The 113810-nt window shown below is 29.6% G+C and overlaps 4 protein-coding genes across 6 annotated transcripts; 3 read left to right on the forward strand and 1 right to left on the reverse strand.

The window, feature by feature from the left end:
• Window positions 1-6485: 6485 nt before the first annotated feature.
• Window positions 6486-31102, forward strand: LOC107441074 (uncharacterized). Its single transcript, XM_043053444.3, has 10 exons — window positions 6486-6870; window positions 10294-10488; window positions 11751-12004; window positions 14766-14910; window positions 16621-16750; window positions 19266-19431; window positions 21864-22012; window positions 24091-24767; window positions 27512-27632; window positions 29131-31102. Exons 1-10 carry the CDS (start codon window positions 6575-6577, stop codon window positions 29392-29394), a joined length of 2397 nt encoding a protein of 798 aa, XP_042909378.2. The 5' UTR covers window positions 6486-6574; the 3' UTR covers window positions 29395-31102.
• A 7328-nt stretch (window positions 31103-38430) lies between these two features.
• LOC107441073 (uncharacterized) lies at window positions 38431-60277 on the forward strand. Of its 3 annotated transcripts, none has more exons than XM_043053442.3 (13): window positions 38431-38523; window positions 40614-40774; window positions 42032-42181; window positions 42295-42329; window positions 43455-43585; window positions 45111-45196; window positions 47685-47772; window positions 50586-50703; window positions 54464-54531; window positions 54614-54698; window positions 56040-56084; window positions 58256-58350; window positions 60068-60277. In XM_043053442.3, the coding sequence occupies exons 2-12, from the start codon at window positions 40639-40641 to the stop codon at window positions 58340-58342; spliced, it is 1029 nt and encodes a 342-aa protein (XP_042909376.2). In that variant the 5' UTR covers window positions 38431-38523; window positions 40614-40638; the 3' UTR covers window positions 58343-58350; window positions 60068-60277. The 3 variants fall into 3 exon arrangements, with proteins under 3 accessions (XP_042909376.2, XP_042909375.2, XP_042909377.2); XM_043053441.3 differs by having other exon boundaries at window positions 38445-38570; XM_043053443.3 differs by lacking the exons at window positions 54464-54531; window positions 54614-54698 and having other exon boundaries at window positions 38445-38570.
• A 4359-nt stretch (window positions 60278-64636) lies between these two features.
• LOC107441075 (glycerophosphocholine cholinephosphodiesterase ENPP6) lies at window positions 64637-85688 on the forward strand. The gene is made up of 7 exons (XM_016054215.4): window positions 64637-64954; window positions 72529-72903; window positions 75862-75971; window positions 79714-79863; window positions 81462-81605; window positions 83295-83409; window positions 85080-85688. Exons 1-7 carry the CDS (start codon window positions 64726-64728, stop codon window positions 85322-85324), a joined length of 1368 nt encoding a protein of 455 aa, XP_015909701.3. The 5' UTR covers window positions 64637-64725; the 3' UTR covers window positions 85325-85688.
• Window positions 85689-95606: 9918 nt separating this feature from the next.
• LOC107456041 (putative ammonium transporter 3) lies at window positions 95607-110552 on the reverse strand. The gene is made up of 7 exons (XM_043053446.3): window positions 110349-110552; window positions 106041-106590; window positions 104118-104189; window positions 102412-102471; window positions 102260-102336; window positions 99680-99996; window positions 95607-97598 (listed from the first exon to the last, which is right to left on the reverse strand). Exons 1-7 carry the CDS (start codon window positions 110473-110475, stop codon window positions 97461-97463), a joined length of 1341 nt encoding a protein of 446 aa, XP_042909380.2. The 5' UTR covers window positions 110476-110552; the 3' UTR covers window positions 95607-97460.
• Window positions 110553-113810: the final 3258 nt, after the last annotated feature.

A 113810-nucleotide genomic window follows, 5' to 3' on the forward strand; every position in this document is an offset into this window, starting at 1 on the left:
AGAAGCCTGTCACAATTTCGCTTCAAAAGCCCTATCACGTTCAGTTGAGCAACAGAACTTTGAGGGGCCCCCTGCTCCCCCTAATTCACCTATAAAATTTTCCTTCAGCAAACATGTGTGGACCATAGACCTCCACTTAGGGCCCGAGTTTGAAAATTATAACTTAATATTTAAGGGAGCTAGACGGCTTCGAAATTCGAACCCCACCCCGTCATTTTATTATTTTTTATTTTTTTATTATTATTCCGTTCTTTAATAAAGAAAGATGAACGATTCTACTCATAAGACACATTAAGCATGATAAACTGTCAAATATATTGTAAAAGTAATTTAAAACAATGGAAATAAACAAATTTTCCTGGATTTTTCCAGTTTTTATCCGTAATTCGCCATTTTCCCTATTTAAAAAAATTATTTCCTATATGTAGGACCCTTTGAAATATAGAAAAACACATTGAAAAAGTAATATAATGCAAAATAAGCTGAAGAAAAAAATTAACCTTTTTTTTTTGGAAAAGTTGCTGCTTCTGGGACTCGAACCTGTGACCCCTCACCCCAGACGTCAGTTACTAGTCCGGAGTCTTGACCACCAGACCACTCGAACACGAGAAGCGTGTCACAATTTCGCTTCAAAAGCCCTATCGCGTTCAGCTGAGCAACAGAACTTTGAGGGGCCCCCTGTTCCTCCTAATTCACCTATAAAATTTTCCTTCAGCAGACATGAGTGGACCATAGACCTCTACTTAGGGTCCGAGTTTGAAAATTATAACTTAATATTTAAGGGAGCTAGACAGCTTCGAAATTCGAACCCCACCCCGTAATTTTATTATTTTTTATTTTTTTATTATTATTCCGTTATGCGTTCTTTAATAAAGAAAGATGAACGATTCTACTCATAGAACACATTAAGCATGATAAACTGTCAAATATATTGTAAAAGTAATTTAAAACAATGGAAATAAACAAATTTTCCTGGATTTTTCCAGTTTTTATCCATTATTCGCCATTTTCCCTATTTAAAAAAATTATTTCCTATATGTAGGACCCTCTGAAATATAGAAAAACACATTGAAAAAGTAATATAATGCAAAATAAGCTGAAGAAAAAAATTAGCCTTTTTTTTTTGGAAAAGTTGCTGCTTCTGGGATTCGAACCTGTGACCCCTCATCCCAGACGTCAGTTACTAGTCCGGAGTTTTGACCACCAGACCACTCGAACACGAGAAGCGTGTCACAATTTCGCTTCAAAAGCCCTATCGCGTTCAGCTGAGCAGCAGAACTTTGAGGGGCCCCCTGTTCCCCCTAATTCTCCTATAAAATTTTCCTTCAGCAGACATGAGTGGACCGTAGACCTCTACTAAGGGTCCGAGTTTGAAAATTATAACTTAATATTTAAGGGAGCTAGACAGCTTCGAAATTCGAACCCCACCCCGTCATTTTATTATTTTTTATTTTTTTATTATTATTCCGTTATGCGTTCTTTAATAAAGAAAGATGAACGATTCTACTCATAGAACACATTAAGCAAGATAAACTGTCAAATATATTGTAAAAGTAATTTAAAACAATGGAAATAAACAAATTTTCCTGGATTTTTCCAGTTTTTATCCATTATTCGCCATTTTCCCTATTTAAAAAAATTATTTCCTATATGTAGGACCCTCTGAAATATTGAAAAACACATTGAAAAAGTAATATAATGCAAAATAATCTGAAGAAAAAAATTAACATTTTTTTTGGAAAAGTTGCTGCTTCTGGGATTCGAACCTGTGCACCCTCACCCCAGACGTCAGTTACTAGTCCGGAGTCTTGACCACCAGACCACTCGAACACGAGAAGCCTGTCACAATTTCGCTTCAAAAGCCCTATCACGTTCAGTTGAGCAACAGAACTTTGAGGGGCCCCCTGCTCCCCCTAATTCACCTATAAAATTTTCCTTCAGCAAACATGTGTGGGCCATAGACCTCCACTTAGGGCCCGAGTTTGAAAATTATAACTTAATATTTAAGGGAGCTAGACGGCTTCGAAATTCGAACCCCACCCCGTCATTTTATTATTTTTTATTTTTTTATTATTATTCCGTTCTTTAATAAAGAAAGATGAACGATTCTACTCATAGAACACATTAAGCATGATAAACTGTCAAATATATTGTAAAAGTAATATAAAACAATGGAAATAAACGAATTTTCCAGGATTTTTCCAGTTTTTATCCATTATTCGCCATTTTCCCTATTTAAAAAAATTATTTCCTATATGTAGGACCCTCTGAAATATAGAAAAACACATTGAAAAAGTAATATAATGCAAAATAAGCTGAAGAAAAAAATTAACGTTTTTTTTGGAAAAGTTGCTGCTTCTGGGATTCGAACCTGTGCACCCTCCCCCAGGACGTCAGTTACTAGTCCGGAGTCTTAACCACCAGACCACTCGAACACGAGAAGCCTGTCACAATTTCGCTTGAAAAGCTCTATCACGTTCAGATGAGCAACAGAATTTTGAGGGGCCCCCTGCTCCCCCTAATTCACCCATAAAATTTTCCTTCAGCAGACATGAGTGGACCATAGACCTCTACTTAGGGTCCGAGTTTGAAAATTATAACTTAATATTTAAGGGAGCTAGACAGCTTCGAAATTCGAACCCCTTCCCGTCATTTTATTATTTTTTATTTTTTTATTATTATTCCGTTATGCGTTCTTTAATAAAGAAAGATGAACGATTCTACTCATAGAACACATTAAGCATGATAAACTGTCAAATATATTGTAAAAGTAATTTAAAACAATGGAAATAAACAAATTTTCCTGGATTTTTCCAGTTTTTATCCATTAATCGCCATTTTCCCTATTTAAAAAAATTATTTCCTATATGTAGGACACTCTGAAATATAGAAAAACACATTGAAAAAGTAATATAATGCAAAATAAGCTGAAGAAAAAAATTAACATTTTTTTTGGAAAAGTTGCTGCTTCTGGGATTCGAACCTGTGCACCCTCACCCCAGACGTCAGTTACTAGTCCGGAGACTTAACCACCAGACCACTCGAACACGAGAAGCCTGTCACAATTTCGCTTCAAAAGCCCTATCACGTTCAGCTGAGCAACGGAACTTTGAGGGGCCCCCTGCTCCCCCTAATTCACCTATAAAATTTTCCTTCAGCAAACATGTGTGGACCATAGACCTCTACTTAGGGCAAAATTGGGCAAAATTGGGAGAATGTTTCTCCCCTACACACAGTTCCCCTATTAGTTAACATGGGAAAACCGGTTTTGCTATGCAGAGAAGACTGCAGGTTAAAATGCGACTTTTTACGTGCAGAACCGTCAGTGGGTTAAAGAACGCATAACGGAATAATAATAAAAAAATAAAAAATAATAAAATGACGGGATGGGGTTCGAATTTCGAAGCTGTCTAGCTCCCTTAAATATTAAGTTATAATTTTCAAACTCGGACCCTAAGTAGAGGTCTACGGTCCACTCATGTCTGCTGAAGGAAAATTTTATAGGTGAATTAGGGGGAGCAGGGGGCCCCTCAAAAATCTGTTGCTCATCTGAACGTGATAGGGCTTTTCAAGCGAAATTGTGACAGGCTTCTCGTGTTCGTATAAGAATAAGTAATACGTAGGTCGAAATAATAAAGAAAGATGAACGATTCTACTCATAGATCACGTTACGCATGATAAACTGTCCAATATATTGTAAAAATAATTTAAGACAATGGAAATAAACAAATTGTTCTGGATTTTTCCAGTTTTTATCCATTATTCACCATTTTTCCTATTTAAAAAAATTATTTCTTATACGTAGGTCCCTCTGAAATATAGAAAAACACATTGAAAAAATAATATAATGCAAAATAAGCTAAAGAAAAAAATAAAAAAACATTTGGAACATTTGCTGCTGCAGGGAATCGAACCTGCACCCCTCTACTCAGCCGTCAGTTACTAGTCTTAAGTCTTGACCAGCTGACCACTCGAACACGAGAAACCTGTCACAATTTCGCTTCTAAAGCCCTATCACGTTCAGCTGAGCAACAGAACTTTGAGGGACCCCCTGCACCCCCTAATTCACCTATAAAAATTTCCTTAAGCAGACATGTATGGACCATAGACCTCTACTTGGGGTCCGAGCTTGAAAATTATAACTTAATATTTAAGGGAGTTAGACGGCTTCGAAATTCCAACCCCACCCCGCCATTTTATTTTATTTTTTATTTTTTTGTATTTTTCCGTTATGCTTTCTTTAACAAAGAAAGATGCACGATTCTACTCATAGAACACCTTTCGCATGAAAAACTGTCGAATATATTGTAAAATTAATTTAAAACAATGGAAAAAACAAAAATCTGTCGAAAAGTTCGTGAGAAATTAAATGTTAAGTATATAACTTTTTTAAAATTGAAAGATTCAGGTTTATTTGATTGATTTAGTACAGATTAAATTTTGTATTTTGTTATTTAAAATGACATTTGTTAAATTTTCAATTCAAAGTTCTTTCGACTATTCTCTTAATAAATAAAACAATATAAAATTATTAATACTTCTTACAAATTATTTTTGACAAGGAACTATTTTTAGGTAAATGAATTTTACTATTGTGTGCTAAAATTTTTTAGTTCGTTTGAAAAATTCTCGAGATATGGTCATTTATTTCGAGAGTCAAGAATTCGAATCAATTGGGAAAAAAAAAGGTATGCTTTTTTTAGACAAAGTACGTGTCTGTTTTTCTAATTTTGAAGTATTTTGAGTCTTAGTAAATAAAAGTTCAAACTTTCGATCATAAGTCAAAGTGTGATCAAAATGTTTGCTTTTTTGCACATACACACAAACATTATTTTTTTAATATTAATTGAAAAGTTTTCAATTGATTATATTATTTTTAAAAAAAAATTTGATTTAATTTGAATAAATATTTTTTTTTACAAAAAAAAATTTGATTTTATATTTTGAATTATCACGTGACTTAGTACTAGATATATTTTTTATTGTTAGAGGGGGAAGGCACCAAAATATTTTCAGTGCTTAGGGCAAGAGGTCTTAATCCGGTCCTGCAATTATATCAGTATTCTTACATTTTTTTTCTTTTTTTTTCTTTTTTATTGATTGATTTTTCTTTTTAAAAAGGTAAATAATTGGCACAATTGCGTATTTGATGATAAACAATCATACCATTTTTAAGGTCCTTAATTTTTTTTTAAGAAAAGGCCATATAAATCCTTAATTTTTGCTTTGTTAAAAAGAGTGGGAACCCTGTTTAAATTGAATTGCATTCCTATTAAGCTTGTCATTTAACAAGCAGTCTAGAATATTCCACAAACAACAATTGTGTAAAATCTTAACTCCATCATATTTTTCAGGAAAAATCCCTAATTTCTCCCAAAATCTTGATAATTCTGTCAAATAGGAAATTTTTATATTAAAAAGGTAATTTTAACGTAAGAATAAAAATTTACTAAATACTTATACAGAGGTGCCAACTATTATAATTTTTCCGTAATTGGGTATACTATAGCCTACGTCACAGGTTGTGTTATTCCTACTAAATTTAACCCATGAACGGCATTTTCTGCGAGCCTAACTTCAAGCCACGCAAGGGCGGGCATTGCCTGCTGAAATACAGCGCCTGGCAAGGCTTGAAGGAAAGGAACAGCTTGGGGCAGTAGAACTTCACTGATGTACCGGTTGCTGTTCAGATTACCAACAATTCGTAGTGATTGAGATTGCCCATGATATGCTATGGCACCCCAGACCATAACTCCGGAAATTCGACCACTGTGGCGTTTGATAGCGCACTCCGGAAGGTGGCATTCACCGTCATAGCATCTGACACGAATACGGCCATCATGGTCCCACAAATTAAAGCGGGATTCGCCAGAAAACACGACACGCTGCCAATCAGCACACTAGTCCCCATGCTGGTTGGCCCATTGCAGGCGCAGGCAGCGATGGTTTAGCGTGAGGGGGATCCTGCATAAAGGAGTCCTTGCGCGCAGTCCACGCTGCAGCAGACGTCTACGAATTGATGAAGCACACAATGAAACACCTGTAGCTATTGGCCACTGTGCTGCCAGTTGTTTAGAGGGACGGACCAAACCAAAATAAGCCACACCAAAATAAAGTACAGTGGGTGATCGGTTAAGGATCAAATCGGTCAACGAATACTTTCACGAAAGATTTTTGTGTTCGAATAACGAACACAAATTCGGATAATGAACAAAACGAATTCTGACGAACACTTCTCGGCCTGAAAAAAAATTTATATTAAACATTTATTATCATTTTGCATGCAAAATAAGATCACTGATAGGAGAAATGCTTAAAGCATGCTCAGTATTGATAATTTCTAAATGAAACTTGAATTAACAATGAATTTAAAGGTCATTCAATAATTATTATTGTTCACTGCGGGACCCCCCCCCCCTTATTTAGTGAGACATTAGTGTTTTCTGAAACTCGTCGCATTTATTTTTTTCTAAATTCAATTTATTTCATTACTACCACTTTAACTCAATCAGAAAGCCGCGCCCATTTGTTTACAAATGTTACTGGTTTTGTTGTCGATTTATAAAGTTTAATAATGTTTAATTACAGTTTCCTTTTACTGTGCGCTGCTATATTATTAATATTTTCTTATAATGTAATAGCGCAATTCGACTGGCAAATTCGTGATGGTTTTGATGATATCTCATCTCGAATGATTAAAGTTGGAGCTGGCAATTGTAAAGTTGTAGATAGAAATGCTTTGTTTTTACCTCCTGACTCAGTTACTCATATTCCCAATATTCGACAAATCGGTATTGATCCTGTTCTACCGAATAGAACAAATCTACTACAAATTCATAATATGGCTTTATCTAGGGCATTCTTTTACAGGTGAACGTTATTCTTGTTTTTTGAATTTATTTGCTAACTAATATGCTGTGAATGATTACATTTCATCATAAATTATATATTTCATGACTGTTTTTCATCTTCACTCTGTACGAGGAATCAGTATTTAGGGGTCTGTTCAGAAGAAATTTGGTTCCGTTAACGGACCCTTCACAAAATATCTTTTCATAAAAACAAACCCTTCACAAAATAATTTATCTTTTAATCGGACCCTTCACAAATTTGTTTATCTTCATTATTGTTTTGTTAATCGAATAAACCCTTCCCGGAGGGGAAAAAAAGAAAGATGGTTCGAAACGAACAAAGTTTCCTTAAGATTAAATTCCAAATGTAGTCTTCATTATATCTATGTAGTCTAAATTATTTTTACTTTTACAAACATCGTGTGCACATTCTTATTAAAAGATATGAGTTCTTATTAAATGACAATTAAAGGATTTTTTTTTTTTTGTAAATAAATAATTGATCAATTTTTATTTATTCATAAAATTAATTAATAGAATATTATGTAAATAAAAATTTCTTTTGGGCAATTTTTTAAATAAAATATTATAAATTTCAGAATTGTTTAAGTTTACTTAATGCGTAACACATTAAAAGTGATACATAACTAAGTTGTGTTATTTAAAATATGTCAATTGAGATTATTAAAAATGTGAGTGATTTTGTTTCCATTATCAGGGGTCTGTTTAGAAGAAATTTGGATCCGTTAACGGACCCTTCACAAAATATTAACTTAAAAACGGACCCTTCACAAAATATTTTAACTTAAAAACGGACCCTTCAAAAATTTGTTTATCTTCATTATTATTTTGTCAATCGAATAAACCCTTTCCAGGGCAGAAAACAGGAAAGATGGATGTAAACGAATTAAGTTTTGTCTTTTGCAGACTATTCTTCCATTATTCGTCCGAAATGAATATTCTGCGTTCAGCAGTATAGGCTAAATACCAAATATTTGTATGTTGCATCTCTAATTTAGAAGCAGCAATTGTTGTTTATTTTTTAAAATTTAATTTTTTTAATTATAATTTTACAGTGTTGAGCATTATCATGTATGTCTTTACAATTTAAAAACTCCTGGAAAAAGTTTTTTTTTGTTTCAATAACGGACCCTATTTGCACAAATTCATAAAAGCGGACCCTGATTGAAAGAATGTGAGTAATTTTTTCACAATTTCACGAAAAACGGACCTTTCACAAAATGTCTGGACAGACCCCTGATTATTCATCCGAAATGAATATTCTGTGTTGAGCAGTATAGGCTAAATACCAAATATTTGTATGTTGCATCTCTAATTTAGTAACAGCAATTGTTGAGCAGAATCTTGTAACTATTTGCAATTTAAAAACTTCTTGAAAAGGTTTTTAGCAATAACAGGACCCTATTTGCACAAATTCACAAAAGCAGGACCCTGGTTGAAAGAATGTGACTTAATGCTATTTTATATTCACAAATTATGAGTAGTTTTTTCACAATTTTACAAAAACAGGACCTTTCACAATCTGTCTGGACAGACTCCTGGTATTGATTCCTGCAAATTTAAAATAAGGTTTTATCTGTGCCATTCTTTTATAGGTTGAACTGTTATTATCATTATTTGTGTATAATTTTGGGGTGAGATTTCCGTTTTAAATCTGAAATCGACTCAAAGGCCGAAATACAATTAAATAACGTTATGGAGAAGAAATGATTAAAGTAGTTGTCGGATTTATTTTCTGGGTATAACTTATGTTTTTCCAGAGTATACATGAATTGCCGATACGATGCACGACTCGAGTGATGCATTGGCAAGTTCTTGACATGTAATAGATATTTAATGTTTTTAACAATGAATTAAACCATTTGATTGAAAAAAATTGCCAAATGCTTACCATCAGAAACCTTAGACATTGCATTTTTTAAACTATTTAAATACAGGGGTCTGTTTAGAAGAAATTTGGATCCGTTAACGGACCCTTCACAAAATATCTTTTCATAAAAACGGACCCTTCACAAATTTGTTTATCTTCATTATTGTTTTGTTAATCCAATAAACCCTTCCCAAGGCAGAAAACACGTAAGATGGATGTAAGCGAATTAAGTTTTGTGTTCGGCAGACGATTCTTCCATTATTCGTCCGAAATGAATATTCTGCGTTCAGCAGTATAGGCTAAATATCAAATGTTGCATCTCTAATTTAGAAGCAGCAATTGTTGTTTATTTTTGAAAATTTAATTTTTTTATTATAATTTTACAGTGCCGAGCATAATCTTGTATCTATTTACAATTTAAAAACTCCTTGAAAAAGTTTTTTGCAATAACCGGACCCTATTTGCACAAATTCATTAAAGCGGACCCTGGTTGAAAGATTGTGAGTGATTTTTTCACAACTTCACGAAAAACGGACCTGGACAGACCCCTGAAATATATTAAATTTATATATTTTTGAATATTAATTCCATATAATTTAGTTGAATGTAATTGATATTTTTGTTATAAAGCAGTTTAATTAAGGTCTTCTACCACGCGGCGATATTGTCGCAGTAGGTTATTGAGTTCTTACTGAAAGATTTTTCCTTTGGGGAAAAAAAATTTTGCTTTTCTTTTCTGCAGAAATTTTTGAAAGATTTTATCTTTTCTTCGGAATCATATTCAAAAGATGCCTTTCTCGCGCATCCTAATAGAAAAATAATACTCGTGATTTTTCTACTCTCATTTGAGAATAATGAAAAATAAAAAATAATGAAGTAAAAAACTTTTTAATCCTTTTCAGTTGAAATTATCGTACTATTTTTTTAATGCAGTTATTACTATTGATTTCAAGAAAGCTTTTAAAATCTGATATTTTTAATAAGATATTATTTATTACAACAACTGAGTCTCGAAATGAAAACACACATTTAGTAACCCCTTTTTGAAGAGTCCGATTCGTGTAATTTCTTAAAGTGTCCAAAACCTTGAACATTGGTAAAAGGTAAAAATGCTATATCTGTAACCATTGCACATATAATAATTACATATATTAATAAATATTTGATACTTTTTATACAATTTGCTTTAACTTATTAAAGGAAAATAATATAATTGGAAAAGATTTATAACTTTTGAAGCTCCACAATTCATTGAACAACAAGTCTTATCCCTTAAATATGAATAAATATCCATGTAATACTGATCAATTCTGTTTTTGCATAAGATAAATAAGGCAATGTTAAAAATAATAATAAACTTTTTTAATAAAACCAAAACTTTTTTTCATTTTGTTTCTTGTTCAAAAATTTACATTTAATTTTTCACAATATTTTTTTAAAAATTGTAACATAATTTGGGTCAAAAGGTTTTGGACAGGACGGTTTAAACCATTCTGTCCTAAACCTTGTCCACTCTGATTTCATAAACATAGTTTTAATTCTCTTTTCCAGTTTCATTCTTCAAAGAGCGGCTGATGACAATGAACCAGGATTCATGTATTATTTCCTGTCTGCAATATCTGATGTAGCAGCTAACAGATTCATAAATGCAAGCTCAATATATTTTTCACCCAACATGTCATTCACACCTTCTTACAAGGGATTTTTTAACAAAACCATGCCTCTCTTTGCACCTCGCGCATTTAGGTAATTGTGTTTAGTTTATTTGCTTAAGAATTCAAAATGTGTCTGCTTGCTATGCCCTTGACTAGTTTTAAATATTACTCGAACATACTTGCCAACTCTACTGGATTTTCTAATAAACTACTGCAGGATGCATAGCTTTTTTAAAAAGTGCTTAAGGGTGCTTATTTTTGATTTGCGTTTTTTAAAAGCCCTTAAAAGTGCTTTTGCTATTTAGGGTTTGTAAAACTTACTTAATTTTCTATCTTTTACAAAGATATTTTTTTCTTTGCCATGTTGATTGTTGTTCTAAATTACAAAAAAATGCATAATTTTTACATTTTTCTCTGCAATATTTATCAGAAACTAGTTATTTTATCATGACTATGTATTATAAAATAAAGAACTTGAAATGATAGAAAAAAATAATTTTTATTACTGTGCAGATCCTAATTGTGATTTTTTTTTGGAAAGTGATTAAAAGTATTTTTTGAGTGCTTATTTTTTGTTGTGAAATCTGGCTACGCACCCCATACTGGATTTTGAAAGTTTCTTCTCGTCTACTGGTTTTATAAAAATTCTCCTGGTTTTTATACATTTTAGAAAATCCCCTGAATATTTGAAAACCTGAACACAACGAGTTTTGTTTTCTTAAGAAATAAAAAAATTTTGAAATTTATGAATTACTAATTTGAGTCATCATTTTTAATGGGCTCAATTTGCACAGATACTATTCTAAATCTATTTTGTTTCTTGATCGCCTTTTCAACGGTTATTGCTACAAAATTCTGCAGTGTTTAAAAATAAAATAAAAAAACAATTTTTAATATGATAGTATGATGCGTGATTTTTAAATTTGAATAATCACTTTTCACAATATATATTTGCCAAAAAATTATTGATAAAAGGGAAAATTATTTAGAAAAGTATGTTTTTTTTAATAAAAAGTATTTTTTCAAGGAATTTTAGTAATTAAAATATTTAATTTTCTGTGAATATAGTAATTTTTTTTACATAAAATTTTATTGGTAGAACATTAATGTTTATATAAGAATCATATTTGCTACCAACTTGACTAAATGGTTCATGGTATATGGCAACTAAGTCATTTAATAAAATTTTAGTCATATTATTGAAAAACTTTTGTTCTTATTTAGGCAACTATTTTCATGCTTTAGGCTACTATTTTGTTCATTTTTTTCTGTGGCAACCCTGTATATGAGCTTGAAACTAATATGCTAATGTTTTTATCACAATATTTTAACCAATGTTTTTTTCTTATATAGATCTGATGATTTTAATGATCCTTTCCATCTGGAACGAATATCAACTTTGAATACCATAGAAGCAATAGATTTGGGTGCAGTACCAAACAATTCTTTAAGTATGAATTATACGCACTCACATTACAAGATTAATGATTGGTATTCATCCTGGTTACCTGATCTTACAAAGAGACAAGATTCAAAGACTACTTATTCAGTACAAATTACTCACGCTAATGGAACTAATGAGACATTTGTTTGGCACGGACCGCCTGGTAAAATTTATTCTTTTTTTCTTCTTCTCTAATCTAACAGGGTGTGTTGCATTTTTAAAAAGTGCTTAAAGGTGCTTATTTTTTATTTACATATTTTAAAGCCCTGGAAAGTGCTTTTTCTTTTACGGGGTTTGTAAATAGTGCTTAATTTTCTATCTTCAGGGATGAGATTTTTCAGCTTTTTAGCGGATTTCCGCTTTTTTCACTTTTATCTCTTAAATTTCAGCTTTTTTATCAAAAATTCAGATTTTCTAAAAATTTCATTTTTTTTTATAAGTATTCCGCTTTTTCAGAAAATTCACCGATTTTCAAAGAGAAACAGAAAATTCAAACTACATAGCTACCAATCCTTTCTCATTTTTACTTATTTTACCTATTTTCACCCCTTTTACACACAGCAGATAAGATTTTCCGAATTTTTTACCCGCCCTCCAGATAGATCCGATTTTCGTAGTTCAAACGACGCTACTTCTGACAAGCCTTTTAGAGGTCCCAAGCCTGGAATCTGCTAATATCTCGATTCTTATTCACACGATTTTAATATCAAACATAGCTTTTCATATTTGCATGTTGCGATTCTTATTCACGCAATTTGAATATTGTACGTTGCGATTCTTATTTACGAGATTTAAAATCCGATATTGTGATTCGTATTTACGTCTTTTTAAAAACCTATGTAGCGATTCATATTCACGCAAGTTTAAAATTCAATGTGTTGATTTGCTCATGCGGTTTATAATATCAAACATTGATTTTCATATTTATACGGGATTTTAAAATAAGGCATTGGGATTCGCATTCACGCATTCTAAAAGTTATGCAACATAATTCTTATTTATGCAATCTAAAAATTACGCATCATGATTCGTATTTACGCGATCTAAAAATTATGAATCGTGATTTGTATTTACGCGTTTTAAAAATTCTATATCCCAGTTTGTATTTTCTCATTTTCAAAATCGTATATCTAGTTTCATATTCATGTGATTTCAAAATCCATAATTGTTATTCATATTCACGCAATTTTAAGATCAACTATCGCGATTCTTGTAGGAAGTAAATTTTTTTTTAATTAGTTACTATAAAGGTGACTGTTTTTCTAACGACGATTATTAGTATATGTAAGTGTTACAACATCAGAGAAACTGGAAGGGAATATATTCAAAACTTACATTCTGTGCTTGCAAAGAAGAAAAAATAGGATTTGTCACAAGATGTTTGAAGATGGACTAGCGACTAAATATAGCAAACATAAAAGATATGGCAAACAAAAGCAATCATTTAAAAAGGGATTTAATTTTTAAAAAAATTTTGGGGAAAAAGATCATCAAAATTTTATTTATAATTGCTATTATTTATGCTATAAAATGCAAAATTCTTATCAAATAAAAAACAATTATCTAAACAGTTGCTGATTGTCATGTAATTTTTCTAACTAAAATAGCAATTTTTGTATGTTAAGGAGTTACTATATATTTCTACCTCACTGTTATTGATATGTTTCAGAGGGTCGGTCCATTGTTGAAAGTTTTTTTTTTCAATATAATTTAAAAAGTAATATTACTGATATATTTGCTATAAAGCACATAACAGTATTTATTAAAAGAAATGAAATATTAATGTATATTCTCAGTAGTTTTAATTTGCTAAACCAGGTAGCTTTTTAAGTAGTAATTGTCTCTTATGTGAACTGAGGAAAAATATAATTTCCAACTTTATTTTTTCAATTGATAATTTTTTTTCTCACTAGGTGTTAAGTATCAATGTAATCGTTTTTATAATAATAGATTAGTACACAATTGTATGTCAACACATTATTTATTACTTTAAACTGTCTGGAATTTATTATTAAAGGGTTGCGCTTGCGTAAAATTTACTATCATGGAAATTCAGCTTTTTTGCGTTTTGGCTAATCTCATCCCTGTATCTTTTAAAAATAAGATTTTTTTCTTTGTCTTGTTGATTGTTATCATAAAATAAAATGAATTCCTCTGCAATATTTATCCAAAACTAGTTATTTTATCACGATTATGTAAAGTTTTTGAAAATGTTTTTGCATTTGTTGATAAATTAAAAACTTTACACAATAGGAAAAAAAAATTATGATTTTTTTTTAGGAAAGTGATTAAAAATATTTTTTAGTGCTTAAAAGGTGCTTATTTTTTATTGAAAAAGCTGGCTACGCACCCTGCCTAAGTTTTGAAGAGATGGTTCAAATTTCTGTGAAAGATCTCTATTTATCATTTTATATCTTTTCTTTCAACTACACAAGGAACAGGATTTGTTGATTTAAATCCAATGAATTTTTTTTTAAAGTAATCGCAGATTTAGTTATTTACAAAGCAATATAATACGATATTGTTAAATTGTATATTGATTTTTTTAGGTTTTAATATTTATTGTAAACGTATTGTTATATAAATAAGTTGCAATGAGCAAAATTATGTTATTATGTGCTGAATAAAAGATTGTAGCACTTCATGTTTAAGAAAACTTAATTATTTATATTATATTAATTAGTAACATATTGAATATATTTAAAAAGCACGAACTACATTGGGTATATAAGAAAAACATAATTTCAGAAAGGTTAAAGAAGAAGCAAAATTACTCATCCTTTTTAAGTTGACCACTAAAGCAATACACAACGAATGGTCAACTTTTACATCCTTCACAGTAGTAATTTTAAATCTGTAGTATCATGATTTTTATTTATGAAATTTTATACATTTATGTAATTTCTGATAAATTATCAATTTAGCTGCCTCTGATAACCCTGGACCATTGAAATGGTTTAAACCTTATTTTGATTGTGAAAGATCCAATAAATGGATATTTGGAGCCACTGTTCCAATTCCAGATATTTTCCCAAGACATACACAATGGAGACATATTGAAATTCCTACGTAAGTGAATTTTATTTTGTTCAGTTATAAAAACTTTTTTCGATGCCATATTTTATATATGTCTTTCACATTTAATATTACCTCTTTTTAAGGTTTAATTCTTCACATGTATGGTTTATTAGTGTATAGTGTTGAAGTGTTATTATTTCTTATTTAAATTTTTTTTTAAATTAACACTTGGCATATTCTGACGGACAGTTTCTTGCGGGGTTAGCATAATTTAAATCTTTTGGTTGAAAAAAAATCAGTTATTTAAATTATCTAATCATTGAAATATTTTTTATACAGTATAATTTATCAATACATTCCTATGGTTCTGTATTGTTTTAAAGAAAAATCTGATTTTTATGATATTGAAAGGTTTTTCCAGAGAAATAATAAAATGTAGATAAATTTCTATTGGATGGTCTTATAGCTAAAAGTCTAATAACTAAATAACTTATGTTGTAACTAATAACTAACTGAAATAAACTAGTATCTCACAAAAAGAAACTAAATGTGGATAAAAATGTATCTAAAGTAATTTGCAGTTTTTAAACATATTTCAATTTTAATTTAATTCAATTTTACTTTATATTCAATAAACATGTTCCAATTAGTTTCATGTTTATTGAAATACAAAATATTTTTATAACTTATTAAATATATAGTTTGTAAAAATAAATAATGAAAAAATACTTTTTTCTCAAAAATAGTTAAAAATTAATTGTTTTTTTTATGGTCTTTGATCTAAACAATTTATCAGTTAATTGTTGGTTAGATTTCGAATTATTCATTAATTAGAAATGAAACTGACAAATTAGGTCTGTTGTAATCATATCATTTGTTCAGGTGTCGAATAGCTCGGTGGGGGGGAGGAGGAAGTAAGAGTTTGATTAGCATATTAATTATTTATTTATAACAATATTTACAGATATCAGTAATTGCATCATTCTTTACATCAGGCTCATTTTGCGCACACCTCTACGCTCTCTCACATTTGCAAAAACAGACACAGCAGTTGCGGCGCTGCGCCACCTGCCGGACATTAAGGGGAAAATTTTAACAGATCTTTTGTTGGTAAAAATTCACGAGGGTGTTACACTTGAACAAAGGCAGCTGTGATTTTAATGATTCAGTAAAAGTTTGTAGTGATTATCTAATAATTTTAACCTTTTCAAGCTTGAAGTTTTAATTACTCTAATTATATTGCTGTTTTTAAATAATATCAAGCGTTATTAATATATTCTAACAGAGTTTTGATTGGTAAAAATATAAAATCCAATTTTTTTTTCAAAATTTACCATTTTATTTATTTATTTTAAAAAAAAAAAAAACATTTATACTTTTTGGCTAACTTTGATTTATTGTTAAGAGCAATATATATGTTTAGACCTTTTAAAAATATTATTGTTAGCACCAATTTTTTTTTTCTTCATAAAATTTATGTGATTTTAATGTTGAGTGTGGAATTACTTTGAATTATCAATAAAATTCAATTGAATTTCAAATAATGAAAAATGTTCTATAAAGAATATATGCTCGGCTGCATTTTTAAGGGGGGGGAAATAAGATTCTGACTGTGTGACTAAACTAATAAAAAATTTTAAATTATTTTAAACTTTAAGTTTAAGTATTTGAATATTAATTATTATTTTATTTATTTGTGTACTTTTTATTTTTAGCATGTAATACATGAAATTATAAATTTTTGTATTTTTTTTTTTCCAGTTATGTTGCGGTTGCTGTTATGGAAGTCGATTTTGAAAGAATTGATATAAATCAATGTCCAACCGGAGAAGGAAATCCTCCACCTAATCGTTATGCTGGTACTGCCAGATGCAAAAATGAAACTACTGAGGTATACCATAATGCTTCAAAATATTATTACTGATATTTTTTTTTTCAGGAATGCCTCTACTTTTTTTTAGGAAAAATTGAGAATAAATAAATAGAGAAATGAAAGATGGACAAATTGACACACTATTTTTTTATGTATTTTAATTTTGTTTTTATTTATTTGTTTTAAACCTTATATGTATTCTATCATATCATTTCTATAATCTAATGACATGTTGTCTTGTCCATATAATACGAATTTTTAAAATAAAATGTATACTTCCATGAAGTGTATTTTTAAACTTCAAAAAAAAAAAATTTATATATTATTTATTCCATGTTTTAAAGTGTATGATAATTTATTGTTTGTTCTTTCCGTGCCTTGCTAATTGAGGTAAATATTCAAGTAAACTCTAATTAAATTCTTAATGTTTCCTCACAAAATTAAATAAATAAATGACTCTGTCAATCATTAACAGGAATCTATTTAAGTATGGCAAAGCGGAAAAAGTATCTGTAACAATTTACTTTTAATCTTATTAAAAAAAAACATTTTAAACTTATTTAACTTATCAAATCTGTTAGTTATCTTTTTAAATTTTCTACGTCAATGAATATATTTGGAGGTACTTTTATTCTTTATTATCCCTAAGAAAATATAACAGCAAGCTATCTTTTAATGAATCATATGAGCAAAAATGTGTCATTACATAATTGTGATAAAAATTTTGTCATAAATGTTTAGATTTAAACATTTTATTGTAATTAGTCTTTAATAATTACTTTCAATTTGACCCCATTTTAGCACCTTTTTTGGGGTGCAATTCGGCTATACTGCATTGACCCCACTGAGCAGAGAGCCATGCTGCAACGTGCATGTTATTTACCTGATGTTATTTCAGTGCTCGTAACATACACACACACAGATATATATATATGGAGATTTTGGAAATATTATAAGTAAAAATTCAATTTAGGATAGTTAAATTCTTCATAATTTAATTTATTATTTGCCTCGTTAAACAGTGGTAGAAACCTGAGTTTATGTTTTCCATTTGATTAGCGTTGCAAAACTTACCAAGCGGGATATCCTAAAATCAGGGGTATAAAAAATTTTCAAAATTTGACATGAGATTAATTACTAGAAAAAATGTTAATTATGCATGTTTTTTTGTTTTTAGTTACAATTATAACAATGTCCCTGTCAATACTTACTTACTATTGTTTCTAAATAGCAATATCCCTGTCAACACTTACTATTGTTTGCACGTAAAAATATCCCTGTCAATACTTACCATTGCTTGCAAATTTGCTTAATGGTTTATATTTATCAAATGTTTCAGAGATTTTATGCTTTTAAACTCTTGATTAGTTGTGCGTATATCCTCCGATATTTTTTGCTCTTCTTAGCTTTCTATACAGTCATTGAAAGCAGGCATTATGTCATATAGTGAAGAAATTGAAAATTAATATAATGTGTGTTGCTGTCAATATCTGTATTGTAATGTACCAAGCATATTTTAACAAAACAGAGCTCATAACAGAATTTTTTAATAAATGTCTCAAGCTATGGTTAGATATCTTGATTGAGTTAAGCATAATCTATTTTTTTTTTCCCCCTTCTGATTTTCTTTTCAGAGATATTTTATTATTCCTTATTTAAGAATTTGTTTGGTATTTGCCCTTATTACACAGGCTGCATAGCGTTTTTAAAAAGTGCTTAAAGATACTTTTTTTGATTTTCGTTCTTTAAAAGCCCTTAAAGGTGCTTTTTTAATTGGGTGTTTTTACAAAATTCATAATTTTCCCTTTTTCAAAATGAGATGTTTTTTTCTTTACCATGTTGATTTTCGCCACTAATTATGCAAAACGACATTGTTTACATTGTCTTATTCATACAAAACTGAAAAATGAACTTGGAGTGCAGATGGCTTCAAAACTATTTATTTTTTTTTTTTTTTGTAATAACTTGCTTTGGGGAAAAAAGAAAGTAAAATAGAAGTAAATTGAAAGTGATTTTACATATAAATGAATATGATTGTTAAGTGTTTTTTTTTATAAGATAATTGTTTTTGTATTTTTATTCTCAATAATTAAACAAGTTAAGGGATTGGATAAATTGCAATTTGATGCATTTTTATTTATAATTACTGCATATTTTCACACCACCAAAATTTGGCTTTTTAACGGTAATTTTTAAAAGGAAAAGAGTTTTACATTAAAATAATTCAAGGACGTAAGTTGATGGAACGCTTGTCATTTTACATATATGTTAATTTAAAATTACTTTATATTTATAATAGCTGATAACTATCCTTAGGCCAAAATTTTGAGTTTTTGACAATTTTCAAGAACTATGCCAATAATGTTTTTTTTTGGCATGGCAATTAAAATCGTCAATTGTCAAAATTTTCCAACCTTTCTTAATTATGGATTTTTTTGTAGAAAAATTTGGCTAACCACCTTGTTATAACTCTATTTCATAATTAGTTATTAATTAAAAACAAAATCATAAAAATGGTGTCTTTTTTTTATAGTGTGAACCCATTCATGGGTTTGGGTTTCGTCGTGGTGGATACCAGTGCCGCTGTTTACCAGGCTTTCGCTTACCAAAAGTCCTCAGAAATCCTTTCCTGGGTGAAGTTGTGGAGAGAGCACCCTACGATCAATACCGCAAAGGATTTCACTGTGAAAGAATAAATTGTAATTATTTTTAATATTTTTCCAATTATTTTTATCATAACCATCTATACTGATTAGAAAAACAATGTAATTTGTTCATTTTTGAAACATTCTTATCAATTTAATCACTTTTCACTCTTTTCAAATTTTAACTTATCATTTCTGAAATTTTTCTTAATAAAAATAGTGGTGAGAATGCTTTGTGAAAAATATCTCAAAGGTTTAACTGTAAAAAAAATAATTTATAATTATTTATTATTTAACATTTTCCTATATCAATTATGTAATTCTTTTTATACTAATATATACTGACACTAAAAGCAATGTAATGTAACATTTTTAAAACATTCTTCATTTTTTTTTTTTTTTTTTTTTTTTGTTAAATTAGTGGAGAGTGCTTTATATGACCGATATTGCTAAGAATTAAACTGCAAATCATGTTCAGTTTGGTAGTTTAAAAGTTTTTTTCCCCTTGAAAAGCTTATTTAAAATATCATTGCATCTTTGTCTTGTAATTTATTGCTTACTACTTACCTGTTTAAAATAAAAATGTTACTCCGAAGGTTTTTAAACTATGCAAAGAAAAAAATATTGTAAAATAATAATAATATCTAATCATCCTATTAAAGTGGAATGTACAAAACTTATTAATGATATACTTTTTTTTAGTCAAGATTTCTACAAAGATAAAAAATTCATAAAATTAAATTTGATTTTGATTAAAAGGAAAAGTCAGGTAATATTTTACTTCTAGCAAAAACCCATAGATTTCTTGCAACAAACCTAGAAAGTAACCAATTTTAAAAATAATTAGTTACAATAAGGTGCCAAAGTAGTTGATAGTAAATAAATATGCAATTATTTTTTGTAAGAATTTCATTTGCAACTTGGTTAATTTTTTATCTATTAAAATTGTAAAATAAGTGTATAAAAATACTTAGTATTAATTGCTTGTTTTTTTTTTGTTTTTGTTTTTTTTTTTAATTTACTCATATTTACTGTTCAACAATACTGTTCATTTGGCTTGTAATAACTTTTTGAGAAAAATTAAGCCTTCTTACTTATAAATTAATTTTGTTTCACCAAAAAGATGTATAATGGTTGTATTAAACTATATTATGTTGTACGATTTTATTTTCTTACACTTTATATTGAATTATAATTTATATACAGTATTCTCTTGATATCTCAAAGTTGAAGGGGCACTAAAAAAGTTTCGAGATAGCGAGTTTTCGAGATAACAAGTTCAGAACTAAATATGTTCTAAAAGGTAGAAAAATATATTCTAAAATATTACTCTAAAAAGTAGAGTAATTAAAAATATGAATATCTACTCTGTGTAATGATAGTTGACTATAAGTCTAAATACAACAATGATAATTTTATTTTTAAAAGTAGGACAAAAATAATTATGCTTTAAATGGAAAAGGATTGGTCTACATTGAACTTACATTGTGATTTTTGCGAAAAAAATTCATTTTCTATTTTGAAAACAATTCGGCATGGCAAGGTTTTGAGAAGAAACCCTTTGACATAGAAATTCATATTAAAATTTGATGGATATGTGAAGCTGAGGGGAAAAATATATTGACATAACAAGGTTTTCGAAATATTGAGAGTATACTGTACTTATGTATTATAAAATTTCACATTTAACCTTCTGTATGTAACTTAATGGTTCACTTTCTTTTGAAATGTAATATTTGGCATATTTTCTATCAGTTTAATAAGTTTCATTGCTTATTAAATAAAAAATTATGTTACCCATTGGCAAAATATGTCTTGTTTTGGGTTTTATGGCGTGCACACTTTATTTGTCGTCATTGCACGTGTTGCTATATTGACCGCTGCTGTTTGATATTTTTTTTAAATTCTTTTTTTTTTTTTCGCCAGCAGTCATTCTTAATGTAGTTACATAATAATTTGAAGTATTTTTATATTCTTTTTATCATTAACTTATAATTACTTTCTTGACGGTGATTTTAATATAAATATGAATACTGAAGAAAGAAAAGTATTTTGTGATGTCTTGAGACACGTATATAGCCAGGATCTGAAAACCAATCTGACGACAAACATCAATTGAGGCAGTTTATGCAACCCATGATTTGAAATGTTGTGGTGTTTATCGGAGTCAAACCACACAAAAAAAAGCATTTGATAAATGAGTAACCAGTGATCGTAATGAAGCAATCACAATTTTTTTAAATTTCTTTTGAAATATTTTAGTGTATTGTCCAATAAAATGGAGTATGGAATTTTGTTCTTCATATTCATTGAAAACCTGGAAAAATCAGAAAATTTTTCAGTGATCAGAAATTATTTCTGAATATTCAGTGAAAATTAATGAATATTTTGTGAACTAAATTATGAATTAACCAATATTTACTTTTTTAAATTTGAGAAGTAAATACTTTGGCACCAATAAATTGAAATATATATATATTTTTTAGATATGATGGTCATGACACAAAATGTTGAGAGGTTATCAGAAGTTGAAAGATGGAAATTCATCAATCGTCAGTCTATGTTTTTTGATGTTGGCAACATGACTGGAAGCAGAATTGATCCATTGGTTGTCGTGGATTATGTTCGAACTGGAGTAAGCTATAATATAATATAATCTCACTCTATAAATTTGAATTTGAACACCCTTTAAAAAAGAAATTTTCGCTGTCCCTTAAAATGATCTTATTTTCTTTGCCCTTTAATATAACCTCAAAATCTTTACTTTCATTTTTAAAAAAATATTTTAATTCTTATGAAGTCTAAAAAGATTAAATAACTGCATGTAACATAAGTTACTCCAAAACATATTGTCAGCTACTGTGTACATAAAGCACTAGTTTTCCGTAAGCATTTTAAGTAAAAACAGTAAAGGAACACTTGTTCCTTCACTGGTTTTTCATTGTTTGGTGATCCAGTGAATAAACACCCCCTTATCTCAGTACTTTATTATGTTATGATGCTTAAAAAAAAAAAAACGTAACTTCAATAACTATATTTTGAATTCTCTTTTTTACAGTGAGAAAAATAAAACTATAACATGCAATTAATTCCACTTCAAACATATAAATACAAACACTCACCTTATAACTTTTTCAAAGAAACAAGGTGTTGCAGAGATAATAACAAATTCAAAAATTTTTCCAGAAAAGTTTATTTGACCAGATAATCCAAAACATTGCTAGATGACTTCCCATTGTTTGGCAGTAAGCTATTGTTACCAATCAATCTAAAGGAAAAGTTTCAAATTCTTATTTTTAATCGATATGTATGAAATGTTCCTTCACTGGTTGGTTTACCCTACCTAATTGGAAGTAGGATTGTTGAGGTTTCCCATTAGTTTTACTTGTTTTTTATATTTATTGCGTTATTCTACTTAACAACTTCAAAATTTAATCATTTTGCTTATTTTTGTGCTTTTTTTAAAAAAAAAAACACATTTTCAGTACAATCCAGTGTTTGTTTTTAATTTACGCAGTAGCGTAAACTATTGGGCAAAATTAGTTTTAAATGTGATAAAAAAATCGTCTGCAGGTTAAAAATTCACCCCATTTATATTTTATTATTATCTTTGTAGTAAAAAAATATTTTTTCTTCGAATTTTTTATTCATTTCAGAAATGAACCTTATAGTCTCTACCATATTTTGATAATTTTACCTATTTTGTTAATATTGCTGATACTGCAGTTATACTGAAATACAGCTTTTTTTTTCCACATGTCACTTGTGTCAAATGTGACAGAGTTATCTATTTAAGAACTTTTAACTTTAATTTTGTAAAAAAAGATTTCAGTAGAATTTGTCGATTATTTTTTATTTCTTTTTCTTTATAGCTGAAGTTTGTTTTATTTTCAGGTAACAAAATTTCAATTAAAAAAGAAAGTCTGTAAAATAGGAAAATTGAAAAAATTATTTTTATGGAGACTGAAAATATATTTTCATTTTTTTCCCCCTCGGAAAAATTTTCGGGTAAATGAATTTAATTCTGAAAAATCTATGCAAAAATATCTTTTTAGTCAAATTTAGTATTCGTTTTTAATTTTTTTTTCTTCAAGACAAAAGTTTGTTTTTATTTCAGGTAATAAAATTTAATTGTGAAAAAATCTGCCTTTAAAACGCTGATTTATTGTTCTGAAGGTTTTTTTATAATCATTTAAAATTTTCAATTTTTGCGATAGGTGCCACATATTTAAAAACTTGTTCGCTCTGAAAAATGCTATAACTGGCCAATAACAAAATTTCCTCATTTTACCCTGAAGCATAAATTCTGCTTTAGCAAGAAGAAAATAAAAGGCAGAAGTCTGCTGGACTACTTTTTTTTCTTCTAATGTCGCTTGTGTTAAATTTAGCAGGGTTATCTTTTTATTTAAGAACTCATAACTTTAATTTCGTATAAATATATATTTTTTTTTCAGTACATTTATCAATTAATCGATTTTTTTTTCTCCTTAGTTGTAATTTGGTAAAAAAAATTTCTTTATAAAAAAAAGTCTGTAAAGACATAAAAACTAAAAATATTATTTTTGTTTAGACTGAAAATATATTTTCATTCTCAATTTCCTCCCCTTCGAGTAAAAAAAAATTTTATTCTGAAAGAAACCTATAAAAATATCTTTTTTTACTAAAGTTTTAATTTTTATTTCTCTTCAAGACTAAAATTTGTTTTTATTTCAGGTAACAAAATTCAATTGTGAAAAAATCCGTCTTCAAAACCCTGATTTATTGTTCTTAAGGGGTGACATAGCGTATGGAAAAGAAATCCAGCTGGAAAATGAAGCTCGGATGGCGTTACGCTTAGCCAACTTTATATCATCCTTTTTACAAATAGTGGATCCCAATGATTTATTTGCAGAGTTCCGAGTGCCCGACAGACCACTGACTGAAGATCAAGTCATCGGAGAAGCACTCTCTGCTGTAATCGGCAATGAAAAAATACAAGGGTGTGGCATTTATTTTGACAGAAACCAATTCATCAACCGTACCCTTTTTGCTCCATATGCTTTCCGTAAAGCAAAGAATACCCGTAGCTTTTTTGTTGAAGATTTAGCACGGAATGAGGAAAAGGACAGCTACTTAAAAAAAGATTGGTTTAAGAAGTTAAAAATCCAGTGGGCTGCAAATACCGATAATTTGGAAACTTACACGACAAAAATGAAGATCCGCTACAATTCGTCTGGACTTTATAACATCCAGTATGATCGATATCCACTACAGTACAAAGCTGCAGAGATGAAGCATGGCTACTGGTCTGTCCCTTATTTTGATTGCGGTGGCATCCATAACCAGTGGCTGTTAACTTTTGCCGCTCCATTTTTCGGATGGGATAAAATTAAAAGCAGGTTGGAGTTTAAGTAAGTAATTTTCCAACACAATCAAACCTCATTATTGTAAATTACATGCACAATATCAAAAATCCAAAAATAATAATAATACATGGTGTGTAGTGTTTTTAAAAAGTGCTTAAGGGTGCTTATTTCGGATTTTATTTTTAAAGCCCTTTAAAGGTGTTTTTTTTATTGAGTGTTTTTAAAAAGTGCTTAATTTTCTCTTTTCAAAAATGAGGTTTTTTTCTTTACCATGTCAATTTTTGTCGCGCTTTAAGCAAAAGCGTGTTTTCACGTTGTTCTATTTAACATCTCATTCTAACAATGCATTTTTGCGTACCGTCGGTCCTTAGTGTATGAAGGCGCTGATCATTTTACATGTTTGAGGAAATACTTGTGAGACTGCATGTGCATATACTGAGCAGGGTTAGGTGAGATTCTTGCTCTCTCGTGTGCAACTCGGCTGCATTTTGCAAGATATTCTCAATTTCAGACTTCATTTTCCACCCTCTGGAATCGAACCGAAAAATTTCGCGATCTTTTATAATGGCTAGTTGAAAGAGTTCTTTGTCAGAAACTAGTTATTTTATCATGATCATGTATGGTCTTTCAAGATTATTTTGCATTTTATTAATGTATATAAAAAGTACTTAAAAGGTGCTTATTTTTCGTAGAAAGATTTAGCTACGTACCCTGTAATAACTTCTTTACTTAAACTGATAAAGGTTTTGAGAATGATATAAAATGTCTCAATACAAAATAGAGGTTCACAATAAATTAACTTTATTTATATCAATTAACTAAATAAAAATAATTTAACTTGACTTTTTGTTAATCCAGTATAGCAAGCCACATATTTTTTTTTTTACCAGTTCCTTTACTTTTATTTTAGTTCTAAGCGATATTGTACTAAAATTTTATTAGAGTGCAAGTCATGGCATCACAAGAGGGAGATTAAATATTTAAATTATCGAAAATAATTACTTAGATTTATTTTATTGTAACTTGTATAATTTATCTACATTTACCTAAAAACAATTCTAAATATTTTTATTTGCTCCTGTATTTTTACTTTTTCTTGTTTTAAAATTAAAGTTGTAATATACAGGATCTTCAATATTTATTAGTAAAACTTTTTTATTCAACTGCTTTAAAAAGGTTTCCATACTGAATGATTGTTTTTTTTACCTTACCTGGTATCAGCTGTAAAGAAATAAAATGTAACTGCAGTTTAAATCAAAATTTAGGTTTTCATAGGTAGTTAATTTTGCAATTGGCTAATTATATTTATCTAAAACAATTATCTTCAAACTTAACACATTAGCATATTTAGCCTTTAATTTGTTAATATCATTAAAGTTTTAGAACCGCATTCCACCTCACCGAAAAGTACCCCTGTACCCCTGGTCCTAGATTCAATAAATTTCTTTAATTTGTTCATAGTAGGTGTAGAGTTATGGGGATCATCAGATCGTAGACTTCTTTGCACCCTTGCCTTGTAATGTTAACTTTTTTGCAAATTAATAATTCAAGCATCTTCTCATGATATTCTCATCCTTATTGCAGGATAAGAAATTATTCATAAATGCTATTGAGAATATTTTAAGAAACTATTTTAAACTTATCAAAAATTTAAAAAAAAAAAAAAAAAAGAAATTGGCAAAAAAAATTTTTTGAAATGAAGGGCTAAGAAGAAATAAATTAAAAATGTTAAAAGTTTAAAAAAAAAAAAAGTTAAACTAAAAATTTTAAATCTTTTTCTATTAATTTTTTTTTTCTTCCATTATCAGTATTGTAAATGCATGGCTAATTCAGATTTTTTCATGCCATCAAGGTTCAAGATTGTATTTTTAAACTTACACTTATTTGTTTATTCTTTTATCTAGATGCTTAAAAATACACTAATTTTAATGAAGTATATTAATAATACTCATAATTTTAACACAATTAAAAATTATTTTCAGGGTTCAGCAATAGCAAATACATTGTTAATACATTGTTGTCCTGTTTCCCAATTTTTATAAATTATGTCTTATTTTTACAACTAAGGGCAAAATAAATTATCTTATTGGCTTGCTTTTTCTAAAGTATTTATTTCTTTTGTTACTAATTTATTTGTTTTAAAATTAAGTTCAAAAGTATCTCTTTTCTCTTTCAAATTTTTATTTTGTGTAATTAACTTTGAGACATTAACTATATAAAGAGTTTTTTATGTCTGTGTTAAATTTTACATTGAATGTAAAATTAATACAATTACATGAAATAATTAATACATTGGCAACTGTATAACTTTGTACATTGATAATTAGCTTTATATGAAGAAAAAAAAATTCTTGTTGCAATTTCAGAAGGAGAAGTACAAAAGATTCTGAAAGAAAAAAGTAAAATAAACATGCAAAAATGCTTCAAATTTCTTACAATAAGGAAAATTTTTTTTGCTCCAGGCATTAAATATTGTCCCTTACACTTATATTCTAATTTACTAATCTACGACGATTAGTTAATTAATTTAAATGCTTATGACTATACTTTTATGAAACTTTATTTAATTTTAATTCCATTGTTGTTGCTACTTTATACTGACACAATTTTTCATCTGTAGTTCAAGTGAAAATATAAAATTAAAAGGAAAATAAACTTATATAAATTGCACCCTGAGCTATCAGGGTGCAATTTATATTTATTTTCAGTCAAAATATCTCATTTGTTTGCTTTCTCTTGTAACAAAAATTAAGTTTGATGGTAATCTATTATTCTTTCTTTTTTTACAGGGGTGTTGTTGCTGTAAACATGAAGTTAGAAGAATTAGATATTAATCAATGTGATGATGATATGCATTATGTTCAGAATGCATTTAAAGGCACTCATAAATGTGATCGTAGATCATCAAGAGTAAGAAACTTTTTCTTATAAATTTCCTTCTTACCAAAATATAATTTTTAAGTACTCTGTAGGGGTAAAATTTTATCGCGAATCCAAAGGACTGGTAATTAAAAGGTATTACTAGTCCATTCGCAATTTTTTACTGCTCCTTTTTGTGTATATATATATATTTTTTTAAAAAGTTAATTAATTGAATTTTAATTAAAAATTACTCTACAGATAATGTGTAATGTCAATTATCTTATTTTGTGACAATAACTCTGACCAAAATATGAAATCAAAAAACCAAAACCATCGTATCATATGTTTACATATATTGTTGTTACAGGGGACCATTAATAATTATTTTACAGTGGTCCAAGTCAAGTTTTAGTGGTCTCAGACCAATGGACCACTGTTAATTATGAGTCCTTCTCTGATAAAATGCAGTAAGAAAAAGTGAAATTCTAAATAAAGAAATCAATGATTATTCGGAGGGGGGGGGGAGATACTTAAAAAGTTTTAAAATAATGTAACTTAGAGATATATTTTTTTTAAAAAATAAAGGTTTAATTAATACATACAGTGTTTGTGTTCTTTGAGGCATTCATTATGAATATAAAATAGGATTCATGAATTCAAATTTGCATAGATTTATGAAGTTTAAATTTTAATCAGTAAACTTGCATTGTATTTTTTAAAATTGTTATTCAAAAGATATGTAGGATTTTTAAGGGCTATGCTTAAAAATCTATAGTTTATAGGTGTCCCAACAAAGACTGATGATTTAAATAATCATTTTTTTTTTCAAAAATAAAAATAATTGAAGGAAATAAAAATTTATGGTTTGCTGCTTTCTGCTTAAGAAACAAAAACGTTTAATTTCACCTAGATTTAAAATTAGCTATTAAATTCCTGATCAGATGGCATTGTTGATGGAGAAAAACTATTGAACCATATTTTTTGTTGCATATCTGGAATTTCCAACAAAATCTATTATGTTAAAATGCATTTGTTAACTTCAGCCTCACACTTCACCACTTTGTTACTATTCTGAAAACCTTGTCACTAATGTCATCTATTGGCAAATCTTTTGACAAAATTTGAAACTTGCCAGTAATAAATCTCTTGTTTGTGCAGCAAATTGCTGCTAACTGTACATTTCTATCTCTTTCAATTTATAAATTGTTTGTAGTTTTTTAGTCAACTAATATGTATGTTATCAGGGGTCTGTCCCTGCCGAATTTACTACTGTTTAGCAGTACCTTCACAAATTCAACTTTAGGAAAAACGGTAGTTTCACAAAATACTTTTTCTTGAAATTTTATTTTTGCATCCCTTAAGAAACAATAAATCCATATTTTTGTGTTGATTTTTTAATATAATTTTTAATTTTTCACAAATTATGTCTAAATTTTCACAAAATAAGTACCTTTCAGAAAAACCTAGACAGACCCCTGGTTATATTTACTCAAGAGTTTCATTGCATTGTTAAAATTTTATTCATCCTATTAAAATTAATTTTCAGTGTGTTCCTATTCTGGGCCGAGGCTTTGACACTGGTGGATATAAGTGTCAGTGCAACCAAGGCTATGAATATCCCTATAATGATTACATCACATACTTTGATGGACAAATCACTGAAGCTGAATTTGAGAAGCTTTTGAAGAACTTTCCCAGCCGATTTGATACTCTCAAGTGCCGAATTGCTGGTGCCTCGGCTGTAACAGCCCATTTAGTCTTTGTTTTAATGGGTTTGTTGCTGCATCGATTTATAGTTCATATGCTGTGAGAAAAGTATGTTCGTAAGAAATATACTCTTATTGTATTAAGAATCTCCATTTTACATGAACTAAGTTTGGCACTCTATTAGATCACAATCGAAGAGTTTGCTCCAAAATAATTTGCATAAAATAGTTGACCTTTTCAAACTACTTTTAACTACTTTTAGTTTTTCTTAAAAACGATATATTTTAACAAAAACAAATTGCTGTAGGTACATTAAAAATTATCATTTTTATCAAAAGGTTTTCACCTTTCATACCATGATATTTTAGAGTTTTTAATTGCTCATAATTTTAATTCAGGGGTAATTTTAATTTCAGGGATTGTTGATTTTTTTAATAAATCAAAAAATTATGTTATTTTTGTTATATGCATTCAAAATCTTCCTACAAAAGATTTTACAAATTGAGTTTTACATTCCATTATATTGAATTTTATCAAAAGAAGTAGCTCAAAATATGATTCAAAATTACTTAGCAATTATATCAAATAAATTGCAAACTATTGACAATTATCTGTTTTAGACAATGCTTTTATTCCTAAATTAAACTATTTTTAATGTTGTTAGTGTATTATAACATATAAAAATGTTAATTGTTGGCACTTAAAATTTAGTTATTTTGATTTTTAAATAATTCACGTAGGTTGCTGCATAGCAGTTATGTAATTTTTAATTTTATAGTATAGTGTATTTTTGGGTATTGTTGCATTTATGTTATACAAATGTTGTATTTTTGTGTGTAATTTTATATTATTTCTCGGTGATTTAGTTACATTCCTCTTTTTTTCTAAATGAATCAAAATTATTGTTTTTATCATGTTTTTAGATATTTGTTTACTTTTAGATCTGCTATTGTTTCAAGTCCTCTACTTTTTTTGCATTAATAAGTACCGTTATAGTCATTTGTTTTGAGCAAAATATGTTTCTCAGAATCGATATTTTATTATAAACCTCTTTAAAATATGATCTCTTGTTATAAAATTTGGTTAGATAAAAAAAATTTAAAAAATTGTGTAAATTTAAAACAAAAACTTGTTGATTTTCTTTTCTTTTTTAAAAAAATGTACAACCTGGTTGCTTTATTGCATACCAAATTTCTCCCATGTGTGATTCCCTGTGCAATGATTAATTGTCATTGACAGTTGTAATACAACCTGGTTGCTTTATTGCATACCAAATTTCTCCCATGTGTGATTCCCTGTGCAATGATTAATTGTCATTGACAGTTGGTACTTTTTACCAACTTATCCCTGTAGTGTGGCTATACAAGATTTAAAAATTAATTTCAAATCGTAATATGTTTATGATTTTTTTCTTTAAGTTAACTAATTTCTTTTTATAATTGTTTAAAATTATAAACTTGTGTGTGTTATTATATTTAATTCTGCAAGGAAACATCTAATATATATCTATGGTGACTATAACATAGCAATGGGATTTCCCTAGGAATAAAAAAGGGCAGGGTGCTGCCTCTCAGAAAAAAACATTTTTATTTGTAATGTAATTTTTTATGTGTATATTTCGAAAAAATGTTTCTCCCTCATTACCAGAATAAGAGAAAAATTTGTAATTTATAAAAATAATCAAAGACGTGCCAATAGATAATCTCTGAACATAAATTTCTTTCCAAAAAAAAAAATTTTTTTTTTAAATGAAATTTGAATAAAAAGGCAGTGTTTTTAAGGGCTGAGCAGCTTATTTTTACAAAAAAGATGCCTTTATAAGGATCAAAGGACAGGCAGGAACACTTGGGGAGAATACTGCTATAGTTCAAGTAGTACCAGGAATTTTATCAATCTGTAAAAAATCAGGAAATTTTACCTGCAAGTCATGGAAAGGGGCTTAATTTGGGTTAGAGAAAACATAAAATTCTCTTTTTTTTTTCATTTATTTTCATAATGTTTATTTAAATTCAGATAGAAATTCCGTGATACTTGATTTTAGTTCCATTTATATCCAGGGTTTTCACTGAGTCCTTTTAATTGGGTTTTACAAAATGGGTCTCAAAAATTGAAAATTTGTAAAACAATTTGAAATAAGGCATTGTGGTAATTATTACAAAAAATCTGCTTTAAATCAATTGAAGATCAAACTTAAAACGCAAAATTTATTAGTTTGGATAATTTTTAGCACAAAAATTTTAACCTTTTTTTTTGTGTGTGCATATCCTGCAATTCAATTTCCCTGTATTTGATATAATATGCTTAAGCATTCCAACGATAACTGTGATATCAATATAAAGATATCAACTAGCAGCTTTTTTTGCTTCTTTAATGTATTTATGTTTATAAAATTGTATTAAAATTTTACCACTTTTAAAAATGTTGCAGCATTAAAGATATTTATTTTCAATATGAAGGAAACTCTATTTTATTTATGCTTAAAAAATCCTTACATAATTTTTTTTTAACATTTATTTTTACTGATAATAATCGCAGCTACCAGTTTATCACTTAATATGTCATAAATTGAAACAGCTGACAGACTTTAAATGTTAATCATAGAATTGAAAAAGTGTTTCTGTGTTTATAGCGTTTCTAGTAATTGAAATATTTTTTATAACTGTTTTTATATATGTTGTAAAAGTGTGTTTTTATTTTATTATTTCATCATTTATCAGGTATTCTGTCCTGATGATATGCAATTTTAATCAAAAATTACCCCTTGTGCAACTGTTGAAAATATTAGTTATTATTTCTTTTTGTAGTTTTTAAAACATTCTAATTGTATGAAATTTGTTAAAAATCAGTTTAGAAAAAAAATCAGAAATTTTTTTGTTCTATTACTGTGGTCCTCCTGATATTTATAATATATATTTAAAATTATCTTTATATCTGCGTTTTATTTTATCATTTTTTTCCAATCTGGACATAGGTATTTTAATCAAAATTTCCCTTTTGTGCAATCATACAAAATTTTATTTATATTTATTTTTGCTGCTTTTATGCATTCCAATACAGAAAAATTTGTAAGAAAAAAAAATTTCAGAAAAATCGGGGATATTTTTTTTCAGTGCTTGTAATTACTCTGGTATTTAAAATATATAACTATTTTTTATATCTGTAATAAGAAAGGGTTTTTACTTTTGTATTTCATAATTTGTCATCTTTTTTTTGTCATGAACACATGCATTTTTTTAAAAAATATTAGTTTTCCTTGACTTTTGTAGCTTTAATGCATTCCAATTACACTCATTGTATATATATATATATATATATATATATATATATATATATATATATATATATATATATATATATATATATATATATATATATATATATATATATATATATATATATGAGTGATCTCTTACCTATTTACATCTTATTATTTATTTGCATTTTATAATCTTTATTGTACTTATGGTGATTAGCAATTCTTAAAATATAGAGTGTGTGTGTGATATTTCTATTTTTGAAATAGGATTATTTTTAGTGAGAATGTTAAGAAACTGTTTTTGACAAGTACTAAAGATGCATTGTGTATTCAGCTCAAATTTTAATAACGTTTTTAATGTTAAAAAATTGTTTCCGAATAAAAAATGCATTATTTTTATATGAATCTCATATTTTCATTTTACAAATGGCCTTGATAATTTTTTGTTTTACATATTTTTAAATTTTATTATAATGAAAAAGTTAGTATTTATATTCCCTGAGGTTATTAAAGTAATTTAATTGTGTAATCATGCTGGCTAGTGACTTTCTGCTAATTATAAATAGGTGTCAAAAATAATTTTGTAAAATTTCAGTCAAAAAATTATTTAAGTATCAAAATTCATTTTTGTTCCTATTAAATTTTATCTAAGTTATCATGTTGCTTGGATTTTAAAATCTGGGCAACGAAAAATGTATCATTTATATGTGTCATCAATTCTTTGAGAAGCTCACTATTTTCCTTGGTGCTATGAGTTTTCATCTCTGTTATGCTTAGATTTATAAATTTACACGCACCAAAAAGGTATTGTTATTAAATGTTGCTTTAAGTGGCTCTTGATGCTATAACTTTTCATCAAAATTATCTGGTTATGAATGTTAAATTAAATACTCATATGGCTCACTATTTTTATTGATGCAATGAGTCTTCTCCTTTATCATATCAATGTCAAAATTTTTAATTCAGTGCAAAATGAAAGAGTTTTATTATTGAATGTATTAATAAATATTTATATGACTCACTATTTTTCTTGATGCAATAAGTCTTCTTCTCAGTTATCATATCAATGTCAAAATTTTTACTTCAGTGCAAAATGAAGGAGTCTTATTATTGAATGTATTAATAAATATTAATATGACTCACGATTTCTTTTAATACAGAATGATACACTGATCCAATTTCTTTTATATTAACTTTAAGAAACAAAAACGTGTTATAGGAACTTATTTGTTTGCTTTTTCTTCTGTTCCATGCAATTGTACATAACCTTGTAAAAAAAATAGGTTGTTATGTAATATATTTACCTAAAACCGAATATGAGCAAAAATACTGAAGTGTATGTAAGCAATAAAATTGTTTTGTCTTGTACTTACCCCATTCATTATTATACAGTTTTTCTAAGGTAATACATAACAGTTATTTTTAAGGAACTTTTTATAGCTGCTACATAAAATTTGATTTACAAACAATGCGCGATATACAATATAATAAAATTTCATGTAACAAAATTCTTAATGATGTGTACTCTTTTCTAGAAAATAAGGTTTTTGTTAACATTTCCATTGCTGTGATGACAAGGAAAATGTAACTAAACATTATTATGTATAAATCAAAATACAAATAGTATATAAATAGACAAAAAATTTTAGGAATCTGTTATAGATTTTACTTTAAAAATTAGATACCAAAATAAATAGATCGATGCTGCTTTGCATAATAGAACCCTTTCTGACTTTATTGACTAGAAAAACATAAACATTGTTCTTTTCTAGATTTTTAATTTAAGGCTCAAAAATATAAAGTAATTGCTCTCAAGGTTGAATCAAATATAACTTTAGTTATAATTGGAAAAAAATTACATTTGATATTGCTCAGGTTATAGGATATAAAAACCATTTTTGGCAAACAGATCAAACCACATAGCTAAACTAATACATTTTAATGATCCTTAGTTACCTGTTCCAAAAACATAACTGTTACATTTAATATTGCCAATCTCCTCTCACTGGTTGTTTAAACTTCTATTTCTTCATGATGTGATTTTTTTTTAAATAAGTACAATTGTTTCTGTGTATGTGCTTTTATGTGGAGTGTTTACTCGGATATATATTTTTTTTTTCCTCTGGGCTTAATGAAGTGTGAATATCTTGGAATGAAATTTTATTTCAGATGTACAATTGAATGAAATGTAATTTTGTACATATGTTGTTGATATATTCCGTCCATTTTTCATCATAAATGTTTGATAATAAATTTTTTTTTTTTAAAAACTTTGTTTTGTGTTTATTATAAGTTCTACATTTGTTTACTTATAACATTTTAGCCCATTAGAGCCGGCATTACCTTAACAACAATTCTAAACTTGCTTCTGCTAACATAAATTATTTTTATTTATTTATTTATTTATTTAAAAAATTACATAACTGATATGTGTCGAGGTTTCAATTAATAAATTTGCCTTTTTTGTTTTAAAGTTAAGCTGTTAATTTGTTTTAAATATAATTAGATGGATATTAAATCTCGTATAATTTTAGATTTAGATTTTTTAAATAAGAATGAAAATAATCCTTATATCCTCTATTGAAATCAATGCAAGACAGGTATTTTATATTATCCTGTAATAAACGTGTTTGAGACAATATGTATTTAAGTCATTCTCGGAAAAGTGCTCATTTAAATAAAAAATGACCTCAAACAGATTTGCTCTTCAAATTTCAAGATTTTGTGTACTGGTACAACTATATCGAATTTAATAACAAAAAAAACATTATGAGCCATGCTGTATCTAATTTACTGGAATAATAATTATTTTTATTAGTTAGAAAAATGAGGGAATACTAAATTTCTTCCATGAACAATTTTATTAAAAATTAATAGGCTTAGTTACATTCTCAAATACAGAATATTTATGGATAAACATTTTTATTTATTTAACGAAAGAAAAAGAAAATTTTGTCTCCTTTTATTAATTTTATTCTAAATGAGGGAATGACATACAATAAAAATGCTTACATTTATGTAATGCTTAAGATCTATGTTCACTAGAATGTTTTCCAACTGAAAACAAAGTTATTTCTTTTTGTGCTGCACAAACTAGATTTGGCTAGTATATTTTTGAATTGCCTTAGATGTAAAGACAATATGATGGATAAAACTTAATTTAATTATGTTAACATATTCTACCAGAAAGTGCAATATCACGTCTTTCACTTCTAAAAAACTACTCAACTAAAATAAAATAATTCCATTTTGCAAGAAGTATAACACTTTTTATTTACACAAAAAATTTGTTCTATAATATCGCCATAGCAACCAATGTTAAAAAATGTAGCTTACATATACTCAAATAACAAATAAATAAAATCTAGTACTTTTAATAAATTATGCATGCTGAAATGTAGAAGAATTTTTTTTTTTTAATTTAACTACATGTGTGAATGGGGACGCAATGAGGGTGTAATGATTTGCATTTAAAAGATATCTTGAAATTTTATTTGAATTCTAATTAGCAAATAACAACAGTTTATTTACGTCACTGAATAAAATAATTTTGACTTTACTTAGGAACATGAAATGACCATTTTTCTGAGAACTACCAACTTTTACAGAATGTCTCGTAATCGAATTTATAGCAAACAATATTTTATGTTATGTTTTTCAGCTAGAGTTGCACTCTTTTGTATGAAATTTAATTTATGGAATTGGCATTTATGGAATACCAATCAAATGAAAATCTTTAACGTAAAATTAAAGTGCCAATTTTAAAACTAAGGAATCATGGTTTCAAGATACTAAGCATTTTTTGTAAATAAAAAATGTTTGAAAAAATTATCTTATTTTTAGGAATTTAAATTTTTGCCAAAACACCCGATTTAATGTTTAACAATATTTAAAAAAAAATGAAAATTGCATCCCTTTTTTTTCCCCTCTTTCTTTTAGAATTTCAAGTTTCTGCCTGTGAAAACAAAAAAAAGTAATAAATGCCAATGCTATTTAAAATAAAAATAAAGAATACTTGAAAATCAATTTTTTTAATAAAGGTAAAACATATCTTCAAAAGTGCTAATTGTTTTTCTAAATTTCAATTACTAAAAAAATTAACTATTTTTAAGAATTTATATTCTTACAAATCATCCTTCTAAGAGCTTTTCAAAAAATAAATTATGAAAAATTTAATTTCCAACTTTTAAAAGCTCAATATTTTCCTAATTAAGTGTAAATGATTTTCTATGTTACGGTTTAGACAACACAAATGTATAATGCAAATAGAAGAATATTAACTTTATGCAAATGGAACTATGAACCTGAAATTTGTTTTCCTACTTAATGATATGCTTGCATATTTACGGTGATAAAAGTATTTCACTAAGGAATGGTTTTTAAAAGGAATTAATCTGTAATGTTAAAAAAAAAAAAAAAAAAAATCTTATTTTATCATTGAGCCGTGCTTGTTTAGCGAAACAAGATTATCCTTATTTTTTTATTTCTAAATTTGTTTCAAAAAAATGAGGTTTAAGACGCATTATTTTTTTAAATCTCTCTTTTTTCGATGTCTCTTATTGTTTTATCATTACGAAATGTGAGGTAGGTGTTCGGGAAATGCTCAGCTACCAGTTAGTTCAGTGGGTAGAGCTTTCGCCTACCATATCTTGGCCCTGCATTCTATTTAAAAAAGCAAAGTGGCTCAACATATTCTACTTTTTAATACACTATCCCCGGCGATTTCACAGCCAGAAAAGTCTACATTGGTTGGGCAATAGGCTGTCCACTCTGATTTAAATTGTCTTAGACTAGTGAGTGCGTACACCAGTACTATCTTCAGATCATCATAAAAGAGGAATTCCAAATAACCATTACCAATAGTCCATTATTGTAGTTCTAATGTAACCAAACTAGATGCTTTTTTTTTTTCTCTTTTGGCTCTCAAGCAGTGTAGTTTAAATTCGATTTCTTAGTCTAAATGCTGAGAGTTTGATAAGATTGTTCTATCTCTGATAGTGCCTTGTAAGTCATTTAAACTCCACTGTTCCCGATAACGCACGTAATGGAGCTAATGTTTCAGAGCCGTAAATAACGACTGGAGAACATGATGCGGAGATCCGGTGGTAACTACCGTCATCTGCTCGAAATAAATTGCACTAGTGCAGTACACACGCTGCTCGTATTCAGATCATCAGGCTGGTATTCAGATCATTAAAGGTCCCGCAGTGGACTGATCGTTTAGACACGGTTCCCAGCAGACCACCGAACTCAAGCATCACTGGCTGCGGTCAGTGTGCGGGTGGGTGACCACTTGGATCAGTCTGCTTAGGGACTGAGGGTGTGCGGTATTGGTCCTCGTTAAACTGTTCTACCGCAAAGTGCTCGACTTCGCGTGCAGGTCGTCGGGCTACCGAAGCGGGGGTGCCATCCCCTCTGCAGTGGATCAAAATTGTGATGGCATGTCGTCGGATCATCCTCAGGGATGTTTCTCAGACTGCCGCCAATAGCCCCTTGTGCAGCTCTAGTGCGACGTAAATGAACTACAACAACAACAGATCATTAAAGATGCATTCCACCGACAATTGACAATAGTTAATTAGCTTTGATCAAATGAGTTATTAAGAACCATTCTCACTAATTAAGCTTATCACTTTCCCAGTAAACTTAAAAACTGGTAGCAAAATTTTCCATTTTCGAATGTTTTTTTTTTAGAAATTGTGTCATCAGTTTTTTAAGCTTTCTGAGGATGTTGGTCAGCCTAACCATTCAGATTTTCACACCTCGATGGTCATCGAATGTGCGTGAATCACATTCAGTAAGAATGATCCGATACAAAAAAACCAACAAATAATCTCTTTTCTTTTAAGAATTAAGTAAGCTGCAAGCGTGCTAAAAAGATTAATCAGAGACACCTAATCACTTACTCGAGTTAACAGAAATAGGCAGCAAGATCATTGTAAACAAACAGCTGTAAGATCGTCAGCCGTATTTGAGGTTTTGCGGTTTTTCCTATTTCTTATCACAAAAATTAACATTACTGAGTAAGTATGCCTTTGTTATTTTTTATATTAGTATGAGCAGTTAGGAGATCTTTTGATGTTCACATCAAAGATAGAGGATAAAGAAGCGACTATTCATCAGACCGTATAATTTTTAACCTCTTCTGCTCTTAATTTGAAAAGCGCATGAAAGTGATATTAGGAAATAAATATCATTTCTGTTTATGTTTTTAATTTTTATAAGCATGAAAAAATTTACTTATTCATTTTTTTGGTTTTGACTTTTTTAAGTGAGTTAAGTTTACAACAATTAAATTTATTGATAAAACCTTTTAAATATCTTGATTTTAAATAAGAGCGTAAAACAGTGAACGTAAATGAATTAATCCATAATTAATTGTTTACACACATAAATCAGTAATTAATTAAAATTTGAAATAATGATAACTTGTTATCATTATTTTTAAAATTTTAATTAGTTAAAACCTTAAATATGCTTGGAATAGTTGTTTAAATGTGTTCTGAATGAATAAAAATGAACTTCACACAATTTTAAATTAATTAAATATAATTTTTAATAGATGCTTTTATGATCCAGACAAAAGTGAATTTAGCGATTTTTTATGTTTTGAGTTCTTAAAAAAATTATCTAAAAATGAGATTAAATTTACTCGTGCCATTACAGTAGCCCCAGTCATTACAGTGTCAGCAAGACTTTTTCTATTCATCACAGATATCTTCTGTTAAAATGAACACAGTAGCCTAAACATGTTATTTTTGTTGTTGCAATTATACTTTATGCTGGAGATCTATAGTTTGTCTGAAATAAGAACTCCCCCAGATATTCATCTGGGCCTGTGGCGGTGACTATGGTAACGAGGTATGACTATTTCAAGTAGGGGTGCGGGGTCACTGTTTCGGGTCGGAGAGAGAAAGGGAATCTTTTTTTTCGGTCTATTGTGTAGAGTGAAGCTACCCTCCCCAAAATGCACCATTTTTGTTTCCATAGCACCACACGGCCTCAGACTTTGTTGCAGGATGAATTCTTAGCTTAGACAAACTATAGTTGCTGACTCCTCTTGTTGATTCTCTAAGTACTTGCTCGGATTAGGAAAACATACCTTCTTTATCCTTAGGGTTATAGGCTGGCTTAAGGGATAATTTCCATATCATTAACTGTTGCACCTACTACAATCGCCAAGGTGCCAAATAGATTCTAAACTTGCAAATTTTTGTTACAAAAAAATATGTAGATGTTTGCCTGGTTATACCTTTCGAGTTGGACCCTTTCTGTGATGTCTTTTTTTTAGTTTCTCGTTGGCCACTGCCGGGTAGTCTTGGTGATTTGCGATATGGAAATCTCCCCAGGCTTAACACTGTCTATATTATCAGCACTCTCTTCATCATGGATAAGTAGTTTGAATATATATATATATATCATAATAAATAAAAACAAAAAAGCATAAAGAAAATTAAGAAAAACAATAAGTTTTTTCATTGTTCTGTAATTTTCCCTTGTTTTCTCTACATTTTGAACTTATATACATTTATATTTAAAAAAATATATCTTTTTTATACCCCTTTCAAATTTTTTCTATTTTCTGGTGATATATATATATATATATTTTTTGGTTCAACAGATTGTTTTCTTCATTAATTGGTTACCATTTTGTTATAGGGACTGTTTTGAAATCTTCTGTTTATTTGTTTTATAAGAAATGTTTTCTTAGTTATTTAATTTTATAAAAATGAATAGTTAACAAATAAATTTTCAAAATTGTAGTTAAAGTTGTGCGCTAATTTTTGTTTAAAAGAAAGTCAAAGGAAACATCACCTTTCTTATGTAAACACAGTGTCACAAAATAAAGGCAATTTTTTCTTTTTGAGATCGATTGACGGCAATTTTTTAGAAGAAGCATAATAAAGAGTCTCTAAAAGCATGGTTATGGAAATTTCAAAATATCTTATTGCTCAAATTATTATAATTAGTTGCAATGTAAGATTGTTTAATTTCTGGTATCTAATTGTCATAATAAGAAATTTTCTACTAAAATTTGTATTTTTTTCTCTTTTTTTACTTTGCAGAAATTGAATTAAAAAATTCTGAAAAATGGCTGCATGCTTTTCATCGCCAGGAATTTTCAGTTTGCCTCCAATTTTCGTACTTTCAAAAATATCTAAATTGGCTCAATGTTTAAGAGCTTGTGCTATGCCTCAAATTGAAGTGAAAGAAATAGATCTTCCAAGTAACTATATTTATATATATTCAATTATTTATTTAAATAAAAGGTATTTAGGGATTATCCCGTTGACCATTTTTGTATTTTGGGATTATTCCGTGAATCATTTCCACCAAACTCAATATTATTGCCAAAAAGTAGCTTCTGCGCCAATAACTGCAAATTTGATTATATTTATTATGTAATCCTTGACTATGCAAGTTAGTTTTCTTTAGCGTATTTAAACGAATTTATGAGTCTGTGACTGCACAAGGATAATGACTTGTTTGTTTGCGCTTTAAAAGCTATCAAGGATTTTTGGCTGCAAAAATGATTTATAATAATATTTGGAATGTATATAGTTAGATTGAAGAATAATTCAATGTGTAATTATTTGAAAAAAATAGAAGTTTTTACTTTGTTTTGATTCTTTATATTACACTTTTTATTACATATTTTTACACTTAAATTTTTGTGTTTAGAATGTTTATTTTGGAAATTGCTTTTCATTATGATGGCGCCAAGAATTTGCACATTTTCATTAGTATTGACTGTTCGATGGGATAATCCCAAAGCACAGGTCAACAGGATAATCCTTAAGTACAAAATAAAATATATATAGTATATATCTTGCTTCTCTCTTTGTTAAAAAATCTTCCATTTATCATTGCTGTCTCGGCTAGTTTTTCAGATTTTAGTCTCATAATGAAAAAAAACTATTAAAAGAAAAAAATATAACATTTTGAAGAGTTTTAGAGAATTGTTTAAAGAACATTATGATATTAAAATGTTGTCAATACCACCATTAGTTTTAAAAGGATTTTTTTTTATGTTAAGGTTAAAATCGTAGTTGTTTTTAGAAATGTTATTTATTCTATGAGTTATTTATTTCATGAAGAATTAGAAAGTTTAGCTGCTATGTACTAATGTATCTGAGGATATGCACTGTGTCTCATTTTGTTAAAATTTAGAATTAGTTTCTGATCAAATACAAAGTTTATTTAAATTTTTTTCTTTCACAAAATTTCGGTGTCAAAGAAAAAGTGATAACAGCCATAGTGGGCATGTTTTACAAAACAAATTGTTTTTACTATCATAAAAAATTAGGATTCAAAAATTAAATTGTTGTAGAGAGCTTTCATTATCTATTTTTTATTTCAAAACTAGTATAAAAATTGTTCTAGTTTTCTGATGAAAGTCTCTTTAATTTGTTTATTTGTTACATGGTAACTCAGAGCAAATTGGAAATATTTTGAGCATATACAGTTGAAATTTTTTTTCTAGTTTTAGATAACTTTGGGATTGATTCATCACTGACTGAAAAATGTAAGGATATTCTTAAAGATGTGGAAATTGCTGTTTGTGATTCTGATATTCTTGTGAAATTGCACAATTTCATGCCGCAATTAAAATGGGCTCACAGTACTTGGGCTGGTAAATAAAAGCATAATTTTTTATATTAATTTTAGTTTCTGTTGTTGTTCTGTTTAGTTTCTGTTAGTTTAGTTCTGCTTACAGTAATGTTTTATTTATTTAATTTTTTATAGGCATCGAAGGTCTTTTGAAAGCGATTCCTCAAGAGGTTTGAACACTTTCAAATATTTTATTTTTTAATTAAAAATAAAAGTTTTTTTTTAACAGCGTGTCAGGATTTGTATGTGGCAGGTTTTTTGTTTTTATTTTTCTGTACTTCCAGATTCTTATTTATTAGTGGCAAAGAAAAAAAAATTATTGTAAAAAAGGAAGAAAATATTCACATCTTTATAACTAATTCTTTTTTTTAAAATTTAATAACCAGCTAAAAAATAATTAAGATTCTTTTGTTTTTAAGATCTGAATTGAATTTTTGAGATTGAATAATTAGTGATCTCATTCTATTTTAGGATAAAGTTTCATTACTCTTTTTAATCAATAACTGAATTTTTTCAATATTTAATTGATAGAGGAAAGGTGTTATTTGTTCTTCCCAATCTATACCTGCCAAGTCTCCTGTTTTTTAACGAAGACTCTGTATTTTACCCCTATTTCCAGTTCACCTGTAATTCTCAAATTTCTTCGTATTTGTTAAAATTAATTTGGTGATAAAATATCCCCTAATGGCAAGAATACTTCTCTTATTCCTCAATAGATGGTGCTATTGTCAGTACTGCAGCGTGTTGAATGTTTATAGTTTAAGTAATTATAAATAATGGTTTAAAAAATCTTTTGATTAAGATTTATATACATATTTTTTACTTCGCTAAATATAATTACTGTATATTATTATCAATTTTGACTTAACATAATTATGCATGATGCATCAAAACTTAACTCGGAGCCCAAAAAAATGTCCCTAGTAAAATCTCCATTATTTTATTTCTCCAATGTTGGTAGGTATGCCATTGGATTTGTATACAATTTTGCTCAATCAAGCTATCCATTTGAGATTTTTTTTAATGCTTATCTGTATCCAAATAAAATAAAAACCTTGAGCTGAAATAGTGGTTGCTCAATTAATAATATTTTGTATCTTAACTAGATGACATTTTCACAATTTATGGACACTAATGTATATTCTTTTTTTTTCCCTATGTATTTTCAATATCAATAATAGTTTTTTGTATAATGATTTTTATTATTTCATATAGACATATCTACTCTTATTTTAAAAAGCTTGTCTATGCCTATTTTGTGCTTATAAAACTCACTTAATTTTCTTCTTATTTAGCCACCATTTACTGTGACAAGACACAGCGGGGATTCCTTTACCTCTCTAATAGCCGAGTATGTTGTTTGCCACATTTTAAATTCTGAAAGAAAATCAAGATTATGTTGGAAAAGTCAAGAATCCAAAGTTTGGTTAGTATTTTACACTGGTGAAAACAATTGAAAGGGCAAATGTTTTTTTTTTTTTTTTTTTGCAATAAAAAAAAATCTAACAAACCAAATGAAACCAATCTAAAATTAGACTCTCAATAAAAAAAAAAGGTAAGTTGTAAATTTTAGGCATCAACCATTGACAGATAAATGCTCATGTAGGGACGTGTGCAGTGTCATTAAATAAGAGTTGGTGTGAAAATAATTTTATTGAACAATTTGAATCTACTATTATGAAAAATTGAAAGAAATTATTTAAGAAAAATTAAACATGATAAGGTATGTGATTCTTCTGCTAATTCATGAATATCTGAGATTCTCAAGACCTTTGATTCGTGGACTGAATCAATTATTTATATTCCGACAAAATTTTCTCGGAATTCTACTAATCTAAAGTATAAATTTCGTTACTTATGCAAAATCTTGTTGACAAAACATTTATTCCGCCCTTACCAGCACTCTCTAAATTCTCATTCACTGCAATAAAGATTATTTTTTTTACCCAGATTTGTTAGAGAAAAACGCAACTTTGAGAACACAAGATTCCATAATAACTTTGGCTAAAATTAAGGAGCTACTGAAGCAAACACAAAAGTATAAAATTGATAACAATTCAAATATTTAAAAGATATGATAGATTTGTTCCCTTTTTTATTTAGCTGCAATTAGATCGAATGAATTTTTAATGTGGTATTACAACATTAAAATTTCAAATTGTGCATTTCAATTATCACTTTTCAGCGCACTGGATATCGTCATAAATCCACATTTTCTTTTTTTTTTTTTTTCGCATTGAATGCAATTGATTTTTTCTTAGTTTTTGAAATTCCAATATTATCACGATACGCAAAATTTAGCTTGCATATTCGAGTAATTACTTTTTGATGCGCTCGATTTGCATTAAGTGAATGCGAGGTTTTAATCTACTGCTGTTGCCACATGATTTTTTAAAACTTCGATATTAATATGGTGCTGAAAATTCAAATCGCGCATCCGAGAAAAGGAAAAAAATATGCGAGATTCTCGCGTCCTCACGCTGTGGTGAAAACGCTGGGTTATATCACAAATCTTTGTTCAGTTATTGCCGTGTATTTCATGTTTTTTTTTTTTTTAACTTTTGATACAATGGCAACAAGTGTGAGAAAGGTGGAAGTCAGTATATATATTTCAATGTATACATTCTTTTATGTGTTCATGAGAAAAAAGTTTATTTGATTAAGACATTTTTTCTCTTTTTAAATTTTATAAATTTTAATTTGGTGCATAAAACTGAATCTTTCATGTACAAAAAGACTGAAAATGAAATATTTTTTGAAAAAAAAAATTACACATTGAGAAAAAAAATTCTGATATTTATTTTTATCTGCAATCACATGTCTGAAAAACTGAACATATTTATTTTATGACTTATCCATTTTTGAGAATGTCTTATATTTAAAAGTTAGCTGTTGATCTTTAGTAATCTTCATAAACAAAAATATATTCTTAAAAATTTATTTCTTTAAAGGTTGCCAAATAATGTTTTTTCTAATCATCGATCACTAAATGAGCTGAGTGTTGGAATTTTAGGTGTTGGAAATATGGGATCTGGCAGTAAGTTATTGTAAAATATTTGCATGTTCTATTCCTGTATTGTTGCATGCCATAAAAAGTTTGCAAAAGAAAAAAAATCTTTGAGGCATAAAGTAACCTCACAAATTTTAACTACAACTGTTTCTATGATTAATAATTTTTAATAAAGTAATTAAATACAGGAAGAAAATACAGAAAGCAAATCAAAGAGTGAGCAGACTGACAAATTAGGGAGTCTAAGTCATAGCAAGGCAGGAAATATATCAAAGTTTGAGTGAGCTGGTTAATTAGTAATTAGGCTGATCTAAGAATGAGCAAATCAGTTTAAAGATAAATAAAAATATTTTTTCCCTACCAGCATAGTAGACAGTCTTAACTGCTAATTTTTTATCCTTTTTTGCAACTATAAAAAGTATCAGGAATCAGATAAATTATTGTTTGCTTAATAATTAAATTATTTATTTATTCATTAATATTATAATTTTGAAATGCAGTTTATGAGTATTTTATTTTTGAAATGTCATGTGCTAAGCACCAGCTTTAATAATCATTGAAACTTGAGCTGCCAAAATTAAACTTTGTTAAATACAATAGCTATGATGCTAAATTCAATGAAGAAACTTATATGTTAGGCACTAGAGTTCTTGAGCAATAAGTTCTACAGATTTATTTAAAAATTGCAGAAAATCTATAGCAATAGGTGTTTCTCGCAACCTCGGAATGTAACAGCACAGTTGATTCTATTGTTAAGTTCTAGGTTGGTACACTTATCATCAAATTCTGTTTTTTTTTTTATTAAAATATGATTCACATTTCATATTTAAAGAAACTTTGAATTTACTTGAATAATATTATTTATTTATGTTACATCTTGAAAATTATTTCGATAAATTTCCTTCCTTGATTGAAAATTTCTTTCTCGGTTGGAAGAGAAATGGAGTGGAAAAAGGATTCATTTTAAAATTTTTGAAAAAATATGATGTATAGTTTATTCTTGATACTGTAGTGTAATCTACCACTTCAAAAATACAGTTTCAATTTCCTAGTATATCATAGATGAAGGTTGACATTATTGATAACAACTCTTCCCACAATACCTTAATGTTGAAGGGTTGCTAAAAGAGTTTCGAGTTAGTACGTTTAGAATTGAATATGTTCTGATAAGTAAAAAAATATATTCTAAAATATTACTCTAAAAAGTAGAGTCATGCAAGATAAGAATAACTACTAATAAATATGTATGCAATGATAGTTGACTATAAGTCTAAATACTACAATGATAATTTTATTTTTAAAAGTAAGAAAAAAATAATTGTGCATTAAATGGAAAAGAATTGGTTTTGTGATCAAATATCTCGAACAAGTTTTCGAGATTTCGAGTTCAGAATGAAATATGCTCTAAAAGGTAGAAAAATATATTCTAAAATATTACTCTAAAAAGTAGAATCATGCAAGATAAGAATAACTACTAATAAATATGTATGCAATGATAGTTGACTATAAGTCTAAATACAACAATGATAATTTTATTTTTAAAAATAAGACAAAAATAATTGTGCATTAAGTAGAAAGTAATTGGTTTGCGATTAACCTATTTTGTGATCTTTCCAGAAAAATTCTTTTTCTATTTTAAAAAAAAAATTCGACGTAACAAATTTTTGGAACTCTTTGAAATAAGAATTCAAATTAACATTAGGTGGATATATAATGGCAAGGGGATATTTTTTTTTTGACATTGCAAGGTTTTTAGGATATAGATATAGCAGGGTTGCCACAGGCGACTAAAATGCAACTATTTGCAATTATTTTTGGCATGAGGCTACTATGGCAACTTTTTTTGCCTGAAAAGGATAAAAAACAACTATTTTCAGGGACTATTGGGAGACTTTTCTGTACTCCTAGCAATGTTTTTTTTTTAAAGCATAAATTGGGTGGAAAATCTACACCCCACAAGATGGTTTCTGAACGCACTGATTTTTTTTTTCTTAAAAAATTTAGTAAATTTGAGTCTTCACTTTTTAAATCGTTCAATCTGCACAGACTCCATTCTAAGTCTATTTCATTTCTCGATCGCCTTTTTATTGATTATTTCTACGAAATTCCACACGATTTAAAAGAAAAAAATTCTACCATATCATGATGCTGGAATTTCGAATTTGAGTAATCACTTTTCATATATATATATAAACATTTACGTTTATATAAAAAGGATCATATTTGCCACCAACTTGACTGAATGGATCATGGCATATGACAATTAAGCCATTAACAAAATTTTAGTCATATTTTTGATGAATTTTTGTTCTTATTTAGGCAACTATTTTCCTAGTTTTTGGCTACTATTTTCACGTTTTAGGCTACTAAAAGCAACTATTTTGTTCAATTTTTCTGTGGCAACCCTGATATAGAGAGTATACTGTATTATTCCATCTATGAAAATGTAGCTTTGTTTTTCACAATTATGCCTTTCTTATTTCTATAAAATTTGAAACTGGATAATTTTTTTTAGTTGCAAGTTTTTTGAAGTCGAGGGGTACAACTGTTAATGGTTTTGCCCGAAGACCTCGAGCTCCTGGCTCTCAGTGTTACTTTGATGAGTAAGTTTTATTTACTTTTTCAGAGAGTTCTTGTTAGTTATCATCATTATTACAGTTACTATTACTTGGGTAGATTACTTCTACTACCACCTCCATGATCTTATAAAACACACCTGTTAATCCATTGTAATTAAGTATATTCTCGATATCTCAAAGTTGAAGGGAAGCTAGAAAAATATCAAGATAGCGAGTTTTCGAGATAACAAGTTCAGAGCATGTTCTAAAAAGTAGAAAAATATTTTCTAAAAAGTTGAGTCATGAAACATAATAATAACTACTATTAAATATGTATGTAATGATAGTCGACTATAAATCTAAATACAACAAGGATAATTTTATTTTAAAAAGTAAGGCAAAAAAAATTATGCATTATATAGGAAAGAATTGGTTTATAGCAAACTTACATTGTGATTTTGCCAAAAAAAATTAATATTTTATTTCCATAAAAAATCAACATAAAAAGGTTTTTGGTAAGTAACTCTTCGGCATAGGAATTCAAATTAACATTAGTTGGATATATAATGCCAAGGAAGGAAATGTTTTTTTGACATAACGAAGTTTTTGAGGCATAGAAGTTTAAGACATCTAGAGTACACTGTTTTTTGATAACATAACAAGGGTTTCGAGATATCGAGAGCGTACTGTATTTTGATAACATGACAAGGTTTTCGAGACATCGAGAGTGTACTATATTTGGATAACATGACAAGGTTTTCGAGACATCGAGAGTGTATTGTATTTTGATAACATGACAAGGTTTTCGAGACATCAAGAGTGTACTGTATTTTGATAACATGACAAGGTTTTCGAGACATCGAGAGTGTACTGTATTTTGATAACATGACAAGGTTTTTGAGACATCGAGAGTATATTGTATTTTGATCTTTATCTTATAATAAGGAGAACAGTAACTCCCACTTCAGCTGTGTGCTATTGTTTAATTGGTTGAATAGAGGTAGCACATTTGCTTTGAAAATTTGCAGTTAGAGAGTGTGAGAGATCATATGCCAAAGATGATGTCCAAATATAGGTGAAGTAGGAGCTGCAACACAAAGAGACAGGAAAAGAGGACCCACTACTTGCTCGCAGAAAGTGATCTACCCTTGTGCATTTGCCGCATGCTTCTCATAATAGAGCCTAATATTTTATTATAGTGTATGTTGCATACACGGTCTAGCGCTGAAACACAGAAGCGCCATATCTTAGTGATAGCGCCACCGTAACTGCCAACTCTACTGGATTTCCAGTAGATTACTGCATTTTGCTAGTTTCTCCTAGTTTAATAAAAATTCTCCTGTTTTTTTTTTACATTTTAGAAAATCCCCTAAAATGTAATAAGTTTTCTAAAAAAATCCCTATTGAAGTAGAATTTTTGCATAGATTAATACTTGCTTGAATATTTAAATAAGTATTGCTGATACATATTGAAGCAACATATTTTATAGAATCAATTTAAAACTTTTTTTTTGTTCTAAAATGCCCAGTTTATTTTTATTCAGAGCTCCTTTTTTAAATTATTTAAAAAATCTTAATTATTTTTTATGAATTAACTGCCTATTACTATTCAAAATTATGAGCGAACATGATACGCAACATTTCAGCATATTTAATGTCAATCAATTATGACTGAAAAATTCTCAATGTGTAAAACATTTAGTACATTATGCAACAATTATAATAAAATTTATATTTTGTAAAATCTAACTGAATTTTTTCCTATCTATGTTGGCAGCCACTTATTCCATGATGCTATACGTGTTAGATATAACGCAGATGAGTCTTGTTTTAACCACCTGCCTGTGTAACAACCTTGTTATCACACCTTATTAAACAAATTTAACAATAATTGTGTTATTCTTCAACCCCAAGACACCTCTCCAACATGTATGAAATCTAAAGATTTTAATAATGGAAATTAAAAAGAAAAATAATAACTAATTTTATCTATAGAGGGGGTAGCCTGGTTGGCAGGGCGCTTGGTTCCCGTTTGAATCCAACCAGCTGAAGACTCCCCACATACAATGGTGACTGGTGCTCGTTAAATTCGTAAGGCCACAGAGTCCTCCATGTACCCATAACAAATTATACCTCTGAGAGAACTGAATTGGATATTTATCGTTTCTTGGTACAGATCAAAATTAAGATTTGTGGATGAATGAATGGATGTATGATTGGGTCCGCCCTATAAACGGGTGTGACGTATGGGTGTGATAGAAGTTGAATTCTTGGCTATAGATGACGCCACTGGAAAGCAAGAACAATTGCAACCCTTGCTTTAATAGCCTTCAACAACAATTTTATCCATATAAAGTTTATACCTTATGCTAATTTTCTTTAACAATAAAAGAGACTTAATTCCATTCAAAATTATAAGATTACAATGGATAAAAATAAAACTACTTTGGATTTAGTTTGTAAATCCAGTCTTAGATAATGTAACTCATCATCAGCATTGGCACGACAGCCCTTTGTGAGCCTGGGCCTTCCTCAGAAGCTTTTCCCATTCTGTCCTTCTCCCAGCAATTGTTTTCCAGTTCTTCACTTTTAGGATGGCAAAATCCTCATCTACACAGTCCTTCCATCTCTTTTTGGGCCTTCCTCTTGGCCTTTTATTGGAGGGGGTTGCATTAGAGACTCTCAATGCTGTTCGTTCTGGGCTCATTCTCGCTACATACCCGGCCCATCTCATTCTATAATGTAACTAGAAGTTGATTAAATTACATTTAATTAAAGATATAAATGTTTTTTCTTAGTTTATAAAACATATGAATTTTTTGAAATGTTTGAAATTTGTATCAAAATTTTTATTTCAGGATTTATACTAAGTTAGATGATGTCCTTCCAAAGTGTGATTATTTAATCAATGTTCTCCCCACCACTCCCCTCACCTCTGGACTGCTAAATAATAGTGCATTAGAAAAATGTACAAAAGTAAATTATGAATTTAAATACATTACTTCAGATATTTATTACAAATTTATTTTTCTCCAATATTTGATTGCTGCAATTATGTTATCTCAAAACACGTATGAGGCAAGCAATTTGAAAAATAGATATAAGTGATTCTTTTATTTACAGGGTATCTGTGCACCTGGAAAGTCATGAATTTTGATACTGAACAAAATATGTCCTGAAATGTCATGATTTTTACTATATTTAAAAAAAAAAATCATAGAAAGTCATGGATTTAGGTCGTCTGAAAATCTAATTTTTAAAATGGGAATAACCTTCCCCCAATTTCATGGTGTTCCGAATATCTCAATTTAGATATAAGAGTAATTCTGTTTTTTAATTGATTTAACGTTATAATAATAAATGCATGTTAAAGCTGTATTTCATATCATTCTAACTTGAAAAATAATAATGATACAAAAAAAAACACGATGAGTTTTGCATTCATGCAACTTATCTAAAGAATAGGGTTGGTAAAAAATCATGATTTTAAAAAAATGGATTTATTTGATTGCAATCAATTTTTTTTATTAAATCAATTTTTTTAAAATTAATTTTACATTTAAAAAGTATTATGTAAAATGTTATAATATGCTTAACATTATTTAAAAAGCAACTTAATAGCGAAAATAGGTTATATTTCCAACTAAGATGGATAAAAATATTATTAATTATTACAAACTAATCATTGAATAAGTAAGATAATTGTAATGTCTAAGGTCAACATTCTAATGCAAACAGATTAAAAGCAAGGAGGTCGTTTTTTAATTAGATATTCAATAAAAGAGTAAATTGGGTAAAAGAGTAGATTCAATAAAAGAGTAAAAAATATTACTGAAAAAAAATAATTATTTTAAATTACTCTGTATCTTATCATTATTGTCATACACTAACTGCATATTTGTTATGTTATGTGTTTTATCCCTTGTATTTAAAATAATCTTAAAATTAAATGGGTATGATTGAAATGTTTTCATTATCAACTAATAATTTTACATCATCTTAATTTTTCTATAACATGGTGCGTAGCGTTTTTACGAAGTGTAAAGGTGCTTATTTTCGATTTTCGTTTTTTAAAAGACTTTAAAGGTGCTTTTTTCATTAGGTGCTTTTAAAAAATGCTTAATCCCTTTTCAAAAATGAGATTTTTTTCTTTACCATGTCAATTTTTGCCAAGTATTACGCAAAATCATGCTTTTCACATTGTTCTATTCGACATTTTCACAACTCATTAAACAACAACTATTTCGGCAAACAGTCAGTCCACAGCGTATGAAAGCACCAATCATTTTACATGTTTAATGAAATGCTGGGAAGTCCGCATGTGCGCCTACTGAGCTGGGTTCGGTGAGATTCTAGCACTCTCATGTGCAACTCTACTGCATTTTGCTAAATATTCTAAATTTTCAGGCTTCATTTTCCACCCTCTGAAGACAAACCAAAAAATCTCTCGATCTTTTTAGGGTGGCTAATATAATCAGGAAAAGAGTTCTTTTTCAGAAACTAGTTGTTTTCTAATGATCATGCCAAGTCTTTGAAAATTATTTTGTATTTTGTAATGTATATAGTGCTTAAAAATATTTTTTGAGTGTTTAAAACATATTTAAAAGGTGCTTATTTTTTGTTGAAAGATTTGGCTATGCACCCTGTATAATTAACTCCTTTGGTATGGTAATATATCTGACCCAGTTTAAAAATTATAGGCAAGTATGGAGCAAATAATTAAAGGGAATATAGGCAAATAATATGGGGCTTCCTACATCTGCATCTTCCATCTGTCTCCTATATCTGTTTTCCTATATTATATTTTAAAAGTTTCATGCCACTCTTACCCTCTTTAGTCTTCTTCTTTTTTTTTTTTTTTACTTGATTTTAAAATATTATAATTTCTATATATCTTCCTTTTATTAATGCTTTGCTTAAAACCTTCATTAACAATGAAATCAGACTTTTTTTTTTATTAAATCACACTTGGAAAAAAACATTTATTAATTACGTTGCATAAAAATTATTATCGACTTAAAATTAATATTATTTTTAAAACTCAATAGGTTTAAAATAATGATCATTAAAATAAGAAAAAAAACTCACAATTGATATAAATCAATGGTATTTTTGAAAATCAAATGATTTAAATCATGCCAACCCTTCTAAAAAAAGAAACATAAATTACTAAATTTAACAAGAGTATAATAAATTAATCATGTTTATTGTTAAACCAATATCTTTATTTCGAATTTGTAATTTTATTATTTTAATACTTAGCTATTTTGTTCACAAAAGCACTGTGACCAAATGATTTGCCACCTAACAGTTTTTAATTCTTTATTTTCCTTGAATTGTAACTATGAAAAACGTTCACTAATATTTTTAGTAAGTTAATGCCAAATTGAACGAGTGTATTCGTAAAATTTTAGATAGTTTGAACTTTCTAAAACTGATTATTTTGTTTTGTGATGCCATCAACGAAAGCTATTTGTAAGTTTAAAAGAGAGCAGATTGTTGTCTCTGTGCAACAAAATGGCTGAAAAGTATCTTATTACTCAAATTGAAGGGTAATAATAATAATATATGAAGCATTTTTAATTGAAGGTAACACAATACTTTCAACACCTATGTGATATACACCTAAGAGAAAAATGAAGCATGATAGCAGGAATTGAAAAGGACTGTGTAGAAATTTAAGAAAAACATGTAATTGACAATTCTTCAAATTGTAGAGAGTTCATTCTAAATACAAATACAAAAATCCCTTACTTTCTCATGATCTCTCTTAAAGATCTCTCACTCAATTCAAGGAGAACTTAAATTTCTTGGACTTGCAAAAGTGGGATCACCAAATATTATACTAAGTGACAAGTTAATTAGTCAATTTGTTTATTTTGGTTTTTATGTTACGTATGAAAATTGCTAATGAGTTAAAAACGTTGTTTTAATGATTTAATTAAGGAATAATAAATGAAATATTTGTTAAAGTAATTGTATATATTGTTATAAATTGTAACTAGGATTTTTATTATTGATTAATAATAACTTATTTTTGATTGTTCAACATGAAATGCATGATTCATAATAAATGCATTCATTATAAAATTTTGCAAATTTTTTGATAATTTGTGAAAACCTCTTTTAAAAAATGCTTGTATATTAAAGAAAACTATAAAATTCAATGCATTAAAGTAAGCCACTGTAGATTCAGTTTCTGAAAAGTGAGTCATACTGTTTAGATGCTTGGAATCCTCAGTCTTAAATAGTTAACATTGAGATGTAGTTTGCTAAAAATACAGATGCTTAAAGAAAATCTGAAGCAAGGCCCATCCATGAATAATATTTTATTCTTGGTTTAATAAATTTGATTTATGATAATATTGATCCACTTTTAAATAATTCAAACATATGTACAAAATATCAAGTGATATTTATAAGCGCTGGCAAAATTAAAGGACTTGTTTTTTCTAATCTTCTACTTTAAATATTATAAGGAGCCAAAACTTGTAGGTTAGCAACTATGTCAGAGAATTGAATTGCTTAGTTAACCAATAGTTATGATTTAGGTGTGTTTTTTGTTAATGAGTTAAAACCCTTGTTTTCATTTTTTTATTTTAGTTATTAAAATTCTTACTATTTCTCCTATTATTTGCTAAAATAGCTCTTATACTATATTTGAAATTTAATCTATCAAAAAAAAATTGTGATAACTTCTATCAATATGCTTCTTACATGTTTTTTTTTTATTTAGAAACCAGTTTTCATAAATATTGGCCGGGGGAGTATTATATCTGAAGCTGAATTACTAAAAGCTTTAAGGTATGGGAAGGATCTTAAAAGTTTATGAGAATAGTTAATCTTATGTTTTCAAAAACAATTAAAATAGAGTAATTTTGTTTAGAAATGGTTGGTTAGCAGGAGCAGTACTGGATGTTTTTGAAGAAGAACCTTTACCTGAAACCAGCGAACTGTGGGATATTCCAGAAGTAAACTTAATATAAACTTGATTTTACTTTTTGCTTTGTTTTATTTTTCGTTGTTTAATCTTAATGTTAGCTTGTATGTATTTAATTACTTTTTATTAAAATAATAACCTTAGCATTTACTAAAAGTATTTTTTTAATTATTTTAAGTGATGCAGCACAGAGAGATATTTTTTTACACATGGAATGAAAGAGGTATTTATAGATTTAAAAAAAATTGAAAATATATCATTATAGTCAAAGATTTCTAAGTCAATTTGCAGAATTTTATTCAAAAGATCTTTACTATCTGTTGCTGTAATTCCATTCCGTCAACGATTTATTTTATTCTTCTCTGTTGAACACCAGAAATCACATGTACATGTTGCCAAAATTGTTAGAAAATCCAAGAAAGTGCTTTTTAATTAATTCTTCCTTTTAGGTTGAAAAACTTCACTGCACATACCTCTCCAAAATTGTTAGAAAATCTAAGAAAGTGCTTTTTAATTAGTTCTTTTGTTTAGGTTGAAAAACTTCACTGCACATACCTTGACCTTCCCACTCTGATATGTCCAAAAGATGACCCTAATGGATTAGGTCCATCTGCTTAATAATTATGTACAAATTATTTGAATTCTTCCCCCTTTTTTTGGCAACAATAAACATTATGGCATGTAAGTCTGCAACTAAACCTTTTCTTTATTATTCCCATTTTAAATGGTGTAGCTTAATGTGTAACATCTTAAGAAAAATTAAGATTGTGAAGAATTGATTTAATTTTGAGAATGACTATGTGAGTCATTATTTAAAACTGCAAAAGCTGTTACTCTGAGTAAATTTTGCTAAGCAACAGTGACTATCATCTAACTATTTTAAGCAACTTAAAGGAAAAAGTGTCCTTTTAAATTCAAATTTTAAAAAGTGTTTAAAAATAATTAGGCTTCACATTTTATTCAATATTATTATTATATAGATTTATTTTATAATCTAAAGGAATGTTCAAAAGATTAAAGAAATATTTAAAATACTAATATTTTTTTTTATCATTGCACAGTAAAATAATAAACATTTGTTAAAATTAAAAATAAATTTTTATTTCTATTAATTCAGCTAATGTGCTTTTCTGCTTTTTTTCCTCTTTAAATAAATAATTTTTCTTTTTCTATGAATATGAAAAGAAAGTGATTGAAATGCATTTTTTTTTAGTTAATGAAGAAGGCATTTTTTTTTCTTTTTTTCCAAGGAAAATAAAGAACATTTTTACTGTCTGTTATTACTTAAGAGAAATAAAATATTTTTCATTAAGATGTTAAATGATAACGCATGACTTTTTTCAAGATTATTTATAATTTTTTTCTTGCTCAGGTAGTTATAACTCCTCATGTATCAGCATTGTCAAAGCCAGAACATGTAAGTATAATTCAGATATTTTTCAAAATTTTTGATTCAGAATTTATCGATTTTTATTACAATTATTCTTGCTATCATTTTCTACTGATTTCTTGGAATTAAATCTATTAGCAATTTTTTTAACCATATTTTTCTCCTTTCTTCAGTTGATTTTTTAGTTTAAGTGCTAATTTCTTTGTATACAAGTAATTTCTATTAACTAGGTAGTGTGCCCTTTAAAATACAATATTTCCCAACATCTCAATACTTGAAACAAAATTTTTTTTTTTTATCCAAAAATAAATCAATTTATAAAATTTAAATCATATGCTTTTGGTTTAAACTAATTTTATATATGTTAGATAGATAAATTTAGAGGTTGGGCAGCTCTAAAGAGTGGGGCACATTGACCAGAGGTCTATTGTACCCAAACCCTACATTGTGATTAGCAAAAAAGCTTTAAAGCTAAAACGAAGTTCAGCAAACACCTGACAGGAATATCATGCAATTCTCAGGTCTTTATGCAATGTTGCCCTAAATGCTCAAATCTTTGAGCAGAATAGACCTCACTATCACAAAGTATATGTCGTGAAGTCTCCTCTTCAAGACGACAACCTCAAAAAAGAGAGTTGGATTCAATACCCATAATGTATCAGTGTCTCCTGAGGATGCAGTGTCCAGTGAGAAGACCAATGATCTTCCTTAAGCTGTTCTTGTTTAGCTTAAGATGCTCTTTTTGACAATATTATACTGGAACAGTCACAATTCAGCTCCTTAGCTTGTCTCTGTGTTGCGCCATTGCTCATGGGCAATTTTGCCATAGACCTTGAATATAGATGCCCTGAATAATGTGGGAGAAATTCCAAAGGCTGGTTCAGGGCCCCAGAAAATCACACTAGAGCCAGCCCGTGCTGTTTCATCAGCTAGCTTATTTCCAGGAATACCCATATGTCCCGTTACCCAATATAGGTATACCTTGTTATGAGTAAAAAGGTCATAAAGTACCAAGAAGCACTCCCACGCTAGTAAAGAGGTGAATTTAAATTTATATTTGTTTAATAAATATTTTGCTCGTAATCTATCAGAATCATTATTAGGGGAAATTGGTAATGGGACGCAAAAAAAAAAAGAATTTATTGCTCAGTCTCATATATAGTTTTATATTTTGGTGGTAAAAATGTTAATTTGTAAAATTTTGCTTTTGAAGGACTTATAGGTCCTTCAACTAGCTAACACCCTGTAATTAACATTAAATTGTTATTAAAACAGACTTTTGAAAGGCCTATATATATATATATATATATATATATATATATTTTATTTTTATAGTTTTTTTTTCATTTATAAACATGAAAGTTTTTTATTAATATTTATTTTCTCTTAAAATATAAATTGAGAAACAGCAGAGCGACAACAAACTTCTTTCATTTAGTATATGTTTTTGTATTTAATTTATCAGATACATTCACCTTTAAAGTTGGAGTTTTATTTTCTTCAATTACAGTTCCATTAAGATTAATACAATTACAAGAGTAATTATATTCTTTATTATCTCTCTTACAAGAGTAAATATATTCTTATTTCTTTGCTTTCCTCCATAATTGGAATTAGATTATGAATTAGTTAATTATCACAATTAAAATTTTTGCACAACATAATGCATTAAAAATAATCTAAAGTAATATTTATGTAACTTGAAATTAAAAGGACAGTGGACTTTAAAAATTGATTTCTTTATTTTTGATACTATACTTGAACTAAAGTGTGTGTAACATAAAATGTCTTTTGAATTTTTTGAAATCATTTTAAAAATTTAAAATTTTACTTCAGTTAATCATTCATCAATTAATATGGGAAACAATTTTTTTTTAGTAATGGAGTGTTATTTAGTGAATTTTCGATATGATTTAAAGCCCTTTTTGTAACAAAATTTTTTTCATTTTTCTTTCCAATGCACAGTTATATAATAATACAAATGATTAAAATAGTGGGACACTCTGTGTAATACATATCAACTGAATATTTTCCAACTGATTGTAAAAGAAGCATGCGTCAATGCAGTTTCTTTTTTGCACTGAGCTGTGTAAAATTTTAACCCTAATATGAATGTTTATTCAATTAAAAGATATAATTTTATTGCTGTTAACTTGAATTTTAAAACTTATAATCTGAAATATATTTATTTATTTTAGATTGCTGAAGAATTTTTTCAAAACTTGACTAGTTATATTGATGGCCATTCACTACGAAATGTCGTAAATTGGTCTGCTGGTTACTAAATTTATTGGTAAGCTCTCATAAAAAATTTATTTTTAAATAAAAATGGTTTTACTAGTTAAATTTCAACAAATTGTCTGCTCTTTTCTCAAATTTACTCTTCTTTAATATATTAGGAACTAATATGTATTTCAAATTTTTGTGAAATATCTGTACTTCTAAAATCTGTACTTAAAAAAAAAATAATATAAATGAGTTTGGGTCAGGGTTTTTGACATTAAAAATTGGTTTTTGACAGGATTGATTGTAAAATAAGCACTGGTTTTTTAGAGGTAAAAACCTCTACAAAACTTGTATCTTGTTTTCTTATGTTTAGAGCAAATAATAATTTTTTTAATAAAATATTTTTTTAAATTAACAATTAATTTGTTATTATTTGCTTTTATATTTACCTATCTCGTTATTATTTTATATTTATCTATCTCGATCTATCGAACTTCGATGTGTTGAATACCTTGTTATGTCAAAAAAATATTTTCCCTTTGGCATTATACATACACTTAATGCTAATTAGAATTTCTATGTCGAAGAGCACATTCTCTTGCTATGTCGAATCTTTCTCGAAATAGAATTTTTTTGGAAAAATCACAATATAAGTTTATTGTAAACCAATTCTTTTCTATTTGATACATAACTGTTCTTGTCTTACTTATAAAAATAAAATTATCATTGTTGTATTTAGACTTATTGTCAACTATCATTGCATATATAAATTCGCTATCTTGAAATTTTTTTAGCACCCCTTCAACTTTGAGGTATAAAGAATATACTACATAATCAAAATGATTCGATAAGATGATTTTGATTTCTTATGATTTTTCTTTTGCAATGCATGTTTCTTCTTTCAATACTTCTTTCTTCTTACTAAAAAATTTTAGGGCTAGATAATTTATTGTACTAATCGCTTACCCTTTTACATAAATGAAAATAATATTATAAGAGTTCTTGATCTGAAATACATGAAATGGTTTGATAATTAAAATTAATATTGGAATATATATAATGAAACAAAACCTATTAAATGTAGGCAATTTTTATTTATTTATTCTACTTGAGATGTATGAAATTGTGATATAATCCTATTGAAAAAAAATAAATTTTTTATATTTATAAGTAAGTTATTTTTTGTCAAATATATTATATAACTTTTTTCTAAAATTTGATGCTTCAAAATTTAAAAGAACATATTTATACAGATTTGTATAAATATGGATTATATAAACAATATTGATACACATTTTATATAAATTTGAAATAAAAGGAAAATACAATGTCACAAAAGATATCGGTTTTTGACTCATAGATTTTTGACCTGACAGTAAAAATCTTGCATTAAAAACTTTTCTACCTTCATTTAAATATAAAAATTTATTAAAAAATAACCATTGAAAGTATGTTTAAAAATCTGTACCACAACCACATTAACAAAAAATTTTGCACTTTATTAATGTATATAGTACTTAAAAATATTTTTTGAGTGCCTAAAAAGTGCTTATTTTTTGTTGAGAAACATGGCCGCGCACCCTGATATCTCTTATAATTGAGAATGGAAAATTTAAACGATTTTTTTCTTTTTTGATATTTTTTTATACAATTGAATAATTTCTACTTATATTTACATGGAAAAAAATTATAATATGGAGTTTCATCTACAATTTTTTCCCCTTAGTGTTTTGGTTGAATACATTCTTTTTTTTACCCCTTTGTGATTAAACTTCTCTTTTCAGAGGTATTCAAGGACTTTGCCCTGGACATTTAACACTTTTGCACACCACAGACCATGAAGCACTGATTTCTGAAAATAAAAGTTTTGAAATTATTAAAACATGAATTGTTACAGTTTTGATTACTGTAAATTAAAACCTGCTTTTTAATGTAAATATCAAAATATATTTTTTACGTTGTGATTTCGAATAAATATTTTATAATTGTTCCTATTGATTGTTGTCTTTCTTTTTATCTTTCTTTTGATACCAGGGTTCGTACGGTCCTTAGAAAATTTATTCAACATTTTCATGAAAAAATATAATCTTGTTTCTTTACTTTTACTTTAAAATTAAAAATTCTAAGTATCACATTTTGTACTGCTATATATATTTACCCTGAAATCTTAAGTGTGGTAGTGAATGGGAATATATTAAAATTCATCCTATTTTTATAGCCATTTCTTAAAACTTTTAAGGGCTGTATGAGCCCTGACTTATATTTACACAAACTTAACAAAAAAGTATCTTAGACCATATACCATCGAGCAGTGTTTCCCAAACCTAAGACTTTTGTGTACCCTTTCTAAATTTTTCGTAACGCTGTGCACGTAATAAATAAATGAATGTATTTTTTACTATAAAATAACTGTACAAAAGTTAGAAATCACAATTGGCTGTTGATACCACTAATTATTAATTGTTAACTCTGCAAAAAATAGCCAATAGAAAAATAAGTAATCGTAAATTTTCATGGCCCTGGGGGTAAGCGTAACACATTTTGGGAAACACTTCATCTATGGCATAGAGCAGTGTTTCCCAAAGCATGGTACTCGTACCCCCAGGGGTACGGGAACAGTTTAGTGAGGGTACGCGTTCTTATGCAAAAAATCTTGCAACAAACGAAAATTTCAACATTTTTTATTTAAGAACAAAACTAGCCATGAAAATTTGCGATTACGTATTTTTCTATTGGCTTTTTTTTTTACAGGGTTAACAGTTAAAAATGAGTGGTGTCAACAGCCAGTTGTGATTTTTAACTTTTGAGCAATTTTTTTATAGTAATGGTTTGTAATAAATTCCACTTATTTTGATTATTTTTATAAAATATAATTTTTATTTTTAACACAGAATACGGATCGCTGGATAGAATTTACAACATTTGGTACCGAAAAAGAAAAATAAACATATTTTTAAAAAGATACATTAATTTTTTTATTAGTGGCACACAGCATTACGAAAAATTTACAAGGGGTACACAAAAGTCGTAAGTTTGGGAAACACTGGCATAGAGGGATAAATGTGCTTCGATTAATCTGAAATTATTTGTTTGTGAGTTGTTTTTTTCTCACTGAAACTGGTAATTAGCAATAAAAAACATCCCTTTTTTAAGTTAGCATTAATATCTTACCACCTTTTTTAATAAAGCTTAGTTTTCTTAACTTCACGAAATGTTGTATTTGCGCTTTCTTGGCAAGGAATGGATTAAAATCTCAGGCTGGCCACCCACCTGGAATTATCAGGGAATTTTTTTTATACTGGAAGAAACCTGGAAATGTCAGGGAAATTTGGATAAAAACCTGGAAAAATCAGGGAATTTTAAAGAAAAGCTGGAAATTTTTTCTTTGATCATTTTTTTAATTTCACCAATTTAAATTATTTACTAATTTTCTTAATTTAAATTATTTCATCCATTTTACCCACTTTTTTTAAACGGAAATGTATCGCCAAACAGTTGAAATATCATCAACTTAGCGATACTTTGCTTGCATCAAAATTTGCTCCATTACAGCTCTGTTAAACTAGAATGCCGCATAAAATTCTACCATGGTTGCTAAACGAATGTAGACACCTTTGACCGTTATGGGACTGTGCAATTTAGGAAAGATTCTGGTGGAGGTGGAAAAAAGGGATTAGGAAATTAGCTTCTGTTTTTAAATTCTGTCCTTGGGGCTAAATCCATTTATGGCTCAAGTTTGTTCTGATGCTTTGTCGGTAATTTTTTTTTCTATTTTGACAAAATGTTTTTGTATTTTTAACTTTATGAAATTCTCCAAAAATTAGTTGGTTATAATTTAATAATAATAGACTTCATATTGCACCTTTTTTCTGAAAGCTTTTCTACTCCCATTCAAAGAAATCTATGAATTATTTTTTCCCAGCAAACCAACCAATCACATTTTTTTACAATCGCTAACAGCAATGTTTGTTGACAAATCTTTACAATTGTTGCATTAATGATTTTTGATTCAAAATTTTTTATCAAAACATTAAAAATGAAATAAAAAATCTTGCCAAATTGTCAAAATAAATTATTTTTTTCAAGATGATATGTTAAAAAAATAATATTTTGAATGAAATATTTTATAATACCGACACTTTTCTTGTACACATCCTACACTTTATAAGAAAAAAGAAACAAAAACCTGGAAATTTTAAGATTTTTATCTGGAAAAATCAGGGAAATTTGAAATCTGATTTGAGTGGCCACCCTGAATCTGAAAGATCTTACAACTAAAAATTTTTTAAAATCAATTGAATATTATTATTTTCTACCAGTTATCTTTAAATATTTTGGTTAATACAACTATTTCCTGCATTTTGACACTTGGAAAAGCATCAAGTTTTACAAGTCGTCTTCTTTGATGATAATAAACAGTTTTCCACTGATGTAAAAAATTTTTTTAAATGCCCATCTGATTGACACTCGCCATTCAGGTATCGGTAGGGGGGATTTACTTGCCACCCTTTCAGGGGGCAACATATTAGGGGGGGGGGAAACGTTGCTCCCACAGTAAGGACAGATAGTACAAAGATTGAAAGAACATCCATGCTTTCTCCAGGATTCAATCCCAGGACCTTTCGGGTGCAAGGTTGAACACTACACAGTCCGGTTGGCACTGTAAATTTGGAAGAGCTGTTTTCTGAGTTCAACCCCTCAGTGCCCAGTGTTTAGCTTCCAACTCCACTGGATTTATCCAGTAGACTACTGGAATTTGCCTGTTTCTCCTGGTTCTTGTATATTTCAAAAAATTTCCTAAGCTTTCTAAAAAATCTCTATCGAAATAGCTATTTTGCACAGTTTATTGCTTACTTAAATATAGAAACCAGTGAGCGAAATCAGTGGAAAATAAAGCCAAATCAGGCCGAAAAAAATGCTACTGCCGATAGAAAAATTAAACGGCTATGCATTCAAGATAGAAAAATTTCATCAGATGCCATTAGATGTGAAATAAATGCAGCGGGTATTGCAGTAAGTTCAAGAACAATAAGAAGAAGGTTATCAGGATTTGGACTACAAGTTAGAATTCCAAGGAAAAAACCCCATTTAAATCAAAAGCAACGCGAGAAACGAGTAAAGTAGGCAAAAGAACACATTAAATGGTCAGAAAATCAATGAAAGCAAGTAATCTGGAGCAATGAGAGTAAAAGCTGGTCTCCTTTATAGAAATCAGTTGAAAAGTTTGTTCAGTTTATTTTTATTCAGCCCTTCTCAAAATAATTTTTAAAAAAATCTTCAACTATTTTTGACTAATAAAGTGCTTATTACTATTCAAAATTATGAATTAGCTTAGCACATAACATTTCAATTTTATTTAATGTTAATCATAACTGGAAAATATTGCTAGTTGTTCTATTTTGATGACCATAAATATCCCTAAAATTCCCCGGATTCTACTGGATTTTTTCCTATCCATAACGGTGACGTGAATGTCACCGTTGAGGTCGAAAGTAGATAGTGGTCACATTAATGTGACTGGACTGTGTATATATATATATGTGTGTGTGTGTATATATATATAGCACGATAAATAAATACAAAAAGGAAAAAACAGGAAGAAAATTAAGAAAAACAATAAGTTTCATTTACTGCTCATAAGCTGCAAGTAAATAAACAGAACTCATGAAACAAGTTCAAAATGTAGAGAAAACATGGAAAAAATTACAGAACAAAAAATGGGGGAAAAAGAAAAATAATAATAAAAATAACAAGAAACTGGAAGGAAAAAAATCCGGAAAATAAAAATAAAATATCTTTTATTTTCCGGATTTTTCTTCATTTTTTTCTCTCCTTTTCTTCGGATTTTTTTTTCTCCAGTTTCTTGTTATTTTTATTATTATTTTTCGTTTTCCCCCTTTTTTCATTGTTGTGTAATTGTTTTTCCATGTTTTCTCTACCTTTTGAATATATATATGATAGTTTTCTTTAATGTCATTGTAATTTATTATCATTCTCGAATTCTTTGAATTTTGTGTTCTTTCTCCGGTATATTTCTTTTTTTTTTCGTCTTAAAAATGTGAACAGCAGTCGATATAAATAGCATAAGTAGAATTTTAGATATCAAAATTCAAACGAGCATTCTTTTTAAATAGCCTTAAAATTATTAGTAGCTCTTTGCAAACTAAGCAATTTTACTACTGTGACAATGCAGAAACGCTCCCAGATCTAGAAGAAAAGCAGGAAGAGAACAAAATTTTTTCTCTCTCCGCGTGCAGTAACGCGGAAAATCTGATTTCAGTACTGTTTTTACATCTGTTGCACCACCTGTTCGATTACGAAACGAAACTTTCCGTGACATTGCTCTTTCGGAAACTGTTTACACAATTATTCGAATGTCCAGACGATCTCAGCTAAATAGTTTTTCTTCTTCTTCGTTTCAGTTCCCTTTGAAGATATAGACATGACGAGAAGTGCTATATTGTTCGCGATAGTTTTCTGTGTTTTTTTCGAAAAAATAAAAGGTGGTCCGAAACTGATTGTGGTTTTAGTGGATGGTGTAAGGTGGGATCTTATAGATGATCCGAAATTGAAAGGCTTCAAAAGGATTGCCGATACGGGGGTGAGAGCGCCTTATGTTACACCGATTTTTCCTTCCATTTCTTATCCCAACTGGTATACCATCGCTACTGGCAAGTCAGATTTTATAGAATCAATCATCTATTAAACTTATTTTTTATTTTCTTAAATTTGCACTATTTAATTATATTATATTACTTAATTTTTATTAAAATAGTGAACATGTTAATTTATTTATAACCGTCGTTGAACAGCCGACACAAATTTTGGGTTTACTATTGTTCATTTCCGTAGCCTTGTAATTCTGAACCCAATCCAGAAGACAAGGAAACTCCTGAATCAAGCATTGGGAGAAATTTGCCTTCGGGGAGGACTTTTTTGATGGAACTAACCAGCATTTGCGTTACATGGGGAGGAAAACTCCGAAAACATCCCATGGTTAGCCTGACTGCAAGGGGACTCAAACTCATGATCCATCTACTACTGCGGTTATTTTACATTAACACTGTGGACCGTGCAAGCCGAATGCGGAATTCTTATCGAGCAGCCATAGCTGGGATTCGCACCCGGTTCCCCTGATTAGAAGGCGAACGATCTATCCCCTGAGCCATCACGGCCCGATTAATAAATAAATTTGGTGTTTTGATCATGCCATGTAGATCTAATGCATTCGTTTTCTTCAAGGTTCTGGTACTGAAAAACATTATTAAAGTTTGCTGGGTGACACTTTAGAGCTTTGTCAAGAAATTCTTTCTATTTTAAAACCTTATGGAGGTCTTTGTTTCGTATAAGCCATCTTGCTTTAGCTATTTTTGTCAAGATTTTATTTTGAGCCGTAGTGACTCAGGGGATAGAGAGTTTGCTTTCCAAAGAGGTGAAACGGGTTCGAATCCCAGCGATGGCTGGTCGATATGAATTCCGCAACCGGCTCTCATCGACCATGGCGCTGACATAAAAAAAACATCCTATAGACGGTTTCATTGATAGACGGATCATGGGTTAGACGGTCTGGCTAACCGTGGGAGGTTCTCGTGGTTTTCCGCTCCATGTAACGAAAATGCCGGTTAGTTCAATCAGAAAGTATTCCACGAAGGCAAATTTCTCCCAATACTTAATCCAGGAGTTTTACTTGTCTTCTGGATTGGGCTCAAAATTACAAGGTTACGGAGTTGAACAATAGTAGTCGTATACTCAAAAATTGGGTCGATTATTTAATATAATCGTTAATTTATTTAAAAAAAGTAAAATACAATATTTGCATATAATTTTTAAAATTCTTAAAATATTGTGATTACTTATTGTCAAGTTACAAAAATTGTTAATTTTAGAGTTATGACAGATGATAGTCCCTCAAAGTCAAGGGGTTAAAATTGATCAAAAACTGTTAGTTGCAACCAACATTTCCATCTCAAAATTGCGGAGAAAATAATCCAGAGTAGCTACATTTTGCAAAAAAATTTAAAAACTGATAGTAAAAGATCAAGAAACCAAATATTTTAAGTCAATAGTATCGACCCAAAGTATACAGGGTGCGTAGCGAATTAAAAAAGGTGCTTATTTTCGATTTTCGTTTTTTAAAAGCCCTTAAAGGTGCTTTTTTCATTGCGTTTTTTTAAAAAGTGCTTAATTTTCCCTTTTTCAAAATGAGATTTTTCCTTTACTATGTTGATTTTCGCTTCGCATTATGCAAAAAGACACAGTTCAGATTGTTCTATTCAACATTTTCGTAATTAATTCAACCCCAATCTATTTCGGCCTATAGTCAGTCCGTAGCGTATGAAAACGCCATTCGTTTTACATGTTTCAAAATTTCATGATTTTTGACAATTGTCGAAAACAATGTCAAAAGGTTTTTTTTTGACATGACGGTTAAAGCAAGGTAAGAGCGTCGATTGCCAAAAACTTTCCAACTCTGCCTAATTATGATATTTTTTTAAAGTGCTTAAAAATATTTTTTGAGTGCTTGAAAAGTGCTTAAAAAGTACTTATTTTGTGTTGAATAATTTGGTTACGCACTGTATACTCTCGATTTGTATACTCCGATTTGTATACTCTCGATTTGTATACTCTCGATACCTCAAAGTTGAAGGGACGTTAAAAAATTTCAAGAAAACAAGTTTAGAACTAAATATGTTTTTAAAAGTAGAAAAATATATTCTAAAATATTACTTTAAGAAGTTGAGTCATGTAACATAAGAATAATTACTATTAAATGTGTATGTAATGATAGTTGACTATAAGTCTAAATACAACAATGATAATATTATTTTTAAAAGTGAGACAAAAAAGGGATGCATTAAATAAAAAAGAATTAGAGTACAATAATTTTGCATTGCCATTCTACCGAAAAAATTCAATTTTCATTTCGAAAAAAATTCGACATAACAAAGTTTAGAGAACAAACTCTTTCGACATAATAATTCAAATTAATATTAGGTGAATATATAATGCCAAGGAGGAAAATAATTTTTTTTTTTTTTTTTTGCATAACAAGGTTTTTGAGATATCGAGGGTATATTGTACTTGTGTTATACCTGAATTCCTAAAATTAACGCGAACCTCTTGTCCCCATGTAAAACCTCTTGTCCCCACGTATTGTCTTGTCACTATTAATAATATATTCTTTGGTATTAAATACCTATTGCAGGGATGCCATGGGAGACTAAAAAAGTAAAAAATGGTAGAAACTCAATTTATTTTTAATTATTTATTATCTCTGATTATTCAATCGTAACTACCTCTATGATTTTTTTTAAAAATTATTCCTATTTAAAGCCAAAATATACTAGAATACACTCCCAAAGGAATATGTAGTATGATTAAACGTAGTGTGGTGAGCAACCCAGAAGAGGAGTGGTTATTCAACCAGGACGCCAGGGTCACCTCTGTAACAGAGCTCATGACATAATTTTCTGTCATTGATTATTTTCCTATTGTATATATTTATTTTATTTTTATCTTATTTTTTATTCAATTTGGATTGATTATTGTGCGTTGTAAATATATATATATATATATATATATATATATATATATATATATATATATATATATATATATATATATATATATATATATATATATATATATATATATATATATATATATATATATATATATATATATATATATATATATATATATATATATATATATATATATATATATAATATTTAGCCCAGACCTTCCTTAATATTATCGATCATCATAATCTTCATGATTATTTTATTTTATATTGTTTATGATTATATTGTTGTTTAATTATACCCCATGCCACTCAACATTTCTTGATTGTCCATGTCACACGAACCCTCTCTCGATCTTTTGGTGCTGAGCACCCCCTCTTCCTCCCATCTCCATTCCTCCTCATCATCGATTTATTACTACAGATGAATCGGTTAATGCCGCTTCGAGCCAGCGCACCGAGATTTATGTGATTTCTACCATTTCTACTAGAATGCACACTACATCCTAAAAGAGCCCTCATTAAAATTCAGGACAAGAAAAAATCAATAGAAAATGGTGCACCATATGGAAAACAAAAATTAATCCTAATAAATCAAACTTACTTATCATAAGAAAAGTCATGAAAGAAAATAGATGATAATTAAAAAAGAACTATTTAATCAAGAAATACCTATTGTAAACAGTGCAAAGTACTTAGGTGTTACCTTAACGAACACATTAGATTAGAATAAGCATATTACTGATGTTATTAAAAAAGGAAATCTGCCTACCATGCCCTCGTTCCAATTTTATCATCCAACTCAAAAATGGTCTTAAACACCAATAGAACAATCTACATCAGGGGTTTCCAACTTACATGTGGCCTGGGGCCACAATTAAAAACACCAGTCAAATGGCGGGCCACAACTTTATCAAAATTTTATAAAGGACTCTTTTAGGTTTGAAGGAACATTAAATATTACTGTCAGATTTTTATCAAAGTTTTTTTTTAATCTATCGCATTTTTTCAACTTATTAGGAATTATAGCAAAAAAAAAAAAAAAAAAAAAATCTCGAGCATATGAAATTAAATTTTTTTTCCTTTTCGGCTCATGCGATATTCAATTCAAGGCATTTAAATAAAACATGATATTCATTCCCTCTTTTATGATTTTTAAAATTTATAAATGTAAACAATTTCGTCCAAAATGAGTGGTTTCAAAAAGTTAATGGGGGAATTGCTTCGAGAAAATTTCTGATTCGCACACGCTAAATTATATTCACAAAAAAAAAAAAAAAAAAAAAAAAAAAAAAAAAAAAAAAAAAAAACGAGAATCTTGGATACAAAACCTGAGAAATAAATTCTTTGTACTGTTGGTATGTTAAATTTCACAGAAACGAAGAAATTAGGTTTCTTTAAACGAAACAAAAGTATTTTAAACCCATATAGATTTTTTACGAAAATAGTCCTCAAAAAAATGGCAACTAATATATTTTAGTTCGTGGGCCACAAAAAAAAAAGGCTTCGAGGGCCTTCTACATCATGTGCACATGGGGAACGTTAACTGAGACCCAAATTAAAAAACATTAGAACATTTTTCAAAATAAAATTCTCCGAAAAATTACACGTGCGCCCTGGCATATTAGTAATAATACGATGCATAAAAATCTTAAAATAGATCACTTAGATAATTATTTACAACGACTCAGCACATCCTTCTTTAAAAAGGAAGCTTCAAGATGTTCAAAATGTAATTTCAATAATATTTTCGACATAATTTACGTAAACGCCAAATTCAGCCCCGCCATTAGCGACGATATCCTATCAAAATACTACTTTAATTAAGTTATTATCGCATTCCACAGTGGGCCAGCATCCAAGGTTTCGTTGCCAAAATTAGTATTTCGATAAAATTTGTTTCAAAATTTGTATTTAGGGGTTTTTATGTGCAGGTAAATTGAATTCATAGTTGAAATTTTGAAATACACTAAAAATACACCAAAAAAACAAAATGGCGGCTGAAATATGGCGAGCAAAAATAAAAAAAATAATATAGTACTTTTAAATAATTAAAAATAGAAATAAAAATATAATAATTTTCGTAATTTTATATTAAAGATGAAAAGCAAATTATATTTCCGAAGTAATATTACAAAATAACGCGAATTAATTACAAAATAATGCGAAAACATGAAAAAAAACATAATTTTGGTTTTTCGGTATATTTAGTCCACCTTTGCAATACGAGCAAAATGGGGCAGGTTTTTTCGAAAAAAGAAGCATCAAAGAAGACAAAAAAAAGTTTAGCTAATTACCTCGTGGAACTTTTTGGAACTAAGTTTCGAAAGTCATTCAAACATTGTAAAATGTCAAATGATAAGATATAAACTATAAGTTTATCAAGAGTATTAACTAATCCAACACATTGAAAAATTGTACTATAATTTCAGACTAATTACTTTGATAAAAATGTAACAGAAAGGTGAAAATCCTATATATATTTCCGAAATGTAAATTTAAAACTTACATTTAAAAAAAAATCTTTTAAACATATTTTTCACTATATTTTTCTCTCGTCGATCCAAAAAGTAAATTATAATGTTTGGAATGATTATGAATACTTAATTTGGGCGATATCAAAGCTGCCTAAACATATTTTAGTTGAAATTTAATTTTTGACCTTTGGCCAAAGATCATGGTCTTCTGGCCCACTTTGCGTTGGTATGTTAAATTTCACAGAAACGAAGAAATTAGGTTTCTTTAAACGAAAGAAATATATTTTAAACCCATGTAGATTTTTTACGAAAATAGTCCGCAAAAAAATGGCAACTAATATATTTTAGTTCGTGGGCTAAAAAAAAAAGGCTTCGAGGGCCACTGATCTACATCATGTGCATTAGACCTATTCTAACCTATGCCTCCCCATCACAGGGAACGTTAACTAAGACCGAAATTAGAAAATTTAACATTTTTCAAAATAAAATTCTCCGAAAAATTACACGTGCGCCCTGATATATTAGCAATAATACGATGCATAAAGATCTTAAAATAGATCACTTAAAATAATTATTTACAACGACTCAGCACATCCTTCTTTAAAAAGGAAGCTGCAAGATGTTCAAAATGTAATTTCAATAATATTTTCGACTTCCGCTTAATTTACGAAAACGCCAAATTCAGCCCCGCCACCGCCTTCTTCGTCAGCGACGGTATCCTATCAAAATACTTTAATTAACTTATTATCGCACTCTTTTAATTTACTCAAGATGAACTGCATCACTCTGCACCGTAGAAGCCCTTGGGGGGGGAAGGGGGAGTGATGCAGGGATTCAAGAGTAGCATCCACTCTTCAGCATCCCTTCGAAAGTTTTATCAATTCCGCTGTATAGATGTACATATTTTATTTTTTCCATCGTGTATTTTATTTTTTATTTATCTAGACTGCGAATTTATTTACGCTTTTATTTCCTTTGTTATATTTAATGTTTTATTCATTTATATATTGTATATATGTAACTACGCTTTGCGTATTTTTCATTACCCCCTCCCTTCCCTCATGTTATTTTCAAATTTGATGAATGAGCTTAGATAAACAAAGCTTAAATCAGTACTGGAATACATATTCGTAAGTAAACTGAAAAAAAAAAAATGTACGTATAACAAAAAATACGTGTACGTACTAATACTAGATTGCCGAATTGAGATCACATTCATGTGATCTGGGGCAGCTAGAGTCAGAAAGTTTCGTTTCATATATGGTATGTGAATGGAGAATCACTCGATTGCTTAGACAAAGAATATAGAACTGGAGAGTCCAGCTCTTGGATTACGAAACTAACACGGGGAACTGCTCGGTGTAATATGCTATACAAGAAAAACGACTTATAGGGTGAGCAACATACTCAGATATAGCAAAGTGCCATTTGTTCCAACACATTAAGTTCCAACGCATGCGCATAAGAAGCAAAGTGACAGTCAGAAGGTACGTGACCTCTGAATCAGTTGCTGGACAAACTGCATGTATGGTAAAGATAAAACTTTTCTTCTTCATCTAAACTCTTCCCCATTTCCAGTATTGGATAGGAGGAGAGGAGGGTGCAAACCCGTTTCTAGAACCTCAACTGTTGTTCTCCCAAATATTGTTTTTTCCCGTTATACATAAGGACCACACGTAACCTTAGAGGACTAGTTTGCATTATGTCCATGAAAGGTAGCCTTCTTCCCCTATGTGTCCCGCAGTAAACTGATCGTAAGGACACGGTTCCAAGTAGAACACCGAACTCAAGCATCACTGGCTGCGGTCAGTAAGTGGGCAGATGACCACTTTGATCAGCCTGCGTAAGGACCGAGGGTCCACGGTATCGGTTCTCGTTAAACTGTTGTACAGTAAAGTGCTCGACTTCTCGCGCAGGTCTTCGGGCTACGAAACCCGGGGAGCCATTCTCTCTCCAGAGGATCAAAATTGCGATTTCATGTCTTCGGGTCACCCTCAGGGTTGCTTCCCAGACCGTTGACAATAGCCTATTTTGCAACTCTAGTGTGACGTAAGTAAAGTACCTAACTACCTAAGTATGTTTTTTGGCTTAGATGTGGTCTTTAAGAGATTAAATTATTAATGTGAGTGTCCTCTCATTAGGTAAGGCACTTGTGTTTTGGAAAATTCGAATTCTTATAGAGAGAAAAACTGCCATGGACTTTCTCAAGTAGAAAATGAAATATTAATTATTTGTTTGCTTATAGGTCTCTATCCAGAAAACCATGGATTTGTTGATAACTATCTTTACGATAACGATACGGATACTTATTACCTTGGGAATTTAGATCCAAATTCCACGGATCCAATTTGGTGGAACGGGGCAGAGCCTATTTGGATCACAGCCGAAAAGAACCAGCTGACATCTGCCATGTATTGGTGGGGCGGATGCGAAGCGAGGATCAGAGGTTACCATCCTGCAATATGCGAGAGAGAACGTTTTGGTCCCTCAACGCCAGAAGAAAAAGAAGATTTTTTGGAGAGGATTGATGATATTGTTGAAATGTTCAAACCATCCAAAAGATTTCCTAAGGATCGATTATCGCTTGTTCTAATGTATTACGGCTCTACGGATTACGCAGGTGAGATACTTATTTCAGATAGATTCTTTGATTAGAATCTTCTTTTCGATAGTTTTATTGATATCTATGCAAACAGTTCACAATTAAAGAGAGTAATGATAGTTAAATCACATTTTATGCCTTTCATAGCAGTTTAGACCAAATTATTTACTGTGAGCTGCGAAGGTTCAGGGGATAGAGCGTTTGCCTTCCAATTAGGTGAACTGGGTTCGATTCCCAGCGATGGCAGGTCGATTTGAATTCCTCACCCTGCTCGCACCGACCACAGTGCTGACGTAAAAATATCCTAACTGGTAGACGTATCGTGGGTTAGAGATCCCTAGCCGTCCGGGTAACCGTGGGAGGTTTTCGTGGTTTTCCTGTCCATGTTACGAAAATGTAGGTTCGTTCCATCAAAAAGTCCCTCCTGAAGGTAAACTGCCACCCAATATTTAATCCAGGAGTTCCCTTGTCATCTGAATCGGGTTCAAAATTTCAAGGCTTCTGAGTTGAACATTAGTAGTAGTCGTAAACCCTATACGTCTGCTGTTTAACGATGGTTATAAAATAAAGTTCTCTACTGTATAGTGGATGTAGTTTCTTTGTAGAATTTAAGTATAATTTTTGGCCGTGTGAGATATATTCTTATTTTGTTATAAAGGAGGGATATTTATTTTAGAAAAATAAATGAAAACGGTTACGAAAAATTTATTTATTATGTAAATCTTATTATAATGAACACGGCCACATTCTAAAATTATAAAATAAAGAAGAAAGTCTTTTAAAAGGATCAAGAGAATCATTCTTATTGTAACATAAAAAAACCCGTTAATTAGCTCCAACGCCAAGAATTAAAAATTAAAAGTAATTGAATTGTCCCCAACGGACAGTTAGGAGTACAGGAAAAGTTCCATGGTTGGAGATTTATGGAAAGATAACTTAGCCAAGAACAAAACAAGACAGGTAATATTAAATTTGAAAATAATTTGGCGAAAGCTATACGCCAAAAAGACTGGGAGAATTAGTATAACTACGTAACTGCACATTTTTGTGATACAAAATAAGGAGTAAAGGGTTATAAATAGATTTTGTTTCCAATTTAGTTGCGACAGTGAATTAGCGAGTTTTACATTCGTTTTGAAATGAAAAGTTAGAAGCTACAGTGACTGTTAAGAAAATAATATAAACATTTCTATTAGATTTTTATAAAATGTCATAAAAGTGAAATAATTGGTTTAATTTAATTAAAATTTATTTATGAATGATTAAAAAAATAAATTTAAGATAAAAAAAAAGAAATGTTATAAGCTAGGAAATGCCTATTGTGGCATCACAGTGTCCTCAGACTTAGAATCAGGATATTACTATATTAAAAACTTATAATATCTTCACCTTGGAATCGTGGACTATGACCTCAAAAGACGAATGTGGATTTGGAAGAAAAATCCTTTAAAGTTTTTTTGGTGGTTAGATAACAGATTGACGGACAATGGAGAAGGAGATTCAGCCATGAACTTTACTGCCTTTATAAAGCACCTAACATTATCAAATATATCAAAATTCAAAAGATGAATTGGGCTGGGCCATCTAATGCGGTCACCAGGTCACCAATTAAATGCACAGTGCGTAAAAAAAGAACAGACTACAACGAATAACTTTTGATCTAATGATCGGATCTTCAAGTTCTAGGATTCAATCTTAATGGTTCGATGGGGTGACCGTACATATGCTAATTAATTAGTGAAGACGATATTCGAAGTTACAAAATCAGACACAAAAGCGTACTTTTCCTGCATAAACATACATTTTTTCCCCCGACGGATTCAGATTTTGACCCCACAAATTTAGGAAGTAGCCGCAATCTGGGAAATATGGTTCAAGCAGTTTAATCTTAACAGCTGAGAAAAATTTGGTTCCCTTAATATTAATTTTATTTTTTACACATTTCATTATATCTCAAGAATTTTTCAAGCGAACTAAAACATTTTCGCTTACAATCATAAAATTCGTTTATCCAAAGATAAATTCATACAAAAATATTTTTTCATTATATTTTATTTAATTGCAGTCGAAATAACTTTGAATAATAAGACGTAAATTTTTTCAAGTCATTTTAAAGAATGGAATTTTGCATGGCAAAATCGGTCGAATAGTTCCTGAGAAATCGAACTTTTACGAATGTCGCATTTTTAAAAATTCACTTTCTCAGGAACTATTCGACCGTTTCGCTTAAGTTTTGTATTTTGCTTTGTATAAATGTATTGTTTAAAATGATGTAAAAATTGCATACTTTACAATTAAAAATGTTTAAATAATGTCATAAATAAAATTATGAAAAATATTAATTACTTTACTGTAAGTTGTATTTTGTAAAGAATTATCTTTGGATAAACGAATTTTATAATTGTTCACGTTTGTGTATCAATTGGTTAACATTGTAAAGCAATACGTTAAAAATAAATACAAATAGGAAGTAAATGAAAAAATCCCATTACATGTGTGTTTAAATAAAAGAGTATTGCCTATAAACTGGTGCAAAACATGTAATTATTTAAAAACTACAGTGCGTCTAATAATTGAGTCTAAATATTGTAATATACTAATATAATACCTGATATAATAAATATTCTATATTTATGTAATATATCGTCGAATTTATATTACATATCGTCCAATTTAACCAATCGATACACGAACGTAAACAAGTGCAAACCGGTTTCAGTCACGTAAAAACACTAAAGCTGTATAGTATCACCTGATAATTAAGATTTTACATAGAATCTTATAGTGCGTCGAATAATTTGGCCACGGATTGTAGCCGTAAATATCTAGTCACCAATCACCAATAACGATTTTCCGAGTGGACGTGTTCTTGAACCAAAATTAATGGATATTTTGACTAAATGTTTTAACTTATGTTTTAATGGAATCAAGTTCTTCAATTGAGACTTTAATTCTGTTATTATATATTTTTGAAAGGTCATCAATACGGTCCAAATTCAAAGGAGATGAAAGAAGCTTTGTATGACATAGATAGCATTCTAGATTCCATGATGAAGAAGTTACGAAAAGCTGGTTTGGATGACGAAGTAATTTTTATTTCATTAACTTAAGGCCTGTTTACACGGTCCAATTTCTTGAATCCGAGAAATTGGACGGATTTCTCTGTCCAAGGAATTGTATGATTCGTTGACACTATCCAAGTTCTTGAATGTCGCTGATTCGTTGAAAGAAAAACTCGCGCATGCGCATTGTTCATATTCAACATTATAAAATAATACTTACATAAGTTTAAAATTGCTAAATAAATTCAAATAAAATCATAACAACACAAATAAACCGCAACAGATCAATTTATTTGGACTAAAATATATGAAAACAGACAGGAAGATGACATAATTTGCTGCCTGATTGTTGACGCCACAAAACCTAAGACGCTGATTGGTTAAGGGAGAAAAAACTTGGATGGAAAGTAGAACATGCTCTATTATCGTCCAAGAAGTTGGACCAAGTTCTTGGATGTTTGTTTACACGATCAAAGCTCAAAGCAAAACAAGTTTCCATCAATATCAATCAATCTCTGTTCAAGAAATTGGATCGTCTAAACAGGCCTTTAAACTTAATGATCTTAATGAACACATTCGGAAGACTTGATTTACTTTATTAACAAATCATCAGTTGTTTATTAACAAATCATCAGTTGTATCTTTTTTATGACTGCCTCCCCAAGTCTTGATGGTCCCATCAAAATTTTTTTATGGTTTATGTTGGTTTCAATGCATTACGTGATCATCCAACACCATCATCTAACATTTTACATTATGCTTTCATGGTGTTTATATGCCAACATACTTCCATCCTTTCATAATGGAAAATGCTACTTTAATACTTTGATGGTTAACAATCAAGAGAAATTTGATTCTCATGAACCAACAATCCATGATGGTTCGTACTATATATTTTCATGATGGTTTGAAGGTATTTCTTGTTTGTTCTCAGGAATATAACATCAAAACAATATTTTTTTTAAATATTGGACCATCATAAATCAGACCCAGTTCCCACAATGGGCTGATATTGGTTTATGATCACTCCAACTATTGATTTTGAAGAAACTATGATGGAAATTTTGGATGGTTCAACATGAACAAACCATCAAAACAAGTTGGTTTTCTTATGCTGAGCCATCGTAAATCAGTCCGAATTCCTACATTGGATGATGGTTACTTATGTTTGCTACCATCAGAAAGTATAATTGTTCATGATGGCATTATTAATGGCTACCATCAAGATTATGGTCCATCAATGGAAAACCTTTGAAAATTTTGACTTGGGTCCCTTGCCACTGAGCATTTTCCCCCTTCCTTTTCATTTATTTCTCCTACAATACCTGATTTTCTTCCTTACATACATTGTAATACCTAAGTGCAAAATTTTTGATGGTTTTCCATTGATTGACTAACATAATCTTGATGGCTATAATTAATAATTCCATCATGAATCATTATATTTTTGATGGTAACCGACATAGGTAACCATCCCCCTAATGTAGGAATGTGGACTGATTTTTCAGGGTCCAACATAAGAACAGAAACTTGTTTTGATGGTTTGTTCATGTTGAACCATCAGAAATTTCCATCATTGTTTATAAAAGAAACATAAAGAAAACCAAATGTTTTTGATGGTATATTCCTGCTGAACCAACAAAACTTTCTATTAAACCATCATGTAAATGCATTGTTGAACCATTATAGATCATCTAAAATTTCCATCACAGTTAATAAAGGAAACACAAAAAAAATCCATATAGTTTTGATGGTATATTCCTGCTGAACCAACAAAACTTTCTATTAAACCATCATGTAAATGCATTGTTGAACCATTATAGATCATCTAAAATTTCCATCACAGTTAATAAAGGAAACACAAAAAAAATCCATATAGTTTTGATGGTATATTCCTGCTGAACCAACAAAACTTTCTATTAAAGCATAATGTAAATGCATTGTTGTACTACTATTATGGACCATCACGAATTTCCATACAATACTAGAAATCAAATGATAGAACAATCACGAACAACCATCATCCCAATGTAGGAGTTCGAGCTGATTCATGATGACCCAACATAAAAAATTTTTTTTATGATATATTCTTGAGAACTAACAAGAATTCCCAATAAACCATCATGAAAATGTGCAGTTAAAACCATCATGAACCATTACGGATAACATGGACAGTTGACTCACGAGAATCAAACTTCTCCTGATGGTAAACCATCATAGTATTCACTTTCCAACATGGAATGATGGAAGTTTGTTTGTATATCAAACACCATGAACGCATAAGGGGAAATGTTGAATGATGGTGACCATCAAATGATATTGGACTGTCACAGTGAAACCAACAAACCATCAAAAAAAATTTAAGGGATCATCAAAAACTTTGACTTGAGTACGCAACGATTACTCTTAATACTTACAAGTTAAAATATTCTCGCAAAAACCCGCAGCGTGCCCTGCGAGTCAATGACGTAACCAACGGTATGATTGTGGTAATGTGGTAAGCACTGGTCTCAAGCCGCTTTTATTTCAAAGAACAGCCTGATATTGAAGGTATTGGCTATTTAGTTCTAAGGGCCGATCAAATAACTCTTGAAAATATTATGTGAAATACATACCTCATTTAAATAATTTTGAAGTTCTCTTTTTTTCGTAATTCTCTTCGATTCTGACGTTCTTAATGTCTTAAACTTAGTTCCTTCCGGAAATTTTAAAAAACAAAATGCCTGTTTGTCTGAAAAGTATAGCGAAACTATTTCCGCGACCGGAAATAAAATTTCCAAAGAACAATGTTCTATCAGGTTTTATAAGATAAGGATGTAGAAAAATGGATCGTAAATTATGCAGTTTCGGAAGACAGCTTCGTAAATTATATCGCTTTCACCTGACAGTTATGTTCCATTATTTATAAGATTTTTTTTACCAAAAACTTATGAGAGAAAACTATGTGTGTTGGGTTTAACTGCGATTTTAACTCTTTTATTTGACAGTTTTACTAGTTATAACTCCTTCAATTGATAATTCCGTTCATTATAACTCTTTCAATTGACAGTGCCATTCCGTTAATTAAAACTCTCTCAGTTTACAGTTCCGTTCCGCTATATATTAAAAAAATTTAACCCAAATCACACGAGAGAAGAATGCTTTATAGCTTGGGATTAACCACCATTTTAACTCTTTTATTTGAAAGTTCTGTTAATTATTACTCTTTCAATTGACAATTCTGGTAATTACAAATCTTTCTGTTGTTAGTGCCGTTCCGTTAATTAAAGTTCTTTCAGTTTACAGTTACGTTCCATTATTTATAAATTTTTTTTTTAAATCCGAATCACCCGAGTGAAGAGTACTCTATTACTTAGGATTAACCATGATTTTAACTCTTTCATTTGACAGTTCTGTTAATTATAATTCTTTCCGTTGACAATTTTATTAATTATAACTCTTTCAATTGACAATTATGTTATTTATAACTCTTTCAATTGACAATTCCGCTAATTATAACTCTTTCAGTTGACGGGAAAATTCCGTTAATTAAAGCTTTTTCAGTTTACAGTTCCGTTCCGTTATTTATTAAAAAATTTAACGCGAATCAATTGTCAACTGTTTCTGAGCATCTATAACAAGTTTAAATATTTTGTTAAATCTGTGATCACATAGTCTTCCACCTAAAAGTCTTATGATTATTATTGTTAAGATTATTATTGTTATGATTATTATTGTTATATTGATTGTTAAGAATCCTCTCAAACTATTTAATCATTATTTATAGGTGAATCTCATGGTTGTTTCTGATCACGGAATGCATGACCTTTCAAATGTGAAATTCATTGATATTGATAAATTTAGTGATCTCATAAAGTATCAAGTATCGTTCGGAACAATGTCTATGATTATTCCTCAGGATAATATGCTGGATAAGGTAAATATCTATGAAAACAATATGCTAGATAAGATAAGGTAAATATCGAAGAAAATAATATGCTACATAAGATAAGGTAAATATCTTTGAAAATAATATGCTAGATAAGATAAGGTAAATATCTATGGAAATAATATACCAGATAAGATGAGGTAAATCTCTATGAAAATAATATGCTAGATAAGATAACTAAAGATCTATGAAATATTATGCTAAATAAGATAAGATCTATGAAACTGTTATGCTAGATAAGATAAGGTCTATGAAAATAATATGCTAGATAAGATAAGGTATCTATGGAAGTAATATACCAGATAAGATGAGGTAAATCTCTATGGAAATAATATGCTAGATAAGATAATTAAACATCTATGAAATATTATGCTAAATATGATAAGATCTATGAAACTATTATGCTAGATAAGATAAGGTCTATGAAAATAATATGCTAGATAAGATAAGTTAAATATCTATGGAAATAATATGCCAGATTAAGATGAGGTAAATCTCCATGAAAATAATATGCTAGATAAGTTATGAAAATATTATGCTAGATAAGATGAAGTAAATATTTATGGAAATAATATGTTAGATTAGGTAAATATCTATGAAAATAACATTGATAAGATAAGTATATATGGAGATATAATTAATGAAGGAAACCTATGAAAACAATATGTTGCAAGAGATAAATATTTATAATGACAACATGCTATGCCGATAATTATAAACAAAGTAAGCACGTGGAGAAATAATTTTCTAGATAAAGTCAATATTTATGGCAATAATTTGCAATATGTGATAAGTAAGTGACGCGATAATATTCTGGATAAAATATTAGTAGATAATGGTAATTATATTAGTCATCTCCATGGGTATTAGTAATTATATGTATGCATATTATCTCTTATAAAAAGGAGGCAATATTCCTCATAATGTAAATGTCTGTGGAAAAAATATTCCAGGTAATGTAAATGTGTAAGGAAACAATGTTATAAATGGAGTAAATACGTATAGGAATAATATTTTAGGTAAAATAAATACGCATGAGAAAAAAATAAGGAAAGTAAGCAGGTAAGAAGATAATATACCAGAGAGCGAAAATGCATATGGAGATAATTTACCAAATATGGTAACTCAGCATATTTATATAATATTTTAGATGAAGTAAATACGTATGGAAATAATGTATACAAATTAAATAAGTAAGGCGATAATATTCTAGATAAGGTAAATGTATTTGGCTATAATATTCTAAGTTAGATATATGCTTATAAAGACAATATCTCTTGCCGAGTCAAGCCGAAACCTGTTTTAAATGATGACCTAACTTGAAATAGTTAAATCTCGTTACCATAGTCACCGCCACTGCTCCAGACAAATGGTTGGGGGATTTCTTTACATAGACAAACTGTAGACCTAATATATAATCATTGTTAACATTCACCGGTGGCAGTCAACAACCACCTATTTCGGTCATTCACAGTAGCATATATGGTGATTGTTTTCGTAAAGAGAATGCGATCGCATTAAAAATGACTTAACTACTTTTAAACTGTATCAAGGTTAATTCCAACTTTTCTTTTTCAATGTTATAGCTTTACGAAGCAATGAAGCAAGCAAATTTGAATGGGGTCGAAGTATACAAAAAAGAAAATATTCCAGAAAAATATCGAATCAAAGAAAATGAACGGACAACACCTATTGTCTTGATGGCAAATGAGGGATTTTTAATTAAAGGAGTAAGAGAAAAATTATTTAAAATTATTCTTCTTTAATGTATTTCATTATGAAAATTAACAAGTGTTTATTTTTTCCCATTTCCTTTTTAATCTCTAAAGGTATATTTTAAAGTGTAAAACTTTCATAATAAATTTTTTAAAATGAATTGATTATTTAAAAAAAAATATGTAGTATTTTTTTATTATAATTAGCATGTTTTTTCTATAATATTGAGAAAACTAAAAGATGTTTATTTACTTCAGCTCCAGTGGCACGTTTTTAAATGCAGATGTTTTTATAATAAAAAATTTTTTAAAAAATTCCTAACTTTTTACGAAAGTTATTCGAAAAAAAAAATTTTTTTTAAAGCATTTTTTTCTTCAAATTAGTCATTTTGTTTTGTATATTTTATTAAGTAACTCAATAAGTTATAATAGTTCATTTTAAAACTAAAAACTTTCATAATAAAACTTTCGAAATTTATTTGATTTCTCTTTAAGAAACAGTATATTAGGCATTTTTTGTACAAAATTTACTATACTATAACAAAATATACATACAAAAAGCTCTAAAAAAGAACATAAAATATTAACATGTTTTTTAGAAGAAGATTAGAATTATTCCTATGATATTTTTTGTTAGAAAATTTAATCACTGTTTTCTATTTTCTCAGCTGTAATGTTATTCTTTAATATTTAAACATCTTGTTCAATTGTTGGAAAAACTACATTTTCTTTGTAGTTAAGTACAACTACTTTTTTTTTCAAATGTAGCGACTACAAGCTACTTTCCAAACGTAGTCACTAATTTCAGAAGACAAACTTAAATGGAGAACTAAATGTTCACCAATATTCAAAATGATGTTGAATACAAAATTGACTTGGTTAAATATGAAGAGATATTAAGAAGTTTTAATTCATGTTTACATGACATAGTTTTTTTTATTTATTCTATTGCACTCTTTACGACTTTATTCTTTTAACCTTCAAGCTCCATGCTTTTCGCGACAGTGATTTAAGAAATGCCAGGAAGTTATCAAATATTCGTGATTTAATTCATCAATACTTTTTTATATCCACCAAGAAATAAAGTATAGAGCGAAAAACAAAGAAATTAACCACGCTGAATAACTTTCGATTTAATGATCGGATTTTCACGTTCTAGGACTGAATCTTAATGGTTTGAGGGGGTGACGGCAAATATGCTAATTAATTAATGCAGACGATATTTTAGGTAACGAAACCAAACACAAAGGCGTACTTTTGTAAATGTTCCCGTAAAATCATATTTAAAATTCGATTTCTCATGAACAATTTAACCGATTTCGCACCGATTTTTCCGCTTGGCGACAGAGGCATTCTCATTGTGTACGCTGAAGGGACCATGAAGGATTTGCACCAATCAGATTCGATACAATTTTTGCGTTTGAACTTTGTTTCTTTATTTAACTAAGGTTAATTGTTTGCTCAGAAATCGTTGCTAACTACTGTTTTTTGTATCGTATTGCTCACTACGTTACTTCTTTTAAAAAGTAGCGCACTGCACGACGAACTACGGAAAAAAGCAGCGACTACAGTAGTTTCGCTTCTTCCGACCACTGATCTTGTTAAAGAAAATTGTGAAATAAGTTTGTTACTTTTTATGAAAACTAATCTCGTATCTGCATGGAAAAAAAATATAATTTTTATTTCCAACATTTTTCTTTTTAGTTAAGTGATCCCAACAAAGCACTAAAAGGTCACCAAGATAAACTTCATGGTACTCATGGCTATGATCCTGCTCTAGTGGAAGATATGAGAACAATATTTTTGGCAACTGGTCCTGGTAAATATGTCATTTTTATTTATGTGATCAGTTTGTAATTAAGAAAATGAAATGTCATTTAAAAAAAAATTTCGGATAAAAGAAGAATCTGTATACGAATAAAGCAAAAAACAACTTCACAAGAGAACAAATTAAGTCGCAACTACTGTCGGACTACTATTTAACGAACTTCCATTTTGCAAACTGATTAAACCACTAGACCACTTAGGATTTGATAAGATCACTAAAAATGGTGCGTCTTATGTTGACATGCCCTTAGTAAGTAAAATGCCAGATAAAGAATTTTTTTTTCATGTTTGTTTCGCTGAAGAAGAAAATTGTCTACAAGAAACAATATTTATTATTCTTTCATCAGTTTCTCTAAATACGAAAGAAAGGAGTGTATTTAGGTACAATTTTTATTCATTTCTTATTAATAAAATAATAGCTTTTATTCAATAACTTTTGCATTTCACACTCAAGCAAAAAGAAGGCTGTACAAGGTCGCTTCAAGAGTTGGCGACGTTAATAAACGTTCGCGCCATTTGGCGTGTACTTAGATGCAAACTCTGCTCTTTCTCCATTGGGATAATGATTTTTTCTTAACTTGCAACTTAGAGTAGTGTTGGTGTTACCACATTTTGAAGAAGAGCGTTAATGGATTAATATAAACTATACACCAAAGTTAAGGTAGAAACGCGTGTTTGGATAAAAACAACGTGTAAATATTTTGATGTCTTTTAGTAATGCATCGCTATCAAGTTAAAATTCCGAATACTTGTTAAACAACTACCAAGAAATAATACTAATGAATAGTTTAAAGTAAGACTTTTGTCTTTAAAAACAGTGTGGATCTTCTTTATATTTCCAAAATAAAATAAAATCAAAACATCAGATATTTTTTTAAAACCAGCTTCTGTACATTTAATATTCTTGGAACTATTTTTAAATCATTTTTAACTATTTTAGTTTTAATTTTTTCGGTGTTCCTCAAACTTTTGTATTAAAATATTGTGCTTTGACTGTATTAATGCAATATTAGACCGAACTCTTTTTTTTACGGATGTAATCATGTGAGCTAATCACGAGATTATCTTTTCCTTATCTTGCTTACCGGCTTTAATTTTTAATTATTCTCTTAAACTTTTAAATATTTTATTGATTAATAATTTTTCAACATAAATTCTACACAAGCATGACCGAAACTATCAATTTCTTCATTTTTAATGTAATATACTATTGCAGTTTTAGGTCTTTCATTTTTAATTTTGAGACATAGAGCAATTGAAAATTTTAAGTCCCGCAGTGAACTGATCGTTAAGACGCGGTTCTAAGCAGATCACCGAAGTCAAGTATCACTGGCTGCGGTCAGTGTGCGGGTGGGTGACCACTTGGATCAATCCGCGTAGGGACCGAGGGTGTGTGGTATTAGTCCTCGTTAAACTGTTCTGCCGTAAAGTGCTCGACTTCGCGTGCAGGCAGTCGGGCTACCGAAAGGGGGGGGGCATCCCCTTTGCAGAGAATCAAGATTGTGATGGTATGTTTTAGGATCATCCTCTGGGGCGTTTCCCAGACCGTTGCCAATAGCCCATTGTGCAGCTCTAATGCGACGTAAATGAACTACAACAACTATATCTTCTTTTTAAAAACTTTATAACTTATTTTAATTTATAATTTCATATATTTTTCAGCTTTTCAGGAAAGGCGGTTGACTGATGCATTAAATATGACTGACCTGTATAATGTGATGTGCAGTGTTCTGCATCTTGATCCACTACCAAATAATGGATCTTTGGACAAAGTTAAATCAATTTTGAAGAAGGATAAACCATCGCCCACATACATTAAATCGTCAGCCCCTCATCACTTCTATTTCATCTACTCAGTGGTGTCTTCTTTACTGTGTTTATCACTTCACAAATTTAAAATATTATGAAACTCATGTAGGCTGACACACTTTTGAAACTGTTATTGTTTTTATTGCATGTACAGTTCCTGTCAAATTTATTAGACGCACTGTAAGATTCTTTGTAAAATCTTAATTATCAGGTGATACTATACAGCGTTATTGTTTTTAAGTGACTGAAAACGGTTTGCACCTGTTCTATACAGCGTTATTGTTTTTAAGTGACTGAAAACGGTTTGCACCTGTTCTATACAGCGTTATTGTTTTTAAGTGACTGAAAACGGTTTGCACCTGTTCTATACAGCGTTATTGTTTTTAAGTGACTGAAAACGGTTTGCACCTGTTCTATACAGCGTTATTGTTTTTAAGTGACTGAAAACGGTTTGCACCTGTTCTATACAGCGTTATTGTTTTTAAGTGACTGAAAACGGTTTGCACCTGTTCTATACAGCGTTATTGTTTTTAAGTGACTGAAAACGGTTTGCACCTGTTCTATACAGCGTTATTGTTTTTAAGTGACTGAAAACGGTTTGCACCTGTTCTATACAGCGTTATTGTTTTTAAGTGACTGAAAACGGTTTGCACCTGTTCTATACAGCGTTATTGTTTTTAAGTGACTGAAAACGGTTTGCACCTGTTCTATACAGCGTTATTGTTTTTAAGTGACTGAAAACGGTTTGCACCTGTTCTATACAGCGTTATTGTTTTTAAGTGACTGTAAACGGTTTGCATCTGTTTACGTTCCTAATTAAATAAATTGAACGATATGTAATATAAATTCGACAATAGGATAAATTAGACGATATATTACATAAATATAGAATATTTATTATATCAAGCATTATATTAGAATATTATAATATTAAAACCAAATTATTAGACACACTCTAAGAATCTACGTAAAATCTTAATTATCAGGTGATGGAAAGCAGCTTTATTGCTTTTATGTGACTGAAACCGGTTTGCACCTGTTTACATTCTTGTATCACTTGTTTAAATTCAACGATTTATAATATAAATTCCTTAATTGGATGAAGTGGACGATATGTTATATAAATATAGAATATTTATTATATCAAGCATTATATCGGTACATTATAATAATTAGCTCAAATCATTAGACGCACTTAAGTTTTTTAATAATGACATGTTTCGCACGAGTTTATATGCAATACTTTTATATTTAAACATACATGCAATGGGTTTTTATTCAGGAGATATTTCATATATTTTCTATTTTTATTTATATTTAACGTATTGCATTACAATGTCAACCAATTGATACTGGAGAGTAAACAAATTCAAACCGGTTTCATCCGGGTAAAAACAATAGAGCTGTATAGTATCACCTAATAATTATAACTTTACTTAGAATCTTATAATGCGTCGAATAATATGGCTATGTATATATTTGTCTCGAGGCTGAGTCCTAGGATTTCCATTTGGCTTTGAATGCTGTATTTTAGAAGACTCGGTTAATTCCAATTTTAAATTTACTATAGACGCTAAAAATTAATTTTACTCTACTTTTTTTGATGTACTTGTGACTAAACATCCTAATCATCTTGCGACCTTTGTTTATAGTTAACATTTTTACAGTCCCTGGTATCCCCTCATGCTAATTGAAATCACCCTAACTGGCAGAAAATATCTGCTTTTCATACTTCCGTTTTTCGCGCCCATTTCGTTTGGTCTTACTCTTCTTTTTTTTAAAATTTTTTTTTTTTAAATTCCTTACTCAACTTCTTCTGCTTGTTTTGTTCCTAACAGCGGATTTGACCCTTCTATAAATGATTCAGCTTTTGATAAACTCAGAAGACTCAAACGTTCCTCTTTTTCTTATAACTTTGCAGATAACTTCATTATCGTCTTTTTCCATCAAAAATAAAAATCTTAAATATTATATACAGTACGGAACTCGTTATCCGGAAATCAGAAAACCGGAAAACCAAAAAACCGGAATGAAATTCAATAAATTTTCCCGCCATATTTTTAAAAAAAATTTTTTTTTTTCCTTATAAGATTTTTCTTTCTTTTTTGAAAGATGTTTACCTAGCCATCATTTTGGAACTAATCATTAGTGTATTACTTCATCGTTTTTTCTTCTTTTTAAGATTATTTCCAAAAATTTTTTTTTTTAGTTGGGTTTAACAATTAAAAAAACGGCTTTTTGTAGCGATTCAGAAAACCGGAAAAATCAGTTATCCGGAATAGCGATGGTCCCGATCGTTCCGGATAATCGGTTCCCTACTGTATTAGGAATTAACAAAAAAATTCCTAATATCCTATCCCGTTTTTGGTTTGAAATTCGTTTTCAGGCCTTTTAATGAAATTGAATTTAAGTTATTTACATATCCTATCACTATTAACCGCTTCCTTGATTATCCCGAGTTAATTCGGGTATGCATATATTGCCAATATTTATTATTCCGAGTAAACCCGGTCATAGCAGAATTCGCCAATACGGTTTGTTTTGTCGCGCTATCATTGGGCCGGAAACAAAACAAAAAATGAATAAAAAACAATATGTAATTGGAAGCATTTCCAAATTTTGTTTTAGCGTTTTGCTGTTGGATTGTGGGACTGTTCACGCGTTTTGCGTGATTATACGTATGATGGTTGCGAAATTTACATAGAAAAAAAAGTGTAAAAAAATTCCGTTCGCGAGTGATAGTGAAATTAATGCAGTTGATTTTTCAGATTATAAAGATGTGAACATATACAAAGACTAACACTTAACGTTGTTCATTTGCCCGAGATAATTTGGGATAGTAAACTGATTTTAAATTAAATGTTTTTTACACAGAAAATAAACTAAAATTTCAATTTAAAACTTGTGTGCTATGTTTTGTTTTAGTTCCTTGAATTTATTATTAAAATAAAAAAATATGTTGATTTTTTGCATTTTTTTCTTTTCTTCAAAAGAATTGATAAGGGAAGCGATAAACATCGTAAGTTTCTCACCAACTTTCCATGGAGCGTGGAAATTCATTTTCAACTCTCGACTACAGCGTTTTTTTTCTCCAAGTTTTTTATTTCATCTTTAATTTTTGTTTCTGTTTAATTCTCAGCTACCATGGTTTTTCTACTTTCCTTTTATACCTTTAATTTCCATTTTTCGTTGGCAACTTTCTGTTTTAAGTTTCAATTTTTTTTCTTCCTCATTCACATCTGGCAAGAACGAGCACCTGTCTCTGGGTGCTTGAAACATACCTAGTTTCATTTTATGTTCATGTTTTTTTTTTAAACCAATGTAGTCTTTCAATGCAGTGTGTATTAACACTAAACATACTAAAAACGGTCAAATCACCGTTTAAGAACTTTTGCATCGAAAATGCGCTTATTATCTTATAGTTTTTGCACATTTGACCTCATGACTTTTTATAACAACTATATACAGTTAATTATCTCTTTTTTTTTGTATTTTGTTTGTTTTGAATTATAATACTTGTCGTTTACCTATTCTACCAAAACTGGTCATTTGACCGGGGGAACAATTTAATTCTTTATAAGATTTATTACGATGTAATATTGTTCAACGTATTGCATTCGAAGAGTTGCACATTTCTGCAAAGACTGTTGCGTAATGAGCAAGGGCGCCGGAGACGGGGGTGCATTTGCACCCCCCCGGCTTTTTTTTTAAACAATTAAAGAGATACAGAAAAATTTTGTTATAAAATTTTTTTATTAAACATATTTTTATGGAAAAACAAATAATTAAGCAATTATTGATACGTAACAATTAAAAACTTGTTTAATCAAACAAGAATTGTAATCGTCTTGTTTGCTGTCCAAATCTGTTTATAACTTTTTCAATGAATTCTGAGCCATCTTTGATTCTTTTCTTATGTACACTGAGCATTCACAAACTTGGCAGATATCTAAGCTATATTTTTAAATTTCATTTAATAAAATGTAAATGATATTATATTTTCTATTATAGTTATTCAGTTTAACAAAAGTGTATAACACAAACTGACTTCTCGCAACTGTAAAACTTCATCCACACAATAAATACCAATGTTAAGCGAGCACAAACACGTTAGTATACGAAACTACTGTTTGTAGTTATTTGTGTTTTAAAGTCAGTAGCTATGCCAGCGCCAGCGTGATCGCCTCTGGGCAAAATTTGCAAGTACAAGAAATTCGTACTTTTTTTTAAATATCTTGCTAACAATGAAGAAATGTATCTTGAAAAAATGAACAGATGAAAGTATATGTAATAACAAAACAAAATGTAATAGCAGAATATTTTAAATTTTTTTCCGGGGGGAGGGGATGGTAGTTTGTTAGAGGGTTGCACCCCCTTTTATATTATTCTGCCGGCGCCCTTGGTAGTGAGTTCAATCAGAATAACTGTGAATTCAAATTTCAAGAAAGTACCTAAAATTTTAGATTGGCATTTTTGTGTCATGAAAAGTGACAAAAACTAAATGTTTCGGTAAGTAGCTGATATTTTATTTTGATAGCTTTACTTCATTTCTAACAAGCTGTTAGGTTAAAACTGTTAGTTACTTCATTTCTACTAACTGTTAGCTAAACTAACTGTTAGTTAGTCTAGCTAACTAAGTGTTAGTTCAGAAAAAAGTCGAAACAATCAAGACAGCCCAAATTCTTAGAAGAAATAATATTAATTTTAAGAATTATAATTCTTATAAATTCTTATAATTATAAGAATTAAAGAAATAATAATAACTAGAAGAAAAATTTTTGCGGAAAATGTACATTGGAAACACCCTGTATATGTAAAAAATGCATTGAGCAATGAATTAAAAAATTCTTATTCTTTGTGTTTGTAATACATAAAAATTGGCAATATACAATGCTGTTTAATTATAATAAAGTTTTTTTTAGTTTATTGTCTTCCTAACATCCATATTACACACATTCAATCAAGAAACATAAAGTCCGGTCTATGGTCGAAATAGGTATACATTAAGAGTTGGTATGCTTAGTGTTAATAATCGGATTACATTTTTCAAACCAAAATGGCAACGCTGCTGGGCAATTTTAGACAACTCCCTTGTTTGGATAACTTACAGCTATGCCAACTTGCTCCGGACGTCCGATAAATATTTTAAAGTGGTAGTGTTTTCATGTGTGATTCTTGGTTTAGTAAATTCGATTAATACGATTTTACTTACCACCACGACTTGTTAATAATTCAAAAGCTTATGTAATAAAATACATTGCTACTCCGTGTTAAGCCTTCTAAAATGTTGGCCAAATTAACCGAAATTTTGAAAATTTTAGTTTGTAGTTCCTTACCGTTAAAATTATAATTTCAATTTCATGTTAATTGTGCTTCTCAAATGGAGAAAGTAAAGAACAAATTTTTTAAATTTCTAGACGGTAACACGCGTTTTGAGGGAATGTAATATGAAATACCGAAGCAATACTTTTCATACTACTCTTATTAATGATTCGCGCATTCTATTACAGTATTTCAAAATATAAATAAAGATATTTTTCTTAATAATATTTTTCGAATTATAACAACTAAATAAACATTTCACCATTTGAATTTTCGTGGCATTTTTTAAATTAAAAACTGCATAGTAACAGTGTTCTTTTCACAATTAGGTGTTCTATATTTTTTAAACTAAATGACAAAAGTTAAAAATGAATCTATTTAGAACTCAGTTTCAGATTTAAATGTGTATAATTAAATATAATATATAATTATGTATCTTTATTTACATATTGTGATTTTCTTAAAAATTTCATTATTGAATTCTAGTTTTTTTAGTAGTTATAAATGTTTTCTCATAAATCAAATATAATTTAACTCTTAGATTTTCTTTTTTGACGTATTGAAAAATCGTATTATATTTTTTGTTTGTTTTAATGAAACAATTTTACTTTCTTTTTCTTACAATATCAAAATTGAGATCATTTTGAACAATCAAAAAAATTCATATGAGCAAAATTTCTGAAGTATGAAATTTCAAAAATGGCTCAATTCAAAATTTATATTTTTCACGAAAATGTCGCATTTTTAAAAAAATAATAATAACATAGTTTGACTGAATGAAATAATTTGTAAACTTAGCAGTTTAAAATTGTTTCATCTTAAAGATTACATATAGCATTATAATGTAAGAAATAATTATTTAATATAATTTTTCCATGAACTATTTTTATGTAAACAAGTTGTATAACTGGTAAAGTTAGTGAGAACATTTTGATTTGTACGTAATTTCAGACATAAAAACAAAAAAAGTGAAATTGACATTACGAACCAAAAATTTTCAACTGTTCTTCTGACTATAGTCATAGACTAATAATATAAGTAGTCTGCTTTTGCAATGGTAAAATCTAACTCACTTTGAAAACAACACACAATAGTCTGATTTAGTAACTCTATACGTGGCGAAAATGGAAGAATGGTAAGCAATGTTGGCGGCTAATTTCTATATTTGGCAATAATAGTACGTGGAAAAACAAATTTTCTTTAAGTCATAAAATGCTTTTTAGGAAGGCACAGCGGCGAAATGTCAGACAAACGTTGACTTCCTTTAATGACGAAATTACTTTTTTTTCTTAGAAAATTAAAAAATAGAAAAATTATTTCCATTATCGATTATTCAGTTTTCATTCATATTTTTTGTTACTAGCATTTAAAAAGTAGGGCAGTATTTTAGAATATTTTGAGCAAAGTTCAATAACTACTAATAAACACTTCATAACTTAATATACTAATCAATAAATAATTCATAACTTAACTTTGAAGTTGATATGATTGGGTAAATAAATATATTCATATTTGAATTTGCATATTTTAGTTCTTCCACAATTTTTTCATCGAGAAATAGTTTTAAATATTATAGTTCAAAAAATTCGTTATTCACAAATATTAAGCGAAATATGCTTAAATATTTAATATTAAAAATTTAAATAATGATTTAGTCTAATTATTAAATTGTTTTTAATTCCAGTAAATTAATGTATTTATATTATAATATACATATTTGTATTTCTTGTTTGAGCAATATATTTTTTTAGGAAAAAAGGGAGCTAATTGAATTAATATTTTTTTTCCTATCGAAAACCTGATTTTGAAAGTATTCTTTAAGAGCTTTAATTTTTTTTTAAAGTTTAAGAATATCTTAGATGTGTTTTCGTAAAATTTGTTTCAATTAATTCTGTTCTTTAATATTTTGTACCCGATGAAAACGTTTAGACTTACAACATAACTTAAAAAAAGAATTCTTTTTTTTTTCTTGAAGAGAAAGACAAATCAAAATGTTATATATATATATATATATATATATATATATATATATATATATATATATATATATATATATATATATATATATATATATATATATATATATATATATATATATATATATATATATATATATAAAATATATGCAGAACAGCTGACCTAATTTTTGGGTTTACGACTTCTAATGTTCAACTCCGTAGCCTTGTAATTTTGAACCGAATCCAAAAGCCAAGGGAACTCCTGGATCGAGTATTGGGAGAAATTTGCTTTCGGGGAGGACTTTCTGATGGAACTATCCCGCATTTACGTTATACGGAGAAGAAGACCACGAGAACCTCTCATGGTTAGCCTAACTGCAAAGGGACTCTAACCCATGATCCGTCTACCACTGAGGATATTTCACGTCAGCACTGTGGTCGGTACAAGCCGGATGCAAAATTCGTATCGACCAGTCATCGCCGGGCTCGAACCCCGGTCCACCTCATTGGAAGGCGAACGCTACAAAATGTTTCGTTTCTGAAGCGATAGAATCTGTCTGCACTCTCTCACGCCGAAACATAGTCAATTAATTTTGTTAATATATTTGAGGTTTAGCCTTCCGGGAAGAGCACATTTTGATTAGTCAAGTAAAACACGAGCAAGTGCGTTCTTAGCACTGCGTTGTGCTAGCTATTTCAATGAATGTTCCTTCAGTACATTCGTGGTGAAGCTACATTCTTTTGCTCTTTGTAGTGTTCAAACTATTGGTTACTGAGCATTTAAAAGCGATTAATTTTACATTTCTGGTGGTTTTGTAACATTTATTGAATTCGTGTTACCACACTGGCTGCACTGCACTGGAAACAGCAACAAAGAGTGGTATTTCGTAAATCCGATCATTAATATAAAAGTTATTCAAGGTGATTTTCTTTTTTTCTCTTTCATATTACTGCAGTTAATCAGATTATTTTTTATTTGGAGGGGGTGGGGAACATCACAACAATGCATGTCAGCTATTCTCATTGTTAGATCAAAAAAGTTTCGTCAACAATGAAAAGTCTTTTTAAAAAAATAAGCAGCAATTATTTAAACAATGTCTGTGAGATATTTTATTGTTACAAGAGCATAAAAATTATTCAGTTAAATAACAGAGAATGGTATTTTGTAAATGCGATCATTACTATAAAAGTTATTCAAGGTGATATTCTTTTCTTCTCTCTCACTGTATTCATATTAGTACAGTTAATCAGATTATTCTTTATTTGGAAGGGTTGGGGTACATCACAACAATGCATGTCAGTTATTCTCACCATTAGATCAAAAAAGTTTCGTCAAGAATGAAAAGTCTTTTAAAAAAAAATAAGCAGCAATTATTTAAACAATGTCTGTGAGATATTTTATTGTTACAAGAGCATAAAAATTATTCAGTTAAACAACAGAGACTGGTATTTTGTAAATGCGATCATTACTATGAAAGTTATTCAAGGTGATATTCTTTTCTTCTCTCTCACTGTATTCATATTAGTACAGTTAATCAGATTATTCTTTATTTGGAAGGGTTGGGGTACATCACAACAATGCATGTCAGTTATTCTCACCATTAGATCAAAAAAGTTTCGTCAACAATGAAAAGTCTTTTAAAAAAAAATAAGCAGAAATTATTTAAACAATGTCTGTGAGATATTTTATTGTTACAAGAGCATAAAAATTATTCAGTTAAACAACAGAGACTGGTATTTTGTAAATGCGATCATTACTATAAAAGTTATTCAAGGTGATATTCTTTTCTTCTCTCTCACTGTATTCATATTAGTACAGTTAATCAGATTATTCTTTATTTGGAAGGGTTGGGGTACATCACAACAATGCATGTCAGTTATTCTCACCATTAGATCAAAAAAGTTTCGTCAAGAATGAAAAGTCTTTTAAAAAAAAATAAGCAGCAATTATTTAAACAATGTCTGTGAGATATTTTATTGTTACAAGAGCATAAAAATTATTCAGTTAAACAACAGAGACTGGTATTTTGTAAATGCGATCATTACTATAAAAGTTATTCAAGGTGATATTCTTTTCTTCTCTCTCACTGTATTCATATTAGTACAGTTAATCAGATTATTCTTTATTTGGAAGGGTTGGGGTACATCACAACAATGCATGTCAGTTATTCTCACCATTAGATCAAAAAAGTTTCGTCAACAATGAAAAGTCTTTTAAAAAAAAATAAGCAGAAATTATTTAAACAATGTCTGTGAGATATTTTATTGTTACAAGAGCATAAAAATTATTCAGTTAAACAACAGAGACTGGTATTTTGTAAATGCGATCATTACTATAAAAGTTATTCAAGGTGATATTCTTTTCTTCTCTCTCACTGTATTCATATTAGTACAGTTAATCAGATTATTCTTTATTTGGAAGGGTTGGGGTACATCACAACAATGCATGTCAGTTATTCTCACCATTAGATCAAAAAAGCTTCGTCAACAATGAAAAGTCTTTTTAAAAAAAATAAGCAACAATTATTTAAACAATGTCTGTGAGATATTTTATTGTTACAAGAGCATAAAAATTATTCAGTTAAACAACAGAGACTGGTATTTTGTAAATGCGATCATTACTATAAAAGTTATTCAAGGTGATATTCTTTTCTTCTCTCTCACTGTATTCATATTAGTACAGTTAATCAGATTATTCTTTATTTGGAAGGGTTGGGGTACATCACAACAATGCATGTCAGTTATTCTCACCATTAGATCAAAAAAGTTTCGTCAACAATGAAAAGTCTTTTTAAAAAAAATAAGCAACAATTATTTAAACAATGTCTGTGAGATATTTTATTGTTACAAGAGCATAAAAATTATTCAGTTAAACAACAGAGACTGGTATTTTGTAAATGCGATCATTACTATAAAAGTTATTCAAGGTGATATTCTTTTCTTCTCTCTCACTGTATTCATATTAGTACAGTTAATCAGATTATTCTTTATTTGGAAGGGTTGGGGTACATCACAACAATGCATGTCAGTTATTCTCACCATTAGATCAAAAAAGTTTCGTCAACAATGAAAAGTCTTTTTAAAAAAAATAAGCAACAATTATTTAAACAATGTCTGAGAGATATTTTATTGTTACAAGAGCATAAAAATTATTCAGTTAAACAACAGAGACTGGTATTTTGTAAATGCGATCATTACTATAAAAGTTATTCAAGGTGATATTCTTTTCTTCTCTCTCACTGTATTCATATTAGTACAGTTAATCAGATTATTCTTTATTTGGAAGGGTTGGGGTACATCACAACAATGCATGTCAGTTATTCTCACCATTAGATCAAAAAAGTTTCGTCAACAATGAAAAGTCTTTTTAAAAAAAATAAGCAACAATTATTTAAACAATGTCTGTGAGATATTTTATTGTTACAAGAGCATAAAAATTATTCAGTTAAACAACAGAGACTGGTATTTTGTAAATGCGATCATTACTATAAAAGTTATTCAAGGTGATATTCTTTTCTTCTCTCTCACTGTATTCATATTAGTACAGTTAATCAGATTATTCTTTATTTGGAAGGGTTGGGGTACATCACAACAATGCATGTCAGTTATTCTCACCATTAGATCAAAAAAGATTCGTCAACAATGAAAAGTCTTTTTAAAAAAAATAAGCAGCAATTATTTAAACAATGTCTGTGAGATATTTTATTGTCACAGGAGCATAAAAATTAATTCCAATAATTAGAAGCGCAAAAATTGTAAAATATTCAGTCCACCTTAAAACTCTGTCTGTGAAGCTTGAAGTTGAGTCAGCTTTTGAAAGTTATGCAAAGGATGAATGAAAAAGATATCCAAACTGGTAAATAGCTCTGAAAATTAAGTTTAAGTAACTCTCAATACTTTATATAATATTAAATTTTTTAAAAAATTAAGTAAACGTAAATTTACGACTAAGCAACGTAATTTTGCTAACGTAATTTGCAAAACCTCCTTATTTTTGAATATATCCTCCTAATATTTGAAAAAAACTGTAAGCACTAGTAAAAACATTTAATTATTAATTTTTCTAAACTTTACTATCCATTATTTTGTTAATACGTAAATTATATGTACTCCCTATATTATATAAAGCATAACATAAAGTGTACATTACTTGGAGTATCTTGAAATTATATAACATTCTGTTATAAAAAAAAGTAAAGCCTATTAACAAAATTGAAAGTATGCTTCTGGCATTAGTGACTACCATTAAGTTTACGTTTACAAAAAAGAAGTTCGCTGTATTCTGTTTCTACAATATTTGTAAGTTCACTGCATTTCATTTCATATTTTTAATAAAATTTTATTTTTATGACAGTAATACATAATTTCACGATGTTTTTAACATCCTTCTTCATTATGAAAACAAGTGCATAACCATAAGATCAACATCTCTTCAAGCTTTGAAAGAATACTAAAAAAACACAGATGCCTTTTTAAAAATGACCAAAAAAATTGTAAAACTATACTGAAAAAAATACTGAGATGTATTTTTAAAAACGACCGAAAAGCTGTGAAACTATACTAAAAAAACAAATAAAAAACTGAGATGTCTTATTAAAAACGACAGAAAAAGTTGTGAAACTGAACTAAAACAACAACAAAAATAAAAAAACTGAGATGTCTTTTTGAAAAGACCGAAAAAGCTGTGAAACTATTCTAAAAAAAAGAAATGAAAAAAACTGAGATGTCTTTTTTAAAACGACTGAAAAAGTTGCTAAATTATACTAAAAAAACAAAATAAGAAAAACTGAGATGTCTTTCTAAAAACGACTGAAAAAGCTGCGAAAATATACTAAAAAAAGTGAGATGTTTCTTTAAAAACGAACGAAAAAGCTGTGAAACTATACTAAAAAAATACTAAAGAAAGTGAGATTTCTTTTTAAAAAATTACCGTAGGCTCTGATGAGGTAAACAGTTAGAAAAGGTGAGAGTTAGTAGCTGAAATTTGTCTCATTTGCGATGTTGTGTAATGCTTTATATTATGTTCAACTGAATCAGCTCCGATTTCTTCATCTTCTAAGTTCATTCTTATTGGAATAATAAGGTTAATTACCTGAAAAAAATAAATTAAAAATTTTCAATTATCAAATACCAATAGAATCTCATTTATGTCTATTACATTGGATTGAGAAGGTAAATTAACTTGGTTTGTTTTATATGGGTGTCTTTGCAATTTGTTTTTAAACATTATTATAATATTATATATACACGTGGCCCTAAATATCTCCTTATATTTAATCTAAGCTTTTTAAACTCAGTCAGAAATTATATTATAATATACAGTCAACCCCGCTTAAAAGAATAGTTTCAGCCTACTCCATTCAATTAGGCAGGTTATTCGATTAAAAGGGGAGATTCAATCTTAAATTACACAATTTTGAGAAATTTTACTTTTTAATGGTATTTAATGCATAGTTTAGTTTTTTAATTAAAAATAAACTCTACTTTATGATTAATTAACAATTGTAATTTAAACTGTTTGAGTTAGCATCATAAAATATGAATGTTATTTAAAATTCTCTGGAGTAAGCACAATGATTATTTTACTTATGAGAACGAAACACTGAACACTGGTGTGTTAGGTTTTTGAAACCTTTTCTTATCAAAATTAATTGCGCAGTGGGAAGGGGTTGCAAGAGTTGACGACAAAACAAATCACTATCTGTACATTTTTTACTTTCGAAATGAGGTGTGAGTGAAGTAAGTTAACACTAGACGGAAAATTAGTATATACCTATATTGCCGAAAAGCAGTCAAAATGACTAGATAGTGAATGCGTCAATAAATTTGTTTAAAATTAATTTTTAACATTTTTTATATTATTTACAGTTCTGTAACAAGTTATTAGTAAATATTAACAATAAAAAAAATTATATGTTGTTCAAAAAGTCACAAAATTCTAAGAAATTGTGTCATTATATACATCATTGTTTATTCTAATTGAAATTAAAAGCAGTCAAAATGACTTCCTTAGGCAATTTAGTGTTAAAGAAGGGTAAAATATCCTCCATTTACTTCAATGTATAAGTGGTATCTTTGAAATGATCACTCCTACCAGCCTTAATTTGAATTTATCACCACTATTTTATTTAATAACCAGTGGCAATGAACAGCCGACCCATTTATGGGTTTACAGATGTCAATGCTCAATTTTTTAGCATTTTAATTTTAAACCTAACTCAGAAGACTAGAGAACTCCTGTATCAAGCATTGGAACAAACTAGCCTTTGTGGAGGAGTTTTTGCTGGAACAAACCCGCATTTGCGCTGCAAAGGAAGAAAACTCATGAATACCCCCCATGGTTAGCCTGATGGCAAGGGAACTCTAACCCATGATCCGCCAACCACTGAGGACATTTTACGTCAGCACTGCGGTCGGTGTGAGCCGGGTGTGGAATTTGTATCACTGGGATTAGAACTCGGTTAACGTAATTGGAAGGCGAACGCTCTATCCCCTGAGCCTTATAGTGGCTTATAGTGCGATGCCAAAAACCGGGATAGATCCAGCAAGGGTATTCTATAAGAACAAACTACACTGGATGTGATTATTTCACATGTCATTGCGATCTGAATCGGGAAAAAAACATTTCTCCGCGAAAAACTCACCATACAGAAATCCGGGAGAAGAATTCGTCTTCACAAGCTATCACCGGGATTCGAACCTGAAATCTAAACCTTGTATAAAATGAAAATTCCAGGATATGAAATGAAATAGTGGATGGGAAAGGCTGTAAACGGCCTCAGGTGCATATTTAAAGTCCCGCAGTGGACTGATCGTTAAGACACAGTTTCTGCTGAAACGCCGAAGTCAAGCATCAATGGCTGTGGACAGTGTGTGTGGGTGACCTCTTTGATCAGTCTATGAAGGTACCGAGAGTGTGCGGTATTTGTCCTCGCTAAACTGTTCCATCGTAAAGTGCTCAATTTCGCGCGCAGATCGTCGGGCTTCTGAAGTGGGGGTACCATCCCATTTGCTGAGGATCAAAATTGTGATGGTATGTCTTCGGATCACCCTATGGGATGTTTCCCAGTTTGACACCAATAGCCCATTGTGCTGCACTAGTGTGACGTAAATGAACTACAACAACAACAGCATAATTGAAAATTATGAATAAGAACTGAAATATTTTCTCACCTTCAACAAAATAAGAGTTGTAATACCGCTCCAAACTCCCACCACTAAAAGAGAGAGTAGTTGAATTCCCATCAAGTAAAATCCTCCTTTATAGAACAGTCCAGCCTGTTTCTTGCTCATCAACAGCATGGAATCTTCCTCAACAAAGAGTCCAACCGATATCATACCCCATATAGATCCCACTAAATGGACTGGAATCGCCCCCACCGGATCGTCTATCTTCAGATCATCCAATACGGGCATTGCGATACATGTTAATTGAGAACTGACAAATCCTATAAGCAAAGCTTCCCATGGATTGTAAAGGGCACAACCAGCTAGAGTGAAGGAAAAATACATAACTATACAAATACTTAAATACTTACTGTGCATAAATACTTACTTAAAAAATACTACTATACATAAAAATCTAATCATGGTATCGCACTTTTACATTATTGGCAGGAAAATCACGTGGTAGGATCCAGTTTTTGCTTATTTATTTTCATATTGTTTTGGTTGTCATCAGCATAAAATTAATGAAAGTCATAAAATTCATTGTTCAATAAATATTTTTGTATCCCTAATTGGGTATAATATGAAAAAAGCACAACTACTTCCACTTACTAGGAATAATATTTACCTTTTAGTTTAATTAATAAACTGAGTTTTAAATATGTTTACCAAATTCATAAACTTCGATAAAACAACAATATAAATTATTTCCAAAGGAACTAGACTAATACAATTTCAACCTGGCGAGTAGCGACTTATAAACAAGACACTTCGTTTGATGCTTTTACTTGTTGTTAGAAATCAGGTTCGCAGAAAATGCTGTTTACTAGTTAAATTTAGTAGGAATAACACGATCTGTGACGTAGGCTATAGTATACCCAATTTAAAGTTATTTTCATACACTGCTAATATTACGCTTTTAATTCAAGAGTTCAAAGCTTAGAGAACTGTTTTTACCCATTGGCAAAATGGGCATTGTTTCGATTTGATGGCGTGCCCACCATATTTGGACGTCATCGCACTTTTCAACTGTAATTCAAGAGTAATAGTAAACAGTGCGCATGCGTCGTCATTGCATGCGCTGCTATGGCGACCGCAGCTGTTTGATAATTGGGTATAATATAAAAAAAACACAACTACTTCCACTTAGTAGGAATAACATTTACCATGACGCAATGCTAAATTCTATGCCACTATCCACATAAATCAATTATTAATCAAAAATCGAATATCAATTACTTTTCTTTATAATGCAATAAAATCTGGCGAGCAGCTATTTAAACGATCAAACACTTCGTTTGTTTATTTGTGGCTTGAAGTTAGGCTCGCAGAAAATGCCGTTCATGGGTTAAATTTAGTAGGAATAACACAACCTGTGACGTAGGCTATAGTATACCCAATTATATTCGTTTTCTTCTTCTTATTTTCACCAGCAGTCATTTTTAATGTATTTACATAATAATTTAAAGTATTTTAATATTCTTTATATTATAAACTTATAATTGCAGTCTTGACTGTTATTCTAATATAAATATGAATACTGAAGAAGGAAATGTATTTTGGACGTACATAGCCAGGATTTGAAAACCACTTCGACGACAAACATCAATTGAAACAGTTTTTGCAACCCATGATTTGAAATGTTGTGGCGTTTATCGGAATCAAACCAGAAAAAAAAAAACATTTGACTAATGGGTAAACAGTGATCGTAATAAAGTGATCACAATTTTTTCCTTCTTTTAAAAATTCATGTTCAAAAGCCTGACAAAGTTGCAGAGGTTTACCGTCCTTTGCAATTTTGGATTTATTTTTTCCACATCGAAATAACTTTAGACTTTAGTTTTCTTTTTGTATGAAGTGCAAATTTTGATAAAGTATATTTTTATGCTCTTTAGTAGACAAATAAAACAATTTTTGAAGTGAAGCTTCTAATGCGACTTCCAACAAGGTTGCGTTAAACGTTTAACGCTACCATGGCAACCAAATGCAGCCACGTGGGATATTAAATTATTTATTGCAAAATCTTTATTGCCACTATCCACTGCAGGTTCACAAGCTGTGGCAGACGTTACTGGTGAAGAAATTGATCATTGTGAGCTGCCTGTGATCCTTGCAGGAGATTTTAATGTGAATTTCTCGTTACCTGAAGCTGAAACATTATTAACCTTCCTTAAAGACAAATTTGGATTGGAAATGATAAATGGTAGGAATGATCCAACAACCAAAGGGGGAACTACCATTGATGTAGGCAGTTTTTGCAAGAAATATTGAAAAAATAGAACATTTCTTATCTTACTTTAGTTATCATAATCCCATTGTAAATGTTATAGATTTGGATATTTCTCCATTCGAAAATGATAATTAAAAGATGCGATCAATTGTGAATTGTAAGCAATGTTAATAAAGTTTGTCTTAAAGAAACAATATGATTTCACTGAAAATCAATTTCTACCCCTTCCTATTTTCATTTCCAAATTACGAAGTTTCACTTCTTTCTCGCGGAGGGACTCCACGCACTATTTTTATTTTTTAAAAATATTGTTGTTATAAATTTTTTTTAAAACAAGTTCATTTTTAAGATCTTACCTGTTATAGCAACTAAAGAGGATAAGATGCCATTGATTAAATGTGAAATGAGAAATTTTCTGTTGTATACCAAAGAACTGTAATAAAAAATCAAATTCATTTAGAACATTTACCGAGAAATAATATTAACTACGTTACTGAAAATATTCAACCTGAATATCAAAGATCCTAGTCCACCTCCAATTGAAGCATTGATGGTAGTGATTGCAGATCTGCAAATAAAAGTTTTAATGCATTTTTCTAACCTATCTAGATTTTAATAATTTAAAGAAGTTTTTAAATTTGAAATCATAAAAAAATTAATTAATTACAGATAACTGCTGTTAAAATTATACCTTACGGAATTAAAATAGATTATTACGAATTAAAAATATGACCGTTAACTGCTAATATTTGACGAGAAAAAAGCGGTTAAATTGGCTTTGAAGGATGCAAATAAATATTGATTGATTCTAGTCGTTGTGACTTTAAAATGAACATTAAATAATTAATAATTTTTACTAACTTGGATAACTGAGTGGATAGACATTTTAGTTTAATGAATGTAAGTTAATGTCAGTTTAATGAATGTTTAATGAATGCCTAGATTAATTTTATTCATGCTACTCTTTCATTAAAAATATATTTTGTGACAGTCAGAATTGCACCAGATTTTGTAATTCTTTTCAATCACAACTTCTTGAGCCACGACGGCTCAGAGCGTTCACCTTCCAGTGAGGCGAACCGGGTTCGAATCCCAGTCGATGCGAAATTCGTATCCAGCTTGCACAGACCAATACTGACGTGAAATATCCTCAGTGTTGGACGGATCATGGGTTAGAGTCTCCTTGCCGTGAGGCTAACCGTGGGAGGTTTTTATGGTCTTCCGCTCCATGTAACGCAAATGCGGGTTAGTTCCATCAAAAAGTCCTCCACGAAGGCAAAAATTCTCCCAACACTCGGTCTCAGTTCCCTTGTCTTTTGAATTGGGTTCAAAATGACAAGGCTACGGAGTGGAACATTAGTAGTCAGAAACCCATAAAATTGGGTCTGCTGTTCAACGACGGTTATCAAATAAAATAAAATAAAATCACAACTTCTTGATTAACCCTTTAACGGGCCCTTTATTTCTAGTAAAGTTAAATTAAAGTATTTTTGGAATTGAAATTATTTTAAGAACAGTAATTGATGCAAAAAAAAAACAAGCTCGTTTAGTTTATAAAAATGCCATTTTTTTGGTGGTAAATATATTTAACATGACCTATTAGGAACTTACTGACTTTTATTTTTCTTCATTTATAAAATAAATTCCTTAAATGCTACAAACTTCAAAAGGAATTATGCATTTTATAACTTTTATACGTTTTTTAAAAGTGACAAATGGTTACCAATTTTATTCAAACTCACTTCAAGAAAGCTGAAGTTACTGAAAAATGGAAACCTAAATTAAAAGTGGTAAAACGTGATGGTAAGTATACTTACCACGGCCTTCAAAAGGGTTAAAAATTAAAATGAAATACAACTCCCATAAAAACAAATTCCTAACATTTACTTATAGAAGTAATTGGTTGTAAATAGGGGTGGTCGCTACACAGAGGTGGTCTTTCCTGGATGTTGCACTGTAGATTCATTCTAATTATAAAATATATATAAAGAAAAAAACCGTGTGCTCCCTTAAAAATTTCTCTCACGTTACGTCTATGACTCTTTTTCCTTTTCTACGGAATATTTCTAAAAGTGCTTGTCGACTGTTTGTACTTGCACACTTGTGTGTTCTATTATTCAGGTAATTATCAATGAAGATTTAAAACAAAAGCAACAACAATTTAATTAGAAATTATATTTTGCGTTTATAAAAATGAATAAATTATATACGCACCTGGAGGCATATTTCCATTTCGCCCCGGTAACGCCAAAAGTACTTCCACAATTGAATCCAAGCCATCCCCACCTAATTAAAAATTGATAATTAACAACAATAATAATAAATTAGATTCATTCTACCTCATTTATCATATAACAACTTCTTTTAATTGAACGGAGAATGTAATGATAAGCCACAATTGCTTAGGAGAACGTTTTTGAAGAAACAATTACGATTATTCACGTCAGCAGTAAGTGGTTTCAGTGATATTATCAAGTAGAAATTCAAAACATTTTTTGAAATACCTATCTGGAAACCAATTTAAACAACAGTTTAGGCTGAGTTGTGGTGGCTCAGTGGATAGAGCGTTTGCCTTTGAAAAAGATGTAGCGGGTTCAAATCCCAGCTGTGGCTGGTCGATATGAATCCCGCACCGACCACAGCGCTGACGTAAAAATTTCCTTAGGGGTAGACGGATCATGGTTTAGAGTGTCTTTGCAGTCGTCTAACCGTTGGAAGTTTTCATGGTTTTCCTCTCCATGTAACGAAATTATGGGTTAGTTCCAGCAAGAAATTTTCCACGAGGGCAAAATTTCTCTCAATACGCGATCTAGTAGTTCCTCTGTTTACTGAATTGGGTTCAAAATTACAAGGTGAGTATTAGTAGTCGCAAACCAAAAAATCTGCTGTTCAACCACGGTTACAAATAGATTGGGCTAAAAATATAGATTATGAAGAAAAAAAAATGAAACTTATGAAAGTCTTTAGCTCCTCGATTTATGAACGAATTTTCTGAGAAATTTTCTCTTTAATGATTTGCGTTACATCGGAAAAATGACATTTTAGAGTTAGGAAAGTTTAAAAAGAATCGAGGCTCGTGTCACCAACCTCCGTGATTGCTTCTAATTCACCATTCTTAAAATTTTAAAAGTCTATATTCTTCACATTTTGTTAATAAAATATGTAATTTTATGTAAGAACATTTTGTTAATAAGTTAATCGTAATGAAATGAACAATATTTTGACAAATTACATTAGGGCACAATTTTTTCTCTGTTGTCTGAGGTTTTAAACGGTTCTTAGATATTTTTGCTCCACGAATTTCAAATCAGCAATTTGTTTCTCTCCAAGCTATCATTTTTATGCAATTTAATAATATATTCCTAACCAGGATTTTTTAATATTTACTTTTGAGAATAATAGCTGTCTCCACTTCTCTGTTACATAAGGAGTGGTAAGAAAAAGGTGATGATACATATCAGTCAGTTCATGATGCGATACTTCATCGTTTTTTTACTCCTAAGTGTTATTTTCATAGAAGTAGACAATTGTCTTTGTGTGTCTACATAAACCTATGCGTTCTTTATAAGCTTCAACATTCCGAAAATAAATTAAGTGAACTAAAATTGTAATTTCGAAACAAAAAATCTATATCTTTCTGAAACAAAATTTAATTTCAGATTTGAATTTCCCACATCCGAAGATCAAGTAGGTGATCAAAGATTTGTATAAATGTAACAAAAAAATTGTCCCCCAGTGTTATAACCTGCACTTGAAATAAACTTTAGAATTCATATACTTCATACCTTGTGCATACTTTATAAATGTATCAAAAAAATTTTTCCCCCTGGTGAATGTTGGCAATCACATAGTCGCTTTGGTAAATATCCGAAATATATACTAGATCTAGTCATATGCCACAGCTTAGTATATATTTGCCCGATATGCCCTACATCAATGTAGCTCCCCAGTATCCATTCAACTTGTACTCCAAATACTGATGTTTCTCCTAATATGTCCTCAGCAGATATTAAAATATCGAATAACTATAATAATATCAACTATATATATATATATATATAAATCTTCGTGTGCAAGATTCAATCATGTGGCCTTTCAAAAGATATTTTTCATTTCTTAATATTAACTAATACTTGCCATAGTATGAACATCCCAAGCATAGCATTCGTGGGAGAATTGATGATTGCAAATTTCTTTTCATCAGTATATCTTTCATGCCTTGGGCCCACCAAACATGCGGCAACTAACGCTGAAGCTCCCCCAACCAGATGAACAGGACAACATCCAGCAATGTCCACGACACCGAGATGATTGAGGAATCCATGTTTGGCCCAAATCCATCCAGCAGGCAAGCAGTAGATGAAAGTATTGAAAAAGGAGTACACGCAATAGGCCGTAAAATGAAATCTTTCAGCAACTGCTCCAGATACTATTGTAGTCGCTGTAGAAGCAAATGAAAGCTGGAAAACGTATGTGGCGTATAAGTAGCCCATATTGTCCTCGGGAGTGTCGACGAAGTAGTTGCCAACCCCGAAGAATGGATTTGTTCCCTTGTCAGTGCCGTAACTCATGCCATAACCGAACATCCAGTAAGTGAGACCTCCGAAAACCATGTCTACAATATTTTTCATTCGAACATTGACTTCGTTTTTTCGGCTGACACATCCTGATTCTAGGAGAGCAAAACCTAAAGGAAAGAAAAACGAAATAAAGAAGAAAAAAAAGAAAAGAAAACTAATTTACTTCCTTTAAACTAATTAATAAAACTAATTTGCTTCCTTTAAACTAACTAATAAAACTAATTTACTTCCTTTAAACTAATTAATAAAACTAATTTACTTCCTTTAATCTCAGTTTAGAATAAATACTTCAAGATTATTAATTCTCTAAATATAAATAACTCAAATGTAACTACTACAAATATATATACAGAAGAATTAATCTATTACTATTTCACCATAATGTATTTTTTCGTATTTTACTTTATTTACACAACAGTAAATTAATATGCAAATTAAAAACTACTGTATCTGCAAGGAGACCAACTGAAATATATGAGATTCCCCACTTTACAAAAGAAATTTCACGAAAACAGTTTTTTTTACTTAGCACCTAGATTATATAATAAATTACCATCTCAGTTGCAAAATATCCAAATATATTCTTCTTTTAAGCGTGCTTTATTTCAATTTGTGATAAACATTGACGATTTAGATCTCTATTTTTCACTTTAGAGGAAGCATTCGATTTTTGATACCAGTTTTGTGCCAATCCAAATGAATTTCTTATGTTACCTTTGTCATTTTTTTTATATAGTTTCGTGTATTTTTTTTTCTATTATTACAGTGTTCAGCAATATATGATGTCTTATAATGAGCAAAATTATTCATGATTGTAATATCCCCCCTTTCTATTTTAAATTTATTGTATTACCTTTCTTTGTTGCCTGGACAGGATTTTCCTCTTGTCGACGAATATATATTCTTTGTATTTATGTGTTTGTTTTTGTTCCTAATAAAGTTTCTATTTGTTTATTTAAAAAAAAAATTGATCGCATTATTGCGATAACTGGTTGTCCATTGGTCAAAAAATTTTTAGGATAAAAGCCTCAAACATTTCCAATCATGGGTTGGATCCAATGAACTGGTTTTGCCGCGATGGATCAGGGGATAGAGCGTTCGCCTTCCAATGCGGAGAACCGGATTCGAATCCCAGGTCGAATCTCGGCTTCCACTAATCACAGTGCTTATGTAAAATATTATCAGTGGTAGACGGATCATTGGCTAGAGTCCCCTTGCAGTCAGGCTGACCGTGGAAGGTTCTCGTGGTCTTCCTCTCCATGCAACGCAAATGCGGGTTAGCTCTATCAAAAAGTCCTCCACGATGGCAAAGTTATCCCACTACTCGATCCAGAAGTTCCCTTGTCTTCTGGATGGGGTTCAAAATTACAAGGCTACGGAGCTGAGCATTTGTAGTCGTAAACCCCTAAAATTGGGTCGGCTGTTGAAAGACGGTTATAAAATAAAATAAAAATGAACTGGATTAATTTAAAGTTTCAGTCGATGTAAAGTCACAATTTTTTGTCTTTCCTCGGTATTCATATATATATAAAAAAGGTAGCAATTGGGTAATTTCAATACTATAAGAAGTAAAGTGATCATGGATACTCATAAATTGACGTCATTAGGGGTAAATTGTGGCATTTGTCGATCTAATCAATGAAGTTCGATACAAATGCGTTACGTCGCTAACAGATATCCAATTAAATTGATTTAAATCACATGATTATTAGGCATAATGACTTCTCAGGTTGCAAGAAACCGATTATGAACAAGTTATTATTAAAAAAGAATTCTAAAAAAATCATCAAACAGCAGCGGTTGCCATAGCAACACATGCAACGACGACGCATGCGCACTGTTTACTCTTAAACATAGTTGAAAAGTGTGAAGACGTCCAAACAACGCACGCCATCGAACTCAAAACAACACCCATTTTGCCAATGGTTAATAATAAAAATACTTTAACGAAAATAGGAATACATAAAAATGAGCCTATCAAACTAACAGTTAAGAAAATATTATTAGTTTAATAATTAATTATTGAATTATTTTTAAAATAAATTGTAAGCTAAAACTGAAACACTTTAATTTAAAGACTAGTTGCATAACTAATCAGTCTCAAATGAACTGATTGTAAGACGCGGTACCCAGCAGATCTCCGAAGTCAAGCATCGGTCAGTGAGCGTCTGGCTACCGCCTTGATAGGATTGCGAAGGGATAGAGGATGTACGGTATCGATTCTCGAGTCCATGCCATTCGGTATAGCCATGCTCTCCACGGAGCACAAAAACTTTCACGGCCTCGGATTTTTTCCTAAATGTCATCAGTAGCCGATTATGTAACTCTAGTTAGAAGTAAATGAAATACTACTTCTACAGTATATATTGAGTCAACCTTCAGCTCAATTTTCATAAAATAAGATTTGCCAACGATGCCAACACAGTCACTCAAAATCTATTATTGAAATTATTAAGTTTACTCAAACATAAAAAGTGGAGCATTTCTACAACAGCCCATAGTCGGCCAGAGTGGGGGTAATGAAGGACGAGACTCCACTATTTTAAGACAAGTGGCACGAACAGCATCACTGCGCAATGCTTACAGCATTGCCTACATTAGAATAGGTCGGGAAAAAAATTAATTTTAAAATTTCGGTATTGGAAAAGTTGTATATTGTAATAAGTCTATAAATAGTTTAAAAAAGTTTGTTAATATATTCCGTTTGAGCATCGCACTTAACATTTAAAAAAAAAACTTGAAAAAAAAACTTGAAAAAAATCATGTTCCTTAAAAAAAAATATTTTTAGGTTTGCAAAATAGCACACTACACTACAAACTACGGGAAAAAGTAGCGACTACAGTAGTTTCTCTACATGTAGCACACTGCTTCCGACCAATGTCCTTTCTCAAAAATGCACAACTTGCGTGAAGATGATATTAAATCGCAAGTAAGTTTTGACACTACATATTGGAGAAATTTCAAATTTTCCATATCACTCCCAAGCTGCGGAAAAGAGCGTAAAACTTTTCAATTTAATTTCAAATAAAAAATAAATGAAAAATGTGAACTTGATGTTAGATCAACATCAAAATTTCGATCAGTTACGCCTAAATTCTCCGAACATCGGACTTCACATGAGTAATTGATATAAAAAAGGAGCCTTAACAATGCAGCAAACCAAGAAATTTTATAACCGTCGTTGAACAGCCGACCCAATTTTTGGGTTAACGACTACTAATGTTACGACTACTACGCAGCCTTGTAATTTTGAACCCAATCCAGAAGACAAGTGAACTCCTGGATCAAGTATTGGGAGAAAGTGGAAAACTTTTTTCTGATGGATCTAACACGCATTTGCGTTGCACGGAGAGGAAGACCGCGGTTAGCCTAACAGCAAGGGGACTCTAATCCATGATCTGTCTAGCACTGAGGACGCCTTCCAATGAGGTAAACCGGGTTCGAATCCCAGCGATGCCTAGTCGATACGAATCCGCGTCCGGCTTGCACTGAACTCAGTGCTGACGTGACATATCTTCAGGGATAAACGGATTTTGGGTTAGAGTCCCTTTGCCGGTAGACTAACCGTGGCAGGTTCTTGTGGTCTTCCTCTCCATGTAACGCAAAAGCGGGTCAGTTCCTCCACAAAGGCAAATTTCACCCAATGCTTTATCTAGGAGTTCCCTTGTCTTCTGGATTGGGTTCAAAATTACAAAGCTACGGAGTGGAACATTAGTAGTCGTAAACCCAAAAATTGGGTCGGCTGTTCAACAACTGTTATAAAATAAAATAAAATACAAAATGGTACATATTATAAAAGGAAAGGTTAATTATTAAAATTAAGTTCTGATATTGCACTAGGATATAGTAAGAATGTAGACCTACCTGATTGCATGGTAAATATTATGAAAGAACTTGTCATAATCCATGTTGCATCTTCATATGTGATTTTATTTTCCGTAATATTTTCCTGCGTTTCATTTTGAAAAAGCAGTTTTCTGTTAGAAAACATTATATTTCAAATTCATATAAGCTGTGATATACTCTGAATTAACGTCTACAAATAGAACTCAATATTTTTGCTCATCAAATATTTGACAATATTAATCTTACAAACGAACTAAGTAATTAATTTTTAGAAGCATATTTGATTGGTGGTAGTTTTTTAAAGGAGCTGGATAACGGTGCCTGCATTTGAAATAAACCGAGAACAGTAATGACATCATGTTACTTTATTTTACCGATAATACTTTACGAACGCATTTTAATCAAATATTAAGTAGAATGGTACATTAAATTGCGTCTAGCAGCTGGTGGAGAGAACACGCAAATTTCTGTAACATTTTATTTTGTTCCCCTAGGTCATTACCTAAGGGAAGTAAGTGTACAAGCTGCTGAAATTAAATTACCTTAATTCTAAGCTTCGATAACTCTTTTTTAAGCCAAACTTAAACATTATTTTTATTTCATGTGTTGCAAATTTTTATTCTTTTAACTCAACAAGTCATCATATCTCCACTTAATTGGGTATATAGCCTACGTCACAGGTTGTGTTATTCCTACTAAATTTAACCCATGAACGGCATTTTCTGCGAGCCTAACTTCAAGCCACAAATAAACAAACGAAGTCTTTGATCGTTTAAATAGCTGCTCGCCAGATTTTATTGCATTATAAAGAAAAGTAATTGATATTCGATTTTTGATTAATAATTGATTTATGTGGATAGTGGCATAGAATTTAGCATTGCGTCATGGTAAATGTTATTCCTACTAAGTGGAAGTAGTTGTGTTTTTTTTATATTATACCCAATTGAAGTAAATTCCGATCAGAAATAATTATATCGATACATAAACAGCATAGAATTTATACAAATAATTAAAAAAATTGTATGGAAACATTAGGAAATTATTTTCATTTTTTTATAACTTTTAAAATGAAAAAATGAGACTTGGTTGGCAGTTAGTGACATTTTAGTGAATTTTGTAAAATCACATTTATATCGTATAGAAATATTTAAACTTTTTCTGCATTTTTTCCCATAATATTTGAAAAATAGAATATTGCCCTGTGACTTAAAGTGAAAATTGGGTAAATGCACTTAAAAAAAAAAAAAAAAAAACCACATGTGACCTATGACGTCAGTGCCAGCTAATCTTTATCAGCAAAATGGCGCATTAAAGTTGAGCTAAAATTGGAATGGTAATTAACGACAAGTTAATTGAATGCAGAGCCCGTATCGAAAACATGGAATCAGTTGAAACATAATTCTTTCGAGTCTACTTCTTTTACTTAACTTAGATTTATTATTTTTTTATGTATTTTATTGAAACCGCGATGTATTTTTGTAGTTGTGTACCTGGCAACTTCGATGCTTAATTAGTTTGTATATGTTCCACATGACTTCGCGCCTGGCTTTGTGTTAAGTCTCTGTGTAATTCATTTTATTTTTTTATTCTTTTTTTTATTATTCCATTACGCTTTCTTTGCTGAATTTCACACACAGAAAACACTCCATGCATGCTAGAATATCCAATATGTTACAAAAGAAGTCGAAAAAGAGCAAATAAACTGATTTTCCTGTATTTTTCTGAATATTTCCCATTTTCCGAATAAAAAAAATTTATTTCCTACTTGCAGGATCCTCCAGAATATCGAAAAACACATAAGAAATAATATAATGTAAAATAAACAAAAGAAGAAAAAAAAGAAAATTTTCTGAAAAAGTGTCCGTCCCTGGGATTCGAACCCAGGATCCCACCCTCCTGCAGCGAATAAGCCTACAGTTATTTTTTCTGTTAGGGTACACTAGTTGCCGGTAATATAATACGTGGTTCAACATAAATATTATGGGTCAATATTAAGGTAAGAAATCGGGCTATGTGTTGAAACAGAATATTCACTTCGAATTTCCTCATTTTAACGCTATTCAACGCACTATTATATTCATTCATACATAGTAAACGATAGGGTCACATTATGTGCCCCCTAATAAGCCTATAATTATTTCCTCTGGTAGAGTAAACTAGTACCCGGTAATATAATACGTGTTCCAATATAAATATTATGGGTCAATAATAAGGTAAGATATCGGGCTATTTGTTGAAACAGAATATTGACTTCGAATTTTTTCATTTTAAAGCTAATAAACACACTTAGCTAAAAACACACTAAAGCTAATAAGCATACTTCGTAAATTATAGGGCCACATTATGCAAAAGTACAACTTTCAACCCCATTGTTAAGTATCATAAGAATGTGTTCGACTATACCGCACGTGTGAACAAAACTTTAATCTTTTTTAACTTAATTAATCATGATATATAGCCTCCTTGATTTGTGTTCCTAAAATTCACCATAATGTTTTGAATTGCAGTTACCATTTATTTTAAACCATGCTCATAATTTAATCTCGTAGTCGTATACCCATATGAATAAATCTTTTTTGATCATATTAATACTAATATGTATCCGTATTGTTGTTCTGATATTAAATTCACCTTATAGATATTAATTGCAGTTAATATAAATTTTAAACTTTAACAACATATTACTATGATTTTTGCTATTAAAATTACAACTTTCAACCCTATCGTGAATTTTCATAAAAATATGTTCGACTATACCGCAAGTGTGAATAAAAACTTTATCTTCTTTGAATCTCTGTTAATTTAATTAATCCTGATATGTAACCTTCTTGTTTGGTGTTTCTAAAATGCACCATAATGTTATGAATTGCAATAACCATTTATTTTAAACCCTTTGTTATAATTTCCCCACATGTTTGATAATTTAAACCACAACCTTTAAGCATTCAATAAAATGCCGCGAGACGATGCTCAAATACTACACGTGCTCATAATTTCTCAGTCGTGTACCCATATGAATGAATCTTTTTTAATCCCATCAATATTGAGATGAAGCCTTATTGTTTTCTGAATTTAAAATTCAAATTAATGTTATCAATTGCAGTTACTAATAATTTTTAACCTTTAACAGCATATTACTACATTTTTTGCAATTAAAACCACAAATTCCTACAATATTGCAAAATATCACAAGACAAGACTATATTCGACTATAACTCACGCGAATAAAAATGTTATCTTATTTAAATTTTTCTTAATTAAGTTAAACCCGACGTGTGCCTCATTCTTTTGTGTTTCTAAATAGCAATAACCATTTATTTTTTACTTTTCATAATAATACTTTCACCACATATTTAGTAATTTAAATAACAACTTTAAACCTTTCAGTAAAATGTCACACACAAAGCTCAAGCAGTTCACGTGCACATAAAAATTTTATGAATGAATATTTCTTAACTCTATTAGTCCTTATATAAGGCC

This window comes from Parasteatoda tepidariorum, chromosome 5 (genome assembly GCF_982258835.1).
Source record: "Parasteatoda tepidariorum strain Cologne lab strain chromosome 5, Ptep-v5.0, whole genome shotgun sequence".
Taxonomy (NCBI): Eukaryota; Metazoa; Arthropoda; class Arachnida; order Araneae; family Theridiidae; genus Parasteatoda; species Parasteatoda tepidariorum.

Bases quoted from the DNA above. Each gene is read 5' to 3' on its own strand.
- LOC107441073 (XM_043053442.3), top strand. From the start codon at position 40,639: ATGGCTGCATGCTTTTCATCGCCAGGAATTTTCAGTTTGCCTCCAATT. The intron at 40,775-42,031 runs GTAACTATATTT...TTTTTTTTCTAG, and splicing joins GAAAGAAATAGATCTTCCAA to TTTTAGATAACTTTGGGATT. The intron at 54,532-54,613 runs GTATGGGAAGGA...AATTTTGTTTAG, and splicing joins GAATTACTAAAAGCTTTAAG to AAATGGTTGGTTAGCAGGAG.
- LOC107456041 (XM_043053446.3), bottom strand. From the start codon at position 110,475: ATGTTTTCTAACAGAAAACTGCTTTTTCAAAATGAAACGCAGGAAAAT. The intron at 104,190-106,040 runs GCAAGTATTAGT...ATTTTTAATTAG, and splicing joins CTTGGGATGTTCATACTATG to GTGGGGATGGCTTGGATTCA. The intron at 102,337-102,411 runs GTTGAATATTTT...TTTTTATTACAG, and splicing joins CTAGGATCTTTGATATTCAG to TTCTTTGGTATACAACAGAA.
- LOC107441075 (XM_016054215.4), top strand. From the start codon at position 64,726: ATGACGAGAAGTGCTATATTGTTCGCGATAGTTTTCTGTGTTTTTTTC. The intron at 64,955-72,528 runs GCAAGTCAGATT...GTTTGCTTATAG, and splicing joins CTGGTATACCATCGCTACTG to GTCTCTATCCAGAAAACCAT. The intron at 79,864-81,461 runs GTAAATATCTAT...TCAATGTTATAG, and splicing joins AGGATAATATGCTGGATAAG to CTTTACGAAGCAATGAAGCA.
- LOC107441074 (XM_043053444.3), top strand. From the start codon at position 6,575: ATGTTTAATTACAGTTTCCTTTTACTGTGCGCTGCTATATTATTAATA. The intron at 14,911-16,620 runs GTAAGTGAATTT...TTTTTTTTCCAG, and splicing joins AGACATATTGAAATTCCTAC to TTATGTTGCGGTTGCTGTTA. The intron at 16,751-19,265 runs GTATACCATAAT...TTTTTTTTATAG, and splicing joins GCAAAAATGAAACTACTGAG to TGTGAACCCATTCATGGGTT.